At 47.7% G+C, this 117,554-nt stretch overlaps 7 protein-coding genes across 11 annotated transcripts in view; 4 read left to right on the forward strand and 3 right to left on the reverse strand.

Moving 5' to 3' along the window:
* Positions 1-10,057, forward strand: part of Cox5a (cytochrome c oxidase subunit 5A) — a 10,221-nt gene extending 164 nt beyond the window's left edge. The window contains exons 1-5 of the mRNA XM_048417150.3: positions 1-8; positions 6,953-7,069; positions 8,441-8,562; positions 9,230-9,353; positions 9,915-10,057. The exon at positions 1-8 is cut by the window's left edge and continues 164 nt beyond it. Of these exons, the coding sequence (XP_048273107.1) occupies positions 1-8; positions 6,953-7,069; positions 8,441-8,562; positions 9,230-9,343 (361 nt within the window). The 3' untranslated portion in view covers positions 9,344-9,353; positions 9,915-10,057. The remainder of the gene's footprint in view (positions 9-6,952; positions 7,070-8,440; positions 8,563-9,229; positions 9,354-9,914) is intronic.
* A 12,400-nt stretch (positions 10,058-22,457) lies between these two features.
* Fam219b (family with sequence similarity 219 member B) lies at positions 22,458-28,559 on the forward strand. Of its 2 annotated transcripts, none has more exons than XM_048416752.3 (5): positions 22,458-22,765; positions 22,955-23,042; positions 23,705-23,782; positions 24,167-24,215; positions 26,052-28,559. In XM_048416752.3, the coding sequence occupies exons 1-5, from the start codon at positions 22,552-22,554 to the stop codon at positions 26,211-26,213; spliced, it is 591 nt and encodes a 196-aa protein (XP_048272709.1). In that variant the 5' UTR covers positions 22,458-22,551; the 3' UTR covers positions 26,214-28,559. The 2 variants fall into 2 exon arrangements, with proteins under 2 accessions (XP_048272709.1, XP_048272708.1); XM_048416751.3 differs by having other exon boundaries at positions 22,465-22,765; positions 26,049-28,559.
* An 820-nt stretch (positions 28,560-29,379) lies between these two features.
* Mpi (mannose phosphate isomerase) lies at positions 29,380-38,258 on the reverse strand. Of its 2 annotated transcripts, XM_048416748.3 has the most exons (8): positions 38,150-38,258; positions 37,577-37,704; positions 36,143-36,343; positions 34,563-34,704; positions 34,050-34,232; positions 31,932-32,105; positions 30,297-30,505; positions 29,380-30,070 (listed from the first exon to the last, which is right to left on the reverse strand). In XM_048416748.3, exons 1-8 carry the CDS (start codon positions 38,163-38,165, stop codon positions 29,852-29,854), a joined length of 1,272 nt encoding a protein of 423 aa, XP_048272705.1. In that variant the 5' UTR covers positions 38,166-38,258; the 3' UTR covers positions 29,380-29,851. The 2 variants fall into 2 exon arrangements, with proteins under 2 accessions (XP_048272705.1, XP_085544926.1); XM_085688800.2 differs by lacking the exon at positions 36,143-36,343.
* A 9,111-nt stretch (positions 38,259-47,369) lies between these two features.
* Scamp2 (secretory carrier membrane protein 2) lies at positions 47,370-76,062 on the forward strand. The gene is made up of 9 exons (XM_048416911.3): positions 47,370-47,552; positions 64,383-64,451; positions 64,866-64,964; positions 66,699-66,816; positions 68,019-68,147; positions 68,759-68,918; positions 70,291-70,392; positions 74,438-74,558; positions 74,770-76,062. The coding sequence occupies exons 1-9, from the start codon at positions 47,496-47,498 to the stop codon at positions 74,902-74,904; spliced, it is 990 nt and encodes a 329-aa protein (XP_048272868.1). The 5' UTR covers positions 47,370-47,495; the 3' UTR covers positions 74,905-76,062.
* Positions 76,063-76,825: 763 nt separating this feature from the next.
* Ulk3 (unc-51 like kinase 3) lies at positions 76,826-83,315 on the forward strand. 2 transcript variants are annotated; one of them, XM_048417021.3, is made up of 16 exons: positions 76,826-77,036; positions 77,661-77,801; positions 77,884-78,004; positions 78,448-78,552; positions 79,231-79,374; positions 79,572-79,654; positions 80,074-80,229; positions 80,400-80,505; positions 80,695-80,735; positions 80,980-81,082; positions 81,233-81,297; positions 81,382-81,457; positions 81,531-81,568; positions 81,900-81,947; positions 82,071-82,137; positions 82,227-83,315. In XM_048417021.3, exons 1-16 carry the CDS (start codon positions 76,935-76,937, stop codon positions 82,241-82,243), a joined length of 1,413 nt encoding a protein of 470 aa, XP_048272978.3. In that variant the 5' UTR covers positions 76,826-76,934; the 3' UTR covers positions 82,244-83,315. The 2 variants fall into 2 exon arrangements, with proteins under 2 accessions (XP_048272978.3, XP_048272977.3); XM_048417020.3 differs by having other exon boundaries at positions 76,827-77,036; positions 81,528-81,568.
* A 6,073-nt stretch (positions 83,316-89,388) lies between these two features.
* On the reverse strand, positions 89,389-95,059 carry Cplx3 (complexin 3). The gene is made up of 3 exons (XM_048417444.3): positions 94,164-95,059; positions 92,893-92,980; positions 89,389-90,444 (listed from the first exon to the last, which is right to left on the reverse strand). The coding sequence occupies exons 1-3, from the start codon at positions 94,325-94,327 to the stop codon at positions 90,220-90,222; spliced, it is 477 nt and encodes a 158-aa protein (XP_048273401.2). The 5' UTR covers positions 94,328-95,059; the 3' UTR covers positions 89,389-90,219.
* Positions 95,060-95,156: 97 nt separating this feature from the next.
* Positions 95,157-112,125, reverse strand: Lman1l (lectin, mannose binding 1 like). 2 transcript variants are annotated; one of them, XM_087905702.1, is made up of 13 exons: positions 111,829-112,125; positions 107,018-107,172; positions 106,812-106,919; positions 106,652-106,710; positions 105,082-105,181; positions 101,626-101,746; positions 100,585-100,640; positions 99,790-99,922; positions 99,130-99,281; positions 98,075-98,142; positions 97,220-97,343; positions 96,296-96,423; positions 95,157-95,412 (listed from the first exon to the last, which is right to left on the reverse strand). In XM_087905702.1, the coding sequence occupies exons 1-13, from the start codon at positions 112,001-112,003 to the stop codon at positions 95,283-95,285; spliced, it is 1,509 nt and encodes a 502-aa protein (XP_087761828.1). In that variant the 5' UTR covers positions 112,004-112,125; the 3' UTR covers positions 95,157-95,282. The 2 variants fall into 2 exon arrangements, with proteins under 2 accessions (XP_087761828.1, XP_048273398.3); XM_048417441.3 differs by having other exon boundaries at positions 95,157-95,415.
* Positions 112,126-117,554: the final 5,429 nt, after the last annotated feature.

The following is a 117,554-nucleotide window of genomic DNA, read 5'->3' on the forward strand; positions in this document are numbered from 1 at the left end:
CGCCGCCGGTAAGGCCCGCGCCCGCCACAGCCCGCACCCGCGTGTCCTTGCTGTGACCTGGGCTCCCGCCGCCACTCGAGGGTAGGCTCCCTGGCGGCCTAGCCTTTGCCCTGCGAGCCGGCCGCCGAGCCCGGTGACCGCAGACCGACCGCTGCCGTCTGGAGTTGTGTGGGAGACTCAAGGAAGCGCCCCCCCCAGGCCTCCCTTCTGCCACTTCCTGGTGCTGGATCCCCGACCCGTCAGGTGTGGACCTGCCGGGGTCGCTGAGGACGAGGGCTCAGCGCTCCCTTTCAGTCTCTGGGCCGTGACCGTTCCCGGCGCTGACCCCGCAGCCACCTGACCGGGAGTGGCCCCGCCGGCCTACAGCGTCTTAACGAAGGTGACATTGAGCCTCCGGGCGCGCCGCCCGCCCTGCGTTTCCTAGAACACTATTCGATTTCCCAGTGGGACACAATACACTTTTAGTCTTAATCGGGCAATTCTCTGCGGACGTTTTTTGTGTCACCTTCATAACTTGGTGCGGTCACGTTTAAGGACCGCTCTTTATCCGTGTTTAAAATAGATGACCGTATGTGGTGGTTTCTTACGGTTTGCAGCAGAGCCTGAATGTTGATGGGTATTAACCGTAAGAATGTTAACGTTTCCAAAGTTGGGTACCAAATACCCAGGAATCCTGGATGTACAAACATGGGAAAACTTCATGAATTCCCACTCCACCCATTTAAAATTAGAAGCCTGAATGCTAGCTATGAAACGCTAAGTTTTTTTGCCTGTTTCCCGCTCTGTGTGAGTTGGACATTTTGTGTCCATCACTACCCCTCTCCCCCCAGTGCTGGGGCAGAACCCAAGGCCTCCTGCATACTTGATAATTGCTCTGCTGCTTAATGCATTTTCCGCCTCCTCCACAAGGACTGTATATTTTATTTTTGTTTTTGTTTGGTTTTAGCATGTCTCACTATGTAGACCTAGCTGGCCTGGAACGCGATGTAAATCAGTCCAGCCTTGAACTCAAAGAAATAGTCATATTTTTGTGACAGGGCCTCTATGTAGGCCCAGACTGGCCTAGAACTCACAAAGGCCAGCCAGGAATTTAGTGCATTTCTTCTACCTCCCAAGTGCTGGGATTTTCGTTGGGAGCCACCACACACAACTCAAGCAAGCTTTGTACTTTTAGTTACAATAGTTGTGCGTGGATCCTGGTCTGTGGTGGTAGTGTATACTACATTATGACATTTTGTTCCAGTGTGTTAATATAAAAATAGTTCAGCCAGGTATGATGTCCCAGCACTCATAGGAAGGCAACAGCAGGTGGATCTTTTGTGTACTCCTGTCCAACGGTGGCTACATGTGAGATCCTGTCTCAACACAAACACAAACAAAAGTATCTCAAACGCTGGGTGGCGGTGGCTCATGCAAGCCTTTAATCCCAGCACTTGTGAGGCAGAGGCAGGCGGATCTCTGTGAGTTCGAGGCCAGCCTTACAGAGCGAGTTCCAGAACGGCCAGGGCTGTTAACACAGAGAAACCCTGTCTCAAAACAACAACAACAACAAAGTAACTCAGACACTCCAAAATTATGTTTCCTTGATAATTTGAACCTAAGGGATATTTTTGCTTCATTTAATTTATATATTAGCAACATAATAATCAAGTAAATGTAGAACTAGGGTTAAAAGACCCATGGGGTGTGGGGCCCACTTGCTCTTGCAGAGGACCGAGGTTCTATTCCCAGCACCCACATCCAGAGGATCTGACACCTTCTTCTGACTTCCTCAGTCACTCCATGAAGTGCAGCAAAACATGCATTTAAAAAAGCCAAGGAGATGATCGTGTTTACAGAAAAAAAATGACACCTACTTAGAGAAACTGACTTTTTTGTTAGTGGTGGGACTGTTTCCTCTTTCTTAAGTTAAGTTTGGACTATCCTGGTATTAAAATGCTGTTTAATTTTTTTCATATAGAGAAATATGAAAATTTTCTTTTTTTGCTTTTGTTTTTGAGTTGGGGTTACCCCATAGAGACCTGGCCTGCCTGGAATTTACTGTGTGGATCTGACTGATCTCAAACTTGTAGCAGCCCTTCTGCCACCGCTTCCTGGATCCTGGGATTAGAGGCACAGCACCACACTTAGCTAGATTTTTTTTTTTTTAAGGAAAATAACCGCTTTTTCTTCTTTTTTGGAGGGGAGGGCATTGAACTTCAGGAGTTTGTTAGGAAAATTTTCTGCTTTTTTAAAGAAGGGTTAGAAAATGTTAAAGGTTTATTGTTGTTTAAGAAAACCATAGACTGGCCAGGCGGTGGTGGCGCACACCTTTAATCCCAGCACTAGCGAGGCATAGGCAGGTGGATCTCTGTGAGTTTGAGGCCAGTCTGGTTTACAAGAGCTAGTTCCAGATTAGGCTCCAAAGCTACAGAGAAAACCTTTCTCAAAAAATTAAAAGAAAATGAAACAAAACAAAAAACCAAAAACCATAGACTAAAGTTCTCTAGGTTTATTTCTGAGACTTTCTATTGGCATCATTTTAGATAATTGTACCATATATGGTATACTTAAATACTGCCACAAGGGGGCAGTATTGGTTGCAAATGATGTCTTTCTTTTTAGCTGTGTGACCCTGTACATACTAATTGACCTTAAACTTTAGTTGTCTTTTGGCAGTTGAGATAATGTTTTGGGTGCTACACAGCTTTAATCCCAGGACTGGGGAGCCAGAGGAAGGTGGACCTCTGAGTTTAAGACCAGCCTAGTCTTCAAAGCCAGTTCCAGAACAGCCATGGCTACACAGAGAAATCCTGTCTTGAAACAAACAAACAAAAATATAATGGTTTGATATCTGTGAGGTTTAAATTAGATAATGCAATTCTTGACACCTTGTCTGGCACAAAGGCTTGATATGGTCATACCAAGTATAGTCCACTCTTCCTATATGTCCTGTATTTGGTTCGTGGTTGACAGAAATGTGCAAAGCATATTTGGTTTGTTGTGATTCACTTCACTTTAAGGTTGAGATTTGTTGTTGGTATGAGATCATACGTTTTATAACTGAAAGTCAAAAAGAAGCTGGGTAAGCCGGTGGTGGTGGTGGTGCACACTCCCTTAGTTCAAGTACTCAGGAGGCAGAGGCAGGCAAATCTCTGAGTTCCAGGCCTGCCTGGTCTACAGAGAGTTCCAGAGCAACTAGGGCGACACAAAGAAACCCTGCCTCAAAAACAAAAGGAAGAAGAAGAGCCTGGACATGGTGACTTAGAGCTAGGGAGACTGAGGCAGGAGGATCATTAAGATTCCTAGACCAGTCTGGGATAGAGTTGGGACCCCATCTCGGTAAAATAAATTGAAGAAAGGTGTGTGGGGGTCCCTGGTTGGTTGGTGTTGGGATGCATTCTTTATAGTAGTGGTTCTCAACCTTACTATTGCTGTGACCCTTTAATACAGTTCATGTTCTGGTGACCCCAACAATTAAATTGTTTAGTTTCTACTTCATAAATATAATTTTGCTTTTGTTATGAATTGTAATGTAAATGTCTGATATGCAGAATTCTGATATTTAATCTCCAGGTTGAGAGCCTCTGTTCTACAGTCTTAAACTTTCTGATAGGATTAATCTCCCTCCTTAGTCAGTTTGCTCCAGGGTCCTTTCCTTCTGAGAGTGGAATTACAGTTGGGACAGCATATCCACCCAGTGTTTTATGTGGGTTCTGGGATCCAAATATACTGGGCCATTTTTCCAGCCCTTAATTTAAAAAAAAAAATATTTAGAGGCAGGGTCTCTTGTAGCTCAGGCTGGCCTTGAATCTAAGGATAACCTTAAACTCCTGATACTCCTTCCCCCACCTCTTAAGTCAGTGTTTTAAGTCAAACTCTAGTCAGCGCTGGAAATTATGATATCCAGGGAAGCTTAAAAGACCTGGAAGGGTGAAACTTTTTTTGTTTTTTGTTTTTCCTCTTGATAAAGTGCTGGACTGAAGTAGCACTTTATATTGCTTTCAGGTGCTTAACTCATAAGCCCTTGAGGTCTTAAGCTTTGCACTAAATAACCCTGCATATCATTTTCTTCTGTCCCTCATTCCTAGAATTGCCACTACCAAAGGGGACTGTTCTTGGGGCCTTCTTGTCTGTTTAATTTTTAAGCAGAAAACTATCTGATTTAACTAAATTTGGATACAAAGGATTAATGAGCCCTTTATTGTATTTTATTTTTTTTCTAATGTATAGTGTCGGGTTTTTCTAAACTTAGAACTGAATGCCAAAAGCAGTGGTAGACGTATCTTTTTGGGCAGCTGGGTGGAAGGAGACTCCTGTAGTCTGGGTAGCAGAAGATGACAGTAAATTTCTGATCAGCTTCTGCCTCTCAGGTGCCGGGTTATAGGTTTGAGTTACTACGCCCCACCTGCTCGATGTTGGAGATTGAACCCCAGGGCTTTCTGCATCCTAGGTAAGCATTTAACCAACTGAAATTGGAAGTAGAGGCAGGAAAACTAAAAGTTCAGGGTCATTCTTGTCTACATAGCAAGTTTCAAGCCGGCTACATAAGACCCTGTCTCAAAATGTACATGTGTGCATGTGCTCACATCACACAGAACCCACTTAGGCAAAGGGAATGTGTTCGGGATGCTGGTGCTGAGGTGGGGGGGTGCCTTATAATGTCTCTAAAAACAAAGTGTTAGCTGTGTGTGTGAGAAAGAGCTGGACCTGATCTAATTCCAGCTTTTGAGAGGCTGAGACAAGAGGATGGAGCATTCACACTAGCCTTCAATATGTGGGGAAATGCTGTCTCAAGAGAAAAATAAAACCTATTTATCAATATATATATATATAAAACATTGCCTTACTTGTGGGAGGAGTGTCTAAGGATAGGTCCTTAGCTAATAGAATAGGTTCTACCCATTACTGGGTTTAGAACAATCTAAACCTTGTGGGACATAGGATAGTCTGGTTGTGTGTATACCCAGTGTTTGGTTTTGTTTTTGTCTTACTGTTTTTGAAACAGGGTCTTTCTTACAACCTTGGTGGGTCTGGAACTCATGGGAGTCTATCTTGTCCTCCTGAGTAGTGGGATTAAAGCGCCACCATGCTTGGCTCAAGTGATTGTGTTATAAGGGTTTATTCTGTTTTCTGAGATTGAATTTTACTCTGTAATCTAGGCTGCCCTCAACTTCCAAAGTGTTAGTATTACAGATGTGAGTCACTATAGCCAGCGTGTCCCCCCTTCATGTTACAGTTTGTAATTTGGATTCTAGGAAGGCATAATCAAATCTTTGAAGGGCATGACCACCTTGGCTTGAATTTACAGTTGCTGATTGTCTGTTTTTACAGTTAGAAAGCAAAGCTAGCACTCATATCCACACCTAGAAGTAAACAAAAGAAATTGGCTACCATGAAGTGCTTTTCTAGGTTGAAGGTAAACCTAACAGTTGACCCAGAGTTAAAGAACTAGTCAGGCAAGGCTCTGGAATCTAATCACTGGGGAATAGAGGAATCAAACAAACAAAAAACTTAACTCTAGGAGGCTGTACATATACTTGGATTTTTCTTGAGTAAATATTTAAGAGGAAAATTACTGGATTCTATTGGTTTTTTATAATTTATTTTTTTATTTTTATTTATTATGTATATAGTGGTCTGCCTGCATGCATGCCAGAAGAGGAAACAGATCTCATCACAGATGGATGTGAGCCACCATGTGATTGCTGGGAACTGAACTCAGGACCCCTGGAAGAACAGTGCTCTTAACCCTCTGAGCCATCTCTCCAGCCTCTATAATTTTTTTTTTTTAAATGTACATTGGTACCTTGTCTGTGTGAGGGTGTCAGATCTTGGAGTTTGAGACAGTTGTTAGCTTCCATGTGGGTGCTGAGAATTGAGCCTGGGTCCTTTGGAAGAACAGTGTTCTTAACTGCTGAGCCATCTCTCCAGCTCTGTAGCTATGCTTTAATTTGATAAGAAATCACTAAGCAGTCTTTGAGAGTGGTTATACCATTTTATACTTGCACTTTAAGTAAGGATAACTTTAGTTTTTGAAAAGGTAGCTTAGAACTTCTAGGTAACCATGAGATAGAGGGTTATAAAATGTGGTGTATAAAATATGTTGGTCTTCTAAGATACTGAATATATGTGTAGTTTTGATTAAATGTTTAGATGTCAGCTTTATTTAGGTTTAGAGACCTTTTTCCTTGTCAAAGAAGTTAAAACATATCTATGTTCAGCCTATTTGTACGTGTGTTCCAATTTGTTTGGGACCAGGATTGTGCAGAAAATTTGTCCCTGGAAACTGGGCTCTTGGGCTGTGTGATCTTCTGAGACTAATAGCAGATACTTTGCTCAAGGTGCAAATTCTTTCATTTGATCTCACAGTCCCAAAATGGCTATTATACATTTTGTTTGTTTCTCTCTTTTCTATCAGTTATATTTTTTTATTTTTATTCTTTCAGTTATCATATTAAGGCTGTAACGCACTATAAGAGCTGAAGAAATGACTCATTGATTAGAAGCACTTAACTGCCCTACCATAGCACTACCGGAATTCAGTTCCCAGCACTGTCAGAAGGCTTACAATGTAACTCCAGCTCCATGACATCCAATAGCTCTGGCTTCCCAGGGTGCCTGCATTCATGTGACTATACCCACACACAGATAGTTTTACTTTTGTTAGTACTTAAATTTTGTTTTTCTTGCTTCTTGAGACTCTGCAGCCCAGGCTATGCCTAGAGTTCACTGTAGGGCAATGAATTCTTGAAATTAGCCTAGGCCACATAGCAAGATCTGCCTCAAAAATAAACAAAAAGACAACTTAATGCATTAGATAATATACATTAAGCATTCTTTATACATTTTTTTCCTCTTCTGTTGTTCTCTACTCTTTCTCCTGCCAGCTTCTATATTAAGGACATGATGCAGCACTTACATTTCAAAATAGTCTTACTGCTACTGAAGTCATTGCTCCTTTCCTTTGTAGCTGTCCAGTCCATTCGCTGCTATTCTCATGGATCACATGAGACAGATGAGGAGTTTGATGCTCGCTGGGTGACGTACTTCAACAAGCCAGACATCGATGCCTGGGAATTGCGTAAAGGTAATTGGAACATAGGCATATCTGCCTGTTTGGGTGTGTAAATATGAACTATTTTCACTACTTTATTGAAAGCAACTAGTTTGAAACAAACTGTGAGCTGATGATTGTCTCACAGCTTGTAGTTAGGAAAGCCTACAACTTCTGTAATGTTTCCTACAAAGTATGAGTTTTAAACCAGACAACAGGGCTGGAGTATAATAGTCAATGATAGAACCCTTGCCTAGCATCATAGGTTCTGGGTTTGGTCCCCAGCACTGGAAGAAAGAGAGGGAAAGGGGAGAGGGAACACATGAACTACTGACATTTAACCCAGAAAATTTTGTTGTAAGGGCCTGCCTGTTCTCTCTACTGGAGGGTGTTTAATAGCATCTTTGACCTCTACCCATTAGTAAATACACCACAATTACGAAAACCAAAAACATCTCCAGATATTGCCCAGTGTGGAAATTACCTACATGACAAACCACCCTCACTGAAAATCACTGCTGCAGATACAGGCTAGCTGAGCAGTTACTAGTTCTGTGCCTTCAGCTAATGTACATGAGCAGTCATTTGATCCCCATCCCGTCTGAGGTTTTTGTTAGTTTTAAGTTATGAGTTGCAGATTTTTTTAAAAAGCAGAAGCAAATAGTATTATGTTTATCAGTCATTAGTTGTCCGTGTACTAACTATATAAGTCATCTCAAACTTAATATATAACTTACATAACCATGCGAGCGTGGTTGTTACTTTCTTGTATTTTTTTCTTCAAATTTTCAATAATAAAAGCAAGAAACCCAAGTGCTTCTAACCTCTCTGCAGGAATGTAATGGCCCCATCTTGCTGCAGCTGGGGAAGTTCTTACTGAATAACCTATGAAAAAACAGCAGTTCTGCATTCTCATCACGTCTTAATTTTCATGACGTGTTGTTCTGTGCAGACACGAAAGTAATCATGCCCTGTCATTTTATGGTTGAATGTTTTTTGAGTCTTTACACTAATGTTTCTCTATAATGTCTTAATGCCCGATTTGGGTCTCGGTATCTCTCCTTAGGTAGTCTAGTGGTTTTTAGATGATTTTAAAATCCCTATATTGTATTCACAGTTAAGCATGTAAGTTGACGAAAGCTCTAGGGTGTTTCCTTTAATCTTAATACTGTTGCATAATTCTGCTAATTCTTTGTGGAAGATTCACGGTGTTCTTACTAGTTTGTTACCGGTAGAATCCCATTTTACAAATAAAAGAACAGTGGTCCAAACTAATGAGGTCACATATTCATGATTCAGTAAGAATATAGAGAGCTGTGCCATGGAAAGTAGATAGATAACTAAATTTTAGTGTTAAGAAGGATATTTTGGGTTAATGTGACTCTTCTTTTTTTAACTTAACAGGGATGAACACACTTGTTGGTTATGATTTGGTTCCTGAGCCTAAAATCATTGATGCTGCTTTGCGTGCGTGTAGACGGTTAAATGATTTTGCTAGTGCTGTTCGCATCTTGGAGGTTGTTAAGGTCAGTAAGAGAATGACGCTAAGATTGTTCCAGAAGTAGTTGGGTCATATCACTTATCAGAATTAGTTTTACACATAATATCCTCTGAGTACAATTCTCCATGAAAGGACATATTCTGTAAGAAAGTTTAAGGAGCTGGGTGTGGTGGTGATTCCAGCACTCCTGAATTTGAGACCAGCCTGGTATATAGAGCTAGTTCCAGGACAGCCAGGGCTACACAAAGAAACCCTGTCTTGGGGGAGAAGGGTTTAAGGTTTATAAGGGGAAAAGTGACGATACCATATGCATAATGAGTAAGATAATTAAGGGTTCTGGAAGTTATCAGTCATTCACCACTGGTAGTTAATTCAGTTAGGCCTTTAAATTGCAAGCAAATTTTAAAACTTCCCTTGTGTTAATTTAATTTTTCTGATGCCTGATGGGCATGTTTAATTACCTTTTCTTCTGTCATTACCACCTTGAACTTCTGATCCTCCTGCCTCTAATTCTTAAGTGCTAGGATTACAGGAGTAAACACCTGGTTTTGTGGTTTTGGGGACCAAACTGGAAGGTTTCAGTAGAATGCTTAATGGGCATTCTACCAACTAACTATAACCCCAGCCCTGCCAATGTGATTAAAAGCTTCCTAGTCTCATTTGTTAATAGAAATTGTTCTTACTGCCAACAGGACAAAGCAGGACCCCATAAGGAAATCTATCCCTATGTCATCCAGGAACTTAGACCGACTTTAAATGAACTGGGAATTTCCACTCCAGAGGAACTGGGCCTTGACAAAGTGTAAACTCCCCTCTGTAAGTGGTGTGTCCCTGATCAAGTCAGAAGAGTCAGTTCAGAGAGTGGTGGGTTGATGACAGCACTGCCCTGCTACATTTATTTGTTTATTCATATGTGTGGGGGAGGGAAGCATGCTTGTGCCAGAGCAACTGTGGAATCCAGAGGACAGTTTGTAGAAGTCAGTTTTCCCCTACCATGTGGGTCCTGGGGAGTCATCTCAACTTGTCAGGCTCAGCAGCAAGTGCCTTTACCTGCTGAGCCATGTCAAATAATCCCTAGATTACTATCCCATAGTTTACATTGATCTGAGTTCTAGGATTACCTGGTTTTAACCACTTTTTCTAATCAAAAAGGAAAGCTAAGTACCAGTAGTAAAATTATGAAGAGGCCGCAGAACTGGTCCCTGTAAGTTGACTGGGACTGTGTTAAAAGCAGAAAGTGCCCCAGAGTGGTGGTGATGAATTCCTGGGATTGTAGTACCAAAGGTGATTTTAGATAAGATGCTTTCCTCTCAGCACTTTGTTTGCTAATTCTTTGGATTTTCGTTTTTGTTTCTGTTTTGTTTTGTTTTTCTACAGATGGGCTTCCCAAGGACTCACTGCTATTGCTACTTGATTAAAACAGTCGCCTGGAAATTTTATTTGAACAAATTTTCCTTTGAGTATCAAACCATGTAATAGTAACTTGGACTTTAATAAAGGGAAATGAGTTTGAACTGAAATTACGTGTTGTGCCTTTTTTTTGCATTGAGAAGCAGAGGCTGAACCACCTTTAGTCCCAGCATTTAGGAGGCAGAGGATTTCTGGGTTTATGGACAGCCAGGGAGCCAGAGAAAACCCCATGTGAAAAACAAAGTCATCAGGGCTGGAGAGATGGCTCAGTGGTTAAGAGCATTGCCTGCTCTTCCAAATGTCCTGAGTTCAATTCCCGGCAACCACATGGTGGCTTACAACTATCTGTAATGAGGTCTGGTGCCCTCTTCTGGCCTGCAGACATACACACAGACAGAATATTGTATACATAATAAATAAATAAACTTTAAAAAAAAAACAACAACAAAGTCATCAAGGTAGTCTGGAGGATGTGCTGTGTAGCAGCCAGCCCTTCTAAGTGCCAGTGCCTTCCCTGCCTGCTCTAGCAGCTCTCTTAGCTTAGACACCAGTATTTGTGTTTGCTGTGATTGGTTTGGAATCCTTGTGATCAAAGATTAGAAAATGGTTTAGACCTAGAAAGAACTAAGAAAACAACTTTGTTTTACTTCAGAAGCCCCATAATACTGGAAAGGATCTCTCTGCTTTTTGCTTGTAGGTCTGGGTGACAGTGGTGTAGTCAGTCAGATTACTGTCACAGGAAAGTAGTTAAGTTGAAATTTAGATGCCTTGTGTTCTAAAGCCATGCCAGGAGTTGTTGGTAAAATTAATTTTAATAAGTTTGGTTTTTGCTGTTTTTTAAGATATATACTAAATCCATGCATGCGTTCAATCAGTAAGCCCACTTTGGAAGGTATTGAAGGTGGTAACCTTTGATAAAACTTCACCCCCTACCTGAAAACCTCTTTCTCTCAAGAAGCAGAGTTGTAAAATAAACCAAAGCAGTGAGTACATTTATCTGGTGGACAGCTAGTGGCCCTTTTTCTCAAAATCGATCACTGTGAGAACCAGCTTTTCCCACAGCTCCAGTCTCCTAGCCAGATGGTTATCGTTGCTTTGTTAGTTTCCCCCAGATGCTCTTCCTGTGGTCCCACCCATTGCTTCCCGTTTCATAACTTCTCCCAGGCTAATGGCCTGTCCTTCGAGGATCCTCTGGATGTGCCAGAGATAGATTAGAATAACTCCCTAATATAGCAAATTTAAAAGTTATGTGAACTTACATACAGGTACTATGAGGTAATAAAAGACGTTTAAGGATGTGACATTTGAGAATTGGGGTAGGGTGTTGTTAATCCTAGACCCCAAAGGTAATTTTACTTAACTGTCTTATATTTGACCTTTTCACCATTGGAGTGGGAAGAAAGGATTTTTCTTTCCCCTCGAAGTTTTGATCCTCCTGCCTCTACTTCTCAAATAATAAAATTATAGGTGTGTACCATCACACCCGTCCAGGCTCTTAATTGGAAGAATTCAGAATTATTTAAATGGTCTGTTTCCATGTTGCCATAGGAAGGAGCCAATGAGGGAACAAAGTTCACAACTATCAACCAGGGTGTATAATTGTTTCTAAGGTAATGCTGTAACAGCTTTCATGATACAAACATTGAAGTACCAACACCAACAGTAGCAGCAAACAGGAGAAGGGAAGGCAGGGAAGAAGGCGGAGCGATTGTACAGTAACTTAATGAGGATATTGGGTCAGGGTGACAGGAGTACAACCGAAAAGCACTTTAAGTCATTTTGGCTACAGTTGATTAGATGAAGAGTGAATTCTGGGAAAACATGGAGGGAAGTGATGCCATCAGCAAAAGAGGAGCTTGGTGTGAGGAAGAGAAAGTGCCATGTGGACAGGATTCTTAGACTCTGAAGAGTGAAACTGATAGGAAGGATTTAAAGTTTGAAGCTGCAAACTTTCCATGGAGGGTCCTTGGAGTATAAAATAGGCTGAAGGTTGACTTGGTGAAATGAGGTGGGTATCTTTCTTTATACTATAGACCAGTCGTTCAACCTCCCTAATGCTGCCACCTTTAATCCAGTTCTTCATGTTGTGGTGACCCTGGAACGTAAAATTAGTTTTGTTGCTACTTTTTAACTAATTTTGCTACTGTTACGAAATTATAATGTAAATATCTGTGTTTTCCAGTGGTCTTAGGTGATCCTCTGTGAAAGAGCTGTTCAATAAACCACGGCGGGGTTGCCACCCATAGGTTGAGAATCAGCTCTGAGAGATAGGTGTTTTCAGACCAGCAAGATGACTCGGGGGGGGGGGGGGCAAGGGTGCTTGCTGTGAAGCACGATGATCTGAGTCGGATCCCCACAGCCCACACAATGGAAGGAGAGAACAAATTCCAAGTTACTCTCTGACGCTCACACTAGTGTGCACACAAGCATACACGTACATACACACACATATATATAATACTGTTAAAAGTTGTTTAGCAGCCGGGCAGTGGTGGTGCAAGCCTTTAATAGCAGCACTCGGGAGGCAGAGGCAGGTGGATCTCTTGAGTTCAAGGCCAGCTTGGTCTGTCTACAAGAGCTAGTTCCAGGACTGGCTCCAAAGCAACACAGAGAAACCCTGTCTCGAAAAACAACAACAAAAGTTGTTTGGCATATGATAGAGTACTTTTCTAGCATATTTGAGTCACTAGGTTCAATTATTAGTATCCACCACCACCCCAAAAAAGCATAATATAATACAGTTCATATTTTTGCAGTTCAGTCCATTGTAGAATATCCCATAATCTGCCTTTCTGACTGTTCACTCATTAAATTTCAGCTAGGCAATTTGGTACAAATGCTATGCTGTTTTAGACATGATGGCTTTAGTCTCACACTTGAGAGGCAGAGAGACATGTGGATCACTGAGTTCACATATAGTGAGTTCCAGGCCGGACAGAGCTACAAAAACCTTTTTGCTCTATGATATATTAGTTGTATCCCTCTCAGGAGGGGCAGGATGATCCTAGCTTTTTGTCTTGATTTTCAAAACAGTTTCTCTGTGTGGTCCTGGCTGTGTACAGAACTTGCTCTGTAGATCATGCTGTCCTCAAACTCAGGTATCTGCTTGCCTCTGCCTCCTGATTGCTGAAATTAAGTGTTTGCCAAGATGGGCTTGGTGTTGCACTCCTTTAATCCCAGCACTTGGGAGGCAGAGGCAAGAAGATCTCTGAGTTTGAGGCCAACCTAGTCTACGAGTGAGTTTCAGGACAGTCAGGGAACACAGAGAAACCCTGTCTGGGTGGAGTAGGAGGAGTGTTTGCCGCCACACCAGACCTAATCTAGCTTCTTTTTTTTTTTTTCATTTGTGTTTGTGTGTGTGGAGTTCAGGGACAACTTGCAAGATTCAGTTCGCTTCACTGTGGTTCAGGTACTTGTCAGACATAGTGACAAATGCCTTTACTGGCTAAGTCATCTTGTTCTAGCTTTTTACATCTTCCTACCAGATTATGGCAAGCAGCAGAATGAGTAAAGTCGGAAATCGGGTTTAGATTCAGACCTGTGTTCAAACTCATCTGCCAAATAGCAATTCCTCAGACAAGATTACAGCTTAATGGTGAGGGTAAGTGTTTCTGCTGCTAACGCCCATCTTCTGCCCCCCCACCTCTGAATTAGGCAGCTTCGTCGTCATTATTCCCAGTGACCTTTATGGACCAAAGGGGTTAGGAACAAATGAAAGGATAGATAGGGCACTTAAACTGCTTTCCTTACAAGTCTAGGGAAGAGAGACAAAGGAAACAAAATCGGCCAATACAAATAGCTTCAAGAATTGAGGTATAAAGCTGGGCAGTGGTGGTGCACGCCTTTTATCCTAGCACTCAACAGGCAGAGGCAGGCGGATATCTGTGAATTCAAGGTCAGCCTGTCTACAGAGTGAGTTCCAGGACAGCCAGGGCTGTTACAGAGAAACCCTTTTTGGGGGTTGGAGGATTGAGGTATAGACCACTTTGCTATCACACCAATGAAACTGGTTTGGCAATTTGGCTATTTCTCTAATCTTGATTTCTTGGGTCAGCTTCAGTCTGGTGACTTGGAATTTTGTGGGTTAGCCTGATCTTGTGAGTATTGGTCTTACTCCAAGGAAATTGTGTTGTTTACTCTCAGGGCTGGGAATGGACTCAGGACCTCGTCGTGTCTTAGGCAACAATCAACAACTGAGCTGTATTCCCCAGCCCCTCTCTAGTATCTGTAACAGAACCCATATAACTGGGTGGTTATCTTTCTTGAGCTGTGCTTTTTTTCTCAAGATGTGTAGTGCCTCACAGGACTGCAATGTGAATGAAAGACTAGTGACTTATATCTCTTTACTGTCGTGTGTGTGACAGCTGTGTTGGGGAAATGCCCTAAACCTAGTTAGTCATTCTCCAGGTTTCATAAGATAACACTTCAATCTTTCCTATTCAGTTGTATAGCAGGGGACCTGGCCTTGGTACACGGCCTTCTGTTTTGCAGAAGCATTGTTCAGTTAGTCGTTTTCCTACATTGACTAAGTTTAGTTCAGTAGCAAAAATGACATAATTCTGCACTGTGCTTGGGTTTCCAAAACTGCGCCTGCTTCTGCACTTGATTAACTTTGCCCAGCGTCTGAAATATACATGTATTCAGATATAATTGTGAATGACAGAGTCTCATATAATTAGGCTGGCATCTAGCTTGCTGCTAGCTGAAGATGACCTTGAGTCTCTTGCCTCCACAACTTGCAAATGCTGGGATAGGCACACCTGTGCCACCAAACCTGACTAAAAACCTCTTAATTAGAGCCTTTTGGAGGTAGATTCCGTACATTTCCTGAACACATGGGAAATATTAAAAACACAGTTGACTGGCATAAAAAGGACAGGAGGGGTCAAAAAGCCAAGATGGAAGTCTTTGATTCTAATAGCTAAGAATCAAGATTCTCCCATTCCCACCAGCAAAGAAAAAAATGAACTGGGGACCAAGTGTCTTTCCTGTAGTCTGCAGTGCTTGTTATTACACCTTCCACATCCCAGGAAATGAAGTTATTGCTGAGTAGAAGAGGGAAGGGGATTCAGCACAGTCCCTGTGGCTCGGGTCTCAGGAACCTGGGGGAGGCAGAAGGGTGGACTTTTTGACCTGTGTCCTGTGGCAATTCTTGCTCTGGAGTCTCCTAACAGCCTAAGTTTTACTGCTTCTTTTGGAAGAGAGGTAGATTTCTTAGATTGCTAATTATGTAAAAAAGAAGAGAGCTCTCACATAAAGGGGAAGATCGTTTAAATCAAATAGTGACCATGACCCAGGAACACTAATTAGGTTACTCCAAATTCCGTATTTAAATGTGGTAACAGACATTTTTCTAGCAACAAAACAAAGATGTAAATCAACAGTCTTATGTCAGTTAGGACAAAGCAGGAGAAATCTGCATATAGGTCTCAGGTGCTAATGAGCACACTCGGACTTGGTTTTTAGGTTGGCTGAAGCTTAGGAGTCTTTTGTTCTTTCTGAGGGAATGGATGCTAAGTCACATACAGACGTGGGCAATAAATGACTATGTAAAGGCTAAGACAGCCCAAGACAATTTGTAATTAAGCACAAGTCTAGCCTCCCTCAATCACTGAAGTTCAAGTCTGTAAATGGTCAGAGCTGGTGCAACTATGCCTTCTAGTAACTTAGTTCTCAGGTTTTTGGTTTTTTGTTTTTGAGACAGGGTCTCACTATGAACTCACTATGTAGACTAGGCTGGCCTTGAATTGAGAGATGTGGCAGCCTCTGCCTCCTGAATACTAGGATCGAAGGTGTGCACCTACACCCAACTCCAGTTTTTTTATTTTTTTAGATTAATTGCCTGAGTGTATGTGCCTGTTGCCGGTGGAGGTGAGAAGGGTGGGGGCCAGATCTCCTGAAAATGGAGTCACAGGTGTTTGTGTGCCCTCCACCTTTTATTTATGTTGTTACTGTTTTGAGACAGTTTTACTATGGAGCTGAAGCTAGTCTTGAACTGGTCCTCTGGCCTCTACCCCGAGTGCTAGACTTAAAGGCATGTATCACCACATCCAGCTGTGCCATTGTATAAAAGGAGCAACTAATTAGCTTCTTTTCAACATGAAAACTGAACATTAAACTGAGTCATGTTTCTGGAAGTAGACGATTCCAATAGCTAGGAATGGTAGTGCAAACCTGTAATTCCAGTACCTGAGAAACCGAGGATAGAGGAGACTGAGTTCAAGGCCAGTCTTGGCTACAGGCAGAGAATCTGCCTAAAAAAGAAAAGAGATGGAGAGATGGCTCAGCAGTTATGAGCATTGCCTGCTCTTCCAAAGGTACTGAGTTCAATTCCCAGCAACCACATAGTGGCTCACAACCATCTGTAATGAGGTCTGGTGCCTCTTCTGGCCTGCAGACATACACACAGACAGAATATTGTATACATAATAAATAAATAGATATATAAAAAAAGAAAACAAGTCCAACAAATAGTATAATGGTGGAACTCACCAAAGTAACAGACTCCATTGAGTTTGACTTTTTTTCCCCCTCAAAAAAATTGTAGCCCCAAATCCTTTCTTTTCTCCTACCCATCATTTTTTGCTTGTTTTCCCCTGGTGGCTAAGGCTGCACAGTATTGGCCTACCCTGTGAGCTATGCTAGCTGTGGAACAGCCTCATATTTGGCAGTTTCTACAAGGATCTGGAGCTTATTTCCAGCCAGACTAAAGCACATCCCTTGGGGGCTAGAAAAGTCAAGTCTTGACACAGCCTTGTACCCTGCCACACACAGACTCAAGAGTGCACTTTCACCCTGCTTTCTAGCGTCTGATTTATTTTTGTTACTGCAGAATCTTTGTTCTTTTTAAAAGACAAGGACTAACAGACCAAATTTGTCTGGAACTCTGGCCTCCAGCTCCCCAGTCCTGGGCTTGTACGTGTGTACCATCATGTCTAGCTTCACAGCATCTTTTGTTGTTGTGTTAGAGATCAGCAGCCCCCTCTCCAAATAAACAAAAGCCATGTGCATTCTAGGCAAGGACTTTACTACCAGCTATACTTCCAGCCCCAAGATTGTAATTAAGTGTGGAAACATGCCGGTAGCCAAGGTCTCTGGCAAGCAAAGTGTTCAATAAATGGTGGGCCTTGGGTAGGATGCCATGGTAGATCCTTGTTCGTTTTATCATTGGTACAGCGGCTGCACCTAAATCTACTGCAGTTTCAAGCTACCTACTGTAGCTCCATGGTCACTTCTGTGTCCTGCCAGAACCATCTCTGCCACTGCAGACCATTTTAACTAAGTCTCTATCCTATTTTACCAGTAAAGATTCAGCTGACCTTCTACTTAGCTAGTGACCAAGAATGAAGTACTCTTTTCCATCATCCCAAACAAAAAAAGACCACCACACTCAAAGTCCCTCCCTACTATATTTCCTGTGTATATACTTCCTGTGTATATCTCTACTTGTTTTCCTGACTTCCTCAACTCTCTATGACTATTTCCTGTCAATTAGTTGCTTCCACTACTTGACCCAAGGTTTTATTTAATTAATGAAAACTGGGAGGTTCACAATGTGATCAAATACTCCACAATATTGTTTCTTTTTTGTCTAAATAAAAAGGAAAGATTTTAACTATAACTCAGTAAAACTATATACAATAAGAACAACTACCAGATAAAAATTATACTCAAAATGACCAGTCCACTTGTATTTAGCAACTTTGGAAAATTATTATCTATTATCTGTTCTATCTTGGTTAGTCCAAATTTTTATACCTTAATCACTTTCTATCTTAACTTGTATTACAAGCTAAAAATATCTTTTTAGACCTTTAAACATTTTCTTAGGTAAACAAGCTTTTATGCCTCTTAACCTTTATAAACTTTACATTTCTTTTGTTTCTTTTTTAAAATTGGTAACAAGGAATATTGTAAAACTATAACTATCTAGTTTTCAACCACTCAGAGACCTGAGAAGGATATAATATTAGAGTAAACAGGAAGGGGAGCAAGCAACTTCTAAAATTAAAGAAATGATAGATACGGCTGGTTGCCTGGATAGTCACCCAAGTTTCCTCTGCAATGTTGGGGCATCCATCTTTGGCCTACAGGCCTAGAATATCTGACCAACTTTCCTGTGAAGTGGGAATTTTGAAGGACTGGCCTACTTGTCTTGGCAAAGTTTGACAGTCACTTTCTTTTGTGTCCTGCTTGTCCTATTTGGACAGCATACTGTCAGCAGTTGAAGAAAGGCCAATTTCTTGCCAATGACTAGCTTTGTCACATTTAAAGCAAACTCCATATGGAGGTTCTTCAATGCCCATTATCTTCTCTGAAGTAGACTGGTGCTGCCAGGAGCAGACGTATCTCACCATCATGAAAAGCCTTATGTTATGAAAATACCTTAAATGCCATAGTCTGTAGCTCTCTGAAGTGTTTGAAGACCACCCATCTAAAACATATCTCTGTTTGACCTTGAAAACATACCTGACTACAAGTCTGTTACAGGTGACTAACTACTAACTTGTATTTCTTAGTTATCCTAAACAGGTTGTATTAGTAGCTTTCAAGAACTAAGACTTTCTATTACAGAGCTGGAAAGATGGCTTAGCGGTTAAGAGCACTGGCTGCTCTTCCAGAGGACCTAGGTTCAACTCCCAGCACCCACATGGCACCTTGCAACTGTCTGTAACTCCAGTTCCAGGGAATCGTACACCCTCACACATAAAGCACATAAAGCAAAGCTAAATAAAGTACTAAAAAAGAAATTTAAAAAAAGAACTTTACATTACATTTTTAAAAGAGTTGCTGAAGTACAATACTTTAAAAAAGTAGAAACATATATACAGTATGTTATAACAAAAATAATTAAATGTGTATCAATATACAAAAATTCATACCAATGTAAAATATTTGAGACTAGGAGTTGCTTTTTAGTTTAAACGTAGATTCAACAATCTACCCTTTTATCCTATAGTTGCTATATCCCCCATTTTTTTCTTTTCATCCCTTTTCCCCCATCCCATTTTCAACACTAGATAAGAGAGAAAGAAGGACAGAGGAAAGAAAGAACAAAATCTCTGAACCTAACCTTTGCTTAGTTTCCTCCCTGACTATGGCCAGTAACAAATTGTAACCAACCCCCCTAAATGATGACAAATATCCATAACCCACTGAACAAACAAACCCCATCCACCCCATTTCTTGGGAATGTGGTCTTTGTGTTCTTAAAATTGCTTCCTGCTCTCTGGAGGTGACACATCCTTAGGGGTCCTGGCAGAGGTAGCTGTATTATTCATTGTCCAGTCTCTGTGTGATGGGAAGGTGTAAAGCTTAACTGAAGTCCTGGCTGGACAGTCTGTGAGGCTGGACCACCTCATCTAGAAGCTTTGAAGTTATCCTGGATGCAGATTTTTTAAGGAAACAACAATGGAAGCACTCTGAGATCCTGGTCACCTGGGCTACTTGTCTTCATTGGTATCTGGTTCGTTTGTTCTAAAAACATACAAACTTTTAAAGGTAACATACATATCTGCATTAACACAAGTGTGGACTGTGTGGTATATATAAATTAACTAAATATGATTCTCTGCTCTATCTTTGAGCAGGTAAAAGGCATCTGTCGACTCCATCAGTCCGTTTGAACTGCATAATAAAACTGTAATGTAAATCTCTATCTATGCCATGTGAAAGGATGGCATCTAATGATAAGTTGTGAGAATTCTGTAGCCAACAAGATTTATCCTGTCTCATCCACTCTCAGAGCTGTTCCCATGTAGAGGAATCAGCTGTCTTGTACTTTTTCTTGGTTTCTTCCTTCATGTCTGAAGCCAAGATTTTTCAAGAGGTCTCTCCCAGTTAAATCCAATATATATTAATTTGAAGGAATTTATAGCTTTTCATTTCCTGTGGAAACAAAGGGGAATAACATCTCCCCCAACACAACACATTTCCTGACTTCCATTCTGAAGTTAAGACAGCCTTAGAATATATAGGCTGGTTTAATTCAGCAGTTTTCCCCCCCACAATCTAATGTCTCTCAGAAACTGTTGTTTTGCTCATCAGCATTTTAAAAATTTAGAAAGTTAATAAAGCACTGTGTAATCTATCTCTGAGGGGGTGTCTGTTACCCCTTTCTGTTTAATAAGCCTATCTTTTAAAGTATGATTAGATCTTTCTGTAACTGTTTGTTCTGTAGGATTGTGTGATATACCTGTAATATGCTTTATGTTGTAAAATGCAAAAAACTGTTTTATTTCCCCTTGTTGATCTGCATTCATTAGTCCAATGTCAATTTTTGTCACACCTTCTGCACACCCCAGAGGGCAGGAATCTTCTTTTTGAATTATTGCTAGAAAAAAAAAACATTGCTTTTAGGAATGCCTTTCCTATAATCCCTTCTGAAATGGCCTTACTTGCCACAGCAAGACATTTGACAGTGTGTCTTTTCTTAAAACCTTTAGAGAATACTTTGATTAAAGTTGTATCATAAGTATAAGAGCCAATATCAGCTGTATTTTTAATCCATTCATCTATTGGTGGCGATCTTGCCTTTAGAAGACTGACTACCTTTTTGCATTCAGAGTTGGCATTTTCAAAAGCCAAAGATTCGATTAATATTTGTCTGACTTCTGAATCTGTGCTATTCTATATACAGCTGAAGTCAATCTTTGCAAAAAAAAAATCAGTGAAAACTTCTTTTGGGCCTTGAATAATTTTAGTTAATGATTCAGAACTCATTTCTAGTTCTTTAACCTTGTCCCAAGCGTTTAAGGCTGTGAACTGACATAGCAGCAAGGTGTGGTCATCAAATTCAAATTGCATTTGCAATATAGCATACTGGCCTTCGCCTAGCAATTGATCTTAGAAAATATTAATACCTCTTGCCCTATTTTGTTCTTCTATGGCCCTGGCTTCATCTTTCCACCATACATGCCATTGTAACTGAGGATCAGATTCCAATGTTATTGATGCCAAATCTTTCCAGTCTTGAGGGATAATTCTGTTCTGAGTTGCCCATGAATTTAAAATCAGCTTCACATAGGGTGAATGCATACCATATGAAATATCTTCCTTAAGTCTCCTCAAATCTAGTATTTCTATGGAATTACATTTAACTTTTCCATAATAAGGTTGGTTTTCTAATACCTTTGGGCCGTCCCTCTTCAATTTCATCATGTGGCAGCACAGAAGGCTCTTGTCTAAATTCCTCTGTCTGTGCCTGAGGATTTTGCTTATTAATAAGTCTTTCTAAGGCTTTTATCTTACCAGTCAAATTTTTATTTTCACTAGTAAGTTTTTCTAAGGGTCTTAATTTCCTCTATTGTTATATTGTCCATCATTAATGTGGAAAAGATTGTATTTTTAAATATTGTTTAAGTCCTTAAGGACTTCCCGGGTGTCTCACCAAATCTGATGACTGTAAAGTTGGGAGCCTAGGCCCAAGCCCCTCATCTATCCCAGCCCCCGGCCTGGTCTGGACTCCAAATCCCAGCAGGCCAGGGGTGGGGTCAGGACCACCCCCTCCCCAGGGCATTTAAATAAGCTTCCAAAAGAGGAACACGTGGTCCCTTTTCCTTCCTCCCGGTGGTGGTGTTTCCGGCTTCCCTGTTCCTGGGCCACACGAGAGCGCAGAACCCCATTAAACCTGGAGATTTCTTAATTCGCCTTGTTTTGATTTGGCTTGATTGGGAATTTTGCGTTGGCAGGGAGCTCGGGTTAGGAAATACTCCTAACAATGACTTCTCAGTTTGTCCGCCGTTGGTGTGATTTCTCTGTCGTGTGATTGCACCAAACCTTGCTTTATCGTTAGTACAGCGGCTGCTCCTGAATCTACTACTGTTTCAGCTACTGACAGGGCTCGCTGTTCAGGCCGAGGTCCACCAGAACCACCTCTGCCACTGCAGCCAAATGTAGTTTTTAACTAAGTCTTTATCCTTCTATTTTACCAATAAAGACTCGGAAGTCAGATGCTGGGGTAAAAGCCTGCTAGCTGGCCTTCCTCCTTAGCTGGTGACCAAGCAAAATAGACTCTCTCTTGGTCGCTAAAATAGACCGTTACTCTCAAAGTATCCCATTACTTCCTGTGTGTTTCTCTATTAGTTTTCCTGACTCCCTCTAACTATAACTCTGTAACTACTTCCTATCTACTAGTTGCTGGCTCTGCCTCTTGACCCAAGGTTTTTATTTAATTAATGCAAACTCGGGGTTCACAATGTGATCAAATGTCCCTCAACGGACCCTGATCCCTTTTCTAGAGAAGGGTGTTGTTGCCCCTTCATTTCAGTCCGACCCCTCCTGTATTACCCCTAAAGGAGAGGCGAAAGAGGCACTCGAGGCACACACCTACTGCCATATATAAATGTCATTTAATTAGACTATAGACTGAATTGAAATCCTCCACACCATCAAGCTTCGGGTTTCAGAGTACCTGGAAGGCAGGACCTGGGCTGCCCGGCTCCTGACAGTCGGGGCGGAACCTTGATGCTCGCCCCACTGCAGGCCGCGGGGGAAGACGCCAAGAGAAGCCCGAGCCGGTGTGCCACCATCTTACTAAAGGAGTGCACGCCCCGGGGTTCGTTCTTCCCACGCCGGCCTGGCCGCTGGCGGGGCGGGGCGGGCCATGGCGGCCTCAGAGCCCCAGGGGCACGCGGTGCGGATGTCCACCCAAGGACCCCGGCCTGGCGCGGTCCCAGACAGCGCGGCAGGAGCTACAGGACTGCCCTCCGCACGGAGCGGCGGCGCGACCCTCCGGCTCGGGGAACGCCCGCCGGCCGCTATGGAGAAACGGGGACCATACATGGTGACGCGCGCACCTTCCATTCAGGCTAAGCTTCGTGAGTGCGGCGGGATGCATGAGGGTCTCTGCCGAAGCGGGCTGCTGTGGCCAAGGGTTGGGCCTCAAAGTCCCATGATCTTGTCCCCAGAGGGGAAGGGGTTTAAGGTCCAGCGCTCTCCCGCCGCTGAGAGCCCGGGAAGCAGCAGAATAGGGAAGACCCGCTGACCCAGGACCTTTTGACTTCCAGAGAAGCACCGGGACCTGGCCAAGGCCGTTCTACGGAGAAAGGGCATGCTGGGGGCCTTACCGAACCGCCCCGATTCTTCAGGAAAAAGGTTTCAGTGGGCTTCACATCCTCTTTGCCAGAAGCTTCCAAAGAAGGCCTTTAGCCCCATCCCGCAAACAGGGCGCTGAAGTTTAGGGTTGAGTTAGCTAGTCTGCTGACAGGTTCACCTCAAGAATGGGGACTGAAACTACCTCTACTCTTGTTTAAGGCTGTGCTAGTATCACTAAATAGGCTTTGAAATAGGGGAGTTCCATCAGTGCATAAGTAAGATAATTCATTAAGGGAAGAGATGGTGGCTGAAGTCCCAGGAGCGGAGAAGAGAATGACCTGTGCAGTGTTTTAGGTTTTGTGCTTTTTTTTGGTTTTGTTTTGGTTTTTTTTATAGAATGGCAAGCTCTCAGAGCTAATAAGACCTCACATAGTATGACTGTTTGCAGCTGAATGTTGAAACTCAAGTGTGAAGGGATTTGCCTGAGATCCTCTGGTTAAATAAATAAGGTGGAGAAAAGCTGCTTTACCTGCTTCAAAAGAGGGAGATGTATTTTTCTTAGGAGTATCAATGGAGTAGAGTGGGCTAGAACATAATTTGAGGAGCCAGAACCATCTGCATAGAGCATTAGGCTGTGATGGCTGTGGCTGGGTAGAGGGAAGTCTGGAATGGTCTTCCCTGTGAAATGCCTGTGCTTTTTTCCCCTCCCCATCTCTCCTCAGGTCAGTGAAGTTCAACAAGGGCTATACTGCTCTTAGCCAGAGTCCAGAGGAAAACCTGGTGTCCCTTGACTCTGACAGGTGAGTACTTTCCTTGGAAACAGTCGGGGAGTGATTTGGATAGCACTGCAGATTGCTTGGTGCCCTTGCCTGTTGCCTAGCTCCTCCAGTGCCCTTCATGCACATTCCAGGGTGTTCTCTTCTGAGTGCTGTCCCTTCCAGGGATGGCATGGCTGGAAGGGTCACCCTGTCCTATTGTGCCTGCACTTTAGTGAGAATGACTGTTTCTGCTGAAGTCAACTGAGGGAGCAGAGCCATCGGTACTCACTGGAGACTCTGGGCTTGAGCTCTATGGTGTGCGGTCTTTGCTTCACAAGTCCTTCAGCCCCCGTGCATGTCCTCCTTGCCATTTGCAGCTGTGCTCCACAGATGTCCCCTGAACTGATTGTCTTCCTCTTCTCCTAGTGATGGGGAGCTGGAATCCAGATACTCCTCCGGGTATTCCTCTGCAGAGGCAAGTCCAGAGCGCCTGTCTGTGCAGTGCTAGGCTGCAAGCAGCGTCACTACCACTGCCAAAATGTTTGGTTGGTGCTTGCTGTGTGCACAGCGCTGTGCTAGATTCTAGTCTGTTCTCTATCCCTTCGCAGAGATAGTTGGTGTCTTAGGAGAGCTGTTGAAAATTCAGGAGACTCTATAGCTTCAGGGCTAGAAGTGATCTCAAAAGTCCATAATCTAGAAATCCTCTTGATAAATTCCAGCTAAGTGTTTACTAGTCTCTGTGTGCTGGGATGCTTCCTGTGATTGGGTACTCATTATATCCAAAAAGCATTGCTTGCTGCCCTCCCCCAGCAAACATACTACTCCTTCTTTAGTTAGCTTATAGGTCTTCCTGTTTCTTGCAGCCTGGACCCACTGGTCATAGGTCTGCTTTCCAATGTCCCACAGTAACTCAAGTCATCCTATCTCCAGGTCAGCAATCAGCCCTCCCCTACCCATCTTCCACTGCTTTTTTCTTCAGTTTGTCTCTGGGCAGTTTTGAGCACACCTCCTGGGCTGCTCTTTTAGACATCTTTCAAGAATGATTGTCCCAGGGATAAACACAGGGTCAGAAAAGTCTCAGCCATGCATAACTGGCACGTAGGATAGCATATGCCTGTAAAGTACAAAGAAGCCGAAGTGGGAACACGACTGTACTAGGTCTTTCTTCCTTATTCTCCAAGGAATCTTTGGCTAATCTCTTAATTTTTGGACAGCTTACACAGTGTACCCTCCTTATATGTCTAGACACTAAAATTATTAAAATTAAGAAAATTTGCCAAGTGGTGACAGTACACGCCTTTAATCCCAGCACTTGGAAGGCAGAGGCAGGTGGATCTCTGTGAGTTCGAGACCAGCCTGGTCTACAGAGTGAGTTCCAGTACAGCCAGAGCTACAGAGAAACCTTGTCTCAAAAAAAAAAAAAAAAAAAAAAAAAAAAAAAAAAAAAAAATCCTAAGAAAACTCCGCCAAGAATCCCAAGTCTTAAATTTTCCTAGGCTGATTGACATTTTGCCTGCCAGTACCCAGGCTGACTGTTGGACTTACCAGCTCTGCCAGCAGAGAAGGTAATAGGAACTGGCAGTGCAGACAGAGTTGCTCCCTACCCCTTTCCGCTGTACCGCATATACCTTTAATACTCAAGCCCATTTTTCTGTTATCAGCCCCATATTTATTTTTCCTTCCCTTTTATTTATTTATTTTTGGAGATAGTTTCCTCTCTATGTGACCTTGGTTGTCCTAGAACTCACTATGTAGACAGGCAGGCCTTGAACTCACAGATCTGCCTGCCTCTGTCTCCCAAGAGCTGGAATCAAAGGCATGAGCCACCACACATGATAGCACTGTATTTAATCTTGACAGGGATATCTGGGTTGCCCATGGGAAAAGTCAGTAAAGTGGTTTTGGGGTGTTTTGTTTTTTTGAGACAAAGTTTCTCTGTATAACAGCCCTGACTGTCCTGGATCTTGCTCTGTAGACCAGGCTGGCATCAAACTCACTGAGATCCATCTGCCTGCTGTCTCTGCCTCCCTGGCTGGGATTAAAGGCATGTGCCACCACTGCTTAGTTCAGCACAGTGATTTTTTAATGTGAAGTTTGGATAGTTTTCAAAAACCCTCTGGGGAGTTCCTCGCTGCTGGAAAGGCACAGCTGGACATAGTGATGCTTCCTTTGTAATCCTGGATGCGGAGTTGGCCTGGGGCGAGTGGAGCAGGGACAGGAAGCTCAGGAGTGGTGACAGGGACTTGCCTTTGGGCAGCTGCACTGCATGCTTTGCATCCTGGTTTATAGTTCTCTCCTCTTCCTTTAGCAGGTGAACCAGGATGTGAGCCGGCAGCTGCTGCAGGATGGATATCACCTGGATGAAATTCCAGATGACGAGGACCTGGACCTCATTCCCCCTAAGCCTATTGCCTCTTCCTCATGTTCTTGCTGCTGGTGCTGTCTCGGGGATTCTTCCTGTACCCTCCAGTAGCCATAACCCTCCAGGATGGGCCCTGCTTATCATGAGGCCTACAGAGCCCTGATGGCCTCTCACAGCTCAGTGCACTGGGCACTGCCGCCAGCCTAGAATCACTGGAGGCACCAACCTTTTGGGCAGGCCACTGACCTACAGGCAAGCCCTCACCTAGTGCTTCTCCTGTCAGAAGCCCCCGTCTGGGTCATAGGCTACAGGTGAAAGTCTACAGTTCTCTGTTGGGCAGTTTCAGGAAGCCACGTCAGTAAGGGCAGGAGTAGAGACTTTCTGTGTTTCTTAGGCTGCTGACAAAGATTGCCATGTGCAGATGCTCTGACTGGTGTTTGTCGGGTATTCTGAGGAAAGAAAGAGCTCCCCTGCCCAGGCTCTGGTGGGTGGTGTGGTGGGAGGCAGAAAACAGCACTTTATGGCCTGCAGTAGAAATCTGAGAGAATATAACTGAGACCAAGTCAGGAAATTCTGTTTTTCTTGCTCCAGCTCTAAGGTCAGTTAACAGGTTTGACCTTCAAGAAAACACTAAGTAGGCTGTAACTTCAGGTTACATCTGTCTAGTTACGGCAAGGAATATAGCTTAATGATGATGTAGGATTGTGGCTTTCTGAACCTCTGAACTTGGAACATTCTACTGGTCCTGCTGCCTGAATGTTTAACTGGTCAGCCCTTCCTGGTTAAAAGGAAACTGCTCTGTATATGTTCATTTATCTGTAGTTCCTTGATTAGTTTTTCTACCTGTTTTGTTTTTGTTTTGTTTTGTTTTGTTTGAGTTATTAGTTGGATTGGCTCCTGTGGCTGGCACCAGAAACCTGCAGTTTTGTAATTACCAGCAGAGGGAGCTGCTGGGCAGTAAGTGCCTTCCTGGGTTTAGCTTTTTAAACTTTTGAGTGAGAGTAATGTCCTGGTGTAGCTATGTGGCTTTGGCCTACATGGAAATGTTTAGACAGGATGGGGAGGAGACCTAAGCCAGCTCCTGGACCTCACTTGAGATAGATAAATTTGCAGTGCAAGGGGGCTTCCCTCTTCTAACAAGGTTTATTCCTATGGCACATTCCTCTGCCCCAGCACAGGCTCACAGGCTGGAGCAACAGCTCTAGCAGAGCATTGCCTAGCATGTGCAATGTCTGGGTTCAATTCCCACACTGGGAGGTGAGGGCACGGAGCAAAGCAAACCTGTGGGTGAGCATAGCCAACACAGGGATAATTTCTCTTGCAATACCAAGTCTCTTTCTGGACCCTAGTTTTCCAGGACCCTCTTCCCCACCTTTTACCTTAACCCAGGTGTGTGGTGAGACTTGGAGTGGACAGGGTTCCCAGCACAAAGGGCACAATAGTCAGAATTAGGGGTTGGGCACACGTGTGACTGTCATGTCCAGTGGCTACTAGAGGTTTATAAGGAATGATGGGCCCTTGTGGCCGTTCTGCAAGTGGTAGCAGAAAGGATAACATCAAAAGAGAAGGCCTTCCCTGTTACTTGGCCACAAGCCTGTCCTTGTGATAGCCTGCTAGTACCTGACAGGCTTTTCTTCTCAGGCCACAGAAGATTGAAGAGTATGCATGTCTGGGCACTTTTTACTCAACTGTCTAGCAGCATCCCAAGAGGGAGGATGGGGCGGAAACTAGAGGCGATCTGCTTGGCTCTTGGGACTGGGTTATAGTTGCTGCTTGTGTTCTGCAGTGGGATTCTGCAACTCAACGCAGGCATCTCACATTCTGAGCACCTTATGTAAAGCCTGCAGGGAGGGAACACAGACCGTATCGAGGCCTTCGATAACTCTGCAGAAATGAAGCACTTGTGGAAAGGGAATAGATGTAATACAGTGGAGACAAAGACTTGATGGTATGGCTGTGAGGGCTAGAAGTGGTTGTGGAACGTAGATGTGGAGCCCTATTTCTATTGGGATTTGGTTAAGACAGAGTAGTTTGGGCATTTGGCAACCCCCAAACCACACCCTCTGGGGTAGTTACTGCTGTGATCAACATTGAGATGCTTGGCTGGAATAGCCCCTGGAAGGGAAATTCTAGAGCTGGGTGGTCTAGTATGGGAAAGCATTACTTTGTGGCAAAAGCTCAGGGATGTGTTGCAAGTGATAATGTCCAGTTGGGAGGGGTAGAAATGGTCAGTTGTTAGGGACTAGACGAAAGTAATACCAATAAAGGCACACTGATGCCCAGATTCTAGCCGCCTTGATTCAGAGTGCTGGGTGTTCTGCAGGAGGCAGTCCTGGAAAGGAATGAATGCATCCGAGGAGTGGTTCCATCTGATGTTTACAGACCACTGCTCTACAGACCTCTTGGCTTATACTTCTACAGCCTGTTATAATAAATGCAATCATGGCAGTTGGTCTACATTGTGTTGCATTGGGTTTTTTTTGGGGGGGGAGGGACTTTTTGAGATAGGTTTGTCTGTATAGCCCTAGCTATCCTGGAACTCACATGGGAGCTGGGAACCAAACCTGGGTTCTCTGTAAGTACTTTTAACTGCTGAGTCATCTCTCTAGCCCCCAATATATAACACTAGCCTGAGCTAAATGAGAACCTCAGAAATTCCTTAAAAGGGACTAGGGGTAGCTAGCTCAGTTGATAAAGAGATTACTGTGCAGACATGAGAACCTGTGTTCGAATCCCTAACCTCTCTACCACAAGCACCCAAATAAGAAGCCAAAGGTGATAGTGGCACATAACTGTAATCCCAGTTCTGGGGAGGCTGAGCTACGAGGCTCACTGAGGCTTTCTAGCCAGTCAGCCTAGCTGAACTAGTGGGTTCCAGTGAGAAACTCTTTGTCTCAAAAAAAAAAACAAAACAAAAAGGAAAAAAGGTGGCTGGCTCTTGAGGAATAACATTGAGCTACATGTGCACATACATAAACATGTGCAAACACCAGATGCCATATACAGCTGAGACAGAAGCACAACTTCAGAACCAACCTTTGGAACATGGCAAGATAGTCTCCGAACAGGTATACTAGAAGCGCGGCCACGGCCTGCCTGCAAGCTGTGCAGCTGAGGCGAGGCTGGCTTCCTCTCCTACTCCTTCCTATAAAAGGGTTCTGGAATCCAGCCTGCCCACCCCCAGGAAGTTGTATGAAGCAGAATTAAAACCCAAATTGGACAACAGAGAACTCTTTCCGCCCACATCAGGGGCAGGAATACCAAAGTCTGACTGCTCTTTAGTCTGTATCTGCAACACAAGCAATCTTTAATTACTTTGACAGAGCTGGAGGGAATAAAACCATTAGTCTGCTGGCCTGCCCCTTCCCCTCTCCGCAGCTGAGAGAGCAGGCAGTCCCAGGGCAAGCCTGTTGTTCAGACATCACCTCACCTGTCACTCGGATGCTCACCTGATGCTGGGTCATGCATGTTTTTGTTAGCCTAATGCCTTAGCTGGGGCACAGCTGTTGCCTCCTGAATGGACACATCTGGCTCAGAGGTAGTAAGGAGTGTCGTACCATGGAGTGGCAGGTCTGTCTTCACACAGACCCCTCATCCTGAAGATGGTCCAACCTGGTCATGTTCTGGAGTCACTGATGCCACGCTCACTACTCTACCATTCCAGCATGCATCAAAGAGTACACAACAGGGACAGGGGTTGGAGCTGGCCAGGATATGGTGACAGGCAGAGAGGGTAGGAAGACTGTCCTCTACAACAGGCAGCAGGCCCGGAATATGAGCAGATCCTTGGGCACGGCAAGTTTCAACGAGACACTTTCATTGGCCCCAATGAAGAGCACTCCACCACGCTGCAAAGGGATTTCTGCTTGAACTGTGGGTGTGGTAGCTGTCACTGTCCCTTGGACCATGAGAAGGATGCTTGCAGAGTCTAGTGCCAAGACCTTGTATTCAGTGACAGTGCCAGGGACCTGGTAGAAAGAAGTGACAGGAGAGTTTACACCCTGCCCCTGGGTTCCAAAGCACCTCAAGGGCGGCTCTTGGCACCATGGAGACCCACATCTGGTCCCTGGCAGAGAAGTAGATGGCCTCTGTGGCTGCCCATACTAGGTAGCTTGACAGGAAATCCAGCCCCAGGTATACCCCTGTAGGTTTGACATGCTACACAAAGGATACCCACCTGGCCCATGGACTCACCTCCATCTTCATAACAGTGAAGTCCGGCACAGGGGGGTCATAGATAGAGAGATAGGGGTCATCTTGACTCCGTGTTGGGGCAAACAGCCTGTCCTTGCTGGGGCTAGGTGTGTAGTTGAGCATTTCACACAGGGTTGGCACGTCAATGAATTTGGGCGTCAGGCCAGCACGCACAGTATTGTCTGAACATGCCATGCATTCCACACAGTCTGAGGACAGATAAATGTCATGTGCTAAGATGGGCTCTCCAGGGCTGGGCCTCCTAACTTAGGCCATATGCATGCCCTATAAATTAGGTAAAAATGTGTGAAGAGAATTGTAGGAGAATATGATGAAGGTAATAGGCATCAATTATGTTAACCCCTATGTTAACATGACTTCTCTTACACTTCTGCAACAGAATCCTGTGAGTGGATAAGCTGTCAACAGTCAGATGGGACACCAGTTAGACCTGGTGGCTCATGCCTATGACAGCACTCACAAGGCTGAATGAAGTAGAAGGGCTGCCACGAGTTTGAGGCCAGCCTCGGCTACAGAGTGAGACCCTGTCTCAAAACAAGAGCAACAAAGAGGGTGGTCAAAGTGGGTAAAACCACTTGCCGTGCAAACATGAGGACCTGAGTTCAAATGCCAAAGCCACATATTAAAACTGGTGTGTAGTATGGGGCTGGAGAGATGGTTCAGTGGTTAAGAGCACTGACTGCTCTTCCAGAGGTCCTGAGTTCAATTCCCGGCAACTGCATGGTGGCTCACACCATCTATGGTGTGATCTAATGCCCTCTTCTGGAATAAAGGCAAACATTCAGATAGAGCACTCGTATACATAAAATAAATAAATAAAATCTTAAAAAAAAAAAAAAAAGAAACGGTGTGTAGAGCTGGGCGGTGGTGGCACACACCCTTAACCCCAGCACTCAGGAGGCAGAGGCAGAAGAATCTCTATGAGTTCGAGGCCAGATTGGTCTATAAGAGCTAGTTCCAGGACAGGCTTCAAAGCTACAGAGAAACCCTGTTTGGAAAAATAAAATAAACCAAACAAACAAACAAAAAGTGTATAGTACAAATACTTGTAATCCCAGCATTTCTATGGGGAGATAGGAAAATTCTCCAAAGTTCACAAGCAAGCTGGATTAGAGTGAGAGTGTGGCAGAAAAAAAAATGTAAAAAGGCCCTCAAACAAAATAGGATAAAGATCAGCTGTAGCCCCCAGGTTGCCCTCTGACCTCCACACGTGTCCTCTGGTACACGGGCGCCTGCACTCACACACATGTGACATCCTCTGTCGCATCACCCATCACCCATCATGAGTGTGAAAATCTCCAGGCAGATAGAGTTGGTGTGCAAACACGAGTGAGAGGACAGAGAACAGCAGCTTTGTCTAGTGTGGCTTGGCTCAAGCTGATTTCCACACTCGTCAAAGGGACTTAACATCAGAACCTGTGGCTGGAAGCACATTTTAAGCTATGTCTACCACCCGGCTGGCAGCCACCATCCATACTGGCTCGACCACCCTCCAGGGTCAGAAGCTGGCCTGTGCTTACAGAAGGCCTCACCAACCATCCTCTCTTTCATCCACATAAAGAAACAAGGTCCACAGGGGATGGCAGCGGAGCATACGACTGAAATGGGGCTCACCTCCCTTCAGGTAGGCATGGGGCACATTGGCCTCCAGAAACATGGCTTCCCCTGGCTTCAAGTTGAGCAGGTTCAGGAAGTAAATGGCAAAACATCCGATATCACCTGGGTACTGCTGGTGCAGCTGCAGCAAGAGCGTCCCACAGATGTCGTCCATGCTGTTTCCGGCAGATACTGAGGGTCACAGAGCATCCCAAGGCCACTAAGACACACGTTTAGTCACGGCTTCACCCTAATGAGGGAGTCTCAGGTACAGTCCCTGCCCCGGGCCTCTCCTAAACATCCCTCATCTTTGATATTCAGTCATCCTTGGTCTTTCTGCTCACAAAAATGCCATCTCTCGCCTCAACCAACTGCATGCCTGGCCTGGCTACAGCACCTGGGTGGGCATTGTGGAGCACAGTCATCGTCCTAGCACCAAAGCAGAAGAATCACCATGAGTGAAGGGTAGTCTGGGCCTTCACTAATGCAGCCTGGAATGCAGAATCTGACCCTGTCTCACATGGTACAAGCTAGGGACGCAACTCAGTTGGTACAGTGCTTGCCTACCCAGCATACATGAAACCCTAGGCTTGGACCTGGCTCCACAAGAACACAGGCATCATAACAAGTGCCTGTAATCCCAGCACCCACCTGAGAAGTAGGAGCAGGAGTGTCAGAGTGTAGCTATCTAATGAGTCTGAGGCTGGCTTTGGTTATAAGAAACCTTGTTTCAAAGAGAGGTGGGAGATAAAGTTGTATGAGAAATACTGAAAATGCAGATACCACTAGTAGCTCCAGTTCAGATTTTGATAAAAACATCTCCAGACAATTGCCCCCTCAAAAGGTCTCCTGGTTAGGGACCACTCACTGCTCTTGAGCTCAAAATCTATTTTAGATCAAAGGATAACCCCGAAGCTTCATGAAGAGTGACAAATTCCCTATTGGCCAAGGACTTCCCCTTTGTTAGCACTGGAAGTCCCATGTCTCAGGAAATCTGCCCATCTTAGGCAAACTGGGATGGTTGTGCCGCAGAGCACAATGCACAATGTCCTGTGGGCCAAAATGTACCCTGGAGACTGACCAAGGGAAGATGAGCTGAGCCTGGGCTACAAACATGAGGGAGGTTTTTGGATTGGCAGGTGCAGGTGCAGGTGCAGGGTGAGCTGAGTTTCCTCAGCATGCAAAGGGGAGAGGAGTGTATTCAGGGTGCGCAGGACCCACAATAAAGGAAGCAGGGTTCCGAGGGGGAGGGTGGCTTGCTCAATGGCTGCTCTTCTGAACACTGGGGCAAACATGAGGGTCTCTGGCCTAGAGAACCCAGTTTGAACAGATGAGCACATGATGCTAAGGGGTCACTGCATACCTGGGTGTCAGAAGAGAGGTCAGGTCAGGGTTCTCCAAGAGCATGTGAGCAGATCAGACCCCCAAAACCACAACACAAAACTAGAGGCTATGCTCAGGGAAGCTCTGGCTGCTGCGCAAAGGTAACACAGCAGGGACTTAGGGAAAGTCTGAAACAGAAGCAGATCCTGCGGTGGCCTGGAAAAGGAGCTGGCCTATCAGAAGAGGAGCTAGGACCTCAACAAGTGCCAGGGACTGACCCTCCTGACTCTATCAGCCTGGCTGCTTTCTCTTTGTCTGTTGACTCCTCAGGCCAACAGTGACAAAACCACACCCACCATGGTCATTTCCTGAACTCTGTTAGCACAAGGAGGGCTTTAAGGAAGAATTAATCATTAAAAGTACAAAGCTTAAGTCCTCTAGAACAGAGTGAGCTCCGTGGTCCTTTCCTGTTCCCAGTCCCCCAAATACCAGTCTGTCCCATAGGAAACAGCTGGAGGGCTGGAAAGAATCTGGTAGTGCCTGGGTAGAGGGCATTGGTAGAATCCGCTAGGCCAGTGCACTTTCAGCCACCTGGAGACAAGCAGTTAGAAGGCAGCACTCAACCTGGGGCCTCACTCCACAAAGGCTGGGAAAGGAATGGTAGCAGCTGATCTTAGCGCCTGTCTAAGTTTGGCCCCTTTTAGGTTCCACTTGGGGAATGGGGCTGGGAACCCTGTATCCATAGCCTATCTAGGCCTCTCTCAGGAGTCTGAGGTAGGACCCTGCACCCACCCAGGCCTCTGCCACACCCACCTTGCTGGGAGATGCGCTTCACCAACAGGTTAAGCTGCTCCACCACCACCTTCTTCTCACTCTTCATCAGGTGGGAGAAGCAATTCTTCAGAGCAGAGGCCACAGCCCCGGGATCTCCGCTCATGCTCTGCTTCAGCTGTGCTGTGGCCTCCTCTCCAATCAGGGACTGGAACTCAGGCACCTCTGCACGGTGGCCAGGCCAAGGGGATGTAAGAGAAATGATAAGACAAAACACTGAGAAGTGAAGGCCCCACCGCATCCCTAACCAAAGCCCCCGCGACGCTACAGAAACCCTGCCTTGGAAGTGTGTGTCCACCCCAGCCCTCAGCAACCACACCTGAGCCTGCTCTCACTATTTAGCCCACTGCCCCCCAAAACTGCCTCATGAGGCCAAAATCCATTTAGCTCCTATGATAACAAGCCTGCGCTCTCTGACTGTTTCTTTTTTGGCCCAGGTTCCTCACGCATCCCAGAGTCAGTACATATATCCTCAGCATTCCTGCCCAGCCTTACTCTTCAGGAAGGTCACAATCTCCTCCACTGGCCGGAAACCACACAAGCCCTGGAAGGAGGTGAGGGCAATGGCCATTTCGGGCTTGTGGTTGTTATCAGGGTAGTGCTGTGGAGCCTGGAGGTGCAGCTTCTCTGCCAGCTCCTGCGGGTGGGAAGTGGAGGAGGACAATTAGGGGACAGCTTTCATCAGGATTACTGGTCTCTGCGGCCCCTGCTGCCAGATGGCAGTGGCTTCTTACCTCTGACAATGAACCCAGTCAAGGCGCCATGCAGAAACTAGGGGTTCAGTCAACCCAGGGTAGAGAAATGGGCCAAACAAATCCAGGGGAGAGCTGGGATAGACTCACGAGACCGGCCTGTGGCTCAGGAACTCCAAACAACAGGCGTGAACTGTGTGACTTGGGTAAATGATTTTTGGAGAGGCAGAGCTAGGAGTGTCTAGAGTGTTAGGTCACCCTCAGTTGCACGCTGAGCTTGAGGCCAGCTGGGGCTTCACAAGACCCATCTTTAAAAACTCCAAAATTAGGGGCTGGAGAGATGGCTCAGTAGTTAAGAGAGCTTGGTGCTCTTGCAGAGGACTCAGGTTCCTTTCCATTTCCTATACAGTGGTTCACAACCATTTGTATCTCCAGTTCCAGGGCATCTGATGCCCTCTTACTTCCAAAGGCACCAAGCATGCATGTGATGTACATGCATACATGGAGGCAAACACTCATATACATGAAATAAAATAATTCTTTAAAAATTAAAAAAAAAGTCAGGCAGTGGTGGCACACACCTTTAGTCCCAGCACTCGGGAGGCAGAGCCAGGAGGACCTCTGAGTTTGAGGCCAGCCCAGTCTACAGAGAGAGATCCAGGATAGCCAGGGCTACACATAAAAACCCTATTTCAAAACACAGACCGAAAAAAAAAGTTTTTTGTTTTTTAAAAAGGGGTTGTGTTGGAGCTTTAGCTCAGTGGTTAAGGGTACTGGTTGCTCTTCCAGAAGACCTGGGTTCAATTCTCAATACCCACATGGTAGTTAATGAATATCTATAACTTCAATCTCAGAGGACCCAATGCCCTCTTCTGGTCTCCCTGCACACTATATCCATGTAGTACACAGGCCTACGTGCAGGCAAAACACTCATACACATAAAATAAAAATAAATAAGTATTAAACATTTTTTAAGAGTTTAGACAGATTGCTCAAACTAGGTTGGATAGGTTGGGTCTTGTTTTAAGAAAATTACACAGCAGGGTGTAGCTGAAGCAACAGCTGGGGTGCCTGCCCGTCCTGGAATTCTAGTATTGAACTCTCCAAGACAGCCAGGTGGGGAAATGGCAAATATGAACAGACCTAGGCGAAGGGCAAGCCAAGGATGAACTTGGAGGAGCTCTCTTGGCACAGGTCAGTCAGCTGTCCACTTAGACATAGCTTCTGTATGTGTCACCAGCATCTGCCCCTGAGCAGCCAAACTGGATTAGTAAGGCCCTGAGCTAGAGCCTAGTACGGGCAGGGTGAACGCAGCAGTAAAATCTATGGGTATGCCCACCAAAACCCTCCCCTCCCCCGACATCTACACCCTCTCTCCTCTACCTTGTTAGGATGTGCCTGGATAGACAGGGCTGTTTCCACCGAGAGCACTTTGAAGAGGAAGGGCAGTGTGCCATTAAAGGTGTCTTTAACCTTTGGGCCTAAGCAGTCCTGGTTGTCAGCAATCCATTGGCCTAATGTCTTCTGGGAAATACGGTTGTCAAGGATCCTGGCATCTCCCCGGGGGTGTGTCCCCATCCACAACTAGAAGGACAGGAAAGGTGAGAAAGAAGGAAGCAGCTGACATCCCTGTATGTACGAGGCATGTATCAGTACACTGGTTCATAGGTACTGGGGATCAAACCCAGGGCCTCACATATAGAAAGTATGGACTCTGCCACTGTCTCTCCAATGGGGAGAGTGGCCCTTGAATGTCTCTGAAGGCATGAGTCTCAATGGCAGCTCTGTGGAGGGTTAACATTCACTTATTTCAGTCTCAAAAGGCAAAACTCCCCTATGCTTTGATCCTTCCCTTCTCAATAGAAGGAATGGATTTAAAGTTAATAAAAATGAAAAAATTAGGAAGGTGGAGAAATGGCTCAATGGTTAAGAGATCTTGCTGCTCTTCTAAAGCACCTACTCATGGGTTTCCAGAACCCACATCAAATAGGGCTCACAACCTCCTATAACTCCAGCTCCAGGGGATCCAATGTTCTTGACCTCAATAGGCACCTACACTTACACACGCATACCCACATGCAGACATACACACCTATACATAGTTAAAAATAATAAAAATAACTTTTTATAAAAATAAAAGAGAAAAGTTAATCAAAGTTAAGCATTTATTTTTGGCTAGGAGTGGTGTTTTATGTCTATAATCCTGACACTTAGGATGTAGAGGCAGGGAGATTGAGAATTCGAAGTCATTCTCAACTCCACAGCAAGTTTGAAGTCAGCTTAGGCACCCTGAGACAGTCTCCAAATTAAAAAAAAAAAAAATCAAAACAAATGAAAAGATTCAGTACATGCTGAGAGCTGTTCTGGAATGAAGGGTAGCACTAAGGTGCAAAAAATTCCAGATGCTGGGCATGGTGGTGCATGCCTTTATTTAGTCCCAGCACTAGGGAGGCAAAGGCAGGCGATCTTAAGTTCAAGGCCAGCTTAGTCTACAGAGTGCTTTCCAGGACAGCCAGGACTACATAGAGAAACCCTGTCTCAATAAAAAAAAAAAAAAAAATCACAGTTGTCTTATCTCCCTTTGTATGAGACTGAGAATTGATATAGAGACCAGGCAGATCCTCCTGCCTCAGCTCCCAGTTCTGTGATTACTGTGCTCTCAGCTCTCTTTATATACTCACTGGTCCGACCGAGCACCAAGAGAATATCTTCTACGGGCTGCAGAGATTCTTCCCAACTGATCGATATGGCTTGTCTCAGGCCCTTGGGTCTCACTTAGGGTAGAGCGGACTGACGTGCATGCAGCTGGGGTCTTACCTCTGCATAAGGCTTGTCCTCTGAGATCTGGGCCAGTGGGTCACTGCTAGCCAGCAGGCATGCCACTTCGCTGTTGGAGCCCATCTTCCCCCAGGCATACTGCTGCACCACACAGGAAAGTGGAAACACTAGAGACACAGACAGAAAGGTCAGCTTCCGCTCTACTCTTCAGACCTGACCCTAGGAAACCAGGAACGGGAAGGGGATTTTAACTGAGGGCAAAGCCACACAAGAGTCTTTGAGTTGTGGGATGACACCCCTCTCTTCTGCAGTTCTCGATGTTCCCATCTGTAAGACGGGCAGATACGGATCTTGTCTGCCATGGGGAAGAATTGAGTTCAGTTGATGGGAAGGGAAAAGGAACTAACTACTCATCTCTGCACTCAGTCGGTCCCGGTGTGATCCAAAGCACCCAGGGACACTAGTCTCTTCGACCCCCGGTTGCAATCCCCACTCCAGATCCCTTCTTCTGCCCGGCATCCACGGGAATGGTCGCGACCTGCCAGGTCCTGACAGGATTAGTCCCCAGGACGCGACCACCACTAAGGTAATCAGCGCCCTGCAACGGCTCACCTCGCTGACTCGCCATCCTAGCAGCCGGAGACCCGGCTTCAGGCACGTAAGCCCTTCCCAGCAGCCTCCGCTGCTCTGCGCGCAGAGCTTCACGGGAAATGTAGTTCACAGAGTCCACCACCTCCCTCTGCAGTCAGGATCCCCTGTTGCCCAAAAGTATTGTTCCTAATCCTTGGTCCGAACGTTCCTGTCTTCCAACTCCTTTTATCTGTACGAAAGTACTGAGAACTCGCTAAGTATCACAGATTGTTCCAAGTATACACCAGAGAAAGATAACACTACTTTTGTGCTTTTTCAGGGTTTCTAGTCTAGAGAACGGAAGTAATTAAATAAATTTTAATAGTGTGTCTAAAGGCAATAAGTAACCAAACATAGTAGCACACCCCTTTAATTCCAGTACTTGGGTAGCTGAGGCAGGAGGATTGTCTTGAGTTCGGGATCAGCCTGAGGCACATGGTGAGACCCTATCAGAAACAGGTCATCTGGGTAAACCCTAATAAGAAGGAGAGATTTTAGGAAAAGTGAAGAGTGTCCCTGGCAGAAAAAAGAACTAGTAAGATCCCCTAGTGCTGGAACTTGTGCCTACATTTGACACAATAGCAAAGAGGTCAACATGCAGGACAAAGGGACGGACACACACACACACACACACTGAAGGGAAAGGAGTCAGCAAAATGGAAAGGCGATGAGTAGGGGTTCATATGTTATCATGAGCGCTCATGTTTTCCTCTGAGTCCCCAGTGGTTAGAAGGTTATTGGTGACAAAACTATGAAGATGATGGGGATGAAGATGTCTCTTGCACACCCTTCACTCCTCCAGACTTCCATTTTTTTACTCTGTAGAATGAGGCTAGGAAGAGAGATCTGCAGCTTTATCAGAGGAGATCGTAAAGCAGTCAGTGTTCTGTGTTCCACTGATCCTCCCGTCCTAGGTGTCTCCAGAACCCAGCCCTGCTTCAGTCTGAGGTGCCCATAAGCTTTGACAGGAGGGGAAGGCACCAGGAACCCTGCACAGGGGAGGCTGGGGATGGACTTCTGCTGTGGAGTCGCCTTGTCATACCCTCTGTAGAAAGTCTCTGACATCCAAACCTCCTTAGCGCCTAGCAGGAGAGCAGGCAGCTGGAGACCCAGAATCACAGCTGTCAAAGCTCCTGGGAACATGTGAGAGGGGTTACAGACCTGGGAGGGCTCTCAAACAGTCCCAAGCATTGCAAACATGGCACTGGCAGGTCTTGCCCACTCCCTTGCTAAATCATTGCATGACATTCCTAAAGCTAGCATCCAAGATCCACTTCCTTATCCCTAACTCATTCCTGAGACTGACCACCAAGTCCCAACTTTCAAAACATCAAGGTCCAGCAACCAAAATTCATTATTTGGCCACACTGACTATCATGTCCAATCAGGACTTACCAACTTACCCTAGCACGGACTTTTCCTTTTTCTCCTTAAAAACCACTCCTGCAGAGAAACCTTCTGCTCTTGGCCTGATCCAGAGGGAGCCCCCTGGTTGTCCACTCCACAAATAAATCTCTTTGTGCTGAGAGTTTGGTGTCTGGGTGTGTTCTGTGCCAGCTCTGAGACCCCTCAGACCTGACTCTCTACCTTATACACATGGGATGGGGGAGCTGATTTGCACACTTTCTACCACATATGTCCAAGGAAAGGGGAGCAGTTTCTCAAACTTTCTTTCCTGGGTGTGGCTATCAACCCCTCTTGTTTATATAAATCAAACCATATTTCAAAGCAAGCTTTCTCACATACTAATTAGTAAAATGGAAAGCATAAACATCATGTGCTTGGCAGCTCAATGCCTCCTACTTGGAGCACTGTCTCCTTCCCTCACCCCTATTCTCCAAGCCATACCTACTTGCTGGGCTAAGAATCAGAACAGGAGTGGGGCATGGTTAGCAGTTAGGAGGCAAAGGCAGGCAGATCTCTATGAATTCCAAGCTAGCTTGGGCTACATAATGAGACTGTCTCAAAAGAGTCAGAGAAAGAGTTAGACACAGGGATAGAGAGACGGTTCCACAGTAATAACACTGCTCTTGCAGAGAACCCAGGCTCTGTTCTCAGCACCCACATGGCAGCTCATAACAGACTGTTACTCCATTCCAGGGGTTCTGACACCTTCTGGCCTCCACAGGACCAGACACACACATGGTGCACAGACACACATGCAGGCAAACCAGTAGCATATAGAATTTTTAAAAAAGAATTAGACGCAGGAGTTCAAGAGGCACTTCCATTATCACTGCCAGAGAAACCAGAATCAGAATCACTTCCACTGAGCATCATTTGCAGAAGAAAGAAAAAAATGTGACTGTTGAGACAGAATGCCCCCGTCCCATGCTATCCACCCACAACACAGGAAAATGATCTATAAGGGAAACCGGAGTGCCTGGAGAACCCAGAGTCTCCCACCACTCCTCTTGCTGGTCTGACTCTTGAAGGACAGTGTTTACTGTGCTATCCAGGGATATTCTCTCTCTCTCTCTCTCTCTCTCTCTCTCTCTCTCTTTCTCTCTCTCTCTCTCTCTCTCTTTCTCCCTCCCTCTCTCCCTCCCTCCCTCCCTCCCTGCTACCATGTCTAACTTGGCTTCACATCTCTTTGTAGGGTTTTTGTTGTTGTTTATTTTGAGACATATGTAGCTCTGGCTGGCCTAGAGTTCAGAGATCCACCTGCATCTGCCTCCTGGGTGCTGGGATTAAAGATGTGCGCCACCACACTCGGCTCTGCTTCACCTTCCTGCCAGTGCTTGCTGAGAGTTCAAACTGAGACAGCAGCTGCTCTCATTCTTGTTAAGCTACATACTGTTTAAACCCTTTCCAAGAATTCTCCTTTTATAATTGAGATATTGTAGCCAATAAATCTTTTAGTTTCACTCGCTTTAAACTTTTTAAACTTTTTTTTGTTTGTTTTTCGTTTTTCGAGACAGAGTTTTTCTGTGTAGCTTTTGTAGCCTGTCCTGCAACTAGCTTTGTAGACCAGGCTGGCGTCAAACTCACAGAGATCCACCTGCCTCTGTCGCATGAGTACTGGGTCTAAGGGTGTGCACCACCACCGCCCAGCTAAACTTCTTTTTATTATGTGTCAATTTGTGCCTGTGCATAAATATGTGCACATGAGTTTTGGTGTCCACAGGGGACCAAAGGTATCAGCTCTCCATAGAGCTGGAGTTACAGGCCGTTATAGGTTATCCAACATGAGTTCTCTTCAAGAGCAATACTTGCTTTCAATTAATGAACCATCTCTTCAGAATCTTCACTTGCTTTTAATTGACTTTAACAATCACTAATTTGAAAGTCTTGTTGGCCCAGAACTATAATCTTAACTCTGATGCAGGAGGATGGAAAGTTTAAGGCCACCCTGATATACATAAATTGAGTTCTAGGACCAACTGGGCTACAGTGAGACCTTATCTTAAGAGAAAGAGGAGTGGGGACTGGGGCTACAGCTCAGTGGCAGAACACTTGCCTCGCAACTTTAATGTCTTAGACAATGTCCTAGTATGTCAAGAAATTTAAATAACTAATTGGAGCTGGGTTTAGCAGTACATACCTGTAACAGTAGAAATCTGGAAGTAGAGGTGTTGGGGGTAGCCACCAGAGAAGACGGCTCAGACATGGCTATAAGCCAACAGAAAGTTTTTTGTAGTTGGTCAGCTGGTGTCTGACTACACTGGGTGTTTGGGATCTTAGTATAGCCCCAAGTCTTTCTCAGGGTGAGCTTTTAAGCACAAAAACCATGTTCTGGGTCGACACACTTCAGTTAACAAGAGCAGTTAGCTAGAAGCAGAACCACAGAAGCCAAAAAGCAAGATTAGCACATTTAGAGACTTTCCCAGAATGATGGCTTTGATAGATTAAGCCTTTGTCTTACTTTGGGCAGGTGGTGCCACCTATGTGCTGAGTTTTATAGCATGAATGGTACTTCTGTCACGGAGTTAGTTGTACTAAGGTCTGGGACCCTGATACAGAGGCAAGAGGATCAGGTATTCAAGATCATCTTTAGCCTAGATACTACTGGAGGCTGATTGGGCCTATATGATGGTGCATCTGAAAGAAAGAGAGAAAGAAAGAAAGAAAGAAAGAAAGAAAGAAAGAAAGAAAGAAAGAAAGAAAGGAAGGAAGGAAAGAAGGAAAGAAAGAAAGAAAACAAAAGAAAAAATCCTAACTACTCAAGAATTCAAGGCTAGCCTAGGCAACTTAGTGAGACTCTTGTTTCAAAATAATTTTCTTTTTATCTCTTCCCCCGCCACCTCCTTCCTTCCTTCCTTCCTTCCTTCCTTCCTTCCTTCCTTCCTTCTTTCCTTTCTCTTTCTTTCAACAAGGTCTGATTCTGTAACTCAGGAAGACCTGAAACTCAGGCTGGCCTTGAACTAGCAGTAATTTTTTCTGCCTCAGTTTATGAAGTGCTGGGATTATAGGTGTGAGCCACCATACCCTATGGAATCAAAGTTTTTAAAAATTAGTTAGCAATATAACTCAATGACAGAGCACTTGTCCAACATGTCCAAGACCCTGGGTCCCATTCCCACTACTGAAAAAAATATGTAATTAGTTTGGAAGGCTTGCAGCTGAGCAATGTATTACTAATCTGCCACCAACTTTGCTGTAAATGTCACCATCACCTTTGACTAAAATCCCCTAAGGGTTAAGAATATTCTTTGGCAAACATTGCTTTCGGTTCTCTTTTTCCATCTTAAACTGCAAGGTTAGGTAGTCCCAAAAAAAGGAATTAAAAAAAGACAAATGAAGACTTCTAAGAGTTCAGTAAGCCAGTTGGGTGGTGGTGGTACATGTCTTTAATCCCAGCACTTGTGGGGCAGAGGCAGGCAGATCTTTGTGAGTTCAGGCCAGCCTGGTCTACGGAGTGAGTTCCAGGACAGACGGAGATACACAGAGAAACCCTGTCTCTAAAAACAACAACAATAACAACAACAAAAATAACAAAAAGAGTTCAGTAAGTCCTCTTTAACTTCTAGAACACAGGGCCTCTGATGGGCTTAACATAACATTAAACCACTGGCCAATGATTTGCTGATCTTCTTTGATTACAAGTAGAGACATTTGAGATGTTACCTGCCTGTAATTTCAGTACTTAGGAGGTAGGGGCATTGAAGGGCATCCTCAGCATAATAACCAGCTTGAGGCCAGCCTGGGCTATGCGAGACCCTGTCTCAAAATTTTTTAATCAAATTAAAAGTGGAATAATGTTTAACTTACAGGGAGATAGTATGTTTGTCTAAGAATCATAAGGACTGGTATACCGGTGGGAGAGGGTTTGTTCACTATATGCAAAGTCAAGGTTTTCATGTTTTATCGTATTTTTTAATCTATTGCTTGTAAGAACATGGGTTAGCAGAAGCCCATGTTAATTCATACAGGAGTGGAGGGCAAAGGTTGATGTTGAAAATAAGCTGTCGTCTTTATCATTCTCCACCTTAGTTTTCAAGGCCTCTCCCTGAACCTGTAGCTTACTAGTGGCCTAGGCTAGGAGCCTATGAGCTCCCAGGATCTTCCCGGTACTGCTTTCCCAGCGCGAGGACTGCAGACACACTTTCATAGTCAGCCTTTTACACCGCTGCTGGGCTCTGAACTCACGTTTGTGTAGACAGCACTTTACCAACTAGGCCTTCTCCCCCGCCCTTATCTTATAACTTGTCTTTCTATCTTTAGGACCGGTTATTCTGTAGCCCACACTGGCCTTGAACTCCATACAGAGGTGAGAATGATCTTGAACTTCCGATTTTCCTTCTTGTGTGTGGATGTTCTGCTTGTATGTATGTCCATGAACCACATGTGTGCCGAAGGAAGCCAGAAGAGGGCATTGGCTCGTTCTGTAGTACTGAGTTACAGATTTGTGAGCTGCCATGTGGGTTCTGGGAATGAAATCCAGATCTTCTGAATCAGCAGTCAGTGCTCTTAGCAACTAAGTCATCTTTTTTTTCCCCCCCTGTAGTTTTGGAGCCTGTCCTGGAACTTGTGCCACCACCTCCTGGCTAATTTTTTTTTAAAATTTATTTATGTTTTCTGTATGAGTGCTCTGCAGGCCAGAAGAGGTCATTAGATTCTATTACAGATGGTTGTGAGCCACCATGTGGTTGCTGGGAATTGAACTTAGGTCCTCAGGAAGAGCAGTCAGTGCTCTTAACTACTGAGCCATCTCTCCAGTCCCCCTAAGTCATCTCCCTTCCCCCAGAAATATTGGTTTTTAATTGTCAACTCAATGGACTTGAGTCTGGTAGCAATATTGAGAACATATATCTCCCTTTCTTAGCTCACAGATCCTTGGAATCTGTTGGTGATAAATTTTTCTAAAGCTGGAGGTAGGGCCAGGATGTAGTAGTGCGCACCTTTAATCCCAGCACTTGGGAGGCAGAAGCAGGTGGATATCAGTGAGTTCGAGGCCAGCCTGGTCTATAAAGTGAGTTCCAGGACAGTCAGTACTATTATACAGAGAAACCCTGTCTCGAAGTTTTCTCGAAAAACAAACAAACAAACAAACAAACAAACCGAAAGCTGGAGGAAGTGTCAGAGGTCTATAATCCCAGCACTTGGGAGGAGGGGGCAGGAGGATCAGGAGTCTAAACCTAAACTATATGATATGCTGTCCAAAACCAAGCAAACAACAACAACAAATAGGGCCAGAAACAGTGCTCAGTAGGTAAAGGTGCTTGCTGGACAACCTGAGTTCGATTCCTATGATCCACATGGTAGAGGGAGAGAACTAACTCCTACATATTATTCTCTGCTGTCCCAAAATATACCGCCCCCGCTCCCCGACACACACACACACGCAAACTGGTATCTCCCAGAGATGGAATGGTACAGGGACAGAATGGTGGGCAGTCTCCATATTGGTTATTATTAAGCTTCATTCCTTCTTCACCAACTCAACATGCTACTTAGCCTTGGTGCTGTGTAAGAGGAAGTGAGACAGTTTCACACTGTGCAGTGTGGTTTCCTCTCAGGACACAGACAACTAAGATTTCTGCCTTTGGAGGGGTATCTATAGAGGCTGAGGGACAGAGGACAACACAGACGGGTCCCTTTCTCATTGTCTCAACTTTCAGATGTTTTCTGGTGGCACTGAGCCCAGCTTGAATGGATGATTAGGACATTCACGGGGGAGGAGGGAGAAAGGTAAAGGAAACGGATCAGTGGAAACAGTGTTTGCTAAATGTTTATCATGTGCTTGGCACTAGTACCAAGATATGTAAAGACCAGATTACACGAGAGTGAGCAGAGGGGGCCTTTGTAGAGCCTACTGTCTGCTGGGGGAGATAGACACAAACAAATAACCACCTAAACAGGTGTGCAATTAAAATCTCTACACTAGGAAGGAAAATTGCAATAATATGAGTATCGGGTAATCTAATCTAGTAAAGAAAAGTGACTTCTGAGGAAACTGTCTGAAACTGGATTTGAAGAATACACTCAGTGGAGCATGGGATAAGAGCATGCTATTTAGAAGGGACAGCATGTATGAAGCCCTGAGACAGGAGAGAATAGGGAAGTTCCAGGAATCGAAAAGTCACTAAAGAGAGGAATGAAGGGGTGTGGGCAAAAGAGGGGGTGAGAAGAGATGGGGAAGACAAATTCCAAAAGATCTTGAGGGCAATCCACACATTAGAATGGTTCTGAGGGTAAGGGTGCTTACCACCAAGCCTAATGACCCGAGTTCAATCCCTGAAAAATACATAAAGGTAACAGTGCCACAGTTACCTTCTGACACAAGTACTCACATCCAGCCACACCTCAGGTAGGCATAACAATCACTACTACTTTGTTTTTGTTTTTACTTTTTTTTAATTTTATGTGCATTGGTGTTTTGCCTATATGTGTGTCTGTGTGAGGGGGCTCGGTCCCCTGGAACTGGAATTATAAATAGTTGTGAGCTGCCATGTGGGTCCTCTGGAAGAGCAGCCAGGGTTCTTAACCTCTGAGCCATCTCTCCAGCCCACTTTTGTTTTGCTTCCCCCCCACCCCAAGACAGGGTTTATCTCTGTCTGTCCTGGAACTCACTCTGTAGGCCAGGCTGGCCTTGAACTCAGAGATCTGCCTGCCTCTGTCTCCTGAGTGCTGGGACCAAAGGTACCGCACCACCACTCCAGATCTATTACTACTTTTTAAAAAGAAAAGCCTTACATAAGATCTCTGGTAGTTCTGAGAGGAACTTGTCTAATTACCATTGATAAGCTCCCCAGGATGCAGGAAGACGATATGTTCATTGTAAATAGTTTGTTTGAGTTTCTTAGGAGATACCTTGGCAAAGGACATGCGTATGTCTATGTTACCAGCCTTTATAGTAAATGTTAATTATGCTGTAATTTTTACTTATTAGCTGATGGTGGAGGCATCAATTAGACTCTGAGGTGACAGCTTCCTTTCCCTTTTCAAATCCCCATAATTTTCCCACGCTCCAATACCAATATCACCTTAGGATCACAAGTTCAAGGCCATCCTGAGCAATACAGTAAATCCCTGCCTCAAACATACAAACAACAATAAACAACGACAAAACAGCAAACCAACCAACCAACAACCCTGGAAACCAACAAAAGGAAAACCATATCTGTTTTGACAACACAAAGAATAGATAAATTAGTAACACTATTTCATTTCAGGGTAAGAAAGGATAAGCGCTGGATTCCAAAGCTCCCCGAAAGACATGGATAAATAAATTGAGTTTGTGAGTGGATTAGCAACCTCCTCCAGGACATTCCTGAAACCATAGAACTTGGACAAGGAGGGTGGGGCCTAAAAAGATGTGGGACTTATCTAAGGCAGGTGCTGATGCATGGGCTCCCAACTTCGTCCTGGAGCACAGGTCTTCAAAGAATTCCTCTGATTGACATGCCATCCTCGTCATTTTGCTCCAGGACTTTCCCTAACTTTCCAATTTTGCTTTCTAGAAATGCATAGAGTTTCCTGCCGGTCCCTCATTTGGAAGCTCAGAATAAACACAAATTGGAACTAAAGTACCAGAAGACATCCTGCACAGGAGGAGGAAGTAAACTGAAGGACTAGGAATGTGGCTCAGGGCTACAGTGCTTGACTGTCATTCGTGAGGCACTGATTTCTACCTCCAGCCCCTTGGCAGAAAAAAAAAATAAGTAGATGGAAACAGAACGCTTATCCATCGCTTTCCCGTGGGCTGGGCAGGGGGCGGAGCGGACCTCTGTGACGACACAGGACCACGCCCCCGCAGAGAGCCCTACGCCTGCGCCAGAACGGCTGCCTCGCTCCCGGAAGTGGAGGGTCCACACTGAGTGCTGCTGGGTCTGAGTGATCTAAGGCAGTAGCGCTCGCGGAGATCGCCCGCCGGCCTCCGATCACCATGTCGGCCTTCGACACTAACCCCTTCGCGGACCCAGTGGATGTAAACCCCTTCCAGGTAGAACCCCCAACTTGCTTTAGGGCCAAAGGCTGCGGCCTGGGCCTCTTTCGCCAGAGCCGGGAGACGTGGCGTAGGAGGGACGGATGGTCTGCCCAATGGGAGAGTGGAATATGAAGCCGGGCCTATCATAGTTTGTATGGGGGCGGGAGTTTGCAACAGGTGAAACTGCGGCAAGGGGGCGGGGCGCTGCAGCAAGGAAAGAAGTGGGCTCTTACTGCACCCCGGGATGTAGCCGGTCTGACTGGACTGGAGAAAGAGGCAGCAGGCACGGTCTTATCCTTAGGGAGGTGTCCTAGAGTCAGGAAGGGAAGCAGAGTGTGACTGTGATATTTCTCCAGTCTTGGGAATCCACCTGTCTTGAGTCATCGTAGGAGAAAGGGTCACTGAAACATAATGAGGAAGTAGAAGTCTAGTGGGGTGGAGACAACCCAACGCCCCAGCAGCAACAGCACTAGAGAAGCAAGTATCTAAAGTACAGGAGAGTCCCCGGTGTTTACAAGGAAAGAAAGCTGAGGGAGGGTAGAGAGCCCAAGCCAGAAAGTGGTCTGGGTCAAAAATTCTACATGTTGACCAAGGACTTTGTTTGGAGTGAGTTTGGGCCACTAAGACAGGGTTGCAGGGTGGGGTGGGGTGGGGTGGGGTGGTGGTGAAGGACCTTGGAGCACAAGGTACACTAGTTTGGCAAATCTGCAAGGGTGGTTGCTGGTTTGACCTTTGGAACATTCAAGAATACAACGGTTTTTGGACTTAAAGCCAAACCTTTGAGTGGAGAACACAGGGATGCCACCTTGTCTTTGATGAAGGACGGGAACTCTCGTCAGCAACACTGAGGCACTTTATGCTTCTTCTTTCATGTCTGCCCGAAACCAGTTTGAGGGAAGGGTGCTTGTGCTGACTGGTGATTTCTGAGCCCAGCTGTTTCTCCTGTGTCAGTATGTCAGCAGGCTTACAACTTCATCCTGCTATTTTATTTTGGTCCTCTGCAACTTCAAAGTTTCCTACCGGTGCTGTAGAAGTCGTTTGAGCTTTCCCACCATGGATCCTTCCAAAGGTGGAAAAGCAAAGGCAAAGGTGCCCTGAACGAGATGGTCATGCAGTCAGGAGAATAGAATTTATTGTGGTTTTGAAGTTTTGCAGTGATGGGGATTGAGCCACGACTTTGTGCATACTAGGCAAATCCTCTACCACTGAGCATATTGGGTAGCACTGAGCATCATCCCTGGCCCTTGGTTTATTTAAAACAGGTTCCCTTTATGTATCACAGACTGGCTCTGAACTTGCTATGTGTCCACGCTGGTCCTGAACTTGGAGTCCTTCCTCTGCCTTCCAAGTAGAGCCATAACTAGGCTTGTGCCACCACACCCAGCCAGGCTGAGAGTGGAAATTTTTTGCTTCTTTCTCAAGGTGACCTAGCTGATAGGAACCCACAGGCAGATTTTGGTAGTTCATTCCTTGTTACACTGGGGAATTTAGAGTATTCCTCTTTTAGCTTAATGTTTCTTGACAGAGCGTTAGCAGGCCCTTGTCTCTTACATAAGTCAGGCAGTTGCCTTTATTAATGAGTGGGGAAAGGATGTTTGCAGTTTTCCTGCTAATGTCTTGTGCAAACTCTGTTGATTTCATGATGAATGGCTCTGTAATACTGGAGTCTGGGTTATATATAGCAAGGATCTACAGCCTTTTTGTGTATGTGGTATGCAATAATGTTCCTCTGTTCAGTTTTCTTCTGTCAGAATAGTAAATTTTCTGCTGCTATCAGGGGCAGTCAGCTGTCCAACACTGCAGCAGGATCTTCTCCAGGGCCAGCACTGGGCAGGATTCTTCGGCATCTCTGGTGGAAATGATTGGGCAAAGCGTGATAGTAATTTTAGAAGAAACAGAAAGTAACTTCTGCATTGCATTCAAATAAGAGTTTTTCCAGGCAGCCTCAGGATATGGTGGGGCAGGAAGCAGCTGTTGGCCAGCAAATCGGCAACATCTGGAGGGGAGTCCTGTGGGGGAGAAGAGAGCCTGGCTAACTGCGATATGCACCCTCCATACTGGAATGGCATTCCACTCTTGGCACGAAGCTGTGTGAGGAGAAGCAAGCAGCCTTGCATCTGCTGCCTGGAGCCGCTTCTGCTCAGAGCTTAGGATGGTGTATGCTGCTTCCCTATTGCCAGGGCTAGGGCACTGGGAGGGTGTAGTCCTCAGATGACTAGGTGTGAACCCAGTTTCATTTACTCAGGGTGTTGGCTCGTAGCTAAGGAACATGCAGGTGGAGAGGTGACAGACTCAGATTGTCACACCTAGTCAGTCTGGAGAACAGACTTTTTTTGTCATACCATATAATGGTGGACTGCAAAAATATACTTACTATTTGGAGTCTGTGGCTGACAGGGGACTGTAAATGTTCTTAGACGTCGATTCTGAGATCTTCAGCTTTACAGAAGCCAAGACTCCAGTGAGGCTGGGGCGCGCAGTCAACAGAATGCCAGAATTAGCATCACAGGAGAATCTAGACCTGGGTCTCACTGCCCGCAGGGCGAGGGCGCAGTGTTAAAGACTTTCGAATCTCATACATTTCTGTCTTGGGGTTACTTTAGGTCAGCTAAGGAAAGTGGTATTGTCACTCTTGTCACCTTTTTACTTTTTTTTTTTCTTTTCTTTTTTTAGACAGGGTCTCACTATGTAGCCCTGGCTGGCCTGGCTATTGCAGTAATCTTGCCTCTGTCTCCCAAGTGTTGGGATGAACAGGTACAGGCCACCTTGCTAAATTAACCTTGTCTTTCCTGCAATGAGAGTGCTGATAATGGTCATCAGTTGGCACTTCTAAAAATGTTTTACATTGCCTGGCAGTGGTGGCTCACACCTTTATTCCCACCCAGCACTTGGGAGGCAGAGGCAGGTGGATCTTTGTGAGCTCGAGGCTAGCCTGGTCTACAGAGCTAGTTTCAGAACAGCCAGGGCTACACAGAGAAACCTGTCTCAAAATCCCTCACCCCCAAAAGTTTCACATTTGTTGTACACGTTCATGCTGTGTTGCAGGATAGAGGTCAGAGGACAGCTTTCAGGCGTGAGTCCTTTGCTTCCACATGAGTCACAGGACTCAGACTCAGGTAGTTAGGCTTAGTGACGATCGTCCTACTGGGCTGTCTCGTCATCCTTTGTGTGAAGGGCTGGAGGAGGACAGAGTTTATTGATGTTTGGTTTTATTGTTGCTGAGGATTAACTCAGGGTCTTGAGCATGTGCTCCACCTTGGGGCAGCTCCTTATAGATTGTGTGTGTGTGTGTGTGTGTGTATGTGTGTGTGTGTGTGTGTGTGTGTGTTAGAGTGTTAGATAGGGTCTTCCTATGTAGCCCAGGCTGACTTGCAACTCACATGGATCTTCCTGCTTCTACCTCCTAAGTGCTGGGATTAAAGGTTTTTGACGCCATACTTGACCCCTTCGTATACAGTTTTGTTTTGAGACAGGGTTTCTCTCTGTAGCCCTGGTTGTACTGGAACTTACTCTGTAGAACAGGCTGGCCTGGAACCCACCTACCTCCCAAGTGCTGGGATTAAACTCTGCCTCCCAAGTGCTGGGATTAAAGGCATGTGCCACCACTACCTGGCTTGCTTGTTTGTTTAATGTGCATTGATGTTTGGCCTGCATGTATGGCAGTGCAAGGAGTCAGATCCACTGGAACTTTGAGTTACAGACAGTTGTGAGCTGCCATGTGGGTGCTAGGAGTTGAACCCACATGACTGGAAAAGCAGCCAGTACTCTTTACCGCTGAGACATCTCTCCAGCCCCTCCCTTTATAGGATTTTTAAAAAATACTTATTTATTATGTATACAATATTCTGTCTGCGTGTATGTCTGCAGGCCAGAAGAGGGCACGAGACCTCATTACAGATGGTTGTGAGCCACCATGTGGTTGCCGGGAATTGAACTCAGGACCTTTGGAAGAGTAGGCAATGCTCTTAACCGCTGAGCCATCTCTCCAGCCCCCTTTATAGGATTTTTAAAGCAATACTTTAAGACTGTATGTTTTGATCTTTCTGTGTTCTGTGTTCAGGTAGGTTTGAGAAATCCTTTCCTAATACATTTTTCTTGAAGATTGACAAGGTTTGCCAGTTTGGTTAAGGCCCTGAGTAACTCTACAATGAAGACATGTGACCCAGCATTCTCAGTTAACCACAGAACCCTGTTTCTTTTTACATACAGAAAAAGCCAGCAGAACTCCCATGCATATTTGAAGTTGACTTTCTTTTTTTTCCCCCAAGACAGGGTTTCTCTGTAGCTTTGGAGTTTATCCTGGAACTTGCTCTGCAGACCAGTGCTGGCCTCGAACTCACAGAGATCCGCCTCTCTCTGCCTCCCAAGTGCTGGGATTTTTGGCGTATGCCACCACTGCCCAGCTTGAAGTTGATTTTTTTTTAAAATAACTTCGACTTTTTTGTTTATCTTTATTTTATATGCATTGGTGTTTTGCTTGCATGTGTGTCTGTGAGAGGATCAGATCCCCTGGAACTGGAGTTACAGATGGTTGTGCACTGCCTGCCGTGTGGGTACTGGGAATTGAACCTGGGTCCTCTGGAAGAACAGCCAGCTCCCAGCCATCTCTCCAGTCCCCGAAGTAAATTTTCTTACATTAGTTTTTGTTGCTTTTTTTTTTTTTTCTGTGTATGCAGGTGTGTAGAAGTCAGGCCATTTATATTTTTTATAGCCATTCCTCAGGTGCCCTTCACTTTTCTCTTTCTTTTCTTTTTTCTTTTTCTCTTTTTCTCTTTTTTTCTTTCTTTCTATTTTCTTTTCTTTTTTTTTGGCTAGGCCGTGGTGGTGCATATCTTTAATCCCAGCACTTGGGAGGCAGAGGCAGGTGAATATCTGTGAGTTTAAGGCCAGCCTGGACTACAGAGCAAGTTCCAGGATCGCCATGGAAGTTATACAGAGAAAAAACTTTCCCCCATTTTTTTTTTTCCTTTTGAGATGTCTCTTACTGGTCTAGAACTTGGCTAGCCGGGCCAGTGAGCCCAGGAATCTGCCTTGGTTCTGCTCAGTACTGGGATTACAAATATGGAAATATGTGATGTGTGTGTGTGTTCGTGTAAGCCATACATATACTGGTGCTCAAGGGAGGAGGGCACAGAAGTGGGCATTAGATCCCCTGGAGCTAGAGTTAACAGGTAGTTGTGAGCCGTCTGATGTGGGTGCTAGGGACTGGAAGAACAGCGAGCACTCCTAACCACTCCAGCCCCTACTTCTGACTTTTTGTCTTTTAAAAATATGAGTTCTGGCTGAGAGTGTTACCATGCCTTTAATCCTAGAATTGTGGAGGCAGAGGCAAGCAGTCTTTGGGAGTTTGAGGCCAGCCTGGTCTACAGAGTAAGTGTCAGACCAGCTAGGGATACTCAGTGAGATCCTCTCTCAAAAAAAGTTTTAAAACGGGAGTTCTGGGGCTGGAAAGATGGCTTAGTGGTTAGGAGTACCGACTGCTCTTCCATATGACCCGGGGTTCAAACCCAGCTCACAGCTGTGTAACTCCAGTTCCAGAGTGCCTGACATCCTCATGCGGGCAAAACACCGATGCATATTGGAAAAAAAAAAAAGTGGATCTTCCCACTTGATGGGTACCAGCTCAGGTTTTCACACTTGCAAAGACAACCATTCACTGCTAACGATCTCCCCAACCCTTTGATTCAGGTTCTTTATGAAGCCCCTACTTTCTCCACCTCAAAGTGTAATCACAGGCTTCCATGAACCCTTTCATTGCATATAGGTATAACTGAAACCATTAGAAAACTGCCCTGCCAAAAGGAGTTCTGCGTGGAAAGTGTAGTCCCCAGAGTGTGGCAGAGGCTTACCAAACTCCTAGGAGGAAGCAGGAAGCTGTAAGGCAAGTCTAGTGATTTCACAACTTCCATCGGCACACCCTGGTTCCTCTGTTAATTCTGGATAGCTGGGTCCCTGCACTGGAACAATTCTAGGCTGTCTGTTCACAGATGTTTCTCACGAGTCTTGTCAAGTGATGCAGAGGTGGAAAACTAGAAAGAGGCATCATTGTACTGTCCTTCCCCCCACCCCAGCAATCCACTTGAAATCAGACCACCCAAGCAAATGCCAGGGCTGCTTTCCTCCGAGCATTCTGTCAGATTACAGCAGAGAAGGCTGGCCTGGGAGGGGGTGTGGAAGGGGTGGTGTGCTGAACAGAGGCAGTCTTTCAGGGCCTGAAGCTGCCAATTCACACAATCTTGCTTTCACACATTGCCTCCTTGCAGTTTAAAGATAATCTTAGCGCCGTGGTTGCTTTTCAGGGATGCAGGATATTTCTCTCCTGTGGGAAATGATGGCAGAAATGTGATTTGTGTGAACAGTTACAGGACACTAAGTCCATAGACATTAAGGCCTGTGCCACTTCCTAGAGAGGGTCCTCCAGCCTTTGGGAATTCTCAGAATCACAACTAGACCTAATAGAATTTTTCCTTCCTTCCTTCCTTCCTTCCTTCCTTCCTTCCTTCCTTCCTTCCTCCTTCCTTCCTTCCTTCTCTTCCTTCCTTCCTTCTCTTGCTTTCTCTCTCTTTTCTTTTTTGAGTTAGGGTGTCATATATCCCAGACTGACCTCATACTTGCTGTGGAACTGAGGCTGTCCTTGAACTCCTAATCTTCCTGCCTCTGTTTCCAGATGCTGGGATTCCAGGTGTGTACCACTACGTACTGTAGAACAGGAGCATTGCCTTCAGGGATTTAAAAATGGGTCTGGAGCAATGGCTCAGTGGTTAAGAGCACTGGCTGTTCTTCCTTGGTTTGATTCCCAGCACCCATGTGTCAACTCACATCTGTTTGCAACTTCAGTCCCAGGGAATCCAACACCCTCTTCTGACCTCCAAAGGGATCAGGCATGCACGTGGTGCACAGACATGCATACAGGCAAAATACCTGTACACATGAAATTAAAATAAATCTTTAAAAAATTGTAAGGAAAAATTGAAAATGGCAAGTGTCTCATAGCTTAAGGCCAATTCCAGACAGGTTCCCAGATGGGTGTTCCCACCTTTGTGCTTAGCACCTGCAGCCAGTGGGGTGTTAGAACTTGGCTAGAGACTCAGATGAACTTGGCCCCTACACTTGTTAAATTTTCTCTGGAGTCACTCTGCATAGGATTATCGTTCGTTGAGAGGATGGTAATATTTAACCAGGACAGACTCACTCGGAGAAGGGTGCTGTCCACATTGCAAGGTGTGCCCAGGGCCGTCAGGTGCCCCCTTGAGTTGCTCACACCTTTATACGCACCAGAAGCCCTGCTGTTCCACCTGCTGGCACGGTCTGTAGTTGGCAAAGCTGAGAGCTAAGGCTTATGGACAAGAACAGTATTCTATGGGCAGGATGAGGACAGGGGAGTAAGTTGTGAGGGATCTCAGGCGGAAGAGCAGAGCTGTGTGTCAGAAAGGGGCTGGGGTGGAAGGCAGAAAGTCTGACGAATGAGAAGATGCAGGATTTTGGATGAAGGGACAGCAAGAGCCAAAATTCAGTTAAGATGTCACCTCTGTATTCCTGTATTCTGTCACCCAGAGACTGCTTCAGTCTTAGATCCTATTCTCTCTCTGACAATTGTATTGGAGTTTAAAAGAAAATAACAGGGCAAGTGAGTTGTAAACCATGGCAGCCACCGGCAAGAGGGACATGGCGAGGAGGAAGACAGCCATGCCTTTTTAGTTAAACTGGTATGCTCATCAAGGCAGGTCGGCAAGCAGCCATGTAGTGAGAGCCCAAAGTGGGCTTAATGCATAGAGGCAGGAGGACACCTTCACCGGGGCAGCTGTCTGGAGCTGGCACTGTGCTGTGAGAAACATGCTTACGTTCTGGCCAGTATTTGAGAGAGAGAAAAAAGAAGGAAGTTAGGGTTTTCTGCATGAGGACTTGGAAAAGTGGGCAGATTAAACAGCTTCATGACCATGACTCTAAAGCAATTGTTCTTTGTTTGTATTCCTAGCTGGCCTGGATCTGAGTGTAGACCAGGCTTGTCTTAGAACGTACAGAAATTCACCTACCTCCCAAGAGCTAATGCATGTGCCACCATGCCTGGCTTGTTTTTGTTTTTCCATATGACAATGTCTCAATTTGACCAGGCTGGCCTGGACCTCAACTTGGAGCCAGAGACTAACCTGAACTTTGATCCTTCTGCCCCCACCTCCTGAAGTACTGAGACTGCAGGCAATATGATCATGCCCAGTACCTGGCAACCACACCCCGTACCTGACCTCTCTTTCAGCCCGTGGAGCTTTCTGCTGCTTGTGTGACACACACTTGCCTGGCTTGACTCTCTCCAGGATCTCTCTGATAACTTTGGCTTATCTCAGGCTATTTTTATTTCCTGTCTTCTCCATTTAGTATTTCTGAGTACTGTCTTGGGCCTGGTTCCCACTCTCTGCCTCCGCTTCAGTAGCTTCAGAATAGCATCCTCACCCAAAGATCCTGGCTGTGTAGCTAAGTCCTCAGCTGACTCTCAAGCTCCGACACGTTTCCAGCTTCCATCCACACCTTTCTAGACATGCCAGCCAGATCTATCCACAGACACTTCCAGTGTAGTCCAGAATCTGCACAGGTCCTCTCCCTTCCTACGCAGCCTGAAAAAAGCAGTCTCCTGGCAACCTTTCCATTTTAACCAGCTTTGAGTTGCTGAGCCTGTCTACTCCAGGTCTGTAGAGTCCCAGACTCCTCCATCCCGAACTGCTACCCCTTAATTTAATCCATTCATGCCAGCAGTCATAACCCGACATTGTCCTTTCTGAACATTGCATGTCCCTCACGATGACCAATGACCGGAATGCTCAGACTCCTGTGACTGTCCCCTCCACTGAGGTCAAGTCCTAACTGCTCCAGTCTGGCCTTCCCCTTGTCAGGCTGGTTTCCTGATACTCCTGGCTGTTCTCTTTACATGCTCACCTCTAAGGCTCCATGACCTTCTTCTAGGCTGGGTGTGGTATCACAAGCTCATAATTCTATCACTTGGGTGGTAGAGGCAAGAAAATCAGGAGACCAGGGTCACCTGCAAATAAGAAAGAAAGAAAGAAGGAAGAAGGAAAAAAAGAAGAAAAAAGAAAGAACAGAAAGAAAGAAAAGAAAGAACACATTAATGAGTAAACAATGCAAAACTGAAAACTGAGCCAGATGTGGTGGCCCATACCTTTAACCCCAGTAATCAAAAGACAGAGGCAGGCAAATCCTGTGATCTGGACGCCAGCAGAGCTACACAGTGAGACCCTGTCTCTAAAAAAGAAAACTAGCCAAGCAAAATACCTAAGTACAGCTTTCTCATTTGCAGAACACAAGCATGTTTTTTTTTAAAGCGTGGGTGATCCGATACCAGTTAAGGAGCGCCTCCTGTCTTGACGCTCCCAGCTCCCCCATGACACTGCTGCCTTTACTCTCACCTGGGCTCCGTGTGATCAGGTTTGATGCTCTGCACTGTTTCTTCCAGGGCCAGGAACAAGGCTTTCTCTTGGCGGCCCCGCCACAGCATTTCATGAATTGGTTTGTGTAGGGAATGAACAGGAAATGGGAGGAGAAAGCAAGTAGCACAAGTTAAGTAGACCATGCTCGTAGGAGGGGCCTCAGGGCCAAGAAGTTCCTGTGTCCTTCTCGAGACCACTCTGGACATCACTACCAGTGGCAGGGAAGACGACCCAGGGTGTTCCTTGCCCTTCAGATAGGTTCTCAAATGCTTGCTCCCCGCCCCCACCTTCTTTGAGACAGGATCTTGTTGCCATTGTATAGCCAAAGCTGGCCTCAAATTCAAGGCAAATCTCCCTGCTTCAATCTCCCAAGTGCTGGGATTACAGGCATGTGACACCATGATGGGCCTGTGTATCTGTTCACTTTTTGTGACTGGGTCTCACTGCGTGATCTTAGCTGACCTAGAACTCACTATATAAACCAGGCTGTCCTCAGATTCGTAGAGCTCCATCCAGGATTAATGCTGTTTACCTTGAGCTTCTGATCATCCTGCTTCCTTTAGAGTGCTGAGATTATGTATGCCATCCTGCCCCGTGTATGCTGTGCCGAGATTATGTGTGCCATCCTGCCCCGTGTATGCTGTGCTGAGATTATGTATGCCATCCTGCCCTGTGTATGCTGTGCTGAGATTACAGATGTATGCCATCCTGCCCCGTGTATGCTGTGCTGAGATTATGTATGCCATCCTGCCCCGTGTATGCTGTGCTGAGATTATGTGTGCCATCCTGCCCTGTGTATGCTGTGCTGAGATTATGTGTGCCATCCTGCCCCGTGTATGCTGTGCTGAGATTATGTATGCCATCCTGCCCCGTGTATGCTGTGCTGAGATTATGTATGCCATCCAGCCCCGTGTATGCTGTGCTGAGATTATGTATGCCATCCTGCCCCGTGTATGCTGTGCTGAGATTATGTATGCCATCCAGCCCCGTGTATGCTGTGCTGAGATTACAGATGTATGCCATCCTGCCCCGTGTATGCTGTGCTGAGATTACAGATGTATGCCATCCTGCCCCGTGTATGCTGTGCTGAGATTACAGATGTATGCCATCCTGTCCCGTGTATGCTGTGCTGAGATTACAGATGTATGCCATCCTGCCCTGTGTATGCTGTGCTGAGATTACAGATGTATGCCATCCTGCCCCGTGTATGCTGTGCTGAGATTCCAGATGTATGCCATCCTGCCTTGTGTATGCTGTGCTGAGATTCCAGATGTATGCCATCCTGCCTTGTGTATGCTGTGCTGAGATTCCAGATGTATGCTATCCTGCCTTGTGTATGCTGTGCTGAGATTACAGATGTATGCCATCTTGCCCTGTGTATGCTGTGCTGAGATTACAGATGTATGCCATCCTGCCCTGTGTATGCTGTGCTGAGATTACAGATGTATGCCATCCTGCCCTGTGTATGCTGTGCTGAGATTACAGATGTATGCCATCCTGCCCTGTGTATGCTGTGCTGAAGATCAGACCAAGGGCTTCATACTTGCTAAGCAAGCATTCTACCGAAATGAGCTACATCCCAATTTTTTTTTTTCCCAACATGTCCCTCCTCTAGCCCTTGTATTTTGAGGTCAAAGTGTCATTATCACATTGTATGAACTTTGGGAGACAGAAAAGAAGCCACCCTATTTCCCACAGTCTTGTTGCATTGTGGTTTTGGTGTGTTTTCCTGCCGGCCTAATGAAACTAACTTGACCAAACTAATTTGGCACTTACAGAATGAAACCTTTTTGTATGACTTGAGGATATTTCGTTTTGTTGTTTTGTTTTGAGATGGGGTCTTGCTGTGTAGCCCAGACTGACTTCAAACTCATGATGTTGATAGCCTCAGCTTGTAGTGTTCCTCCTGCCAGCCTCATGGTGCTGCGATTACAGGTGCGCTCTGCCCTGCCAGACCCGAGGGGTTTAATGTGCTACTTTGGAGTCTGGAATAGTCTCACACCAGGAGCCAGAGTGCAGAATATAACAGGAAAACAGGGAAATCAGTGAGGCTCAGAGCTAATCAGGAAATATGAAACACACGAAGAGATTTCCCTCCAAACCAGGAAAAGGGGCCTTGTAAGCCCCAGCCCCGGCACACTTCTCCCAGGGCCCTCACACCCTACTGCAGTGGAAATGCTCCTTACCCGCCGCTGGCCTTGCTCTTCTGGGCCTTTGCTTGCCTCCCTCCTTTCTTTTGGGAACCCCACTACTTTAGTTCATTTCTGTTGTGATAAAAGACCCTGGCAAGGAGCAGCTTAGGGGAGAATGGAGTTTATTTCGACTTAGAATTCCACGTTAGAGTCCAGCGTTATGGGGAAATTAACACGGGAACTTCAGACAGCTAGGCTTCATGTCTGTGGTTAAGAGCGAAGAGCGTATAAGGCGTAGATGCTCACTGTTTATGCTCAGCTTGATTTCTCTGCTCTTACATAGTTCAGGGTTTCCCTGGCTGCCCAGGGAATGGAGCCTCCCACAGTGGTTTGGGGCTTCCCATATCGATTAACTTAAGATAACCTTCCCGCTGACAAACCCACAAACCGACCCAATGTGGAGAGTCTCTAATTGAGACTCCCCAGATGATTATAAGGTTGAAGCAAGTTCACAGTTAAAGCTAACCCTCCCACCCACCTTCCTCCCAACCCTCTGAGGGATCTCCCTTCCCTGTCAGTCACTCTGTACCTCACCCCAGCATACTCTTGGCATGTGTCTACTTGTCTCAGTTACTAGTCCACCAGCCTGTGAACTCTTAAAAGGGGAGGAGCTGCGTCCTGCTGGTCTTAGTGTGTTGCTCACACTGTAGCTGTCTCCTGAATGTAAAGAACTAACTTTAGCTTTGCTCCCTCTTATCAGTTCAGTAAAAGTGCTGTTCCAGTCTGAGCAGCTGGGGGCTCGAGGGTATGTCTTCTGTGTAGGTGTGTGTGGACCTCACCATTCTTCTAAATAACTGCTTACCCCTTTAAGAGCCAGCTGGTGCTCGATGAGTGGGAAAAGTTGATGCTGGTAACGTCATTTCTGTGACTTGGAGTGAAAGCTCATGGTCCTCATGGGACTCGTCAGTGTGACCCTTACATAGGAAGGCTCTACCTGTGACTTACAGGAGATGTGCCCCAACATTCAGCTCTTTGAAGTTCAGGAAGGAAGTCCTTGTTCATGCCTTTTGGGAACAGGAGTCATTTACGTTAGCCACACAGTAATTGGTAATCTTCCGTTTGTTCTGCAGCATTGCTGTCTCGGGCTTACTGTCCTATCGCCAGAGTCAGACCTGGGTCCAGAGACACTGCTCTGAGACTTTTTTGTTTTTTTTTTTAATGTACATGAATGTTTGCCTGTGTGTAGGCCTGTGTACCATGTGTATGTGGCCTGAGGAGGGCAAAGAGGGCATCAAATCTCCTGGAACTAGAGTTACAGATGGCTGTGAGCCACCATGTCAGTCCTGGGAATTGAATGTGGGTCCTCTGGAAGAGCATCAAGTGCTCCTAACCTCCCAGCCATCTCCAGCCTCCTGCTCCAGGGATCTTGAGCTACCAACCCCGCACTGAGCTTTCCCGTCTATGTCTCTCATATGGCTGTGGTGAAGGTTATATGAGAAAATCTGTGGTTGTCTTTTTCAGTAGAGCCATAAACACAAAAGCTGACAGAATGAAATAAAATATTTCCTTCCTCTTTTTTTTTTGTTTTTGGAGACAGAGTTTCTTTGTGTATCTTTGGCTGTCTTGGAACTCACTCTGTAGACCAGGCTGGACTTGAACTCACAGAGATCTATCTGCCTGCCTGCCTCTGCCTCTGCCTCCTGAGAGGTGGGGTTAAAGGCGTGCACCACCACCGCAGCCTGACTCCTCTTTCTTCCTTTTACCCGTGTGTCTGCATGTGTGGAGGTCAGAGGACAGCTCGCAGAGAGTTCATTCTCTCCTTCCACCATGTAGGTTTCCAGGATCAAACTCAAAGTGACAATCGCCTTTACCCACTGAGCCATCTCGTCAGCCCGTCAATACAGTATAGAAACAAAGGAGAGAAGCTGAGTCACTGCCCAGCTAGGTGTGGTTGCACATACCTGTAATCCCAGCTCTGGAGAGGCCATAGCAGAAGGTTCGAGTTCACTGCCAGTCTGGTAAACAATACTGAGTTTCAGGACAGCCTGAGCTGCAACAGAGACTCTTGTCTCGGGGTGGGGTTAAGGGATCTGTAGATAGTGAATTCTGTAAGGCAATATGGAGTAAGTTTCTCAAAGATAAATAGCAAATAACTTCCTAGTGATGTGACACATGGATCGTTTGGTTCTGGGTGAATAGAATTCACAGTAATGCCGTTACGTGATGAGCCTGGCACATAGTAGACATCTAGGAAATGTCACCTTCCCTTAGTCCTCACTCCCTCCCTGTCCTCACCTAACCTCAGCCTCTTTCAGGGAGAGCCCAGGTTTCCTTGGGGAGAAGTCCCCATATGTCACAGTGTTTTAGTCTCATGTGGCCCCAGGCAAGAGGCCACTGTTGTGCTGCAGGTTCCCTGGCATGAGGCAGTGCTTTGGGAACAAAGACGCACTGCAGTGTGGCAGGTTTCCTGCCTTTTCTGAGAGGCTGCTCTGTCACAGGCCCCTCACCAAACCCCAGGGAGCCTGAAGGATGGACCAGACTCAGATGCCCCCAGCTGCAGAGCACCCCCAGCTCACTAGTTAGGGTGAGCCTGGTTAGGGCCCCAGGGCCACACCTTGAGGACATTAGAGAATGGGGAGGGGGAGACTCTGTGGACAGGGTAGTCACATCCCTCTCATCACCACCTTAAAGAATCTGCTACCTGACTGTCCTGTGACAGAAATGGAACCTTGCCTTGAGCTTCAAGCTGCCTATTAAACATGCACACTTTAGCCAGGTGTGTATGTGCCAGCTCCTGAAACTGCTACCTGAGCTGCCCCTTGGTTCCTGTGTCCTGTGGTGACAGACTGTACTAGCCAGTTCCTTGGCTGGGGGGTCTGATTTCAGTGACTTGGGCTTGCTTGCACTGGTATGTATCTGCTGGCTTTGCAAGCGGGGTAGACCCTGAGCCAGAGCCTCCCTGCAGGCCGACTGATCCTGAGAGAAGACGGCTAGTAGGAATAACTTCAGGACCAGTCCCCGTGGCCTTTGGTGACCACTAGAACCTCACTTTGTCACACTTGAGTTCCTGGAGTCACCAAAGCAGAGGTGTGTGTCCGACAGACAGGACGCAGTCTGGTGGAGGAGGTTGAAAGGAGGTAGAGGGTCCCTAAGATGAGCTGTGATTCCAGTGATTCCAGCTGGTGCTCCACTCAGGGTGTGGCACTGGGGTGCTCAGGCACAGCTTTACCCTGGGCGCTGCTGGTCCCGGTGGGAAGACAGATCTCCTGTATAGAAGTGCCAGAGGACATTCTTGGTACTGACACTTAGCTCCATTAAGTTTCAGAATAGGAAGCTCCTGCCACTTCACCATGACCAGTGTCTTTTCCACACCTGTGAGCTGAGGGGCTTGCTCTCAGTGTCTGTGACACCGACATGGTATTTAAGAATTGTGTCTGTAGAGTGAGATGTGGTGGTACACACCTGTAGTCCCAGCATTTGGGAGGTGTGCTCATGGGGATCTGGAGAGCAAGGACATCCTGGTCTTTACATGTTGGGTAAAGTTTTACTCTTCTGACTTTTCCGATTTTTTTTTTTTTTACTTTTGGGGGAGTCCACCACCCAGATCCCAAATAAATCACACACAGAGGCTTATTCTTAGTTATAAATGCCCCGCCTTAGCTTGGCTGGTTTATTGCCAGCTTTTCTTAACATAAATTATCCAGGGGCTTTTATCTTTCTTTGTTCCTGTTTACCTTTTCTTTCCTTCTTATTCAGTATCTGGCTGTTTAGCTGCAGGGCTGGGGGTGGGGTGCTGGCCCCTGAAGTCCTCCTTCCCAGATCTCTTTTTTCCCTCAGATTTCTCCTCAGATTTATTTTCTCTGCCTACCAGTCCCGCCTATTCCTCTCTGCTGCCTCGCTATTGGCTGTCCAGCTCTTTATTAGCTCATCCGGTGTTTTAGACAGGCACAGTAACATAGCTTCACAGAGTTAAACAAATGAAACATAAACAAAAGTAACACGCCTTAAAATAATATTCCCCAACGTTTACAATTTGAGGCTGACCTGAGGTATATGAAACTCTTGTCTTCTGAAACAAAGCAAAACAAGCGCAGGTCTGAGAACGAACTGTAGGGACTCCAGCCAGCGGCTCTGGCCTCTCTCCTAACTGTTCCTGCTTGGCTGTGGAGCGAGACCTGAACCCCATACTCGTGACCAGGATTGGTGAACACAACTGTCCTAGCCACCAAAAGGGCCACATAAGCAAAGAGGAGGGTGGGAGCAAGACTACGGAAACAGAGGCAGACTGCTGCTGACTTCTTTTCTGGTTTTTGAGCATTCTGCTGATCTCCTGATCTCTCATTCTACAGTCCTGCTGGTGTGGAACTCACTAGGTAAACCCAGGCTGGCCTAGCACTCTTCGGATCCTAATTCTCCTGCCTCGGCCTCCAGAGTGCTGAGATTACAGACATATTACCATACTGAACTATAAGGAATTTTGTTTTCTTCTTTTCTTTTCTTTTTTTTTTCTTTTCTTTTCTCCCCCCCTTTTTTTTTTTAAGAATGAGAAAGAAAAGGAAACACTTTCCAGGCCTTTTCATCTGAGACTTTCTCCCTCCTCACAAGTGTGCCTGACTAACAGTCAGTGCTGGCAGCTGGCAGCGTGTTTCCGTCCCAGAACCTTCAGCTCATCTCTAAAAAGCAAGAGGAATAAAATGCTCTCTGTAGACTAAGAAATAACAGGGTAGAGTATTTAGTTTGGCGGTTGAGTTCTCTTGCCTCACAAGCACAAGGCCCTGGGTTCCATCTCCAGCTCCAGAAAAAAGAACAATAAAAAATAAATAAAAGGGCTGGATAGATGGCTCAACAGTTAAGAGCACTGGCTGCTCTTCCAGAGAACCCAGCACCCACAGGACAGCTCACAACTGTCTATTACTCCATTTCCAGGGGATCCAACAACCTCACACCAGTACACATACAATAAAATTAAATAAATTTAAATGAATAAGTAAATAAAACAGTATAGGAAGGTCTCTACAACCACCAATCACATTATCCCCTCCCCACCAAAGTGAAGAAAGTACCAGGGTTAAATAGTGTGACCCCCTCTGGATCTGGGCACTGAGAACACCTATGTGGGGCCGACTGTTTCCAGAAAGGTAAAGCATTCAGATGAAAAGACTTGGTTGCAGAGCAGACCAGAACCTTGGATACTTGGGACTTGGGATTGCCTGCTGGCCACTGGTCAGGGGTGTTTCCTCCTATCAATAACTAATGCCTCTTTTTTTCCTTCCCAGGATCCCTCTGTGACCCAGCTGACCAATGCCCCTCAGGGTGGCCTGGCTGAATTTAACCCCTTCTCAGAGGTTGGTGACTATGTCCTTTCTCTGAGTCGTGCAGTCTTCTGGGAGGTAGTGGCATGTGTGTTAGTGGGAGGTGCCAAGGTGTTCAGGGCAAGGAACATGGCAGAAAAAGAACGACTCTGGAGAAGTTAACATCCTCAGAGGCACAGTCCAAATGTGGACTTGGGGTAAGGTAAGAATGGAGACATCACTGGAAGTCACTGAAGTTCTCCTGTCAGTTCTGTGACAGGGCAATACTGGAAAGCCTTGTCTCTAGCAAGGCCAAGAGTGTGGGTTAGGGGGTATGAGTTAGAGGTCATTGTTCCCTCAGCCTAAGCCTTGTTGGCCAAAAACCTGCAGGAGAGAGCCCAGATCAGGTCCCTCACTGTGCTTTGCCACTAGTAGAATCCACTCATTTCCCTTCTTCGCCCCACACAGACAAATGCAGCAACAACGGTTCCTGTCTCACAACTGCCTGGGCCCTCACAGCCAGCAGTTCTCCAGCCCTCAGTGGAGCCTGCACAGCCAACACCCCAGGTACAGGTTGAGAGTTCTTTGACTTCTCTTGTGCAAATGGGAATCACCCAAGTCCATAGTTGAGCCCGTAGGGTTGGGGGCAGCAAAGGACCTTTGTCCCTGAGGTGGCTGTGAATGTCTTTGGAGCCAACCTATGGCGTCAGTCTTCCACTCCCCACCCCTGAAGTAAGCACTACTCACTGGGCTAGCATCTGTCCTGCTGTGCCACTTCAGGTCCTTCTGAGGTCCCAGAATCTCTTTATTTTTTGTTCGTGATACTGGGAATCTAATCGGGGTCCTTACAAACACTCTGTCACCAAACTACAACCCTGGCCCCTCTCTTTTTCAACCTCATTTATTCCTGCCTTCCATCCTATTTGCCTTTGCCTTGTCATTGGGTCTGCTGAACCTTGTCTGCTTGTGCCTGATGCTGGCCTCAGTCACCTCCCCACCCTCAACCCCACCCCGGGCTTCTCACTGCCCTGGTGAGCATGGCCCACAGTGGAGTTGTGTATTGCAGCTCCTGCTTAGGCAGGCCAGCAAGTTTCTGCCTGCCCGATTCCTGGCAGCGGGGGAGCCCTCAGAGAGGCAGATGCTACTAGGAGGAGATAGTATTCCCAGGGACAGCTACATGCGAAAGCTTCCGAAGGTAGGCCTAGCGTAGACGAGCGAAAGGGTGGGCTGGGCACCTGGAGCCTTCAGGCTGGCTCCTAGAACCCTGCCAAGTTAGACAATCCCTACTTGCAGGGTCACTTTATGTTCAGTGGGGTGATGCAGTGGGGGTGCAGAGACCCTGCCTCGGTTCCAGTCACGGCACAGGGAGCTGAGCCTAGAACCCTCACTGTGACACTGTACAGTCAGTGCTAATCCCAGTGTCCAGAGGCAGCCTTCGCTCTCTGGAGAACTGCTTTGGTGAAATGTGTACACATATGCCTAATTGTCACCCTGTGAGATGGCCAATGGACTGCCTGCTCCGGAGGACCACAGTCTCATTCTTCAGGAGGACGATGGGGCCAAACAGTGGTGGCAGCACCAGGAGCAGGACCCTGGGCCCAGTTCTACTCAGCCTCACCTGAGAGTCCTTGAGCTGCCTCATTAGAAGGCTTTGCTCTGCCTACAGAGGTCATAAAGCTTGGCCCCTGCCTGCCATGAAAGTCAGGCAGAGAAGGGCCATACATCATGGCCTGCCTCCAAGGCATGGCCAGACACTGTTCAGATGGGCCTAGGTGGCAGCTCCTTGGGCAGAGTAGGGAGGAAGGTTGTCTTGGTGTGAATTCCTGGGGCTCTGGTGTCCGTGGCCTGTCTCACATCCTCCCTCTGCTTTCTGCTGGCAGCTTAGCATTGTTTCGACTTTGCGCACATGCTTTGGGTTTTTCCCTGTAGCTTCAGGTCTCTGGGTTTCTGGCTTCAGGTTGGGCTCCTGTGAAGTCTTTCCCCTTTGGTGTTACCCAAAGGACAATATAATTCAATTTAGCCTGAACTCCAGTATGGGGGACTAGGCAAACCATGGGGGAAGGGAAGGAAGTGGAGAGTCTTGGCAAGGACCAAGGAGTCAAAGGTGGTATAAGGGTAGTGGGCGGTGGATCACCTAGGCACTTGCATGGTATTCCTTAGTACCCAAGACACGTTATTGGACAGGGCTGCCTCTGAGATCTGCTAGCTCTTCCTGCCTGGGTGAAGTGCCTCTGCTGGCCTCCCTGGGCTGACACTGTTCCTTTCTCATGTCTGGCTGTTCCCTGCTCCTGTCCTCTCTAGGCTGTTGCAGCTGCAGCCCAGGCAGGCCTGCTTCGGCAGCAGGAAGAACTAGACAGGAAAGCTGCTGAGCTGGAACGCAAGGAGCGAGAGTTGCAGAATACTGCGGCGAACTTACATGGTAAAGAAGACTGTTGGGGTCTAGCCTGCTCTACCTGGCAGTGCACTGAGCTATCTTCATGGGAGATCTTGCAATCTTGCAAAGCTTTTGATTTTGGAAGCATATTGGTTTGGGGAGCTCAGCATAGTGGCAATATCTGTAGCCCTAGCATGCGGGAGGCGGAGGCAAGGGGTCACTGCAAGTTCCAGGCAAGCCAAGGCTCTAATATAGCAAGACTGCATCCAATAAAAGGAAAGAAGGAAGGAAGAAAGGGTGCTGGGTCTGGGGTAGAAAGCAATAAGGCAGAAGTTAGGATACCAGCAGAATAGGCCTGATAGATGTGGGCTATTTTTGCATTCTTTCCCAGCTCTGAAATTCTTTGATTCCCTGGGCCCAGAGTTCCATGTTGTTGTTAAAATTACTTCCCAGAGGGAGACATAAACAAGGTCCCAATGACAAAGTTCTCTCTGTGGAACCAATAAATTTATTTGGCTTCCTTCCAGAGCATAGGTGAGGGGTTACTTCCAGGGGGTGTGGATGCTCCCCCAACAGGCCACACCTGGAAAGCCTTACCAGTAGGGATGAAGACTTCCCTGTAGTGGTGCAGATGGAGCCCCCTTCCTTATAGACTATAACCCCTCCCTCAAGGCCATGTGCAATTAAAGCAGAATTGCAAACGACATGTGGTAAGGAATGTCTGGATACTCAGATGAGGGTCTCCTGACCGATCCCTCTCCATGAGGGGAGGTAAATGATCCATAAGCCCAGCTGGGATAATGCTTTTGCTACAGGATGAAGCTGAACTCCCAAGATGGTGGTGACTTAACTTGGAGGATAGTCACCCTATACATGCTTATGATGACAACCCTGGTTATGCGCTGGTCACTAATAAAAGTAGTGTAAAAGGCATGTGCTAGCTCTCCCTTTTAATCCCAGCATTCAAGAGGTAAAAGCAGGCAGATGCTTGCAGCATTAGGAAGGTTGAGAATCACTGACTTAGGATATTTAGCTCTCTCTAAAGGAGTCGGACTTCATTGTCTTGGAGTGAACTTGTGGGTATCTCTGTGGCTCCCTCTTTGATCTCACGTCATGTTCCATGAAGCCCCCTGAACCTCCTGAACTCTGCTTGTAGGGGCACTTCTGTAAGCTCTGCTTTGCCTATAAGCTGGGCCAGTGTGTGCTCTCCTCCATGCCACTGATGAGGCTGAATCCTTTTTATACAGTGAGAGACAACAACTGGCCGCCCCTACCCTCGTGGTGTCCCGTCAAGCCTTGCTTCTATCAGGACTTCTCCACGGAGATCCCTGCTGACTACCAGCGGATATGCAAAATGCTTTACTATCTCTGGATGTGTGAGTTCGGGGTGCATTGACATTGTCTTGAGATGCCTGTGTTTACTTTGGGCCTTGCTCCCTGGGGTCAAGACCTCTCACAGACTCTGTCCTTCCCAGTGTTTGGGCTGGCATAGGGAGGTTCTTTATGTCCTGTCTGGGAACCTGCTCAAAAGGGCCAGCTAGACTTCTTTGAAAGGGAGAAGGGACTATCCAGAGACTTCTGTGTTCCTGTAGAGCTCACCGCACTGAAAGGCTCAACTTGGGTGAAGGCCTCCCCTCCCACAGGCCTCAAGATTCCAGCAGTGAGGAAAAATTCTGCACCTTCATTGTGGGCCTTTGAGAAAGGGTTATTTCATTCTTCAAGGAAGAGCTTTGGGTCTGTACCTTACCACATCTATCCCTGAAACCTAGGTCTCACTGTCACCTCCTAAGAAAGCTTGGTCCCTGGTGTGAGGTCCCAGAGAAGCAGGATCTGAAAGCTAATCTTGCCTAAGTATAGACCGAAGTCCCTTCCTGTATTTGCAGCCTCCCTCACAGCAGGCCTTTCCTAGGGAGTGGCTTGCTCTGTGGGCAGTCAGGTCTCCGGCCACTTTGGGTGAAGCCTCTTTTCTCTCCTTGCCTCTTTCCAGTGCATTCAGTGACTCTGTTTCTAAACCTCCTCGCGTGCCTGGCCTGGTTCACAAGTGACGCCGCTAATGGAACGGCCTTTGGCCTCTCTATCCTTTGGTTTGTGATCTTCACCCCCTGTGCCTTCCTTTGTTGGTACCGACCGATCTACAAGGCTTTCAGGTGAGTGGAGCTAGTACAAGGGATGAGGGTATGGCTGACATCCCAGGAGCAGCCGATAGATCCAAGCTCTGGGTCCCATCACAGTCCTAGCTCAGAACAGAGTAGTGGGGAAATTGCTTTCCTTTTCTCACTGAGTCGGAGCAGACAAATTAAAAGCCGTTTACCTCAGCCTACCCTGTAAGTGAGGTTAGCTAGAGGCCTGTTCATGAATGAACACAGGCAAATGAGAGGGACTGGGAGCCTCCCTGCTTTGTACTATTCCTGGGCAGACTGGCAGGCAGAGATTTAGTTGCTGTGAAGAGGGAGCACCTTCCTGAGACTTGAGGTGCTGCCCTTTGGATGTCAGATGCTCTCTGTGGTTCACCATTATGATCTCAGGCATCTGTTGCCAATATGTGAGCATAAATGTATGTATCTCTAAGACACTGTGGGGATTTGGAATTAAACTTCATGCTTGATGCTTTTAGGGCTGGGAGTCCTCCAAGTCTTGGGATGAATAGCCGGAAGTATCAGCAAGGCAGATCCTGAATTTGCATAGTATTGTGATTCTCAAGGATGCAGTGGTCAAAACCAGGGATATGGCTCAGTTGATGAGCACTTGCCTAGGATGTGCAAAGCCTGGGTTCTATTACAGCCCCACATAAATTAGGTTTAGTGGCATACGCCTGTACTCCCAGCATTTTGGAGGTGTAGAAAGGAGGGTCAGAAGTTCAAGGTTACATAGGAAATTAAGAGACCAGCCTGGGCTTCAGGAGACCCTTGTCTGTACCTAAAACAAAACAGCACAGCGGTGGAGGTACTTAATTCTTGAGGAGTCTTTGCCAGTGTGCTTCTGAAGTCTACAGGGTGTGTGTGTGCGTGGGTGTGTGCGTGCGGGTGTGTGTGTGTGTGTGTGTGTGTGTGTGTGTGTGTGTGTGTTGGGGGCAGTTTAGTGCATTGAACTCACAGGCCTTAAAGATTATATGAGTGTTTTGCCTGTGTGAATGTCTGTGCACCATATGCATGCAGTGTCCTCAGAGGCCAGAGGAGGGTATTGAATCCCTTGAGACTGGAATTAGAGACAGTTGTGAGGCACCATGTGGATCCTGGGAATCCTAGGTCTTCTGGAAGAGCAGCTAGTGCTCTAACCTGTTGAACCATCTCTCAAGCCCTAGGTTTATCTGTTTGTGGTTTTGGTATGTGTGTGTACATTCACATATACATACATGCCACAGTGCACATAAGTATGCCATAGGACAACTTGTGAGAGTTCTCTCCTTTCATCCTTTGGGCTCCAGGATTGAACATAGAGCATCAGGCTTGGTGGCAAATCCCTTTCCCCACAGATCCATCTCATTGTTCCTCTTGTGATTTACTTCTTCTCTCTCCACAGGTCTGACAACTCTTTCAGCTTCTTCGTGTTCTTCTTTGTATTTTTTTGTCAAATAGGGATCTACTTCATCCAAATGATTGGCTTGCCTAACTTGGGGACCAGGTAAGATCTGAGGTATCACAGAGGATTCAACTTCCTTGCCATTTTCTAGCTCTTGGAGAGCCTATTTTGACCATGGTGGAGAAAGGGTGGAGGGTATCCTATGATCTGCCTTGGTTCTCCGCTGTGTGACGAAACATCTCCTGGGGAGACAGAACACACATCTACTTGCCCCAGATAGGGAATCCATGACAGAACAAAGTGCCGATATCACCAAAGCCTAGCTTGGTGAACCAGTAAGTTTTATTAGGGTTACTTACAAGGATATGGGTGAGGAGTACTTACTGGAGCAGAAATATCAGACAGCTGCTTTACCAAAGCCCATCCCAGCATGGGTGACGGTCCATGAAGCTGGGAATCTAGAGCACAATGTACAGCCTGCAGGAGACATGGGCTGGAGAGTGTCCTTTCAAGTGACTGTCTGCATCACTCCCAGGCATCTGGTGTGGTCTCAGAGTCTTCTTTGCAGCTCAGCTTCCTTGGCAAAGGAGGGCTCTCAGCTTTTATTGCTTACTCTAGCAGGGAGGGCCCTAATGAAGCTGGTCAGTTTCAGGAACTTCCTAAAGCTATTTTGAGTTGTTTATCTTCTTATAGGATAGAATGCTTCAATTTCTGAGGAAATTCCATGGAACACCTTCTTTCCTGGTCATCTTTTTTTGTGACTCTAGGGGTCAGACCCAGAACCTTGTGCGTGCTACTCAATCCTCTGCCTCTGAGCCACATGCCAGCTTCCCATTATCCTACAGTAGCTACCTGTCTTTCCTTGTTCTCTACTTTCTATGGTGTGTAGATGAGTCTCATTCCAGCCTGGGATTTATTTTATATATATATATATATATATATATATATATATATATATATATATATATATATATATATCCCAGAGTGGCCTCAAATTCATGGTGATCCTCTTGCCTGCCTCCAGAGAGCTGAGATTTCAGGCATGCGCTACCATGCCAGTTAGGCCGAAGACTTTAGGGCTGTGTCCAGCACTGGGTGGCAACTTCTTGCTTTTCTCTTGCAGCACCCTTCCAGGGACTGATGGATGCCCTGGCCTTTGAAGTCCCAAAGTTACACCTTACCTCTCTTAAACTCACTATGTTATCCCAAAATAACCATGAACTTCTTGTCATTCTGCCTCTAGGCTATACCTGTTTTTTTCTGTTTTTTGTTTTGTTTTGGTTTCATTTTTTCTGGTTTTGACTTTTATGTAGCACTTGAAATGGAATCCAGGGCCTCATGTATGCTAGGCAGGCCCTCTACCAATGGAGCAACATCTTCAGCTCCCATCTTACTTCTCTCAGGGCCTTGTGACTGCAGGATCTGGGGCCTGCCTCCTTGGAGAGGCATCTTGCCATTCTGGAACATGCAGCTGGCTTGAGTTTCCTGGCTAACTGCGTCTTAGCTCAGAATTAATTTCCAAAAGAAAAGCTGATGGCTGATGTTTTCCTTTCTACCCCAGTGCACAGGGAACATTGCAAAAATGTCAAGCTGGCATGGGGCTGAGAGCCTGAGCCTGGAAGGGTGGCACTATTTTGATCCCCTCCCTGCAGTAGTTAGGGAGTCCAGAGTGTGAGGCGAGTGCTGGCCACAGTAGCATTCTGAGCCTGAGCACACTGCCCTCCTGCCACTCTGCTTCCTTCTCAGTCTCCTGTTCTAGTCTGGACCCTTTTGATGGACGGTCCAATTTCATTACTTATTACTTTAAGCTGGATGTTGTTAGGAAAGCTGGATTGGCCAAGTGTGGGTGGCCCATGTCTGTAATCTCAGCACTTGGCAGATAAGGCAGGAAGATGGAAAGTTTAAGGTTAGCCTAGGCTAAGTAGTGAGTTCTGGGACAGCCTGGAATACATAGAAAAACCCTGTCTCAAACAACAGATGAGCTGGTGGCATATACATTTAATATTATCATCAGGAAGGCTTAGGCAGATGTATCTCTTAGTTTGAGGCCACCGTGATCTACATAACAAGATCTGGGCCAGCCAGGGTTATAGTGAGATGGTGTCGCAAACAAACAAACAAAATAAGCAAACTAACTAACTAAATAAACAAATAAATCGGTGATGATTAATAACTGCCGTTTGTACTCTGGACTGGGACTCTTGAGATTTGACATCTGGTCCTGGCCCTGCCCTCACTGGCTTGCACTCACTGAGCTCTGCTGGATCCTGCCTGTTCTTGCCTTCCCATAGACCTTCTGTGAGCATTTTATTTTCTCTTTCTTTGTGTATGTGTGTATGCATGTATGCATGAATGTTCATGTAGAGAGGTCATTCTTCAAGCACCTTGTTTCTTGTTTACTTTTCTACTCTGTGTGCCTGTGTATGTGTGTATGTGTGTGTGTGCCTGGTGTGTACCTGTGTATGTGTGTGTGTGCCTGTGTGTGTGCACCTGTGCCTGTGTGTGAGTGTATGTGTGCCTGTGCCTGTGTGTGTGTGTATGTATGTGTGTGCCTGTGCCCGTGTGTATGTATATGTGTGCGCCTGTGCCTGTGTGTGTATGTGTGTGTGTGCCTGTGTGTGTGTATGTATGTGTGTGCACCTGTGCCTGTGTGTGTGCCTCGAGTGCATGCATCCAGATGGAGATCAAAGGACAACTTGCAGGAATCAGTTCTCTATCTTGAGAACCAGGAATTGAACTCAGGTCATCACACTTGGCAGCAAACACCTTTACTTTTTGAACCATTTTGCCACCTCTCTACTTTGTTTTTTGATACAGGATTTCTCATTAGCCTGGAGTTTGCTGAAAAGGCTAGTTAAACCAGCAAACTTCAGGGATCCACCTGTCTCTGCCTTCCCAGTACTGGCTGGGATGATAGGCGTAGGTTTTTTTTTTTTATATGGGATCTGAGGTTCTGAATTCAAGTCTTAATGCTCATGATGTAAGCACTTTACCAACTGAGTTCTCCTATACAAGGCTGCTGATGTTTCTGCCTCTGCCTCCCAATTGCTAAGATTACAGGTATGAGCCATAGCACTTTAATATACTACGTGCCTTTGTCCACTGAACCATCTCAATGTGCCCTTTGGTTTTAGGACCCTTATTATTATTATTATTTTTAAAAGTAGGCTGGGGCTGGAGAGAGATATAACTCAGTGGTTAGTAACACTAATTGCTCTTCCAGAGGACCTGGTTAATTCACAGCAGCCACGTGGCAGCTGACAACTGTCTGTAACTTCAGTTTTAGAGGATCTGACATCCTCACACAGACACAACAATGCACAGAAAAAATAAAAATAAGTAATTTTAAAAATCTCTGTATTCCCAGAGAACCTAGACAACAATGAGGGCCCTAAGAGAGACATACATAGATCTAATCTACGTGGGAAGTAGAAAAGGACAAGCTCTCCTCAGTAAATTGGGAGCATGGGGACCTTGGGAGAGGGTTGAAGGGGAGGGGAGAGGCAGGGAAGTGAGCAGAGAAAAATGTAGAGCTTAATAAAACTCAATAAAAAAAAAGTTGTATCTGGACTCTGAAGCCTGTGGCATTGCTCTGTCTTCATGCTGTTCCCACACCGTTTTTATTACTGTGGCTTTGTTGTAAGTCTCCAAGTCAGGCAGCGTGAGAATAAGCCCTTTATAGCTAAGGACCCTGAGGCTGTGGGATGACATAGCCACGGAAAGCAGAGTCTGATGGGGGAAGCTGAGGTGACAGGGTAAAGGCAACAGCTGGTCAGTGTCCTTGTCCCAGATTCCTCTGTGCAGAACCAGTGCCTTCCCCGTCCCCACCCTCAGTCAGCAGCACACACTGAGCCTTTGGCTGATGCTGACAAGGCAGTTGTCACATCTCCTTCCTAGACCTCACTGGGGCAGAAGATTTCCATGTGACTCCACCTCTGAGACTTCAGGAGAGGTCATGTTGGAGCAGTGTGGGCTCACACTATCAGTGCTCACATCCCAGTCACAGAGGAAGGTCACTGAACCACAAGGCTTCCTGTGCTGCAGGGAGATGCCCAGGTGGTGACCAAGACACAGCATTTGGGAGAAGTGCTCCTCTTGGGGACTTCCAAGTCTCAATTTTACCTCACCTCTAATTTCTCCTTTCTAGTGGTTGGCTCGCAGCCCTGTCTACACTGCAAGGTGGGCACTTACCTGTGTCCATCATCATGATGGTAGTGGCTGGCTTCTTTACCCTCTGTGCTGGGCTCTCACTTTTCCTCCTGCAGCGGGTAAGTAGGGTATGAGCCAACAGCAAACACAAGTAAAAGTTATTTCTCCTGGGTGGACATCTAAATATTCCTTGTCCCTAAAGTCCTTAGGAGCCCAACATCTTTGTCCAAGACTCGTGTGAGCCAGGCAGACAGGGTTAAACACTTGGGGGCCCCTTGGGAGACTACCCTGATTGCTCCAGGCTCTTCTCACCCCAGCCTTGTTCCCTAGGTGCATGCCTTCTACCGCCGAACAGGAGCCAGCTTCCAGCAGGCTCAGGAAGAGTTTTCCCAGGGCATCTTCAGCAACAGAACCTTCCGCAGTGCTGCCTCATCTGCTGCCCGAGGAACCTTCCAGGGGAATTAGTCTTCCTGACTCTCCTTCCCTCACCCAGCCTCTCTGTCACCTGCCTTCTGAGCTGCACTTTCCGTGGGTGCCTTACACAGTGGTTCTGCCTAGCACAGACCTGGCAGGGATTTTGTCTTGTCCCTGCTCCTTCCTCAGTAGTCAGCTTTCCCTTCCCCATAAGGGAAGGGGAGGAAGGAACAGGGACAAGGGAAAAGAAAAAATAACAAAGCTGTCTTCTCTTTTCTGACGGTGGATTTTGTCTGGAAGTAGTAGGACTGCTTCCCCTGGAAACAAATTCACTCGCGCATGCGTGTTCACGCCCCCCCCCCCCCCCCCCCGGGGGCTCATTGGCAGGACTGGGCTCACTGCACTAGGAATTTCCCAGATACCTTGGACTCCTCCCTCTGCAGGCTTGACCTATATTGGGGCCTCCACAGTCTCACCTTTCGTGCTTAGGCTTCATAAGCCTCCCCAGGGCTCCACGTTAGGTGAGCTGTGTTCTGGGCAGGGGCACAGATGCTCCTCAGATTATCTCCAGGTGGTCTCCGGGTGTTCCTCTATGCCTGCTCTGTCCCATGGTGTAATAGCACCTTGTGCCCTCTGGGGGCCCTCACTAGCCCTTCTCAGACTTCTGAGTGGGGTTGCTTGGGAGTAGGGAGGGATGTCCTACCCAGTCTCTGGCAGTCTTCTGAGAGGGTAGGTGTCATCTGACCTGTTTGTTTTGGCTTCTGACCGCCTGAGGAACTCTGCCCCTCTGCCTTAGCCTTATTCTGCCCCATCTTTAGCAATACTCACCTCTTACAACTCTTAGGGCGGCTGGAGGAAGTCAGCCCAGAACTATGTCCTGCAGGCAGGACTGCTGAGCCATCCTTCTGAGGGATCCCCACTTGTCCTGGGGACTCCACAGCTGTGTCACTACAGTGGCACTTAGATCACTGTTGAAATCTGATCTTGTGTCAGTGATGCAGGAGTTCACCAAGATGGCCAGCCTCCTGCCTCTGGGAACTGGGGCCCTCCTGAGGCTACCCTCATACTGTCAGCCATTTATCCCTAGAGCCATTGAATGGTAATGACAGCCACCAGGGTTTTGTAAACTTTCTGGTATTTTCCTCCATGTACAAATGTATATGTCATGTCTCAATTTTTGTGCTTAAATAAAAATAAGATTTTCAGACAGCACTGTTCCTGATATCTCTGGTGGCCTGGGAAGGGCTGTGGCTTACAGAAGTTTGGGCTGAGGACCTACTAAGATAGGTAAGGTGACAATTTGAGATCCTTGCCAGCTGGGCTGTGTGTGAGACTGTCAAGCCACTCAGCTCTGAGGAGGAACGCCCTCCAACAACTGAAAGGCATAAGGGAGGACTCTGGCAATGGCAACTTGACCTCTTCCAAAGGCATTTTAAAAAAATTATTTTTAGCCAGGCATGGTGGCACACATTTTAGTCCCAGCCACTGGGAAGGCAGAGGCAGGCAGAGCTCTTGTGTACAAGGCCAACCTGCTCTACCACAGTGAGTTCCAGGACAGTCAGGGCTACACAGAGAAACCCTGTCTCAAAGATGAATTTTTTAATATTCTATTGTGTGTGTGTTGTGTGCGTGCCAGAGCGCTTGTGGTGATCAGAGCACTTGCTGAAATCAGTTCTTCATCCAAGGGGCCCAGGGATCTCGTCCCACTGCTTCTGGACTTGGGAGGGCTGTGGAGGGCAGAAGGCCAGGGTCTTCCTCCCGCCCCCAACGCGGGTGGTCTCTAGGATGCTGTGTGCTGAGAGAGGCTTTCCCATGTGATAATGTCCTCAATCCTCGACCCACTTCCGCTATGCCCACTAAGCCCCAGTATATGAAAACCGTCCTAGCAGTCCTTGGCAGAAGGTGTCACCCAGCCCGCGGCAGGCTGGGCGGAGCTTCGGAGGGGAGGCGTCGAGCTGCGCTTCCGGCGGGCGGCGCTGGGGCCGTGCGGAGTCCCTCCCCGCCGCCCCCGAGCGTCCCCGACTTCGCTTCTGGCCGGAACCTGCGCCCCGAACCAGGAAGCACCTGGTGGCGGGCGCGGGATGGCTGGGCCGGGCTGGGGTCTTCCTCGGCTGGACGGTTTCATCCTTACCGAGCGCCTGGGCAGTGGCACGTACGCCACGGTGTACAAGGCCTACGCCAAGGTGGGTGTGGGCGCGCCGTGCCCGAGGTGTCCCGGCGCCGGACACCCGGCTCCTGTGCTCACCAGACCCGAGCAAGTGCGGCTGGGTGACGGGCCGGCCGGAGCAGGAGAGAGGCGGCCGCCTGACGCCAGGCGAGTGGAAGAGGCTGGAGCTGGCCGCCCCTCTTAGGTTTAAAAACAAACACACGCCGGTTTGCTCTGGAAGGGCGGGCGAAGACCTAAGGGAACCTCGGTGTCAGTGGCTGAGGAACTGGCTTTGCACGGAAGTCGCCCTAGGGGCTGGGAGGAGTCTGAGACCAGACTCCCTGGAGGCAGGACCACTTAGAAGGCAGAGTGGCCAGCTCTAACACCAGTGACATTGCTTTTTTTTTTTTTTTTCCGCCCTAGAATGTACTGCTGTAGGTTAGAAACAGGGATTTGGAGAACACTTGCTGGGTTGGGAAGCCAGGATTCCAGAATCTGGGTGCTTCATTGATTTGGGAAGGGGAAGCTGGGAAACTTGGAGGCCTGTGGAGAGTAGATAGACCCAGGTAGGGAGAAGGTTGCAGAGGGACCCAGAGCCCTCTCTAGTCCATGAGGCAGGTTCCCCCAAGACAGAGACCCCCCCAAATTTCCTGTCCTACAGAAGGATACTCGGGAGGTGGTAGCTATAAAATGCGTGGCCAAGAAAAGTCTCAACAAGGCATCTGTGGAAAACCTCCTGACTGAGATTGAGATCCTCAAGAGCATTCGGCACCCACATATTGTGCAGCTGAAAGACTTTCAGGTGTGAGCCTGTGGCGGGGCTCCCTCCTAAGGAGGCTGGAGAAGGGACACTGCCCACAGCTGCCTCTTTACTTTAACCACAGTGGGACAATGACAATATCTACCTCATCATGGAGTTCTGCGCAGGGGGTGACCTCTCTCGCTTCATCCACACCCGCAGGATCCTGCCTGAGAAGGTGGCTCGTGTTTTCATGCAGCAGCTGGGTAAAAGCCAACGGCACGCCCTGTGTTCTCTTCCCCCCTACCCCAATGCTTCACAGTCTCCCATGTCTGTGTCCCTACCATATGTGGGGAGTTCTTCCACATGTGGACCATGATGTAAGAACCTTGTAGACTCTTCCAGGGCCCAGTAGGTGGAACCCAAGTGCTTTAGTGAAGAGGAATGCAAAGTCCCAAAGGACTTGGGCTTTTCAGGAGGCTCCTAGAAGGGAGGGGGGAATCTTATGAAGGGTACAAAGAGCTGGCATTTGGGGGAAACTTAGTGGTGGCAGCGCATGCCTTTAAAAGTGGCAGGAGTCTGGTGCTTCCTTGTATCCTGCAGACCAGCCAGGACAAAACCACAAAAATGCTTCCGGAAGAGGGTAAATGGAAGCCTGGGGCAGGTGGAAACTAGGCTCTGACTTATTTTCCTGGGGCTGGCTCCCCAGCTAGTGCCCTGAAGTTCCTGCATGAACGAAACATCTCTCATCTGGATCTGAAGCCCCAGAACATTCTGCTGAGCTCTTTGGAGAAGCCCCATCTGAAACTGGCAGGTGTGAGTGGGGAACAGCAGGGTGATGTAGAGTGGGTGAACAGTGAGCTCCTTGTTGGGCTCCCTCAGCACCCTCGTTCCTTGGGGTCCCTGTCTTCAGTCATGGGGACAGGTCAGGTTTGAGCCTGTCACCAAAAGGTAGCGCCTGTTCTCAGACTGCACACACTTAAGTCCCGCAGTGTTGCGGGTGGAGTTAGGGATCACTCTGGGTCAGAGGTGGAGCTCAATCTGGAAATAATGCCAGTGTGTGACCAGCATCCAAGATCAGTCTGTGAGTAGGGATCCAACTTAATCTGTCATTAGGATTAGGGCTCAGTCTGGGCACCTGAGGAGAATATGGCCGTGGAAGGGTGGTCGTGGCCTCTGATACGATTTGAAAAAGAATGGACTTGGGTCTGGAGGCCAGAGAACGTGCCTGGGACATGTACTGGGAGGAGGGGCAGGAGGACTTCAGTGCACGTGGTGTTTTGAGACGGGCTACTTAGGAAGACAGTGCTTAAAAGGCTGTGTGCTGCGAGGAGGGTTTCCATCCCAGAGTGACATAGGTTGAGTGCTGTGAACCAATAGCGCAGGGGAGGAGGCAGGAGCAGTCCAGGTGAGTCGAGGGTGGGGAGGAGCTCTGACTAGAATCACAGTAGCAGCTGGGATTTGAGCCCTGTGCCTGGCCTCTTGCCTGCAGACTTTGGCTTTGCACAGCACATGTCCCCACGGGACGAGAAACATGTGCTGCGTGGCTCCCCACTCTACATGGCTCCTGAGATGGTGTGTCAGCGGCAGTATGATGCTCGTGTGGACCTCTGGTCTGTGGGGGTCATCCTGTATGGTGAGACCTTTGTTCCCTTGCTCTCCACCCTACTTACTCTGTATTTGGACAAGGCTTCTCTGGGCCCCTCCTGGATTCTGATGAGAATTGGGGGACCCAGGGCTCTACTCCAAGGGATTTTGGTTCCCTTCCCAGGGATGAACAAGGCAAGACTTAACCCTGTTTCCTTCTAGCCTCCCCTCTGCCTTCTTCCACAGAAGCCCTCTTTGGACAGCCTCCCTTTGCCTCCAGATCGTTCTCAGAGCTAGAAGAAAAGATTCGCAGCAATCGGGTTATTGAGGTGCGTCTTGCAAGGTCTTGGCATCCACTGGGGACTGAGGGATTCAAGGCCCTGGGTTTTTCTTCTTCTGGTGCAGACTGCAGTCTAGGCTCCAGGCCTTTTATGGTGGTGGGACATGCTCTACAGTGGAAGCCTCGGATCTGGTCCATTCCTGAGGATCCAGGTCAGCCTCAGCAGGCAACAAATGGGGCAAAGGACATGATGGAGCCAGGTCCAATCTTCCCATAGAACTGTGCTGGAGGCAAATTCCCATTTGATAAGGAGCCTGGTAAAGGATGTGTGGCTCTCTCCCTGCTCATCACCACCTGCCTTGTTCTTCTCAGATAACCCACCTCCAAATATGTACCCCTTGTGGGAGTTCCTAAGGAGCCTCGGGCTTTGGACTCAGTGTCCTGTGTCCCTGCCATATTCCTCTGCAGCTCCCCCTTCGGCCCCAACTCTCCCTAGACTGCCGTGACCTGCTGCAGCGACTTCTAGAACGGGATCCCAGCCATCGAATCTCCTTCAAGGACTTCTTTGCCCACCCCTGGGTGGACCTGGAGCACATGCCCAGTGGGGAGAGCCTGGCGCGAGCAGTAAGCAGACCAATGGGGATGAGGTGGGCTAGGTCTCATTTACCTACTCTGGTGGTGAACTGTCCTGTAGAAGCTGAGCTGGTGGCCACAAGGCAGATGGGATTCTGACTGGTGCTGGTAGGTGTGGCAATGGGAAGTTAGGTCTGACCGCCCATCCTCCCCTCCCCCAGACAGCCCTTGTGGTGGAAGCTGTGAAGAAGGACCAGGAGGGGGACGCTGCCACAGCGCTGTCGCTCTACTGCAAGGCTCTGGACTTCTTTGTACCTGCCCTGCACTGTGAGACCCGGACCGTTCCTATGACCTGGGTGCAGAAGGGACAGGAGTGGGGTCAAGCTCCCCATTCAGGACCTTAGGGGAGACAATGCGGAAGATAAACCTGGAGCTGGTATCTGAGGATTGCAGAGGGCTGACTGTGGGCAGGGATTCCCAGACAGAGTCCTCATATGCACCCTTCACCTTCCACAGACGAAGTGGATGCCCAGCGGAAGGAGGCCATTAAGACCAAGGTAGGGTGATCTCCCCAGGAGGAAATGGGTGGACGTAGAAGAAGAGGACCCAGAGGTCACAAGTCTCTGACAGATGGCGCTCAGATTTGGAACCTCCTCTGTCATAGGATAGGGCTGGGGGAAGGATTAGGTCAGGCTAGCATGTTGGATGTCTGACCTGGTTAGTGTGAGGCAGTCACTGAGGACCAGAGACAAATTTGGAGGTGGGTAGGGGGACAGCCCTCAGCCTCTTATTCTCCTACAGGTGGGGCAGTATGTGTCCCGGGCGGAGGAGCTCAAAGCCATCGTCTCCTCTTCCAATCAGGCCCTGCTAAGGCAGGGCACATCTGTCCAAGGCCTGCTGAGAGGTAGGCTTCAGTTCCTGGACTGTACACGAGTCCTGGCAACCCCACTCTATCTTGACAGGGAGACTGAGGTAGGCTTTCTGTGAAAAAAAAAAAAAAAAACACAAAACAACAGGCTGCTCCCTTCACTGTGAGCCTTTATTCTCACATCAGAGATGGCCTGTGACAAGCCTCGCCTCCTTGCTGCCCTGGAAGTGGCCTCAGCTGCCATGGCCAAGGTTTGTTTCCTTGGGAGGGGCGCAGGTGGGATGGAAGGAAACCAAGGTACAACATGGAATAATATGATGTCCCTCTGACTGTAGGAGGAAGCTGGCAAGGAGCAGGATGCCCTTGACCTGTACCAGCACAGCCTCGGGGAGCTGCTACTGCTGTTGGCAGGTAAGGTCGCAGCCCACATCTGCCCCTGCCTCTGGCTGCCCTGGCCTCACCATCTTCGCTCTCTTTACAGCAGAAGCCCCGGGCCGAAGGCGGGAACTCCTTCACACTGAGGTAGTCAGTGGGTGTGGGAGTCAGGGAGTGTCTTCCTCTCCTTTTACCCGGCTTGTGTCCATGGGACCTCTTTAGACTACATATGGAGTTCCTCTGCTCTCGGGTGTTTCAAGGCCAGAGACCAGGCCTCAGAATAGTGAAGTCAGTGACTCAGGACTTTGGTGCCTGGGTAAACCAAAAGTCTGTTGGGCTTCAGCAGCTGGGCAGGTTTCCTGAAGGAGAGAGCAAAATAGAGGATCAGAGACAAGGCAGAGGGCTCCAGAGAGCATCAAGGGTGAAGAAGCATTTGATTTGAAGCCTGCTCATTTCTGGGCATGCCTTCTCTTGACAGGTTCAGAACCTCATGGCTCGAGCTGAATACCTGAAAGAGCAGATCAAGGTGGGCATGGATGAGCCACACTGGGCAATGGGCTGTGGGTTCTTCCTCTTTGTGGTTGTGTGTGCACTATGGCTTCTGAGTCCAGCTGTCTGCCTTACCCCTGCCCTACTTTACGTCCCACAGATAAGGGAATCTCACTGGGATGCAGCGACTCTGGACAAAGAGGGACTGTCGGAGTCTGTCCGTAGCTGTGAGTCGTGCCCTGGTTTCTGACAGCCCATAACAGGGTTCTGCCTCCCTTGCCACAGGCCCCTGACGTTTCCCTTTCCCCTCTCTCAGCTTGCACACTGCAGTGACAGCAGAAGGACCAGTGGATGGGACCCAAGCCTGAGAGAAGCCGTTTACTAGCCCAGGTTCACATCTGTGCACCTGAGACCTTCCTGGATGAACACCTCCAAGATGCCCTCATCCTAGTTCCCAGCATCCATCTGAGTGCTCTCCACCCCTGGGGAGCTGGTGGCCAGGTGTACTGAACTCTGGGAGGATTACTTTAATATGGCATTGTTATTAGGTGACTGTTGGCCTCAGGATATCATCACACTGTATTCTGCTCTGCAAAGAGGACATCATGCCTCTTGAGGGCACCTCTGTTCTTTCCCTGCTACCGAGCAGCTGCTGTACCTGGGCCAACCCTTCCGGGGAACCTTTTTTCTAGCTCTGCTCCCTTCTTGCACTGGAACGGGGACCTCCAGTACCCCTCAGGGACTACCTACCCTACAGAACGCAGTCAGCCCTGCAGAACTCTCCAGTCTTCCCGGGAGCACACACCTGCCGTCCTTTTCAGTACTTTAAGACAATCCTTCATGCATGAAAGTCATGTCCTTTGTAGGGGTGGGTTACATATGAGAATTCCAGGCCTATCCCTGCCTTGGCATAGAGGAGGGTTCCTCATCTCTCCTTGCAGCCCTCTGTCAGGGGGAACATGCCACACTAGCCATATAGTGGGCCCTGTGCTAGAGCTGGGGGTTGACTGGGCCTGGGCCTCCCTTTTGTCCTGTTAAGCTATGGATACCTCCACAGTTTATAGCTTATGTGAGCTGGAAATGAATTTACATACCTGGAATTATTGGAGGGTTTCTTTTTATTGCCCCCCCCAATCATCTTGTTTCAAATTTTTGTGTTGAAGGCTGATTTTGAATAAGGAGCAGGGGAGCTGTTCTGCATCAAATAACCCCAAATCACAAGCAGTGAGGGTTTCTTTTTTATTTGTGGGGGGCAGGGGTTATTTCTAAAGTCAGAATGTTGGTGATTTCTAATCATTCTGCCTTTAACTGCCTCCATAGGGCAAAGTGGAGCATCCTCCTTGCCGGAGGCTGGATGTATGTAAAGAATGTAGTTCATTGTTTCTCTATTAAATTATTTTCCGTACTTATACATCTCTTCTTGCCTTGAAAAAATAGGTGAAGTGTCCCTGCTCATCACCTAGGAAAGCTGGGGAGCCTGACTAGGGTGGTCCCAGAGGGAAGCAGCAGGTGCACATCTGCCTTTCCTCTCTGGGAACCCAAGAGCCCCACTGATTGGCACCATTCCTGCCCACTACCTAGTGTGTGTTGGGGACGGGCAGGGGGGATAGGCTTGTAGCCCAGCCAGGCCCTTGCTCTGCATACCTCAGCTTCATAGCAGGTGGCAAGCCCTCTAGAAGATTCCACTCTCTACACCATCCCACAGTGCACCCTCCATGTCCCAGGCTTCTCATTCTCACACTGGGCCAGTGACAGAGCAGCAAGCTGGGTTTTAGGAAAAGGGCAACTTTAGAGTTTCTTCATTGCATTCCTAGTCCCTCAAACAGACTGGCCAGGCGGTGTTGGTGTACGCGTTTAATCCTAGCACTCGGGAGGCAGAGGCAGGCGGATCTTTGTGAGTTCGAGGCCAGCCTGGTCTACAAGAGCTAGTTCCAGGACAGGCTCCAAAGCTACAGAGAAACCCTGTCTCAAAAAAACAAAAACAAAAACAAATTTCTAGACTGGGGTAATTTCCAACAGTCTTGGGCCTACTACCATGGGTCCATGGGTCTGATACAGGAGATGTCCAAGTCAGAAAGAATGAAATTTCTGAAGTCTTTGGCCTAGCCATTGTGGGGCAGCGGGAACTGCTGAAGTCACGGTTCTGGTCCTTGGCCCGATGCTTGGCCTGCACAGTTAGTCTGTTGGTGATAAGGCAGTGTGTATGCCTGTTACAAAGCATGGGTACAATAAAATATTATTTTCAAATGTAGGGAGAAAACATACTTCAAATTTTCTCTGGAAATGGAGCAGATAAAAAGTCAGTAAGAAAAATTAGGGAGGGGAAGGCAGGGATGAATGGAGAAGACTGGCTGGAGGCAGGATAACAAAGGATGGGGGAGCTCACAAAAGGGCGAGGCAAAGGGGCGTCGTGGCTTTAGACTTGTTTATTGTCACAGCAGTGCTGGCCAGCCGCCTGGGAGCAGGGTGTTTGAGGAGAAGGTCTGCATGGGACACCCAATGCAGGAGGGGCATGGGAGTCTGAGGCTCTGGGAAGGGCTTCTTCCGAGTGTAGACCTGGTGCCCTCCAGGAAGGTCCTGTTGCCAAGCTACTGTGAAGCAGGTGACTAGGAGCTGGAGCAGTGGGGAGGGGGCTCTGGAGCCTTTCTAGTGGCACAGGCTGAAAGGAAGCTTAAGATCTGCTTTCCAAATATTTTCCATCTGAGAGATAGAGAATTGCTGCCACTTTATACCTTCAAGGCTTTCAAAAATGTCCATCCTGGAGCGCTATCCCTTGTCCTCCCATTTCACCTAATGCCAGAGTGACGCAAGTCAGCACCTAGGCCTGGACCTCACATTTTCCCAAGGGCCAGCCCTTGGAGGAGCAGCTAAGCCTCTGGAATAGACCAAAGGATGCAGGTGTCAGGGCTCTGCCTGCAACACACACACACACCTCCCCATTTTTATAGGAAAGGATATACAGTCTTAGTTCATGCTTGTGATCTGGAAGGACTCTAGCCTGAGAGGCCAAGTTGCTGTCCCAGGCTTCTCTAAGAGGGACATGGCTGAGCCAGGAGGGGTGAGGCACATCAATGGCCACTTTTCTCCATAGTAATTCACACTACCAAGCTATCACTTGAAATACCAAACACACAGAGACACAAAAACAAAACTATGTCCTAGCTCACATTTAGACCTACATCCATGGTTATAGAAATGCAGGCACAGGTCCTGCTGAGTGAGTGGGCAGCCTGTTACACACCCCTGGACCCAGGCCAGTGACCTCCCCACCGCTCCCACAAGCTCTGGGAATAGTCACAGGGTTAGAGGCAGGACTGTAGGCTCCACAGCTCCCTTGCCGTGTTGCAACCTCCGCTCTGTGGGACAGAGGACAGAAGCTCCCACCTCCCAGAGCTGAGCTGAGCATCAATTGGGTCAATAGGCACTGTCAGGAGCTCAGCTGGACAAGTCACTACGCTCCAGATGTCCCCAGTGCCTGCCTAGGGCTTCCAGTGTCTGAGGAGGGGCCATCTGGCGGTTGGGAGAAAGGAAGATCCTGCACATTCCAAAGCCTGGCCACCCCCCCACCCCAGCCCTGGGAAGCAGCTGGCCTTAGAAAGCCACTTGTTATTTCTGCACTCCTCTTCCCACTGGGAGCCGGGCCTGAGCTGCCTGGGTGCGTGGGCGGCAGGAGACGAGGACTGCAGGGTCCAGAGGTGTCACTAATTTCTCCGGAATCCTGTGTGTTGTGGAGGCAGAGACCTTGATGTGTATGCGGTGGGCTAGGAGGTGTCCTGGAATATTCTTCCCTTAGAATTCCTCCCCATTTGGGGGAATTCTCATTTTCCTTAAGAAATCTACAGTAGGCCGGGTGGTGGTGGCGCACGCCTTTAATCCCAGCACTTGGGAGGCAGAGGCAGGTGAATCCCTGTGAGTTCGAGGCCAGCCTGGTTTAGGACAGCTAAGGAAAAAAAAAGAAAAGAAAAGAAAAGAAAGATAGAGAGAAAGTGAGAGAGGGGGAAAGAAAGAGAGAGAGAGAGAGAGAGAGAGAGAGAGAAGAAAGAAGAAAGGAAGAAAGAGAGAGAGAGAGAGAGAGAAAAGAGAGAGAGAAAGAAAGAAAGAAAGAAAGAAAGAAAGAAAGAAAGAAAGAAAGAAAGAAAGAGAAAGATCTATAGTAGCTCAGGGTGGAAGTCATGGAGTAAGAAAAATTGGGGCCAGAAAGACACTTTTTTTCATCACCTCTGGACATTTCCTGTGTCCTGTAAGGGAAAGAAGAAAAGAGGAAGGGAGAAAGAGCAGAGAGATGGGAGGGAAAGAGAAGGCCTGAGGCATCATGGCCTGTTTGGGGAGGAGGTGGTTCCCTGTTGCAAGGGAAATGTTGAAGGCAAATGGCTTCCTTTGTGGTCTTCACTTCGTATCAGGTGGGTGGGCCAGTCCTGGAGTGATGCGGGAGAATTGTCTGTATTCTGTCAATCATATTTTAATAAAACGCTGATTGGCCAGGCAGGCAGTATAGGCGGGAAAGCCAGACAGGAAGAAGGGGTGGAGCAAAGAGACTGGGAGTATTCTGGGAACACAGGAAGCTCCCTCCGCCACTGCTGCGCAGACCACCGAAGAGGCAGCATGTAACTTGCCCAGTTGAAAAAGGTACCAAGCCATATGGCTAACATAGATGAGAATAATGGGTTAATATAAGCTATAAGAGTTAACAAGAAGCCTTAGCTAATGGACCAATCAGCTTTATAACTTATAGAGATCTCTGTGTGATTGATTTTCTCTGGGACTTGCCGGCTGTGGGGTACCGGGCGGGAACAGATACCCCAACAAGTCGGCCCTCATGTTACACTGGAACATGTGACTATATACAATAAGAGTGGATCCGGGCGGTGGTGGCACACACTTGGGAGGCAGAGGCAGGCAGATCTCTGTGAGTTCAAGGCCAGCCTGAGCTACAGAGTGAGTTCCAGGACAAGCTCCCAGAGAAACTCTGTCTCGAAGTAAAAAAAAAAGAATGGAAACAGAATGGGAGAACTGGAGCTTGGTTACATCCAGGGCCTGTGCAGAAGACAGTTCTAGCTTGGCTGGGTTAGCCTCTTCTGTAGAGGGCATGGAGCCAAGAATGACGATGGTACTGGAGGATGCAGATGACCACATGGAAGGACAGAAAACTTGAGCAGCACAGCTGACAGAGATGGCATGGGGCTCAGCTTGCCCACCTTATCTGTCTTTGCCTGAGCTTCAGACTGGTTCCTTTGCCTTAGAGCCTCCTCTGCTCCATTCTGGGGACACACAGACAGGTCAGGGTCTCCTGGAGTTCCTGGGCTGTGAGCAGGTAATCAGTGAGAGGCAGAGTCCCCTCCCACTTCCTGACCTCAGGCACCAAACAGCCCTGCTTTGACAGGGTTCAGTGAGTGTCCCCAAGCACCCCTACCACCTGACCTGCCGTGCTTGGCCTCCTTCTCAGCCAGCAAAGCACTGAGGGGGAAGGGGCTGTCCAATCCCATTAGGCAGAAGGCCCCTGAGGGTGGAGGGCTGATGTGAACCCTGCTGTTGATGCTGCTGAGGCAGCCCATGCTCTCCCCACCCCCAGCGTGGGGCTCCTCTGGGAAGGTCAGAAGAGGGTTTTGTCCAGTGGCTGCTAAGCCCTTCCCCCAGGGTGGACCAGGAGCAGCTGAGAGACTCAGGTGCCGCCCTAGGCTGTTCCTCTCTCTTATTATCAGGGTGTAGATCCCTTCTGTCCTCACCCCCTTGATTTTTCCTCTCTTTCTCTCAGCTCCTCCACCTCAGCATTACCTACTCTTCCTTGTTCTTATTTTACAGGAACTTTGCCCTTGAAAACCAACTGCTTAATTCCTGCCTGTAATAGTGATGGCTTCCCCATAGGCTAGCCCTTAAGCGCATAGGCCAGGAGGTCCCAGGTGCCTGTAGCACTTTCCTTCTGCCTTGCTAGCCCTTGGGATAACCCACTGGAGCAGCTATTTGGAACTTCCAGAGCACCATCCCCTACCCTGCCTGCCAGCCACCAGAGAGTGTGATGACATTTGGAATCTTCATGGAAGAAAAACATTTTTCTCTTGATTCTTCACTAAAGTCATACATGGTGTTGCTGCACGTCTGTAATCTTAGCACTTGGGAAGCTACATCAGGAAGAGGAAAGTTCCAGACTGGTCTGGGCTAGATAGTGATCCCCTCTCAGATACAAAAGGGCTGGACAGATGGCTCAGTGGTTAAGAGCACTGGTTGCCCTTCCAGACACACATTCAATTCCCACCACCCACCCCATGGTAAAACAAAACCATCTGTAGCTGCTACAGCTCGAGGAGCATCTGATGCCCTCTTCTGGCCTCCTTGGTCACCAGGCACACCCGTGGTATACATATATACATGCAAACATTCATGCATATAAAATAATAAAGTTAAAATTTAAAAACTACCAAACACAGAAAGTGAGGTAATGCAGCCCAGTTGGTAAAAGTACTTGCCTAACATGCACAAAGTCCTTGGTTAGATTCCAAGCACAGCCTAAACTGGGTGTGGTGGCCTGTTCCTATAATCAAGGCACTCAGGAAGTAGTGCAAGATGATCAGAGGTCCAAGATCATCACTGCCTATGTAGAAGTTTGAGGCCAGCTTGAGCTACATGAGACTGTCTCAAATAGAGCAAAATAACATTAATACCAACCAAGAGAGAGAGAAGAAAACCAGCTGAAACAATAATTCACTGCCTAAACACAAACTCTTTGAGGGCACCAGCTTCCAGCCTCAGGGCACCTTCCTGCCAGGTGCCAGGGCCTAATGCTGCCTTTACCAGCGGCTTTCAGTGTTGGTGGTGCCTCCACCTGTCATTTTAAAGAGTGTTACCACAGCTGGGTGTAGTGATGCATGCCTTTAATCTCAACACTCGGGAGGCAGAGACAAGCAGATCTCTGAGTTCGAGGCCAGCCTGGTCTACAGAGTGAGTTCCAGGACAGCCAAAGATACACAGAGAAACCCTGTCTCAAAAAACAAACAAAAAAGTGTTACTAGGACTGATAGAGGGCATAAGGGAGTGGGTGTAGCTCAGTTGTAGAACACTTGCCTTAGTATGCAGTGTATGAGGCCCTGGGTCCCCAGAACTACCAAGAAAAAGAAAAAGAAAAAGAAAAACAAATGGCTACTCTTTGAAACACATATTATTCTTGGGGGAGGAGCAACACAGGCTCAGAGAAGTAAAGAACCTACTTGAGGACACACAGCAGAGCCCGACCCTCTCTTTGGCTTTCATTCTCCATCTCTTAGGTGAGGGGACACAACAGGACAGATGTCCCACCTTCCCATGCACCTCTTCATCCAGCTGGCTGCCACGCCCTCCTCCAACTCTAAAGAGTCCCACAGAAGCCCCCTTTTTTCTCATCCCTCTCCAAGAGCCCTCTGAAGCTGGGGTGAAGAGGTAGAGCGTACCCCTCCAAGGACAGGCGTGAGGCCTGCGAACTCCGAGTCAGCGGGACGTGGGAAGAGTCATGCCATTTGGAATTTTTATTTTCCACTGAACGAGAAGAGGAAATTCCAACTATGGAATCTAGAGAATTCTACAGGAACAGAACAAATTTTGGCTGGGCCCTGGGCCCAGAGTCGGTCTGGAGCTGTTGGCACCTACTGTTCAGTGCCAGCTCCATCCTTGGCACCCCGCCCTTCACACAGCATTGCTCCGTTCCCAGAGCCCACAGTGGCAGCTGTGTGATGCTGCGGCTGCAGCTGCTGCCCTGCCCAAGAAGGGATGTGAGCTCAGTTCTGAGCGGTCAGGGATGCCAACCAGGAGAGAATTTTAGAAATCACTCAGTCCATCCCCATTTTACAGACGACAAGACGGAACCCGGAAGGAGCAGCTTCTGGGATGATAAAGGTGGGGATAGAAACAGGCCTCCTGTGTGCCCAGAGTCCCTCTGAGCATCCAAGTGCTGGTATCTGCAGGGGCTGGCAACCCGAGGGGTGTGTGTCTATGTGTGCCAGGATGCATCTGTGGCAAATGAGCCAGGGCTTCTGTATCCTTCTGTGAGTGCTCTTGTGTGAAAGAACAGGGGACTGTACCCAGAGAGGGTTGGGCTAATCCTATCAGCTTGGCAACCTTTCCAGGCCGAAGAGGGAGAGAAGGAAGAATGAGAACTTTGCTGGCAATTAATAGGGTGAGTCAGAGCCCAGGCTGGACATGGACAAGAAGGCTCTGGTGCTAGGCTGGGGCGGGGGGGAAAAAGCCCAAGATGGAGTGGAGGTATCTGGAAGCTGAGACACTCTCCTAGCCCTCACATGGGACTAGCCCTCTGGCCATCCCAGAGGTAACCCTGGGGGAAGTGGTCACATGATGTCGCACTTCTCAGCTGATTGCTTGAGGTCCCCTAGTGTAGTCTGGGCCTTGTCCTTGAGTGAGCTGAGGTCTAAGCCAGGGAGGCTGGCCAGCTGTCCCAGCACAGAGGCCTTATCTTCTTCTTCCTCCGTGTCCTCCTCGATCATCTTTGCTAGCTCCCGAGGCAGTTCCACATCTCCTCCTGCCAGCTGGATCTGGCTTTCATCTGTCTCATTCTGCAGGAAAGAGAGATGAGACAAGGGTGGGGGTCTAGGAGGGCCTAACAAGCTTGGTTCTGGGGCCCTGGATTCATGGAGGCCTTATTCCAGTGAGGTCAGCGTCTGCCCCCACACCTGAGTCAAGCCTTCTGTGGGTAGACATGGAGACTTTGCACTTCCAAACCTTGCAGCTTTTACATGGCCTTAGTCACCTGGGATACTGAAGGACTAGCAGAGAGACTAATCAAAAAAAAAAAAAGTCACTCTGTTATGGTGGGCTGAGTCACGTGTTGACCGTGGCTAACTCCACTGAATGGCACAACAAAACCACCAATGGGTACCAGTTATCAATACCTAATCTATGGTTGACAGGGACCTAGGTGCTTTTGATTTTTTTAGATTTATTTTATTATTTTGAAGTGTATGTGCACATGTGTGGGGGTGCTCATGGAGGCCTGAAGAGGCTATCAAACCCCTGGAGCTGGAGTTACAGGCAGTTGTGAACTTCAGACGTGCACTCTGGGAACTAAACTGCAGGCTTCTGCAAGAGCAACAGGGGGTCATAGCCACTGAGTCATCTCTCTAGCACCAAGAATGCTTTTACTTTTTGTGACTAAAAAATATCCAGGAAAATGCCAGCCATGGTGGCGCACACCTTTAATTCCAGCAGGCAGAAGCAAGCAGACCTCTGAGTTTGAGGCCAGCCTAGTCTACAGAGCTACAAGGCTACAAAGAAACCCTGCCTCAAAAACAAAACAAGCCGGGCAGTGGTGGCGCACGCCTTTAGTCCCAGCACTCGGGAGGCAGAGGTAGGTGGGTCTCTGTGAGTTCGAGGCCAGCCTGGTCTACAAGAGCTAGGTCTAGGACAGCCTCTAAAGCTACAGAGAAACCCTGTCTTGAAAAACAAGCAAACAAAAACAAAACAAATCAAAAACAAAACAAATGAACAAATAAAAAGACCAAATAAAACTAGGAAAAGTCAGGAATGGTGATCAAAGTCTTTACTTCCAACACTCGGGAGACAGAGGCCAGTGGATCTCAATGAGTTCAAAGCCAGTCCAATCAAGTTCAAGGCCAGCCAGCGATACATAGTGAGACCTGTCTCAAAACAAGCAAACAAACAGAAACTAGACAAAAAATGAGAAGTGGTCCACAGCTGTGATCTCAGCACTGAGTAGAAGTGGAAGGGTCAGGAGTTCAAGGTCATCCTCAACAGGATGGAACCTGTCATGTCTACTTCAGAAATTAAAATTTTAAAAAGGAGACAGATTTTAAACATTTGCCTAAGATCATACAACGAGGAAGGGAAGTGGTAAGCTAGATTCAGACCTGTGTCACTCATTCCAATATCTGTACTCTTTTGGCACCTGCTGAAAGCCACCACACTCCCCTAGGTCTTGGGGGAGAGTCTCCTACATCCCACACTGCTGTACCCAAGTCTTGCCTTTTCTGCTAGACTCAGAATTCCCTCACAGCAGAATAATGTCTCTTCCATGTTTAGCATAAGCATTTGAACCATGACCCCATTGCTACCTGGATTTTCAATAATACGGATGTTCAATAATGCAAATTTTCTGAACCAAGTTTGCCTTTGAGAGACTTGTGGGAAATCAATGGCAGCCAAGGGCTCAGTAAACACTTGCTGGATGAGTCAATGTGATACAACATATTTGCTCTCTGAAATCAAGGCCAAGGTTATGGCATCCTACTCCTTGGAGTCTAGCAGAGCCCTGGGCACACAAAAGTGATGTTCTTGGAAGTGGCTTGTCCCATGTAGGAGTGGCACATTTGTGTGCTAATCTTGGGAAGAATGGGGCAGGGGCTTCTGAGACAAAGACAGGCTAAGGGGGTACCTCATTCTTTGTAGGTAGACCCCTATATCCGGGAAAGTAGCCTGAGGGCTGGAATAGGCAGAGGCCCAATAGCCACGGGCTTGAGTTCTCACCCACCGGCTGTATGACCTTACGAGTCCCTTAGTCTCCCTGACCTCGGTTTCCTTTTTCCCACGCGCAGTGACAACTGTCTAGCAGCTTTGTTGAGAGGGTCTGGTGGGGACACGAAGGTAAATAGCTGGTGTACAGGAGACAGAGCCATGTTCTCTCCTCTTGCCAGCTCTCCACATGCATTCAACAGCCCCACAACGGCTTACCCCTTATAAGGTCTTCTTTCCTACTCCTCTTCATGAGCCAGGCTTGACCCCGGTGGGAGAAGAGGGAGTGAAGGAAACAAGGACTGACTCCATAAACACAAACCTGTAAGCTTCCAAAGGCCCAGGGTCTGTCTCAGCTCCGAGAGTAGGTGGATGAATGAAAGAGTTGAATGAGTGAGGGAGTGGATCAGAAAAGGAAAACGTAATCAAGCACCTTGTGGGTCTGCAGGGCTGAGAGCTGAGGGGCCCTGAGGGAAGTCCAGCTCCTAGTGCTCAGGGTCCCAGTAGTAGCACCCCATCATTTAGGCCCTGGATACCTTAGGCAGACGGTATTTGTCTCTGAAGTGACTCCGCAGTGTGGCCCGTTCCGCCTTCCTCTGTGTGAACTGTGCATCTCGCTCCATTCTACATGGGGAAAGGACACCAGCTGTGAAGTCCCCTCAGAGGTTGAGAGAAGGTGTGGGCAGTCAGCAGAGGAAGGGCTAAAATGGCCTGGAAGACCTGGGAGGAGGCTGCATGGGTTCTTCAGTCCCCAGCTGACCCGTGCCCAGTCATCTCAGACTGCCTAGCTTAACTTTTGCTACCAGCTCATTACAGTGTCCTTCCTTGGTATTCTCCACTCCTGCCAATGAACAGAGTTGACTGGGTGGGAGTCTGACTCTCTCTGTCTCAGAAGATTCTACTATGTGTCCTTTGCAAGGGCTGCCTGGGGTCTGCCGTTCCTTCTCGACAAGCTGTGTGGAGGGGGCAGTGAAGGTGTGTGTGGGCACTCTGGATGTGGCCTATGGCTCCACCACTGCCACTTGGAGTTTGTCCTTCAGTAAATCACTTAGCTTCCTCTTCTGTAAACTGGGGATAAAACTTTGCAATTCACAAGACAACCAGGATTCAACAAAACGACAACAGCCAACATTTCATAAAGATTTGCCTTGTGCCGGGTGCTGTACTAAAGGGTTAACATGTGTGACATCATCAGCTCTCACGGATACATAAAGCACAGACTGTGATTACCACTCCCATCTTCCAGAAGGGAAAAGGAGCCTCAGAAATGCTAAGTGACTTTCCTAAAGTTACTCGACTAGTAAGCAAAATGAGGCTCCGGACCAAGCAACCTCACCTCAAAGCTCAGACCCTAACTCACTATCTCTACTCTGCCCTAGAACTACTGCACACAGTAGGCTCAGTATCTCTCAATAGCCCCATCCTGGATCTGTCCCCATGACTCTGTGCCCTGCTGATAAAAAGCACTTTTCTTACAGTCTCAGGCTCAGAGGAGCCCCAGTTGGAAACTGGCAGTTAAGACCAGATCGGATTAAGGGATTACCTATTTCATCAGAGATGCACGTGCACTCTCCCCGCAAGGCCCTCATCACCCTCCCCCCACCCCCAACTCCCCCTGGACCAGAGGATGAAGATGGACCGGGGGTCCTGGGTTTGAAACCGGATGGTTGTGAAAGTAGCCAAGTGCACTTCCCGCCTGCCCACCACGTTTAGGTGATGTAAAGGGGAGCTCTGAGCCAGGGGTGGGCATAGCAGCGTTAGTGTATTTGTGTGTGGGTCACAGGAGCGAAGAAGGAATTCCACTTACTTCTCCTCCACCAGTTGCTTCTGATACTCCTCGTACTCTTCTCGGCTCATGCCCTGTGCTTCGGCTCCAGACTTGTCTCCATCCCCTTTGTCCTCGCCGCCCCCCAGGCTTCCGGTGAGGTTCTTCAGCTGGCCACCCACCATGGACTTCACCATGAACGCCATGGTCTTCTCCGGCCACTGTACCAGGCGCCTGGTTCGCCGGAGTCTACTTCAGCACTAAGTCCCAGGAACAGCTCCAGCTGCGCGCTTGCCCCACGCTTTGCTTGCCGCTGCGGAGCCTCTACCTTCCCAAACCCCTCCTCACGGGAGGGGGGCGGGAGGGGGGGGATGCACGGGGCTGAGAAGCCTGGACCACGTGTCCGCTCCTCACTCCCGCCTTTCCCATGTGCCTCCTTTAGCGCCAGCCAAGCTCTGCTGGGCTACTGCTGACAGCTGATTAGGGCTTGTGGTGGTGGGGTCGCTGCCCTGGGAGAAGGGGCTATACTGATGTGTACTTTGATCCCTGCATCACCAAGAACCAGGACTTCAACTTGGAGCGCCCGATAGCCTCAAGGGTCCAACACCCCTAGCCTTGGGTCCTATTCCATTCTCCAATCTGCTGACCCTAGCAGCTACAAGGCTGGGAAGTGGGGAGACCTCACGAGCTGAGCAGGAATCCTGGTTACATGGTTCGGTGAGTCTGCACTCAGTTCCTCTGTCACGTGTCTGCCCTGCTGTCCCTGGAGCCTCAGGGAATGGGGAAGGGGAGTGTTGTTTGGGGGTACTGGAAAGATGAGCCAGAAGGAACCCAGGGGCCTCTCCTTGTCTTTGGTGAGTTTAGGGGCAGACTTGTACACAGCTATCTCCCTTTGTTTCAGCAGTCCAGAGGAAAACACTGTGGGAGTTTTTCTTGGCCTTCTTGCCCACTTGGATCTGATTCCTGTTATCCAGAGAAGATGGAAGCTACCAGAGATTATGTGAGTCTGGAAGGTAAATGAGGGGGATCAGCACAGCGTGAGGAACGTCACCTTTAATACAATGAACTTGCCGAAAGCTAAGATGTGGGCACTCAGGAAGGATACTGGCCAAATCCTCCATCCCCCATTTGTCTCCCCGTAAGCCATGGCTTTGAGTTGGGTCAAGCGTGCACGCTGGAGGGGACAGGCTGTCTCCTCAGAGCCCCCAGGGTCCTAGGGATGGGCAACACAGGCTCTAGAGGAAGGCTTCCTGTGGACAGGTACTCCTGGAGCCTCTTGTCCAGCTCCTGCCTGCTGCCAGAGAGAAAAAGTTACTTGAGTCTCCCTTCTGAAACCAAGACTCACACTTGCCTCTCAATACACAGTGTACCACAGCCTCCCATATTCTGGGACCTTCTATGGCTCCCTTGACATGCCACAGACATTCACATTTCACCCTGGTATTTAAAGTTTTTCTGGGTGGCTTAGTGCCAAAGCTGCACTCCTGTGCACACATTTTCTTCTTTCTTTTTTAGAGAAGATCTCGCTATGTAGCCCAGGCTCGCCCAGATTTCAGCATCCCTCTGCCCCAGCCTTCTAAGTGCTGAGATTAAAGGCATTGATTTCTAATCCAGAACACCCAGATTCCTTGCCCAGTCTTGTAAATTGGCCCTGCACTTTACTTCAACAGTATTCAATTGCTGCCTTTTTTCTTTCCCCTAAAGATGTTTTTTTTCATGCCTCCATGCTTTTTCTGACGCTACTCCCTCTCCATCAATGCCTTTACCTATTTTGCCAGGCTGGAAAACTCTTAGTCACTTTGATGATCCAAATCAAATATCCTTTCCAGGTCAATTCCCTGATCCCCATAAACTCCCCCCCCACCCCCAAGATGATTGCTTTTTTCCCAACTCTCCAAGCTTCCCAGCCATCACAGCACTGCTGGCTATCAGGTAATTTTCAAATGCTCACGCTAGAGTGAGCTCTGTGGGGCAGGACCAGATGGAACTGGGCCTGAGTGGGTGTCTGTGCTTGATAAGTGAGGTGTTACTGCTCTATATTCTGCTCCCAGCCTTCCGGTGAACTGGGTAGCTCCCGTCTGAGCTTTGGGGTCCCCTACTTCAAGTTCACCGGCTGTAGACCAGAACCAAGATATAAATGTGCTATGGGAAGTCCTGCCTGTGGGAAGGCTCACCTGAAGTTCATGTAGCAGAAAAAGCCTACAGTCTGAATGAGGAGGAAGAACAGGAAGATGCTGGTCCGAAGACATGCAGAAGTTCCTGAGAGCCAGCCAGATAGGCGGGGAGCCTTGGCTGTTCTTTTCTGAAAGGGGAAAATACAAGGCCCTGCCTCAGCTTCTAACCCAGGAGAGGGAAGGGGGACTGAATCCATGCCTTGCATGATCCCTATTTATCTCCTTCAAGCTTGGGCTATCTGGGGCTGTCATCTAGAGAACAAGGAAAAAAGACAAGTGTCTAAAACTGCTTCCTTCTCCAATCTTGCATGGTTCCATCTGTGGGAATAGCTCAGAAGAGACAGGCCCTGGAATCATCAACAGACCAAAGGTATAAGAGATGAGAGAAGGAGAAGCAGATGGGGACATGAGGGCAAGGGAAAGAACAAGGAAGGACAGAGGCTCAGGGGAAGTCAGTACCACTGTTGAACCTGAGTGGTCCCTGGCATGGTCTACCCCACTTCCCCTCTGGTCATCTAGGGCATTTGGGTAGTTCTGAGTTTGTGGGCCTTTCTCCTGAGGAAGAGAGTGCAAAGACAGCCCAGTGGTGGTGGTGCACTCCTTTAATCTCAGCATTTGGGAGGCAGAGGCAGGTGTATCTTTGTGAGTTTGAGACCAGCCTGGTCTACAGAGCAAGTTCCAGGACTACACAGAGAAATCCTGTCTTGAAAAACCAGAGAGAGAGAGAGAGACAGAGACAGAGACAGAGACAGAAGATGAGATTTGTGTTCTTGTGTTTTTTCATGTCCATGTGCAAGCACATATAGATACATTGTGCTTGTTGGGGTACTGGAGAGATTCTCCAAAGCTGTAGAAGTATTAGGAGAAGGGTGGCAGAGACTAGACCTCAAGGATGAGTGCCTTGTACAATCCACTACTTCTTACCACCAGATCCCGGAGGTCCTTCTGCAGGAGGCTGAGGATCTGGTCCAGCTCAAAAAAGTGATGCTTAGTGCCCACAGGCAGATAGAAGACCTGGGCTCCTGAAGCCATTTGGGCAGCTGCTTTCCTGGTGGTGTGGTGGGGGCATGGAAATCAAGAAAGATGATCTATTATCCTTTTTGGTTATACCCAAATTACCTAATCTCTTCCCATAATCCCCCAGGCCAGCACACGGTAAAGAATAGATATCATTGATAGAGTCTTATCTTTGAGGCCAGTTTTTTTTTTTTAACACTCCCTAGAACCTGAGACAATTTTAGCATATACAAAGAATTCTCTAAAAGTGTCTGTCTAGACCCTGGGCTCTGCTTTTTATCTCTAGCCCAGGGGAACTAGCTCTTCTCAGGTTCTTGCCCTCTGCCACCCACAGGCATCTAGATGGAGTGTATACAACCACAGGATCCATAATGTTCAAGAGATCTTCCTACCCTCGGAGCTCTATGGGAAGCTCTGCAGGCAAGGGTGAGCCAGAGTGAGATTCTGGGAGACTGGAGGCAAAATAACCTCACATCATTTCCTCCAAAGGGCCTCATCTTGGTTGGGCTTCCTCCAAGAACCTCTATCAAAATGTATGCCCTCGGGGACTGAGGAGATGGTTCAGTGGGTAGGAGTGCTTGCTTTGCCAGCACAAGGACCTGAGTCCATATTCCCAGCACACAGGTAAAAAAGCCATGTACGGTTGTCAATGCCTACAGCCCCAGCACGGGGCAGGGTGAAGGAAGGCAGGAATCTGACAGAGGCAGGATGACAGAGGAGTCTTGTTTGCTTCTCAGTCCTCATTCTCACTCTACCCCTTACCTCATCTCCTGCAGGGCTTGGAGCAGAGTCCGCTGTCCAGAGAGCAGGGTGCTGACCTTGGCAGTGTTCTACAGGAGAAGCCAGCTCTTACCTAGTGTCCAGAGTAGAGTGCCCCTCTCCTCAGGGTCCATCTTCCCCAGGGATATTTTACTCTTCTTCAAGACGTCTTACTAAGTAGCCATGGTTCTCCCCTTTCTGGGCACACTGAATCTCCCATAGAAGTTATCCATCTGGGTTTCTGGGGGACTCTCGTTCTACACCAAAGGTGTGATGTTTTTCCCCAAAGGAATCTCTAGGCTTTCCACAAATTCTTCTCCCTTTTAAAAAGGATCTCTCTGTGTCTTTTTCCTAGGCTGTGATCCAAAATGTAGGCCCAAGTCTGGCAAAGTGACCTGGAGACATAGCTGACCCTTTGGAGGGTGAGCAGAATCATGCCAGTGGGGTCTAGGGCATGAAGGCAGGACAAGAAATACCTGGAGTGTGGGCCTTTCCCCTCTGTGTCACTCCAACAGCCTAGCCTAGACTGCTCTGGACTGAGAACAAAATATTAAAGCCCTGGGCTGGGAGAGCCCAGCAAACCCTGCATTGCCCACATTGCCGGCTCCCTCTGCCCACTAGCCAGCACTTTGGCTGGGTTTACCTTTCACTCCCCAAGTCAGAGCATGTCCACGGAATGACACGGGGGGGGGAGGAGCCAGAGTGGTAGCAGAGATGAAATGAGGATTCTGGTGCAGCAGAGCATTTAAGCAAGTCTTATGCAAATACACGTGAGGCTATACGCCAATCAGTGCCTAGTCTATTTCTGCCATTTGTCTGTAGACCAGATTCCAAATACCTGGCATCTCTTCTCTGCAGCCCAGGCCTGTGGCTCCAGGACCTGCTATGTGTTAATTGCTAACACATAGCAGGAATTGCTATGTGTTAATGTCCTCTTACATACCGCTCTGCTGCATTCTGTGACCTGCTCTCCTCTCCTCTCCCTCTAAGGCTAGCTCTAGACTGCCACTATTCTAACAAGCTGTGGGTGGAAACTAGGGTGCCCCAGGGTCACTCACCCAGCCTCCCTCAGGCCTGACTTGGACTGTAGATCCCAGTTGCTGTTTCCACTTCCTCTCAGCCTGGTCCAACTGCCTGGAGAGAGCCCGGAGGGCCTGCAGGATCTGGCTTTGTCTGCCCAGTGTATCCTCCAGGTCAAAGAGTCTTTCCCCTGGGGATTAGGGCAAAGCCAAACTGGAAAGGTCACTGGGGTGGGGCAGCAGATCCTGCTTTGAAGCGGCACATGAGGAGGTGTAGATTCTGCTTCTAAGACCCTCCCCTGGAAAATGGGTCTGGGGGTCGGCAAACAGGGTGAGCAACAGGAAAGTACTTGCCAGGAAAATCTGACAATGTAAGTTTGATCCCCAGATCCCCAGAACCCGTGTAGAGGTAGAAGGAAAATAGATTCCACAAAGTTGTCTTCTGACTGCCAACAAATGCTGTGGTGCATGGACACGGACGGACAGACGGACACACACACACACACACACACACACAATGTTGGAAAAGAAAATGTGTCTTGGGGGTGGGTCTCACAGGGATAGGTCAGAATGCCCAGGTTCTGCTGAGATACAGCCTCCTTGGGCCTCCACTTCTCCACTGGACTTCAGGTTCTAAGGACAGTGTCCTGTGGCCCTCCAATGTGCTACGGCCCCACCTGCCTGCTCCTGGGTCCTTACCTTCTTCCTGGACTTCAGAGTCCAATGGTCGAATGCTGTTCTTGTTGGTGCCCAGGGCCAGCTTTGCCTGCAGCCCTTCCAATTTCCTAGCCAGGCGGAACTGCTCCTTCTCCATGAATATCTGGGGGGCCACCTGGAAGAGAAAGACAAAAGGTCAAACCCAAATGCGTGGGAGTCTTGTGGGGGGCAGCCTTCCCTCAGGGCCCCTGGGAGCCCAGTCTCCCTCCCAAACCATATACTCACTGGGACCAAGGCGGAACCTACAGCTCAACCACCAGGGCCCCACGGGACCCAGCAGCCATATGAGCCCCATATCTACCACAGCTTCCCATCTTTCTCTGCTCACTGTGAGCTCAGGCCTTTGGACATTTTAAGCCTTTAGGTACAGTGCCCATTTAGGCTCTTCTCTTCCAAGCAATCCCTCTCTCCCCTCTTTGCTGGCTCAGACCCCTCTCTAGGGTTCCTTCTCTTCCCTCTCCCAACCCCCACCCTGGGCTCTTTTGGTTTTATTTTGTTGTTTTTGAGACAAGATCCTAACTGTGCAGCTCTAACCTGGTACTCACAGAAATCCACCCACCTCTGCCTCCTGAGTGTTGGAATTAAAGGTGAATACCACCTAGGAGTCAGAGCCTACACTACCCAGCCCAAGGCCTGACTTCAGCAGGGCGCAGAGAGCTGGCTAGCTGGGATGAGAACTAGGTGTCAGGTCAAAGGATGCCCTGTTGTGAGTGGGAGGCATCTGAGGAGAGCTGCGTCTCTGAGCTACCTCTTCCAGGCAGAAAGGACTGGCATTACCTCTGGTCCTGGTTCCCTCAAACTGAAGGTCAGGAAGGACAGGACATCATGGTCATCTGGAAGAGGGACAGATGAAAGGGAGAAAAGGAGCTTTTCACCCAGCAGCCTATCCATCCAGACTCTAGAATTTGCCGGGAAAGCAAGAGGCTTGTATGACTCTGGACGACTCTGACCTTTGTCTCACGGGGAAGGTATGAAGGTCAAATAAACTAGTGTGTGGGATGTGTGGGTTGAACTATACAGTCAGAGAGGCGGCCCCAACAGCCAAGCAGCAGCCCACGGGACACCTAAGGCTGCTGCTACTGCAATCACAAGCACACAGTGGCTGCTGCCGCAGCAAGCTCAAAACCATGTCCCTCTTCTCTCCTTCAAAACCTTCTACGGCTCCTCGGTACCCAGGATCTAAAGACTTAAGTCCTGGCATTCACAGGTTCCCATACTCTGGTTCAGCCTGCTTTTCAGTTGCAGGACTCTCCATGGCTCTCCACTGCAAGACACCTTGCTGTTGTGGTTCCCTACTATAGCTTGTGCCACCCCCGCCTCCCCGTCACCATCCACAGCATCCAGGAATGTGACTTTATGGATATTGATATGAGAATATAAAATTCCTCATGTGTTATCTCATTTGAGAGGTGTGTGTGTGTGTGTGTGTGTGTGTGTGTGTGTGTGTATGTGTGTGTGATGAGGCCCAGGTTGCCCTCTGAATCTGCTGTGTAGCAGAGGGTAACTTTGAACTCCTGACTCCCCCACTTCTCCCTCCCTAGTGATGTGATTCACAGGCGTGCACCACCACACCTGGGATCCCGAATGCCGCTGGAATACCCACCAACAGAGCTACAGTCTCGGCCTCCCCTCTGAGACTCTCAAGAGCTCTTCAAGGCCAATGTGACCTCTGGCTGAGAAGTCAGAGAGGGGGTGTGACCAGCCCAGACCACTTGATGAGGAAGTAGTTGACACCATACATAGGTGTTTTAGAGTAAATAAGGTTTTGTCATCATCAAACACAGCCTGCGGTTCTTACCTACCTGGTAGGGTCCTCACCTGCTAAGGTGCTGGTGGCTGCCGAGACCCCAAAGAAGCCACCAGGGCCCAAGAGCAGGGACTCCACATTGACACAGAGCTCTTCAGGGTTGTTAGGAGTAAGGCCTCCACTCAAGGACACCTGAGGGGGATGGACAGAGTGAGCTCCTGCCTCTGCCTGGTCCCAGGATAAGGCTCTGACCCCTACTCAGCCTCATTGGCTTCAGATCTGAGGTAAGATAGAAACTACACAGCTTGGGATCGGAATGGCATGAAAATGATATGGATGCTGGTTTCATGTGAGCCATGTATGTTCTGGGTGTCTTAAGATTCTTTGTATGAAACTCAAGTCCATATGGATCAAAAGCCTCAACATGAATGCAAAGAAAGTTGGGGGAATAACCTTGAAGTCATTGGCACAGGAGACAAATTCCTGAACAGAACACCAACAGCACAGACACTAAGATAGACAATTAGCAAATGGAACCTCAGGAAACCGAAAAAGCTTCTGGGAGGACAAGGGCACCATTAATAAAACAAAACAGCAGCCTACAGAACGGGAAAAGCTCTTCACCAACCCCAAATCTGACAGAGGGTTAATTTCCAAAATATATAAAGAACTCAAGAGACTAGACATAAAAAAACAAAACAAATAATCCATTAAAAAAATGGGGGTACAGATTTAAACAGATAGTTCCCAACGGAGAGGAATCTCAAATGGCTGAGAAACACTTAAGAAATGTTCAACACATTTAAGCCATCAGGGAAATGCAAACCAAAACAACTCTGAGATTCCATCTTACACCTGTCAGAATGGCTAAGATCAAAAACATAAGCGACAGCTCATGCTGTCAAGGATGTGGAACAAGGGGAAGACTCTTCCATTGCTGGTGGGACGGCAAATTTGTTCAGCCACTTTGGAAATCAATATGGCAGTTTCTCAGATAATTGGAAATCAATCTACCTCAAGACCCAGCTATACCACTCCTGGGCATATACCCAAAGGATGCTCCATCATACCACAAGGACATTGCTCAACTAAGTTCATAGCAGCTTATTCATAATAGCCAGAAACTATAAACAACCTAGAAGCCCCTCAACCAGAGGATGGATAAGAAAATGTGGTACATTAACACAATGGAGTACTACTCAGCTGTAAAAAGCAATGACATCATGAAAATTTCAGGCAAATGGATAGAACTAGAAAAAATCACCCTGAGTGAAGTAACCCAGACCCAGAAAGACAAACATGGTTTGTACTCACTCATAAGTAGATATGATCTGTAAAGTAAAGGATAACTATACTTCAATCCACAGATCCAGAGAAACCAAGTAACAAGGAGAGCTCAAGGGGTGAGTGTATAAATCTCTCTGGGAAGGGGAAATAGAACAGACATCGAGGGTGGAGGGAGGCAGGGGTGGAAAGGAACAGGAGGGATCAAGTCGAAGGGAGCATGGAGGGAAAGAGTACTTGGAGAGGTACCTGGGATTGGGGGGCATCTTGGGGATGAGCTAGAAACCTAGTGCAATGGAAAATCTCAGGAATCGATGAGGGTGACCCTAGTGAAGACTCCTAGCAATGGGGAACACAGAGCCTGAACTGGCCATCTTCTGTAACCAGGCAAGACCTCTAGTGGAGGAACTGGGACACCAGTCCAGCCACAAAACCTTTGACCTACAATTTTTCCTGCTTGCAAGATGTGCTTGGGTAAAGGTGGCACAGAAATTGTGGGAGTGACCAACTAATGACTGGTCCAGCTCGAGACCCATGCCATGAGAGGGAGCTCACCCCTGATACTGCCTGGAGGGCCAGGACCCAGAGGTTGGACAGCCCCAAGACCTAGGGTAGAAAGAAACAAGACTGGAGGGAGAAACAGTCAATGAAAGATTCCTAGTGTTATACTGCTATGCTCATTGGTTGGTGCCTAGCCCATTTGCCATCAGAGAGGCTTCATCCAGCAACTGATGGAAGCAGATGCAGAGACCCACAGCCCAACATTAGATGGACCTTGGAGAATCCTGTGGAAAAGGGGAAGGAAGGATTGTAGGAGCCAGGGGGTCAAGGACACCACAAGAAAACCCACAGAATCAACTAACCTGGGCTCAGAGAGGCTCACAGAGACTGAACCGACTCTTAGAGAGCTTGCATATTGTGTATGCACAGTTGTGTAGCTTGGCTTTCTTATGGAACTCCTAACAGTAGGAGCTGGGGCTGTCTCTCTTTTTTTAATTGATTTTTATTGAGCTCTGCATTTTTCTCTGCTCTCCTTTTGCCTTTTCCCTCCCCTTCAACCTTCTCCCAAGGTCCCCATGCTCCCAATTTACTCAGGAGATTCTTGTCTCTTTCTTCTTCTCTGTCTCTGACTCTTTTGTCAGTTTTGGCAGCCTTTTCTTCATACTGGGTTGCCTCATCCAGTCTTTAATATGAGGTGTAGCCCCTAGTCTTACTGCAGCTTGGTATGCCGTGTTTGGTTAGTAGATATCCATAGGAGGCCTGCCCTTTTCTGAATAGAAACAGAGGAAGAGGGGACTGGAAAGATGGCGCAGAGGTTAAGAGTTGCTTTTCTAGAGGAAACTGGAAAATTTGAAATTTATGCCTTGGCAATGCTGAAGCATGCGTGGGCAGCCCGTATATGGCAATTCTGTTGAACTTGTCCATATTGGGTGTCATGGTCTAAGTTGATGAAATCGACTTACTAGGTCTCTTCCTTAAGAGGGCACCAGTTCTTATTACAGGTGGTTGTGAGCCACCATGTAGTTGCTGGGAAGTGAACTCGGGACCTTTGGAAAAGCAGGCAGAGCTCTTAACCACTGCGTCATTTTTCCAGCCCAGACTCTTCTAGAAGTCCTGAGTTCAATTCCCAGCAGCCATATGGTGGGTCACAACCATCTACAATATGATCTGATGCCCTCTTCTGGCCTGCAGGCATACATGCAGGCAGATCACTGTATCTTTTTGTTTGTTTTTCAAGACAGGGTTCCTCTGTGTATCTCTGGCTGTCCTAGAACTCACAGAGATTTGCCTGCTTCTGCTTCCCTGAGTGCTGGGATTAAAGGCGTGTGGTACCATTGCCTGGCTCAAATAAATGAATCTTTAAAAAAAAAAAAAAGAAAGAAAGAAAGAAAGAAAGAAAGAAAGAGGAATGGATGGGGGAGGGGGAGGAAGGGAGAGGAAGGAGGGAAAACTGCGGTCCAATGTAGAAAAAGAAAAAAAAAAACAAAGAAAAGAAACAAAATGCCTCCACCAAAAAAAAAAAAAAAAAGTATTATCATTTACAAAAATCCTTTGCATGAGTGGAAGACCACATGTGGGTACTGGTCTGAGTGTACCAGAGCCATGTATGTAAGCATAGGTGTGAAGACCAGTGTGTGAGCGACATGGGTCACAGGCATGAAGCTGTTGGAACACTAGTCATCCCCAATCCACATCCCTCCCTCCCACTGGAGGCTCCCACAGAAACAGCAGGGGTGACTCACTTGCAGCCTCTGCCTCCAGTAGGTGATCCGAGCTCGGAAGGGATGCGGCCAGTTCCTGAAGTTCCGCTGACAGGAGCCCAGCTCGCGGACAGTTCCATCCCTACAGACACTTGGAATGCAGCCAGCCCCTACAGAACCCGTGGACTGGCCTGGCCAACGGGGGACATCCCAGGAGCAACTCTGCTCAAGCCTGAATTAATTGTCACTGTCCCCATTAGGTGACCTGGCCTGGAACAAGTTCCTGTTGTCTAGCTTGAGGCTCCCTTGCTATAGTTTGCTTTCTTGGCCGGAGAAGAAGGAAGAAGAAAGAAAACGCTGTGTGGCAATTTGGCTGGAACCTGAAAGTTCCCAGGAGCCAGGGGCATCTGCAAAGGGACATAGGCCCAGGCTAACCGTGGGATTTCCAATTTCTATCCCCCAGCTCACATCTCAAGCCCACTGCCCCTCCCCCATTCCACTTTCCTTAAGCTTCAAGGCCTGTCCCTTTCCTTTTTTTTTTTTTTTGTGGGTGGGGGTGGGAGGGAGGGGTCTGAGACAAGATTTCTCTATAGCTTTGGAGCCTGTCCTGGAACTAGCTCTTGTAGACCAGGCTGACCTCAGACTCACAGAGATCCGCTTGCCTCTGCCTACTGAGTGCTGGGATTAAAGGCGTGTGCCACCACTGCCCTGCGGCTCAGACGGTTTGAGGCAGACAGGAGCTCTGGCCTAAAGGCCAAGGACAATATGGCTAGTTTACCTTTCCCTCAGAAAGGCTCAGCAGGCCCAGGGCCGGAGTTTCTCTGGTTCATGGGTGCACACTCTGGGACCTACCCTATCACATCCAGCCGAGTGTTGGGTAGCAGAGAGCAGGGAGAAGCCAGATTCAAGGCAGCAACTGCCTGGCTGTATAACCTTGGGCAAGCTCGCTCCCCTTCCCAGAGCCTGTTGTCTTTAAAATGAGGATAATAATTGCAGCTACCTCATAACAGTGTTATGAGTATTCACAAGACAGTGTCAAATGTCTGGGCACTGCGCCTGGTATACAGTAAGCCCAAATCCATAAATGTCAGCAATTATCCTAATTGTGATGGGCTAAGGGATGTTTGCTGAGACACACTGACAAACCAGTCCAGCCACCTAGGGCCGCCAGCAGGGGAAGGACGGGAGGCCACCTCATCTGGGAGTTAAGACAACAGTGCCTAGATCTTCCCTGGCTACTGCTGTGTAACCATTCAGGGTAATTAGCCTTTCTGGGCCTAAGTGGCCTCACCTACCAACCCATACTTAATAAGGTATGTCATGGTAGTTTATAAGGGTGTCATGGTAGTTTGGGCCTTGATCGCTTTACCTGGGGCTGCTAAGCTGATGACTGGAGAAAGATGGGGCCATCACCCAGAAGAGCAAGCACACTGTGGCCCTGGCTCCTGAGGTACAGCTCAGACCAGTGGGAAAGAGTCCCAGGAGGCAGCAGGGCTCATAATGAGAGGTCAGCTAAGGTGGCAGGTCTAGGAGGGGTGGACTTTTTAGGGGAGGAAGTACAGGTGATTGCTAAGCCCAGGGAAGGGGGAGGTCAGTTCCCTCAGACCCTTACCCAAACTGCTCCTGGAGGCCATGCCCATCACTGGCCAGCACTCGAATGGCAGGGCTGTTCTGCATAGGAGGTGACAATCAGCCTGAACCTCAGGCACAGTCAGGAGATTGAGGGTTAGAGTTAAAACAGGCGGGAGAATGGGCAGGAGATAACTACCCACCTGGATATCATTGGCAGAGGAATCAAAGAAGATTTTGAGGCCATCCCATGAGACCAGTTCCTCCGGGACAGAGCCGACTTGACCCTTGTCCTGGATGTACCACATGGCCTGCAAGTTCCAGGCCCACGGGTCAGAAACTCTGAAGGACACTGGTACCTGGGATTTAGCACCCGCTTCCCCAACAGATATGAGTAAGGACCACTCACCATACCCAGGGCTCCCCAGCGCCCTGGTCCAGTCACCCTCATCTGCATCTCCACTTCCCAGTCAGGGAAGGAGACAGAGATCTTGCTCCACACAGCACCACTACGGTTCTTCATGGATGGAGCCAGCCGCACTTCCTCTAGGCCTGGGATGGCATCTGTGGAGCAGGGCAGTTGGGGACCACAAGACCCTCTTCTCCCACCTGTCTCATTGGTGAAAGATGAGCCCTGGGTATCAAAAGACCTTGTCATTTGATACAGGGATGGTTGGTGAGATGCAAGAGTCCATTGGGGAAATTGGACCAGCACCCAGCTGGTGTTACCCAGAAAAGGCAGCAAGAGCCGGTACTTTCCTGTGTTCCACTTCAGCCTCACTGAAAGTCTATGCTATCTATTTTTTATGAAATTTCATTTTATGGGGCTGAGGATGGAGCTCAGCTGGTAGAATACTTGCCTAGTAAACACAAAGCTCTGAGTTCCATCCCCAGTGTCCCCAGAAAATTGAGTGTGGTAGCACACACCTGTAATCCCAGCACGTGGGAGGGAGGTGGAGGCAAGAGGCAGTAATTCAAGGTCATCCTTGGCTGTGCAGTCAGTTTGAGGTCAGCTTTGGCTACGTCATTGTTGTGGAATATTAGTTGAAGATGCGTTACATTCGTTTATGCTGGGGAACATTTGTTTAATGATGCAAAGATGTGTTGCATTCTTTTATGTTGCATTTGTTTAACTCTGTGAGGCTGTGTTACTTTGTCTGCCTAAAACACCTGATTGGCCTAATAAAGAGCTGAACAGCCAATAGTGAGGCAGGAGAGGGAAATAGGCAGGGCTGCCAGGCAAGGAGAATAAATAGGAGAAGGAAGAAGAGGGAGGAACAAGAAAAGGAGAAGAAGGGGAGGAGAATGCAAGGGGCCAGTCACCTAGTCACACAGCCAGCCATGGAGTAAGAAGGAAAGAGAGGTATATAAAATGGAGAAAGGTAAAACCCCAGAGGCAAAAGGTAGGCGGGATAATTTAAGAAAAGTTGGCTAGAAACAGGCGAAGCAAAGGTCAGGCATTCATAAGTAAGAGTAAGTCTCTATGTATTTATTTGGGAGCTGGGTGGTGGGCAAAGAGCTAGAAAAAGTCAACTACATATACAACTCTGGGGCTCAGGGGATGGCTCAGTGGGTGAAGGGCTTGCTAGCTGTGTAAGAATGAGGATCTGAGTTTTGATGCCCAACACCCATGAAAAAGCTAGGCTTAAGTTGGGTGGTGGTGGCACACACCTTTGATCCCAGCACTCAAGAGGCAGAAGCAGGAGGATCGCTGTGAGTTTGAGGCCAGCCTGGTCTACAGAGTGAGTTCTAGGACCTCTAGTGCTACACAGAGAAACCCTGTCTCAAAAAACCAACAACAACAAAGGTGGAGGACCAATTGAGAAATACATCCTAATGTCAACTCTGGCCTTCGAATGTGCAGGTATGAATTAATGTATGTGTGTGTGTGCACACTCGAACACACACACACACACACACACACACACACACACACACACACCCCATCATATTCATCATCACCATAGATTCTGTCTCCAAAAAAAAAAAAAGATACCATTTTACAGAAGTTTAAACACATCTCTTTCCACTAAGGCTCCAGTCCTAAGACATCAGCTATGGGGGAGTAAGAAGTACAAGCTGGGAGGATCCTAGAGGAGGCTAGATTAGGGTGAGGGGACCAAGGGTGGTACAAGGAGAGGAAGGCTTGTGGCAGAGGGACTGAGACAGGCTCTGGCCCGTAGGATGGTGAGGAAAGAGCATGACGATCATCCTGGCACTGATGGGCAGGTCAGAAGGAGCTCCCCGTGATGGGGAGAAGAGTGAGCAGCTGAGGCAGACATGACAGAAGCTGGAGGGAGGGAGGGAGTCAGAGCCTCCACTCTAGCTGGCTCTCTGCCCTCCGGTCTGCCAGCCTGGAACCTGGTCCAAGGCCCAGACCCTGGCAAGGCTTTCCGGAGTTTGCTAATCCAGCCTGTTTGCTCTGCAAAGGTCAGTGGCGGATGGGGAAGCACAGAAGTTTGAGAGTCCCTGGAAGCCACCACTGCTTGAAGTGAGCTGTTGTTTGTTTGTTTTTATAAAATAGCCTAGGCTGGCCTAGAACTCTCTGGATAGAGATGACTCCAGACTCCTGATCCTCCTGCCTCTATCTCCACAGAGTGCTGGGATAACAGGTTGCCATTCTACCTGGTTTTGTGTGGGACTCCAACCCAGGGCCTTGAACACTTGAACAGGCCAAATAAGCACTCTACCAGCTAAGCAACACTGCTAGCCCAACACTGAGCAGCACTGCTTGCCCAATGCCTTTTTTTTTTTTTTTAAAAATTTACATTTAAAACAGTAGTGTGGCCGGGTGGTGGTGACGCACGCCTTTAATCCCAGTTCTTGGGAGGCAGAGGCAGGTGGATCTCTGTGAGTTCGAGGCCAGCCTGGTCTACAAGAGCTAGTTCCAGGACAGGCACCAAAAACTACAGAGAAACCCTGTCTCAAAAATCAAAAAAAAAAAAAAAAAACAAAAAAAAACAGTAGTGTGGCCGGGTGGTGGTGACGCACGCCTTTAATCCCAGTTCTTGGGAGGCAGAGGCAGGTGGATCTCAATGAGTTTGAGACCAGCCTGGTCTACAGAGCGAGTTCAGGACAGCCAGGACTGTTACACAGAGAAACCCTTTCTCAAAAAGAAAAATGTGTGTGTGTGTGTGTGTGTGTGTGTGTGTGTGTGTGTGTGTAAGCACATATGCAGGCACATATATAGAGGTCAGAAGACAACTTTCAATAGTTTTTCAATAACTGGTTGTCTCCTTCCACTATGGGGTTCTGGAAATCAAATGCAGGCTGTCAGGCTTTTACTAATTAAGCCATCTCAGCTCTTTTCATAACAAAGACAGGGTCTTGCCAAGCAGTCCAGGCTAGCCTCAAGCTCTTGATTCTCCTGCCTCAGCCTCCTGAGTGCTGAGATTACAGGCCTATCCCACCGCACCCAGCCCTAGGAGATTTGCAGGAGGTAAGGCTTATCTGACTAAGTTTACATACTCATCTACTGATCTTTATGTGGAGTGTCTGCGACTTCACCACAGACTGAGAGCCTGACTCAGTTCTGGGGATCCAGGCTGGCACAGGGGAGCACTGGGTGGGGCTCTGATAAAGGAGAGAGAAATGAATCAACAACAATCATATCGCCTGGTGATCTTGGAGGATGTACCTTTACCACCCCCCCAACACACACACATGCTCTGCGACACCTTAGACATGGCCAGGCTGAGCCGAGTTCTGGCTCTGCCTTTGTCCCTAAGACAGCACCTGCCTGTGAAAGAGCCCATTCTCTGTTTACCCCCGGGGCTTCCGAGGAGGAGGAGGAGGATCGAAGTTTCTGCCATCTTGGAGCTTCTTAGGAATCAGGTCATTGTTCAGAACTTGTATCTCAGATAGAAATATGTAGCCAACCTTCTTTTTCTTTTTGCTTTGTGAGCTAGGAGGATCTGAACAAATTCATGGCTGGGCAAACCTCACAGTATATTTTGGAAATGAGTCATGTTCCTGGACTCAGTTCATGACTTACTCTGACCCTTAATTTAAGATCCTGCATATTGTAGAGTTCTCAGGACATCATCACAGACCCCTTTATGAACAAGATTAGACAAGTTGTAGGTCTGGGTTTGGAAAACCCTGAGCAAAGACCTGTGAGTTAAGACCTCTCATGTCTGCTTCCACCTCCACTCCACAGGGAAGGGCCTGGTGTTCGCTGTATCAAAATAGCTGGACACACAGGGCCTCCCTTCCAGCAGGCCTCTAGTTCCTCAGGATGAGGACGTCAGAGTATAGTGATGTTTTATTTATGTTTTAAAAATAAAGCTTGCCTGAAAATCAGAGGGAAAAGCTAAGCCACTAGAGGCTAGGCAGTGGTAGCACACACTTTTAATCCCTGGATTTGGGAGACAGAGGCGGATGGATCTCTGTGAGTTCAAGGCCACCCTGGGCTACACAAGATTGATGCAGAAACAGATCCAGGTGGTGGGGCCTCACACCTTTAATCTTAGTAGCAGGGAGTCATGTGCCTTTAATCCCAGCACTAGAGGGAATATAAGACGGGAGGAGACAGAGGCTCAGAACTCAGAGTCTGCAGTCGTCCAGCCTCGGCAGAGGTAAGGCTTCTCTAGTGGCTTGGCTGTTTTGCTTTTCTGATCTTCAGGAAAGCTTTATTTATTAAAACATAAATAAAATATCCCTATAGCAGAAAGGAGACTTATCCCTGTTCAAGGCACCTTGTCATTGTGCATCTGGCATATTAGGTGTGTGCATGAGTGTACGTGTGCATAGCTGTGTGTTCAGTCAGAAGGCAGAGGGAGAGGGGGCTGCAAATAGGGGTCCTGGGGCAGAGGAGCGGTACAGGAGAAACTAAGCTGGGAGGTGACGTGGGATTGTGGCTGGCCACCAACCCAGTCCCTCTCCCCGAATCTTGCATCCCTTCACCCTCCTCTTTAGCTGTGATCCTCTGTTGTCCTGCGAGCCCAATAGCTTCTTCTGCCAATGCCTCCATGTCCTACACACACACACACACACACACACACACACACACACAATCCCATGAACAAAGAAAGGATGTCTTGAAAGGCAAAACAGCTGGGTATGGCAGAGCAGGAGATTGGTCGGAGAGGGGACCTGGGCCAGGCACTGTCGCCCCAGTGTTACCCCTTTCGCTATACAGCGCCTTTCACACCTTCTGCCCACCTGGCTAGAGGCACTCTGAAGGACCCTGGGCATGGCCAGTCCCCTTTGGTTTCTCACCTCCGTGGTGGCTCCAGAACGGTATTCCTGTCCCCGGAACTGCCAGCCTTGGTCCCTTGAAACTGAGCTTGTACTCAAACCTGCGTTGCGGAGGGTGGCTCCTTTCAGCACTGTACAGAGCCAGCAGTGGGAAAAGAAGGCAGAGGGAAGGTGAAGGACCTCCTGTCCCCTGCATTGCAAAGGAGCTGATTTCTGGGCACCAGGATTATCCTGGCTATGAGATAACAATGGGATCCAGGATGCACAGTCAGGCAGGGAGATACCCGGGACCTTCCAGGATCTTGGTTTTTGACTCTGTGCACCTCACCCCCCAAAACATACATCCTGTTTCTCTTGCAGGTCTGATCTTAGGCCCCACCCTCCCTCACCTCCACCCTGCAGCCTTGACTGTCCCCTGGGCTCCTTGCCAGTTTGAGCTTCGCCCCTGTTCTTTGGCTTAAGCTGCCTTCCCATTTTCCCTCAGCTCCAGTGGCTGGTGACAGGATGGGGTGCTAAGAGATGCTCGGTGCCAGGCCCTGCCCTTCCTTGTTGGGGGGTAGTCCTTTGCATCCTCTCCTTCAACAGCACATGCTTATTCTACTTTCTGGCCCCCAACCTGGCCCCTTCCCCCTCCTCTTCAGCTGTGGCCCTCTGTGATCCTGTGTGCCACATAGCTCATTCTGCCAGTGCCTCTGGGTCCCCCACAAATAAATTCCATGAATAAGGAAAGTGTGTCTTAAAGATAAAGCAGCTGGCCCATATGCCTATAATCTTGGCACTCAGAAGGCTGAAGCAGGAGGACCGCTATGAGTTTGATAAGACTAGCAAATAGCAGGCCAGTTGGGGCAACACAGTAAAACCCTGTCTTAAAAACAGAAATGAGGCTGGGTGTGGTGATACCTGTAATTTTAGCACTCGGAAGGCAGAAGCGGGGGTGGGGGGTGGGGTCTTTATTAGTTCAAGACTAGCCTGGTTTGTACTGTGAGTTTCAGGCCAGACATGACATAATGACATAGTGAGGCTCTGCCTTTGTTAAAAAAAAAAAAAAGCAAAGTATAACTGGGTGTGGTGGGTTCATGCTAGTGATACCAGTACCTCCGAGGTAGGAGGATTACTCTGAGTTCAAGGCCAGCCTGGGCTCTGTAATGAGATCCTGTCTCACAAAAGATGGATGAGGGGTGGGATTGGATGGAGGGGAGAGCAAGTATAAATGCAATGTATAAAACTTGTTTGGAGTGTAATTTTAATCCAACTGGAAAAATAATAAAATAGTTGGGGAAATTGGAATAATGGGTATTTGATGAGATTTAAAGAATTGTGGTTAAATTTTTGGTGCAATATATTGGGGTTATGGTTTTTCAGTATTTAGGAAATTTTTAGGTGTAATATGGTACCGGGGTTATGGTTTTTCAGTATTTAGGAGAAATATACTAAAACTTTCTGGATGAATTCATGTTTGAGATTTGCTCTCAAATATCTCAAAGCATGGGACAAGCAGGTGGTATAGACAATGCAGGCCAGACCTGGGGCGGTAATTGTAGGAATTTTTTTTCCCTTTTCGAGAAAGGGTTTCTCTGTGTAACAGCCCTGACTGTCCTGGAACTCACTCTGTAGAGCAGGCTGACCTTCAGCACAGAGATCTCTCTGCCTCTGCCTCCCAGGAGTGCACCACCACCCCCAGCCAGATAGTAGAAATTTGAGGGTTCATTGTATTTTTTTTTTTTTTTGAGACAGGATCTCATGTCACCAAAGTTGGCCTGGACCTTGCTGTGTACATGAGATGACCTTTAGTGTCTCCCTCCTGCTCTCTGTTCCCAAGGCTAAGGTCACATTTGTAGTCATAGCTGGGGTTTCTTGTTGCTTAATTTTATTTTTATTTATTTAGATTTTTGAGGCAGGGTGTGTGTGTGTGTGTGTGTCCCTGGCTATCTTGGAACTCACCCTATAGATCAGGCTAGTTTCGAATGAATTCAGAGATCCACCAGTCTCTGCTTTCTGAGTACTGGAATTAAAGGTGTGCTCCACCACGTCCAGCTTACAATTGGTTTTTGTTTGTTTGTTGTGAGACAAGATTTCACCTTGCAGCCCTGGCTGACCTATAATGTGCTATCTAGACCAGCCTGGTCTCAAAAACTCCCACCTATCTCTTCTTCTGTCTCTCTCGCCTGATTCTTCATCAGTTTTATGTGGTGTGGGCGATCAAACCGAGGACTTATTTCCAGGCAAGCAATCTCCCAACTAAGCTATATCCTCAGGCTTGCCTTCTACTGCCTTTTCTTCCTTTCTTTTCTTTCATGCTGGAGATCCAACCCTGGGAGCTGGGAACCCTACCACTGAAGTATACTCCAGCCTACTCTTTACATAAGAAAAAAAATTCTTGAAAGGTAAGAAGCGCTAATTTCCAAACTTTCCATCCAGATAGAGGTTGGCTTTCCACGCAGCCATTCAGGCATTCTGACAGCTGCAGTGTCTGGCTGTGTTCAGCTGATTAGGCCCAGGCTGTGAACACACACATTTAGGACATGGTAAAGGAAGTCACTGTAGAATGTTCAACCACTTCCACCTTCCCAGCCAATCTCAGGAAAAAAATGGATCCTCCTACACCCCTGCTTCCTGGCTCTCACCTCTCTCCAAGCAAGGTATTGTGTAGCCATTTCCTTGTGAGTTTTAACACCACCTTGATGGAAGTTCACTGAAATCTAGTAAATTCTGAAGATTCAGAGAATTCTGAGGGAAGGAAGGCTCCTCAAGACTCCAGAGGTTCTCAAGGGAGGCTCATTAAGATCCAGGAAATAGTTCAGAACTCTCAGGAAGTCCCTGAAACTGACCAGATGTGTAAGGGTCTCCAGGTCATCTAAGAAGGATGAACTGCTAAGGAGGTTCAGACTGGTGGAGTTGCCTAGCAGACGCTGTGATCTGTGCAGTTTCCTGCAAGCTGTGCAGCAAGCTCCAGAGACTCCATTTTCATCCATGTATCAAGGCATCTGCTTTTGAGTCCTTCCTCCTCCTGTAAATGACCCCTCACCCATACTCCTGCAAGTAACCCCAGTGAACTCACTGGTTCACCAAGTTGGACCATGGCAGTATCCTTGCTTTTGTCTGTTTCCTATTGGGACCAATTAGATATTTGTTAACATCACACAGGGCCTCTGGCTTAGAGAATACTTCACATCGCAGCCTCCACGCAGCGCCACCTTCGCCCTCACTGGAATCTCCCTTTGCTGTGCTCACCTCTCTTCCCCTAGTCCTCTGCTCCCTGCACGGCACTTTGTCAGCTGTTGTCTCTTCCCAGCCTCTTAAGCTGGGGTCCTCAGGTCCTTCCCTCCTTTGCACCTGATCTGTTAGGATTGCTCATCTCTGCTCTTAGTTTCCACCACAAGGGATTCCCAAATCCCTTCTTCCAGCCCAGCCTCCCCAGGGGCTATAGGCACGGATAGCTCTGCAAGGAACCTCTTCATTGGATGCCCCCAAATTCCGGACATCCTGTTTAGTGGAATCTCTTCTCCAGCACACTTTCCCCAGGCTCCTTCAGGCTGCAGGGCTCCTCACCCCAGGGGTCAGAGGATATCCTTGTACTCATATACCCTCCTGCCTCCTTCACCTCTGCCATCACTAGCTTTTAAATGAGCTCTTGTCACTTTTAGCCTGTAACCTTGTGTCTCAATCTTTCTGGACTTTGGCTTTCTTAACTACAATGTGCTGTATACTACAGCTAAAAACTGTATATATATGACATATATATATATATATATATATTACATAGTATATGGCTCTGAGAGGTGTCTGAAGTGTTACATGATAATGTGTATATTGTTTAGACCAGGGCCTGGCACTCGTGTGTATAGTGCTTAGACCAGGGCCTGGCGCACACACAGTGTTGTGTAGCTCTGCAAAACAGCAGCTGGGTGACCTTCATCTCTGCTCTTCCTGCTTGCCCAGCTCAAGTATCACCCATTACGTTCTGCTCTCTTGACGGCAGCTTCCCCCCAACTTCTGGTTCCCTTTCTGAACTCAGTCCAAGCCAGAAACACCTCTTTAGATTTCAGATCTTCCCCTTATTCCTCTGTCCTGTGCAGGCCAATGGTAGCCCCTAGTCCGTACACAGTTGCTTAAAGTTGGGCTCCACTTTTGTCTGTGAGGCCATGTGAGGTCTGGGCCCTGCTTTCTCAGCTTTCCTTGTCCCCAAACTCCACTCCTCAGCTCTGAATGCATCATTCTTAGGAATATCACCACCTCTGTTCCTCATGTGTCCTTCTGATAAGGAACACGCTCACCACCACCCAATACTCACCCTTTACTGAGTGCCTGGAAAGTGGTCTGCACCTCCTGATGCCTCTGCCTTATTTGGCTGGCTACTGGCAGTAGGTGACACCCCGAAGGACTTCTGGGCAGCAAGCTGACCCCTGAGAGAGTTCCCCCATCTGTCCACAACATTATGGGTACCCTCTAGGTTAGAAATTATGTCATGCTCATTTACAACAACTCAACAGTCACACAGACAGCTGGAGGACAGGAGAAACGCAGCATAAACAGAAAGTAAAAGCTGGGGCTGGGGCTCAGCTGGCAGAGTGCTGGCCTAGCAAACACCAAGTCCTGTGTTTCATTCCTAGGACTGCATACAGTGAGCCTGGAGTCGCAGGCTGGTGTTTCCAGCACCTGGGAAATGGGGGTAGGAGACTTGGTAATGTAGGTTCATCTCAGCAAAAAATGAAAAAGAAAAAAGGAAAAGCTGGGCTGATGGGTTAGCTCAATCCTACTGTTAGAACATGTGCCTAGCATTTGTGAGGTCCTGGGTCTCCAGCACTTTATACATATATCAAAAACAAAACAACACATACACACCAAAAACCCAAACAACAAAAACCCTTTAAAAATAAAATAAAATCAGAAAGGGGAAAGGAAAGGAAATATAGAGAAAGGAGCTAGAGGCAGGGGACAGGACAAGGGAGAGAAGCTGAAGGACCCTCAGGTCTCAGGTGAATGAGACCTGTGCCTGCTTTGACTCTGGGTCAGCTTCTCTACAAGGTTCTGCTGCTGGCTTCTAAAAAGAGATGGCTGGGAGTAGCCAGGTGGTGGTCTGAAATTAGCCACAATATTTATGATTTAGATATCAATGTTACAGATCAGCTCCCACCCACTCTGCTCTCAGTTTTGTTTTCTTCCTAAGACAGGGTCTCACCCTGTAACCCTGACTGGTCTAGAACTCTCTATGTAGTCCAGGTGGCTTTGAACTCCTAATCCCCCTGCCCTCTCAGCCTGAAAGCGCTGGGGTTACAGCACTGTGTACCTGGTTTCAATTTGGTCATTAAACATTCACCGGGGCCTCAATGTGTCTCCTCCTCCGCGGTTTCAGAGACCAACTCCAAGGAACGCTCTAACCCTCAACGCCTTCTCAGCAGTTTGGTTTCCCCTCATAACTTAGACAGGACCCAATGTTCTTTCCTCAGACAATCAACTCCCTCTTCTCCCAGTCCCAGATACACTTTCCTGGTACAGACCTGACCAAACACAGATGTCACTCTGGCCAGTCTGGACACTAATGCTTCAGTGTCTCTCAATGCCTTCTGGGAGGCAGGACCCCAGTGGCTTCCCCTATCGAAGGCCTCTCCCTGGGCTTCCTAATCTCAAACTTGTCCTCCTTTATGCCCTCCACAGGCAATTTTTAGTTTTTTTGAAGACAGGGTCTCAATAAGTAGCCCAGGTTGGCCTCTAATGCGTGATCTACTGAGTGCTGGGTTTGCAGGCTT

Source organism: Myodes glareolus, chromosome 4 (assembly GCF_982192425.1).
Source record: "Myodes glareolus chromosome 4, mMyoGla1.1, whole genome shotgun sequence".
Taxonomy (NCBI): domain Eukaryota; kingdom Metazoa; phylum Chordata; class Mammalia; order Rodentia; family Cricetidae; genus Myodes; species Myodes glareolus.

What these genes read in the sequence shown, in the direction of transcription:
- Fam219b (XM_048416751.3), top strand. Translation starts at nt 22,552, where the DNA reads ATGGCGGCCTCAGAGCCCCAGGGGCACGCGGTGCGGATGTCCACCCAA. An exon ending in GTGTCCCTTGACTCTGACAG is followed by an intron (nt 23,783 to 24,166) that starts GTGAGTACTTTC and finishes CTCTTCTCCTAG; the next exon opens with TGATGGGGAGCTGGAATCCA. An exon ending in CCGGGTATTCCTCTGCAGAG is followed by an intron (nt 24,216 to 26,048) that starts GCAAGTCCAGAG and finishes CTCTTCCTTTAG; the next exon opens with CAGGTGAACCAGGATGTGAG.
- Lman1l (XM_048417441.3), bottom strand. Translation starts at nt 112,003, where the DNA reads ATGCAGGGGACAGGAGGTCCTTCACCTTCCCTCTGCCTTCTTTTCCCA. An exon ending in GTTCTGGAGCCACCACGGAG is followed by an intron (nt 107,173 to 111,828) that starts GTGAGAAACCAA and finishes CCTGCTCCACAG; the next exon opens with ATGCCATCCCAGGCCTAGAG. An exon ending in AGCCACCAGCACCTTAGCAG is followed by an intron (nt 100,641 to 101,625) that starts GTGAGGACCCTA and finishes TCCCTCTTCCAG; the next exon opens with ATGACCATGATGTCCTGTCC.
- Mpi (XM_048416748.3), bottom strand. An exon ending in AGGACAAGCCTTATGCAGAG is followed by an intron (nt 36,344 to 37,576) that starts GTAAGACCCCAG and finishes CTGTCCTTCTAG; the next exon opens with TTGTGGATGGGGACACACCC. An exon ending in GATTGTGACCTTCCTGAAGA is followed by an intron (nt 34,233 to 34,562) that starts GTAAGGCTGGGC and finishes GCCACCGTGCAG; the next exon opens with AGGTGCCTGAGTTCCAGTCC.
- Cplx3 (XM_048417444.3), bottom strand. Translation starts at nt 94,327, where the DNA reads ATGGCGTTCATGGTGAAGTCCATGGTGGGTGGCCAGCTGAAGAACCTC. An exon ending in AAGCAACTGGTGGAGGAGAA is followed by an intron (nt 92,981 to 94,163) that starts GTAAGTGGAATT and finishes TTCCCCATGTAG; the next exon opens with AATGGAGCGAGATGCACAGT. An exon ending in ACAAATACCGTCTGCCTAAG is followed by an intron (nt 90,445 to 92,892) that starts GTATCCAGGGCC and finishes TCTTTCCTGCAG; the next exon opens with AATGAGACAGATGAAAGCCA.
- Ulk3 (XM_048417020.3), top strand. Translation starts at nt 76,935, where the DNA reads ATGGCTGGGCCGGGCTGGGGTCTTCCTCGGCTGGACGGTTTCATCCTT. An exon ending in TGCAGCTGAAAGACTTTCAG is followed by an intron (nt 77,802 to 77,883) that starts GTGTGAGCCTGT and finishes CTTTAACCACAG; the next exon opens with TGGGACAATGACAATATCTA. An exon ending in GCAGCAATCGGGTTATTGAG is followed by an intron (nt 79,655 to 80,073) that starts GTGCGTCTTGCA and finishes ATTCCTCTGCAG; the next exon opens with CTCCCCCTTCGGCCCCAACT.
- Scamp2 (XM_048416911.3), top strand. Translation starts at nt 47,496, where the DNA reads ATGTCGGCCTTCGACACTAACCCCTTCGCGGACCCAGTGGATGTAAAC. An exon ending in TGGATGTAAACCCCTTCCAG is followed by an intron (nt 47,553 to 64,382) that starts GTAGAACCCCCA and finishes TTTCCTTCCCAG; the next exon opens with GATCCCTCTGTGACCCAGCT. An exon ending in TACTGCGGCGAACTTACATG is followed by an intron (nt 66,817 to 68,018) that starts GTAAAGAAGACT and finishes CTTTTTATACAG; the next exon opens with TGAGAGACAACAACTGGCCG.